This window comes from Cupressus sempervirens, chromosome 10 (genome assembly GCF_028749045.1).
Source record: "Cupressus sempervirens isolate cs-2001-9-10 chromosome 10, ASM2874904v1, whole genome shotgun sequence".
In the NCBI taxonomy this organism is placed as follows: domain Eukaryota; kingdom Viridiplantae; phylum Streptophyta; class Pinopsida; order Cupressales; family Cupressaceae; genus Cupressus; species Cupressus sempervirens.
Window position 1 is genome coordinate 374,663,415 of NC_143127.1, and position 128,162 is coordinate 374,791,576.

General features: G+C 35.3%; 1 protein-coding gene and 1 pseudogene across 2 annotated transcripts; one reads left to right on the forward strand and one right to left on the reverse strand.

Annotated features, from left to right (window-relative positions):
• Positions 1-19,816: 19,816 nt before the first annotated feature.
• On the forward strand, positions 19,817-120,168 carry LOC149534239 (Transducin/WD40 repeat-like superfamily protein). Of its 2 annotated transcripts, none has more exons than XM_089803931.1 (14): positions 19,817-20,164; positions 20,302-20,364; positions 42,380-42,435; positions 58,304-58,384; positions 58,504-58,577; positions 58,751-58,833; positions 86,608-86,714; positions 89,043-89,185; positions 89,279-89,326; positions 110,057-110,109; positions 110,535-110,619; positions 110,734-110,800; positions 110,959-111,069; positions 119,447-120,168. In XM_089803931.1, exons 1-14 carry the CDS (start codon positions 20,013-20,015, stop codon positions 119,620-119,622), a joined length of 1,299 nt encoding a protein of 432 aa, XP_089660057.1. In that variant the 5' UTR covers positions 19,817-20,012; the 3' UTR covers positions 119,623-120,168. The 2 variants fall into 2 exon arrangements, with proteins under 2 accessions (XP_089660057.1, XP_089660058.1); XM_089803932.1 differs by lacking the exon at positions 119,447-120,168 and adding an exon at positions 118,777-118,850 and having other exon boundaries at positions 19,833-20,164.
• On the reverse strand, positions 96,058-96,862 carry LOC149534240 (vacuolar-processing enzyme pseudogene; annotated as a pseudogene).
• Positions 120,169-128,162: the final 7,994 nt, after the last annotated feature.

The following is a 128,162-nucleotide window of genomic DNA, read 5'->3' on the forward strand; positions in this document are numbered from 1 at the left end:
ATACCGATCAGTCTAGAAGACACCATGAATTTCAAGTTGGTGATGAGGTGATGGTTCATCTAAAGAAAGGAAGATTCCCAGTTGGAACATATAGCAAGCTAAAGATGAAGAAATTTGGACCTTGTAAGATCGTGAAGAAGTTTGATAGTGGTAATGCTTATGAAGTTGAGTTACCTGATGACATGGATATATCTCCTATATTTAATATTGCTGATTTGTATAAGTATCATGAGTCAGAGGATGAAGTTGTTATACCAAATGATTATCCTAAGAAACAGATTGAGGAAGTTGAACAGATATTGGATCAAAGAGTTGGCAAGAGTACAAGAGGAAAAGATTACTATGAATATTTGGTGAAGTGGAAGAACAGACCTATTGAAGATGCTTCATGGATTTCTCAATTTGAGTTGGATTCAGCTTAGGTTGGGACATCTCAATGATTCAAGAGAATCATTTCTTCCAACCCTAGTTTTCTGATGCAGGAGCATCTTGGGTTGCCTTGTTATCCTACTCATTTTGCAGTTGGTGCCAAGTTACTGTAGCACTCTTCAAGTGACGAGTGCCTATCGCACTCTTCAGGTGCCGAGTTACTATAGCACTATTCAGCTGCCAAGTTCCTATAGCACTCTTCAGGTGCCTAGTTACTATAACACTCTTCAGGTGCCGAGTTACTGTAGCACTCTTTAGGTGTCGAGTTCCTGTCGCACTCTTTAGGTGCCGAGTTACTATAGCACTCTTCAGGTGTCGAGTTACTGTAGCACTCTTCAAGTGCCGAGTTACTGTAGCATTCTTTCAGGTGCTGAGTTACCCATTGGATGTTGAGTGTCAGTATTTGGAGGTGATTTTGTGAGCCGACTCACGAGATTTATTTCATTCGCGACATTTATGTTAAGATCTTTTCTTGGGATGAGTCCAGACCGTTGTTGGGTCGGCCCTCCTCTTATGTAATGTTCTAGAATGTTCTGTAAGCCGCTTTGGCAAGTATAAATAGAGAGTTTAGGCTTAGAGCTAAGCAAGTTGGAGAGGGGAAGAAGTTTTTGGGAGCAAAACTAAAAGTGCAAATTTGTTGTTGGATCCTTGAATGTGAGTGTATTGTAATAGGTCGTAACGCAGAAGGCCTCACAGCTAGGCATGTATGAAGATATTTTGATGAATCAATAGAAGTATTTTCGTCTTCTCCTCCTTTGGTTGTTGTCCATTTGTGTTTGCTTCCATTATGTTAACTCTTGCAGGGTGGTTTGGATAGCTGGGTAAGCCCTTGGCCCTAGTTATTCATCCTTCTTGCCTACGTCAACATTCTATCCAAAGAAGAAACTTTCTAGAGACAAAAGTCAAGAAAGAGATGGTTAGAGGAAGGGGATTGAAATACGAAATTCTTTCATAACTCTACTCTATATAACAGATCAAAGAGTAAAATATCATGCATTAAAAAGCACTTGGGTATCTCAATTGAGAAACCTAGTGAAATTGCAAACATCTTCGTTGATTACTTTAAGAACATTTTAAACAATTATGAAGGCTCCAATAGAGTAGCGCAAGATAATCTCCTCAAAGTCATTCCAAAGATTGTTACAACATAAGACAATAGGATTTTAAATAAACCCATTACTTTGTAAGAGGTCATGTCAGTAGTCTTTAACATGAATCCAGACAAATCACCAGGCTCAGATGGCTTCCAAGCCTTCTTTTTCCAAAATTACTAGGATATTATCGATACTAATCTCTAGAAAGCTATTGAAGCCTCTAGAAATGATGGCGCTTTGCTATCAGAAATCAATCATTCCTTCCTCACCTTGATTCCAAAAAATTTAGAACCTAAGACCCCAGGAGACTTTAGACCTATTGCTCTTTGTAACACTGTTTATAAAGTGTTCTCTAAGGTCTTAGCTAATAGACTTAAAGGTATCCTCCCAAAGATTATTTCAGAGGAACAAATAGGATTTGTCCTCGGCAGGTCCATTCTTGATGGCATCATCACTATCCAAGAAACACTTCACTCTGCATGTAAGAACAAATAGCCATGTATGTTTATGAAATTAGACATTCAAAAAGCCTATGACATGGTTGATTGGCAGTTCCTTTGCAAGGTTCTTGAAGCTTTTGGGTTTTCCAACCAATGGATTAACCTCATTTTTAAATTTATATCCTCTCCCAAAATCTCTATCCTTGTTAATGGAATGCCTAAAGGTTTTTTTGAAATATCTAGGGGTATCAAACAAGGAGATCCATTATCCCCTTTTCTTTATATTATCATGGCAGAGGCTTTTGGGAGAGCTATGGCTGAGGCTCATAAGAATCAAAAGATCTCTGGTATTACAGTAACCAGCAATGTGCCCAATATCACACAACAATAGTATGCTAATGACACTATTCTGCTTGGTAAAAGTACAATATCAAAAGCTATGAGTATAAAAAACATCATTAATTCTTATATGATAGCATCAAGGCAGAAAGTGAATGAGTCTAAATCTGAGATTTATTTATGAAATACTAGACCCAAAATAGAACTTCAAATATGCAAAATCATGGGGTATAAAAAGGGGTCATTCCCATGCAAGTATTTGCGAATTACATTGGAAAAATGTCAAAAATCTAGTAAGGTTTAGTCAAATATGCTAGAAAAAATAGATGCAAGGCTCAGGAGCTGGAAGGACAAATGGTTGACAAAGGTTGGAAAGAGCATTAAGATCATATCAATATTATCTACCATTCCAACCTTTCCTCTTTCATGTCTTCCTCTTTCCAAGCAACTTTGCCTTAAATTTGAGTCTAAAATCAAGAATTTTCTTTGGAATGATTGTGAAGAAGATAAGAAATTAGCACTCATCAATTGGGAAAATATCTATAGACCTAAGGAAATAGGTGGTCTAGGGATTAAGAATTTATAATGGCAAAATGAAGCCCTAGGTGCTAAACTTATATGGCGCCTCTATAAGGAAAGAGAGTAGAAATGGGCCAAGATTCTTTATAATAAATATCTCAATGTAGATGACCCTCTTTCGATATTCAGGATGAAGAACTTGTGCAAAGGTTCTGAGAGCTGGAACTTTATGATTAAATGTCGACATTTGGTTTACAAGTTTCTCACTTGGGATATAGGTAAGGGTGATGAGGCACTATTTTGGGAAGATTCTTGGGACAGACATCCTCCTCTCCAACATAGTTCTATCCCTAAGGAACTTAAAGAAAAGTTACGTAATTTATGGGGAAGCAAAATTTGTAACTACAAGACTAAGGATTATTCAGAGGGTACATGAAGATGGAGATGGAAATCTTTGGATGGTTTAGGTTTGGATTCAGATACAATTAAAGCCTATGAAAGGATATTAGCAAAAAGGAGAATTAAGCAAACAAAGAGGAAAGATGAATTGATTTGGACTGCTTCTAATGATGGGAAGTATAGTGTAAAAAGTGGTTACAAGGCTTTGATCCATCCTCAAAAATGGGATAAAGTGTACATTCCACTTAAACTATGCTAGGACGCTGCATGCCTCCCAAAGGTAGAATTCTTTTTATGGTTGGCTTTTCAGATTAGAATTCTGACTACTAAAAGATTACATAAATTAGGTTTCCATGGCCCTTCTAGATGTGTGTTATGTAAGCATAGCTGTGAGGATGCATACCATCTCCTATATCAGTGTCCATTCTCCCAAACTTGTTGGGAATGGCTCAAGCATATGTTAGGATGGTCTACGCCCTTGTTGAAATCCTTCATTGAACTCCTCAAGGGATGGCCCTCGAATATGGTTAATGTCATTTATAATAAGCTTTGGAACATATGTCCTTCCATCATGGTTTGGGAAATTTGGAAGGAAAGGAATAGACATATTTTTTGCAATGAAGAAATGCAGCCTCAAGAATTATTAGTCAAAACAGAAGCTAGCATAGTTGAAATTGCAAATTCGCACCTCAGAAATGTAAGTAAAGAAGAAGGTTCCTTTTCAAATTTGGATGGTCAAATGAAGAAGAATTGGTCAAAATTGATTAATCCTCCTCTTCTATATACTAGGTAAAGTAAGGAGGCAAGAAAGAACTGTAAATGGGAACCCCCTCCGAAAGGTTGGGCTAAACATAACTTTGATGGAGCTGCCAGAGGTAGCCCAGGGACGATAGGCATTGGTTTCATCATTAATAATGACACAAGTCATTGGGTGGCCAAAAAAGCTATGTCAATACAACCCACTTCCAATAATTTGGTAGAATTAGAGGCTTTGGATCAAGGTCTGCAATTGTGTCATAAGCTAGGATTATCCAAAGTTATCATCGAAGGAAATTCTCAGATTATTTTAAATGCAATTAAGAAATGAGAAACTCCTAATTGGGTCCTTAACTCCAAGTTGGAGGAAGTCCATGTGCTCTTAGATCAGTTTGCAGATAGTAGAATTTGTCACATTTTTCCAAAAAGGTAATCAAAAGACTGATTAATTAGCAAATTTGTGGGTAGACGGTGTCAATTCCTTGGAGATCAAGGATGTTCCTCCCGTTTCTAGTTTATAGGATTATTTTCCTTCCCAGACTCCCTTATTGGTGTATACGACTTTGTTATCATTTCTAGTTTTATATTTATTAATATGTTTATATAAATATATATATATGCACAAATCTTATATATATAGACAAATATCTATACTCAATATATATAGAAATAAATATTAATATTTATACATATACATATAATTAGATATATTAATATAGTTATGGATCCTTTTTTAGATTCATAAATAGATCATATTTGTTCTGCATATATTTTTGTTGCTCCTTGTGCCTTAGGTTTCTCGCTATAATATATTGTTTTCTTTCATTCTCTTTCAATTTTAATATTTATAGATTTAAATACATATATAAATATATATTTTTATTCATAAATAAATTCTCATATATCATATTATATCTTTTATTCTATTCTATTCTATCTTGGGTTTTTTCCATTCTATTTTTAAGATGCCCATGGTTGTATCCTATATAATTTCATCATTTTGCTGAGTGGTATTTTAAGGGCTTCTGTTGGCTCAACTGTTTCCACTCATTTTCTCTATGTTTTCATCACTACTCAACATTTATGACCACCTTGCATTTAGGTTTATGCAAGTGACATCAGTAGATGTCATCATGACAAGGTGTGATTCTAGAGGGTTCAAAGGTCTTTTTCTAGGGTGTCATTGTCTATCATTTTTAGCTTCTACCTTTTCTCTGATGATGGAATCGAACATCAATGTATACCATGCTACTAAAAATTGCACCATGGCATTCCTTGGCAATGTCAAACTAGAACGATGGAATCAAATTCTTAGACTGGTTGATGACATGACCAGGATTGTGGTAAGTTGAGCCATTGGAGAAGGGGTTTTTTATTACAAATGTTCATGGAGGACAAACAATGACATAATTGGCTCTTTCGTTGGGTGTATGGCAAGAGAAAAGATTAATTCGAGGGATATTATCAGCCTATGTTACAGCATCTTCGACCTAGATTGGAGGAAGGGCCTCGAGCAAGTAGTGTACAACATTGATGAAAAATGCCACATTCCCCTCCCGGAGAAATACATGGAGCTCCCATTGGGGTCACCGATTTAGAGACAGCCTATAGGTGCCCTTTACTGGTGATTCGTGAGAACTTTTCCTTTTATCAAGAATGACCTAAGATGGAGGTGAGCATACAATTCCTCCTATAGTGGAGAGAAATTTTTGAGGATGAAGCAGAGCATGGTTGACAAACTACCTTAATCTATTCAAGGCTTATATCCAACTTGGAGTAGTCTTCAATAATCTTGATGCCCTTGAATTTTGCACCCTAAATTCAAAGAAAACTAGTAGGGCTAAATGTGATTTCGAATTCCTTCTAAATTTATATATTGAGAACCCTAATGATATTCCTGAGGTCATTATGGTGTTCTGGAAGAAAGCTTAATGTTGATGTCTCCTGGGAAGTCATCCGCAAGTTTTGGCAGATAGTTAGTAGATATTAGGTTTCAAGGTTCGGAGTTTTCCTGGTTTATTATAATTATTAGCTCATATGATACTTTTATAAGTGGTCTCTATAATATTGAACTCAAGACTCTTGGTATATGGATCCTCATAGATGTAGATACATGATATTTCAGTCTTAGCCTAAATTTTGTATTTCATAACTCGACTATATAGTTAATATCAAATAGTATGGTATGTTACATTATCCCTTTGATTGCTTTGGTATGGATGCCCTTGTGGCTTATGATATTTAGTAAATTAGTTCTACTTTGTTTTGATTTAATGATTGATGTATCAAGATTTAGATGTTAATTCAGGAGCTATTAAAGGAAGTTTGGCTTTGGTTTAGCTATAATTTTATCGTATCCATGTACTAGGGATTTGGCCCAGAGATTGATGCTATATGTTATGGATTTGGTATTTCCTTTTTTTTATGGCCTTTTACTACATGATGCATGAGAATCTATTTTAGATCTGGTTGTAAGGAGACATGTATCCTATCAATTCTGGTATATATCTTATCTATTTTGTTGATTACTCATAGTTTGGTTTTATAGTTTTTGAGGAATCATGGATCAGATTTCCTCGCAACTTATGGTTCTTTAAACATTCTTAGAATATGTTATTATAAGCTGGTCATATGGATAGCATGATCTCATCTAGGCAGGCTATGAAATCAATGGACTGTTAGGGCTGTTAATTTGTTTATTTAAATTTGTTCATGACTAATTGGTGCCACCTATTCTTTGGCATTATTTTATCTTACTACTGGATGACTGTTATGGTCTGGATTAAGGGCCCGTTTGGTTGCTGGGATAGCATGGGAATTGGCATTGAAAATTAGAATACCATTTATATTCTTTGTTTGGTTGGTAGAATTGGAATGTAGAATAGGATTACGAATTCCCAAAATAGCCCAAAATGTGCTTTTGTCTAATCCCAAGAATACTTGTAATTGGAATGGCCCTTCCCATTATCAATCTCATTTAATCAAATTTGACAATCTGTTGGGTCTGTGTGAGGTGTTGATATTTTTGGGGTTAGGTTGAACTCTCGCTCATTCTGTCGTTTGTTGTTTGTGATGAAAGCGACATTTCCGCTCATTCTACTATGAAGAAAGCTCATTTTGTTTACCAGGGAAAGCTTGACGGTTGAAGGTGAGCTCTGCTATTATTTTTTCCCCCTTTTTGCCCTTTTGTCTCTGTCGTGTTATTTTTTCCCCTTTTCCACCCTTTTTCTCTGTTGTGTTATTTTTATTATTATCACAAATTAGTGTTCTACACCTCCGTTGTGTCTGGGTTTTGTGGTTGTGGTTGTATGGGTTTTTTGGTTGTGGTTTTATGGGTGTCTAGGTAGGGTAAGTGTTAAATTATGATTTCAATGTGAAATATCAACATTGGGCGAGTCAACTGTCTCTCCAAAAAATCGCGTGGTCTCCCAGCCGCCATAGAGATGCAAAATGAAAATAATGAAAATGATTTGTTTGATTTTGGGTCCTCGCCAAGAAAGAGATGCTTTATTTGCATTATGGTAGCAATTAGTAGGATTGACTAATGCCCACTAAACATTAATTGTTGTTTAATTTGAATTCTCAAAGAAATATATTAAAATACTATTACATTGATCCTCTACCAAGAATTTTGGGCCAGTCTTTATCTTTTTTCCTTTGCTACATATATCTAAATGAGCCTTGAGGTATCGAAGATCTAGAGAAATTGGGGAAACGACATAGTGAATTTTGATCACAAGGTCATGGTTTTTGGATTATCTGTAGGTTTTTCATGTGTAAGATTACTATAGTTGCACTTGCACAAATTGCTTTGTGTTCAACATAATAAACACTCTTTCTGAGCAAAGATTTTATAGAACCAACACGAGACTAAACTAATGATTACATATGCATACTAGTTGATACAGGAAACTTAATGTTTTGAGACATTAGCCCAACTGAATCTCATCTAATGTGTTCTCCAAGATTATGCCTCCTTTCTTTGCCATTACTAGTTATGTACCCAGTTATCAATAAGGACAAGTGTGTTTGTGTCCATTTGTTTATTTGCCCTATTTTCTGTGCTTTTATTCCCTTGTTTCTCAAAATCACAGAGTTCAAATTCTATCTAGTTCTTTGATGGGTGGATGCAACACTATTATACTCTCTTTGAATGCAATTTGAGCTATAATAAGCTTGAGGTTCATCAAAAAGCCAATTCCATCATTATAGGAAAAATTGAGTCTTTTTGCTACTATTTTTGCTAGCTCAATCAAGCTCTTTTTATAATACTTAGATTTATTGTAAGGAGCCATAGCAGCAATCTCTACCTTTCCATGACACATTTTTGAAATCTTGTCATAGAATTCTTGGATATGATAGTTAAATCATGCAATATTGTCCATCTCCATCAGTTCCAAAAGTCTATCAAGATGATTGGTCAGTGAGTGGGAGAATTTTGTTCAAAAGAATGCGTTAGTTTACTAATTCATCAGTTTATAGATTCTTGAAAGTTTGTTCATTAAATTATGTACACTAGTAATTTTGTAGTCTTCTAATGTGTGTTGATGTTCTCAAAAGCCCTGGCTATTAAGTAGATAAAGAGTCTTAAATTAATTCATAGAAAATTAGAAGTTTGTAGGCTTCATAAAGACAATAAGTAGTTTGTAAAGTCTCAAAATCGTTTTGATCACAGAGAAGTTGCTATCTGTAGTACTTGGAGGATGATATATTATTTTGTGTGTTGTCACTATTGAACATTTTGAAGTCAGTTCTGTAGTGTAGAAGTTACGAGGAGGCTGCATTAGTGTCTATATTGAGAGAGACTACAAAAATTTGTGGAAGAGAAGCATCTACTAAAGGGCCATTCTAAAGTATGGAAGTGAGTACAGAAAAGAGACAAAGAAAATATCTAAGGATACCAAAGAAATGCACAGGTTGGAATAGGAATTAACATCAACTTGTTTTCATATATTGTGGACTTTGAAAAGTATTTGAAAATACAAAAGTAGTAATTGTTGAATCAGAGATGAAGCAGTATATAAGATTGGGATTTGTGGAAACCCCTAGTTTGATGAGGGAGAGGATGAGGCCATATAAACTTTGAAGAACACAAGAAAGTGTTTTTTTTTTAATGGAAAAGAACAAAAGGAGTATCACTTTTAAAGGTAGAATTAAAAAAGGCTGATGAAGACTTTAGAAAATAAAATAAAGAACAATTAATTTAGAGACAAACCAAAAGAAGAACGAATGATCCTAACTTGATACCAAAGAATAGAAAAGAAGATCGAAATTGATGAAAAAAAGAGTTATTATTACACAAATTATTTTAAAAGACCAACAGAAAACCAAAAATGCAATAAAAAAAACCTAATAATTTGCAACAACCCATAGTCGATATGCCTCAAACTTCACTTCACAGCTTGCTTCAAACATACAACAATCCTACTATGGTATGGTTATGTGATCCTCCATGTATTCCTAGAAAACTATCATTATTAAAGCAATCTCGAGGTACATACCCAAAAGTTAAACCAACTCCTCCTTGAAAAGAATCAGGCCTCCTCAAGGGTCTTAAAGAATTATGCATCAATGTTGTAATAATGCAATGGATATGCCATAACATAAACAATTATTTATATGTTAATAGAAATTAATCACATCTAAATTGATAATAGATTGGTCATAGAGGGGTCAGCAATTCATTTTTTGGAAATAAGTTAGACTCAAAAGTATATTGGAGTGTTCATAGAGGGGTAAATAGTTCATTTGGTAGAATTACGTTAACAACAAATAGTCACTAGCACCTACATTGTTCCTAAAAGGATGCTAAAACAAGTCACATCCCGATTGATAGGGACTGCCCATAAGATGAACAGTTGATAGAGCACTTCAGCAACAAATGGTTATGTGATATTGTCAGTTGATTAAGAAGTATTGTAGTTGAATGCCGTAGTGTTATGTGAGTCTTTGAGGTCAACAGAGTCTTTACATCTGTTTGATACATAATTCATCATCACATTAGGATGTTTGCATTGTTGTATGTTGTTTATACCTAATGTGTAAGCTTCATCCCTTTAGCTTTTGATTAATGATGTAGTCCTAACTCTAACAAACGTAGTTGTGCTTTTATTTCTTTTGTATAGATCTTAGCCTCTTATGCTATTATTAAATTGTTCCACCCAAGTCTTGCTTATTTCAATTAGACCTCTTTTTGCAATCTTGTGTGTTGCGCATAAATGATACCTCTTCGTTTCAATGTGCATAAATGATAACTGCATATATTTCATATAGAACTACATTAGTCAACTTCTTTGCAAAAATTGGACAGAGAATGGTAACTAGGTAAAAGTTTAATCTAATAGTAATTGTATAGATTTTATGTCCAGCAAAGACCTAAGATAAGAAAGAAAAGGAACAAATCAATTTTAACACCTCTACCTCAACATTTTTTTGCCCAAAATTAGTTGCCACATGAAGAGCTGAAGCAATTTTTTTAATAATATTTAATGGCAGTAAATATGACTCGTTTCAATGTTTTTTCCATATGAGTTTCCATGTTGTGTCCATGTTAGTAATCATTCATTAGTATCAAATACTATTTGTGGAGATTGCAAAAAAAGAGTCTAATAGTAACTCCATTATGTGGTTGTAGGTTATTCAATGGATCTTATTGATGATATTGAGGTTCATGGAGCCATAGTCAGGAAGATCAAGATCATGTGAATGCTTGCTATTTTGCTTGCCACATTAGCAGTATACATAGTAGCATCTTCACAAGAGGCTAGAAGACATAGGTGCAAGCAAAGAAGAGTTGCGTGTCCTTTTTATAAGCATATTATCCATTCCAATAACATAGATTGCCATGACCAAATACGAATGAGTAGAGTAGCCTTCTTTCGATTGGCCAATATTCTAAGGCAAAAAGGGAGCATTCAAGATACAACAAACATAGCATTGGAAGAACAATTAGTGATGTTGCTCCACACCCTTGGGCATAATCTAAGGAATCGAAAGATTGGCCATAACTTTTCTCACTCAAGAGAGATAGTGAGTCGACACTTCCACAAGGTCCTAAAGGCTATCTTAGGGCTTCATAGAGATTATGTTTTACCACCTGTTGCAACTACACCTCTAGAAATAGCTGGGAAGGACTGTTTTGATTCGTATTTCAAGGTAAATATCCTAGGGGCATGTGTTTCATTGCTAGAGAGTTATGATTATTAATTTATATTAGAAATTAATATTGCTTGTTATAGGATTGTATTGGTGCAATCGATGGAACCCATATGCCAGTTAATGTCGATGTGGACATTCAAGCAAAATATTGTGATAGAAAAGGCAATTTGTCACAAAATGTCTTGGGTGTCTGTTCATTTGACCATAAGTTTCAATACATTCTTGCTGGTTGGGAAGGGTCTGCAGTAGATAGTAGAGTTCTTGCTTCAACTCTGTCTAGAGCAGATCCACTTGTGGTTCCTCCTAGTATATTAATTCATATTTGATATGATCATATTGTCATTATATTAATTCAAAACCTTTATGTTGTATTTTGACTATATCTTTATTTTCATTTGTGTAGGCAAATTCTATTTAGTTGATGCTGGGTATCCAAACGTACCAAAATTTGTTGCCCCTTATCATTGTACAGCTACCACCTAAAAAAATTTCATAGAGCAAACCTGATCAACACTCCCCGAGAGTTATTTAACCACCGACACTCCTCTCTTAGGAATGTGATAGAGCAGACATTTGGTATATTTAAGCAATGTTTTCCTATATTGAAGCATACAACGTCCTATAGCTTATTTACCCAAACAAAGATTGTTTTGGCATGTGGCATACTACACAACTTCATAACCATAGAGGATGGTCTTCCATTTGAAATGGATATTGAAGAGGATGATTATTTTGCTAGGATAAACATGCCAATTCTTGAGACTTATGGAATGAATCAGCAATATAGAGATGATTGGGGGAAATATCGAGATAAAATAGCATGAGCTTAGTTGTATTGCAAAACATTAACATTTATTTGCACTTTTTAGTATTTTGTTCATGGATCATAACCTATTCATGATTGTTTTGTATCATTCAATGCTATTGGAATCTTGAAACTAGACTGTTATGACATGTTTACTAGAATCTTGAAACTAGTCTATTATAAACTAGTATGTTATGACACGTTTGTTGGAATCTTGAAACTAGTTTGTTATGTCTCCTTTTTCTTCTAATGTATGGCTCTAGTTTTTTTTTCAAATTTCTCAGCTTTGTAATTTGTCTGATACTTAATTCTCACTGCTGAAATATTTGTTGTCTTTATTTCCATAGTATTTGTTTGATACTTAAATCTTTTCATACTTTATTATATGTATTTATTTGTTATGATCATTTACTACTTAATTTGAAAGGTTGCTTGTGTTTTTTTCTTATGTTTGATCTATGACCGTTGCAAAAGTATACTACATTCTTCAGGGAAATACTCTTTTATTAGATCTGGTTAATTAAAAAATCATGCATATTAGATCATTTGTACAATTTTAATGGTACTAATAATCTACAAGTATTGGAGTATTATTTCTTAGTTAAATTAGCAATGTGGGAATGCAAATTTAATGGTGTCAAAGTAAAGGTTACCAAGACAATAAAGAATATTTAACACCATTAGATGTATAACAATCCCATGTAGTTTTTTACTAACTGCCTCAACACTAAAATAGTAGTTTTATTTTGTCCATGTATTGGGGTGCTACAACAATTGCAGCTTGATGAGCCCTACACTCCTTAGTCCTATCAAGCTTGGGTAGTTGCTAGACTACACACTTAGGAAGATTGTTGATAAGTGATTGCTTACTATTCCTATGGACGAATATGATGTGTTTAGATTTATCAAAATCTCTTCCTAAGGATGAATATGATGTCTGCAGATTTATCAAAATCTCGAAGGCCACTTAATTCTCTTTTCATGCCTTGAAGTGCTTTTCTATAGCATAAGTTGTAGTAGCTAAATCTTAAATCTCATTCAATTGACTTGATAAACACGAAAAGCCAAAATGATCTCATTCTTGTCCATGTCTACTGGCCAACTTAAATCTTTGTTTATTTCATACGTTAATTCTTTCATCCACTCAATATTTGTTCTAATAATTTTATGCTGAAGATATATTCAATAAAATAACCTTGTAAACAAATCAGAATGAATTCGTACCGAGGCCATATACCTTCTATAAATAGTGCTACTTGAGAAAAACAAACTATACATTGATCCCTATCACCTTCCTTGATTCACTAATGTAGTGAAATGTGATGGTGAACCCGTGCCAAGTTAAACCGAAGGTAAACCATGTGGCATAGTTATCACATATACTTATCGATGGGCAATGTTTGAACATGATCACAACATATCAGGAAGTCTGTGCCTGTCAGTTTGATGGGATATTTACATTTGATTTATTTAGGCGCAAAACAAGCATGCTGCTGATAGATGAAAAAAAATTAGAATTCAAATTCATAAAGAATAACCAGTAACCTGTATAACATATTATATGAATGACTATTTTCTGAAACAAGGGAAGAAGAGATGGATTGTACATGGCAAGAGATGATTGTTGGTAGACCTATACAAAGGGCACTAAGGAAAGTTGGATATGCATGCTGAATTTGTTTATTAATTATTCATATATGGAGACCAGGTATTTTTCCATCTAATAAAATTACATCACATCAAAAACCCAAGTATCTTGTAGTGTGTTTGTTAGGCAAATTCAGAAACCCAACTCCATTAAAATACAATCTTGAATTAATGGGAAATGTGTAATTGTTATTCCTTACTGTTCTTTGTTACTAGAGTTCCTACTGTAATTAACTTGTTTACTGAATTTTTTGCGTTTAAGCTAACTTGCAAGTGTAGCATGGTGGTTGTATTATTACTAGATACCCTTTTATACTACTGACATATCATAGCGTAGTATTGTATAATCATTTTGTTATGTCAACCATTATATTGGGTGTGATTGTTGGTAAAAGAGTTATGTTACATATTGATTGGTTTTTGGAAGTTCTACAGCTACCCATTAATAGCTATAAAATTTCATTCACTAATCTTTTAACAAGAATGGATGAGGAGGTAAATGTGACTACGATTGCTACTTTAGCTAAAAATGCCAAAGTGGTGTGGGCAAGAGAGATGGAATGAAAGTTTCTCAATTTTCTTTTTGAGCATATTCAATTGGGAAGAAAAGGTGATGGGGGCTTTAAGAAAGAAGCTTGGACAACAATACAAAAGAAATTCAATGAAGATATGCATATGAATCTTGGAAAGAACAACTTTAAAAACAAGTTAAAGACATGGAAACAAGGTTTTAGAATTATGAAAGAGTTATGAAACATGAGTGGTTTTGCTTGGAATGTGACAATTCAATGTGTCGATGCCAAGGATAGTGTGTGGGACGAGTTGCTGAAGGTAATGTTTTGTAGATAATATTTTAATATCAGTAAGTTATCTCTCAATCAATTGTAACGAAAGACATCTAATCCCTTAATTTTTCCATCATGTAAAGAAGTTGCTTCAAAAATGCTAGAGTGTACAAGAGGCAACCATTCTTCTACTTCAATGAGTTGGCAATCATTTTTGGGAACAACATAGTTGAAGGAAATGCAGCAGGAACAACTGTTGAGACCAAAGAAGAGGGGCAACTATTTGAAGAGGTTATTGATCTTGATGATGATGGGGGCTTCAATATGCCTATGAATGGGGGCTTCAATACTAATGAGTTTGAAGAAGAGAACCTTCAATCAAACAATTCTACTACATTCGTAAGACCAAATCCTTCTACACCAACAACAAGGAGGCAAAAGAGGAAGAAGCCAAGCATGACTAATTGTTTGGATGTCATATGTGAGAGCATCCAAAATATAGATCGGGGCATGACTAAAGGTCATACTATAAATGTTGATAAAAGAAAAGAGAAGCATGATATGTCAAGTGCATATGCTGCCCTTAAGGCCATGCCCAAAATTACTCAGGAGACCATGATTATAGCATATGACTTTTTTACATCTGAACCTACAAAAGCCTAGGCATTCGTAGGGATGACTGAAGAGGAGAGAGAAGCATACATTAGATATAAGTTTGGAGGAGATCTTTGATATATTACAATCTTTATGAACTCAAAAATATTTATGAGACTATTCGTGAACTTAATATCTTTTTGAAGCCATATCTATAATCCTGATAGCTTATATTTTATACATTACTTGCAATAGTTGTTTCTATGTTTACGGATATAATGATCTTGTTGAGTGCTTCAAACTTGTGAACATCCATATTCTCAATCTTTTCTTTGTTTGCTTCAGCTTTAGTGGCACTGTTTTACTACTAAGTAATGTTTGAATTATGTTTTATGGATTACTTGTAATAGTTGTTTGTATTCCCCCTAGTTGTGATTTATTGTTGTATGCAGTGCTCTTACGTACAAAATAACTCATATTGTTGTTGTATGCATTGTTTTATTCAGCAGTATGCACTACTGTTATGTACAAAATAACTCATAATGTTTGCTGTGTGCACTTCTGTATTTAGCTGTATTCACTTTTTTTATTCAACTATATGCATTGTATGCACTTAAATTTGTATTCATGGTGAATACTTGAAGTTGTACTTCCACATTAAACACTAAAAAAAATGAAATTTATGTCCAAATACTCCAAGATGCTGCTACATACTTGTCCAACTATTAACTATGATGTAGTGATGATAAAACACTCTTTTGCCACATGGCAAAGCACTCCCACATGCTTTTCAACCAACAGAAAAAGGCAATAGCAAATCAGGTAGTGCAGAAATAAACTTCTTCTCTTGTTTATGTTGAGTTTAGGGTGTGTTAGTAAGTTGTGGGTTGTATCTAGATACATCCTAGCATATTAGGATGTATTAGATATGTTTCTACAATGAACTGTTGCCAGTACATGACACTTTGGATGCAATATCAAAGTGGGCGGGAAGTTTCCAAAAACATGGATATGTATGGGAGTAAAAGATCATAACATGAGTATGGGATATGATTTCAATGAAGCCAAAGTTGTAATATTACATAATCCATTATTACATTTGTCATCAAATTGAGCTCAAATAGGTTGGTACAATACCAAAAACTCTAGAGCTATTGGAATCTCATTTAGGATATAATAAATTTATGTTTAATGATGCATCTTTAGTTGATGGGAAATTTTACTAGAAAATGAATTGTAAGAGGAAAGGAATACTTTGTTATCAAATTATGAAATGGCTTAAGAAATGCCTGATCTTTTGGATTGTTTATTTTTTTTGTTAATGTAGGCACATTGATGTTTATGACTTTGTGGCATTATTTTGTAGGAAAAATGCAAAAACCATAAGTTGATCTCTTACATGAGTATGATCTTCCCAAAGGTTTATTTCCATAGGATGCTACAAATTATGGATTTGATGAAGAGACAGGAAAACTCATTATTTTTATTCCATCTATATGTGAAGTATGGTTTAAAGATTCTTCTATAATAAGATGTGCAACAATAGTGACAGGTTTCCTGAAGAAAGGGAAACTTACAAAAAATGTTCAGTTCAACATTTTATGAATGCAATCAATTCTTTTTGTGTTGGGATATAGCTTCTCTTAATTATGTTGCTTCATTGTGTATGTGTTTTGGAGTGATGGTGTGTTGTATTGTGTATGATAGAATTATGTGTTTTGCAATGGTTATGTGTAAGGCTTCTAATGCTATCGACCCCTCATAACACTTTTTTTTTTCTCTTGTTTTACGAATGTAATCAATTTTATTTTTTTGGGATATAGCCTCTCTTATTATGCTGCCTAATTGTGTATGAGTTAGGAAAAGTTACATATCTACTCATTTCAATTGTATAACTTTATATTGATTATAGGTAGTCATAGGCAAATTGTGAGTTGTGATTACAAATGTAAATGTGTATGTCTTCATTGTCCATAGATTAGGATTATAAATATGAGTTCACAGGTTCTTTATACATTCATAAAACTACAAATTCGCTCCTTTTTATTTTAGAACATTGTAAGTTTAAATGAGCATGCCATGGATATTATTTTATAAAACTAATAATCATGTGTCAAAAGTTGTAAGTCACAAGGTATTTGCAACGCTAGCAAGATTGGACTGAGAAGTCACAACATAGTCCATTGAATACAAATATTAAAATATATTTTACACTTGTAGTAATTTCTCATTATGTTTGTTCATTATTTATATAGGGTCGATGGATTTGACAACTTCTTCAATGTGTCAATGTGGTGTTGGACTTGTAGCAATGAAAATGTCACGTACAGAGAAAAATCGTTGGCATAAGTTTTTGTGTTGTCCAAATAAAAGAAATGGCTGCAATTTCTTTGAGTGGGTCAAAGATGACTCATCTACATCAACCACATCAAAATCTACAGAAGAAGAAAGGAAAGATTGCAAGTTGTGCATTGTGTGGGAGACATCTGCTAGGGAGATTGGTTCCATGGCAAAAGCCAAAATAATGTTTCAATGTAGACTTAATTCTATTCTAGTTTTTATAAACACACTATTGGTGATGGTGATTGTAATTTTACTAATGAAATGACCATTTTGTTGTAAAGAACTTATGATCATGGAAACTAAATCTTTTACGAACTAATGAAATGAACAAATTTTACTAATTTGACGACTATATTATTATGTATAACATTTTTATGTTTATATCTATTCATTTAAAAAATGGTAAAAAAATAATTTTACCAAACTTATGAAATGAGTAAATTTTACTAATTTGACAAGTATATTATTGTGTATTCATTTTATAAATGTTAACAAAAATAAATTTACCGAACTTATGAGATGAGAAAATTGTACTAATTTGACGAGTATATTATTGTGTATAACATTTTTATGTTTATATCTATTCATTTAAAAAATGATTTTTTTTTTTTTACCGAACTTATGAAATGAGTAAATTTTACTAATTTGAAAGTATATTATTGTGTATTCATTTAATAAATGTTAACAAAAATAAATTCACCGAACTTAAGAAATGAACAAATTTTACTAATTTGACAAGTATATTATTGTGTATAACATTTTTATGTTTATATCTATTCAATTTTTAAAATGTTGAAAAAAATAATTTCTTATTAATTTCATTAAATAAAATAGATTTAAAAAAAAAAATATCTTTACAATAAATTGAAATAATTAACCAAATATAATAATATAGTAAAACAAATAAAATATATTAAAATATAAACTTAACTGTATTCCAATTCCAATTTTGTACAAACAAACAAGGGAGTAATGTTAGGATAAACCACAGACAGAAATAAAAACTATATGCAAATATAACCAATAACAGAAAATAATAGAACACACAAAAATGAACACAAGGCACCAAGATTTAACGTGGTTCACCCAATCCCTGGGCTACGTCCACCAAACAGCAAGTCTGATCTTATTACAATCCAGTGATTACAACCTGATTACAATCCGTAATCCCTTACAGCTCAATATTGCCGCAAGAACCAATTTCGCATCACAACATTATGAAAAATACCCAACCCTAAGCTCTTTTATACAAGTATTAAACCGCTTTAGGGTTATAACATGTCCGCCATATGTTGGCCATAATATGTCGGCTATTGCCCAATTTTTTTTTTTAACCCCACTATTTATGAAGTATGTACAGTACTTTCCTGATCAGTCACCACAATCTAACAATTAACATATTTCCAATCAAATACCATGCGAACCAACCAAGAATGGGATTTGTCTTTTCCATTCCCATTCTCCATTTCTATTCCTATTCCAAATTTCCATTCTAATTCTCTATTCCTACGCTTCCAACCAAACGAGCCCTAATGGATTTCGATTTTTGTGTGCTCCTTGATCTTATTAAAGAGATGGTTCTGTCACCTATCTATTAAAATGATTCAGACTGATTGATTTATTCCTCAGCTTCATTAAGTTTCTCACAATGGGCAGATCCAATGATTGGTTAGAATGTTAACACTGATGGTTTTCCAGGCCGTTTCCTCCTTTTTGGCAGTTCTTTAGTTAAGTCCCATCTTGTATTCACTTTATCTGAGTTTAGGTTTTGATTAAAATGATTGACTCATATCGATAAGTTTAGGTAAGCACATAATTTATCATGATATATATTAAAGCCTTGTATTAAGATGGGTTTAGGTATTAATCTAGTTATTTATAGTCTCTAAGTTTAAAGTTTCTCTGATTTCTATGATTAACAATTTTTTTGATAAGCCATTTAGACAGGGATGTACATTTTGATAGCTCTGGAAGAATGTAAAGAAAGTGATGGAATCCTATAATTCATCAAGGAGCCTACACTCAAATTATTTTGTGTTATCGTAATTTTGTAATGTAATCTCTGAAACATGAATATTTTGACTACGCCCCTTTTATGCTGTAATAATAAAGGACCATGGTCCCGGGCTAGACTAGAGGTTTTTTTTTTCCGTTCTTTTTTACCAGTGCTCGTTTGAACGGAAGAACGCTAGTGTAATTTAATTTTAATTAATATTATTATGGCCATTGGTTGTTTATCGATCGAAAATAAAAAATAAAATAAAAAAATAATTATTACAATAATTACAATAATTAAAATTCTTTATTATTACAATTATCATTATAGAGTACTATAATTATATTATTTTTATTAATTAAAATATTTTATATACTGTAATAAATAGACTTACACTTTAAAAAAAAACTAAAAAATAAACGCAAATACTAGTTTTCCTTTATCTTTAGCATTAATAATTTAATAAACTAGCTCATCTCCTAATTGGCAATCGATTACATGTAGGTTATTTTATACAAATTAAGTTCGTTCACGGAGCTTTGACTTGCATTAGCCTCGATACAGTCGTAGGGAAGGGCATTGAAGCAAGCGAGCGAAAATTTAAAAATCAGGAGGTACACGAAGTTTGTATATTGATCTCCGGAGACACACTAGCTATTTTTACGGTGTGCTTTCCAAATGCTCTGAGAAATTTGTGTCAGTGAAAGAATGGAAGAGGAATTAACATGCTTTCCAGATGGAAGCGAGTACTACTTGCCTGCATTGGACTTCCACGTTCCTCCTCAAAGGCTCTACCATTTTCATCGCCAATTTAAGCTTCCCTCTACACACAATGCCAATTTTTTGAAGGCCGTAAAATGGTAAGCTGCACTCTAAGCCACCTATGATTTCCCTTTAGTTAGAAGAATATATATTCTATTATCCCTTGTCAGGCATTCATAACCCATTTTAGTGATACAGGTCGATTGCCTTAGTTTGAAGCTTTTATGTTTTGCAGGTCTCCTGACGGATCTTGCTTTTTAACGAGTAGCGATGACAATACCCTTCGTGTGTTTGACCTGTAAGATAGCTTTAGCCTCAGCATATTTTATCCTTTTTTTTTTTTTTTGTTGTATAGATATTATTACTGGCTACTGGAGCTTGACTTGCTTCATTTGATTTTGTTGAACAATGTTGAGTATGAGAAGGAGAAGAAACTGTCGTTTTTGTTAAAACGTTATTTCAAAGAAAAATTGCGTACTTTCCCCTTAAAAGAGATATACATATAGGTCCACGATAGGTAGACACAGCTTTCACAACTGGGCATAACGTGGTTATTAAGGTTCAGGTTCAAATGCTAACCAATGGTTATTATAAAGCTGCCATCCAAAGCCTGGCTGTTGAGGACATTTGCCCGTACGACACACAGGTTACCAAAGACCAAGCTACGCTGGTGACCCTGGAATTTCACCTAATTGCATGAGAAATCATTGGAGGCTTGCAAACAGTGAAAACTCAATAGTCTTAGCTTTGTATTTTTTTGCAGCAGTGTTTGCCTAACCGATTTGGCATTGGGTTAAAAGGCCTTATATGGAAAGATGATTTAAACTGTCTTTGGTATAGGGTTGTTGTATGTCCTACGGATATGAAGTAACATGGATTGATCTTCTGTCTACTGGCTAGTTAACAAGTCTCCAAGCAGTACGCATTATATTAAAAATAATATCAATTTACGCTAGTTAATAAGTGCTCGAAAAAGGAAGGCTCAAGGCTCATTTGTTTCTTGCCATTCCCCTGGCTTGTGGATGTTAAAATATCATAAGAAGAGTGAGAAAAACTGCTTATCCTATTCATTGGTAGATCCATGCAACACTGTAAGAGGATACTATTTAGGCCCTCAAATGCATTTTACTTTCATACTTTTTAAGGTCAGATGAATTTGGTCTGTTCAACTTATGAAAAGTACATGGAATGATGAAGCATCTTTAGTCTACCTCCAACCAAAGCTTGCATTATGTGGCATTCTTCATAAACCTTGCATTAGATGGAAAACACCTTTTCTTAGATTTCTTATTTTTTGCCCTTTTGCACTCATCAAGTGCACTTTGAATCAAGCTAGTTAGCATGTGACTGTGGATGCCCTGCAATGGTATTTTCCCCCTCTTAGCAAATTTCTAAAGTGCCATCTTGAATGTGCTGCAATTTCTTTGAGTCAAAAATATACTACCCTCTGATGAAAATTGTTGAATGCACTGATTTGTTGTCCTACATTGTTGCTTTTCAGTCCAAGAAATGCTTAGATCTATAGGAATGTGATGAGAATTTAGGTGCCAGAGTTTTTCGCCAATTGAAATGTCCTCCATATTCTCACACAAGTCATGTGAGCAAATTGCATAATCCACTACACTTGTGCCATTGTATATATTGCAAGTGAAATTACCAGACATAACCCATCTAGCCAAACCATTGCAAATGACTAAATCAAATGCACTACAAAGAGTAAGTAATTGCTCCCCAAAAGGATTGCCCCTTTGCTATCTTTTGAAACTCTTGCCCATTGATGATTGCTCTCTTCTGTAATTAAATTAGGGTTACAATTTTCCTTATAACAGAGAACGCTAGCTTGTTCACTTGCAGTCATAGTGTTGAAGTCACCCACTAGAAGGACTTCACCTAGCTAAGAAAATACTGCAATATCTTTTATAAGCACAACAAAAGGGATCATTTTGTTGCATATGAATTTATTTGAGTCTTCTGAGGTTTTGGTGCATATGAATTTATTTGAGTCTTCACTTTCTAGCTGAATGTTACGACCTTCTTTTTCCCTCACTAATATCATAATACCTCCATGTCCTTTGCCATTTGCTGCTGCGTTATTTCATACGACCATTTTCAAATACCCTTCAAACAAAGGTGTCTTGCACCCTTCGTGTTCATGTGTTTCTATAAGACAAATTATGTCTCTATCTTCTGCAATACACCCTAACCCAGGTCCTCGCCTCCAAGGGTAGCCTCTACAATTCCAACAAATTGAACTTAAGGAATCCTGTGTAGGGCTTAAGTGCTAATTGTGTTGATGTGCAAGACTTAAAGATGAGCTTTCATCCCCATTTTCCCAATCTGCCCTTGTTGCAAAATTACTTCCTAAGGAGTTTTCTGCCACTTCTTTGCTGTTCACTTGTTGTTCTCTCTGCAGATGATAGCCAAATGTGGCAATAACAATTTTGCCTTTGTACAACCATGCCCTTTTGTCCTTGTCCCTTGCTGCTATATCCTTTGCTAATTCCTCCTTTCTGTTGTCTTGTTGTTTAATAGTTAGATCTTCATCTAAAAAGAAGCGAGATCCCAGCAAGAGCTGTTTCTTGTTTAGGAGACTTTGTTTGTCTCTTATTCTTGACATGATGATTCTTATGGGCCTATCTCACTCATCACTAAGTTTACATCCTCCATGCTTGGCAGATCTGTCCTTGCCAAAGCAATTTTTTTCCTTGAGGGAGTCCCTTGTAAGATCGAGAGTACTTTCATTTCTTCCATAATCCTTCACTCCTTTGATAATTATGCTTGCTGCTCTAATTTCTCTTTATTTGATTTCCTTATCTTGTATGCTATCACCACAAATGTTTGCTTCTGTCTCCTTATAATCAAAGTTTTTAAAAACTTGTGTCCATGTTTTAGAGTCTTTTGAAGAACCTCCTTTCTTTTCCACACTTTCCTTCCCTCCATAGTTGTTTTCTTAATCAATCACTTTTCCTTCAGCCTGAGATACTTTAGGTTTCATCATACCTATCTTTTCTATTGTCAAACATTTCATGATTTTCCATTTTGCTTTTATACCTTGCCATTCAGTTCTCCCTGCCAATAAAGTAGCTTGCAACAATGCCATTTGCTTCTTTAGAATCTTATTGTTTTCTGCTAATAGTTGATTTGAAGCTGTTTAAGCATGATTTTTTGGATCTTTTTCCTGCTCTTTAACTTCCAAAGCCTCCAACCTTATCTTGGCATTTAGCAACTCTTGCACATATAGGTTAGAAGACCAAGTGAGAGGTGTTGATGTGGGGGTATGTAAAATAGAATCATCCATGCCTTTATTATCTCTGGACTTGCTGTTACCAAACTCTTGTAAAGGAGTCTTGTTTGGCATGTGTTTGTTACGAAGGGCCATTATATTTTCTTTCAGAAGTATTATTTTCTTTGCTTGCTCCCATTTTAAACGTGCAAGTGTATGTTTCAAGATACCCTGAAATTGTTTAGGATTCACCCAAACCCATTTTCCTGCTTCGATGGAAGATGCAATTTTTACTTGATCTAAATATTTTTTTCAACAGACACAATAGTTTATTGTTCATTGTGAGTGAATGTTGATGGGTGAAGTCCTCTTGCCATAAGATAGAAGAAGAAAATATCCAAAATGAAACATAGGGGCTAAGTACTTGTTTGCCTATTGGAGCCAACCAAAGAAAAGAGAGGAACACAACTCAACAAACAAAGATAAAACCCACACACATGTTCCAATGATAAGCAACAAAGCCTTCAACACCAATCAATTGGTCCCACAAGTTGCAAAACTATCGACCAAACCCTTGAATCTTACCCCTGCTTAGAACACAATCTTCTACCTTGCCTGAGAATGCTTGAAATTGCTGCCTAAATCACCGCCTGGAACCCTTGCAATTGCTGCTTGAAATGCAAAGTAACAAAAATCCAAATCTTCATTGGATAAAGTATACCTTACAAACAAAAAGCAGTGAAGTGTTAGAGGCCACACAATAAAGCCATCCAATTCATTGTTTTTACTAATGGGATACATGAAAATATCTCAAGGGCATGTGAGATATTAAATCCTCCCTAGATAGCCACAACCTAAGAAGTTGATTGGTGATTTGAGATTTCAAAGGGAGACATTGAGTGATTTAGGTATATCCTTGTATTTTGGTTCTGTTCTACACCTTTGAATAAGCCTCTGTACTAAAAAAAAGCACCTCTTTGGTTACTTGTTAGAAAATTAATGTATAAGTTGCAAAAAACTATCAATATAAAATTTTTATAACTGTGTTACCAATTAGGGTATAGAAACCCAGTTCATGGGTTTGAGGATTTGTTTTTCCAGTATGGTTCGCAGGGGTAATTTCATAGTATATCTAAATCATTTCATAGTATGATGCTTGGTCATTGATCAATGCCAAATGCCAAAGATAAACATTAAAATACGATTCTGTCATACTAATCATAATGAAAATCATTGTATTGAATTACTGAAATAAAATATAGTTCATGAAGTTCTGAAAGTTAAAACTTAAAATGTGATTCAAAGTTCAATGTTCATCAATAATCATCGATTAAAGTTTTGATCAATCATCAAATAGATTATGGAAAAAAAACCATGATGATTTTCATTTTTCCAGCTGCTAGTAGATCCTCATTATCACCCAAATTGGTCCCGCTAGCACTAGATCCACCAAATGCAATGTCATCATCATCACTCACATCAAGAAGAGTAGCTCTAGCAGATCCTGAATAGTCATATCCAAGTCAGCTGACTTGGGTGGTACATGTTGAAACTATAGCCCAAAAATCAAAGTTAATAACCAGCAAATAGAAAGAGAAAAACTGAAACAAAGAACACTAGAAATATCTTGGGAAAACCCTTCGAGAATGAAGGGGAAAACCCAGCCACACAACAAAACATATCTTTATTGATGATAAACATTCAAGTGTACAATATCCTTTGCTTGACGCAAATATATAACAATAAGAGAGATTCTTCACATTATAACCGAAGGTCTTTTGAGATTCTCATAACTCCTAATTAATTAATTAAGACTCTTCAAATATTCATGCCTCAATGCATGAGAATGACACATGTCATTTACATTTAATATTACAAATAAAAACTTAAGTGTCTTTTTCAGCTGAACGTAACAATAACGATAATAATGTTCATATTTCCAGAGATAAAGATCTCTATCGCAGCTACCATCTTCAACAATACATCCCACAACTTGTCTGCCCCCCTTTTCCCCCCTTTTGTATTTTGGATCCTTCCATGCCACGACATGCAAATTGGTGTGAATAAACACCAAGTCCACAGCTTTTTTGGCAGCCAGCCGGTTACACTTAATTGAGTGGATAAAGGAGTAAGTAGTCCAATTCCGCTCAATGACAATAGAGCTAGCAAGTTGGAGAGAACAAAAAAAAATAAATACAAGATAAATTAAGAATGTTAAGTGTTAAATTCTGCAATGCAAGTGACAAAAAAAGAAGAATAGAATTAAAAACTTACTTGCGAGAGGATCTTAATGGCAAGAGGTTGTAGGTGCACATTATCTTGACCATGAATGTACCACCTTGTAATCATGTCCATTATGCTTTAGTCATTTATAACAGGAGGGAGAAAATACTTTCTTGAGATGAATAATCCGAATTCTCCCCTAACTTTTGCCTCTACCTTTGGATCACTAAAGATCTTGCTAAGTGCCTTCCTGTACCCACTAGCAACCTCAACATCTCTATATGGTGGCGCTCTACTAGTAATAGTGAGAACATTTGCACTATAGTATTTGGGAGAGAGAGCATAAGCTAGGAGGTGAAGAGGTGTAGTCATTTTGTTCCAGCGATCGAGAACTATTTCTTCCACCTTTTTATAAAAGGTGTCCTCAAGATCATTTTCTCTTCTTTGTATCACCTGGGATATCAATTGGTGTTCATGTAAGTCATCTTTATGCAAGTTATGTCAATTAATAAAACTTTAGCTATCTCTAAATAAACAATGCTAGAAGAATGTAATATAAATAAAATTTATAACTTACCACTTATATCCTCACTAACATGATGTCTATGACATCATAAACATCCTCGAGGCATGGTTCATCAGTGTCAGCAAAGCAAAGCATAAACATGATTGGCTCAGTGATTTTCAATACATACTCCACACGACCCCACTAGTCATCATTTAATATCATTGCTTTCAGTATTTGGGCCTTTATTATATTGGACTGCTTTCAGATGCCCATTGGTTGCTTATCACCTATTTTCCCTCGAGTTTCCGGGATGGGGACAACAGGGGACAGCAGGACGGGTTTTCGGGATCGCAATTTTTTTTGCCGATTTTGGGGAAGTCAGGGGATGGAAAATTGGGATGACAAAAGTGACATTTTTTTGAAGTTTTTAAATTTTTTTGTGTGTTAAAAAATTTGGGACGGATGCAAGTCCCCAATGAAGTTTTCGAGACGGGGACGTCCCTGCCCTCGAGACGCTTGCTTTTTTGGGGGGGGATGCGTCCCTGGGGAACATAGCTTATCACCATTTGTGCCAATGCCTTCTTTATCTTTACAAGTTGTCCAAAGACAATTGTGTGAGAGGCAAAACGAGTTTCAGCCACCTAAGAACATGTTTATAGTAAGTTAGTAACACATTTAAAGTATGTAAACAACACAAAAATTATTTTATTCAATTATGCAAAACATGACAAAATGACAAAATGATAAATGAAACTAAATAAACTAAAATTTAAGATTTACCTTCAATAGTTCCAATTTGGAGAAAGTTCTGAAAATTGCTTGTGACATATGGTGACTTGTCACAAACATCTAAATCTCCTTATCCTCATAAATGTTTCTCACCTGGTCTACTTGGTTGCCAATTGCTTGCATAACCAAATTAAGAGAGTGTATAGTGCATGGGGTCCAAAGATGTGGTCATATGTAGCCTCTACCAAAGCATTTGCTGCCTTGCAAACTTTTGCATTATTTGTAATTACTTGGACAACATTATCACTACCCACTGCCTCTCCGGAATCAATGAGATTCCGGGACATAAACTGCATCTTTTACTACCCCCTTATAGTTAGCCACCTTCAAAAACATTGTCCCCTTGGGGTACACAACAATAACATTGACTGAAGGATGATTTTTATAATCTTTCCATCCATTAGAGACAATAGATACACCTATTTGGTCCCAAGAATTTCTAATTGGTTTTGATTGGGCCTTTACATTTTTCTCTCTTTATGCAATAAGGTGGTGCAAACCTTTTCAAATTGAGGACCTTGGTAACCAACAAGTGCATTATTTATTGCTGTTATCATCTCCCTCCAATTGGGTGATCTCACTAGGTTTAATAGAAGACCATTCACATAGAGATAACGTGCAATTTTTTCATCAACAATATCTCTTGCCTCATTTTGAAATTCTTGATCTAGTGGGCCTCTCTTAGAGATGGTGACTCGTGGTTCATCTACATCTTAATCCTCCTCCCTAGAAGGTATAGGTAGGAAGGGATGTTTAGAGGCATGTTGAGTGGGTGGTGGTGGTGGTAGGTTTTTTTACTAGAGCTATAACCACTTTGTTTTCCTTTTGCAACTAACTTCTTAGCATCTTCTTGTTCTTTAATGAATGCTGCTATTTGTGTAGGTGACAATCCCTTCTTATTCCCCCCTGGTGGTCCTTTACACATATTAATCCCTTTACTCCTAGGGCGGCCCTTAAAATGAAGTTTTACTTGGTAGTAGGAGCTTCTATATTCTAGGTTTCAAAAATTACATTTCCATATAAACCCCCCGCCTCGAGGACATTGAGAAAGTCTTGTAGTGTATTTCCAAAGCGGAGACCCTTTATCAATTTAAATTTTTTTAGAGCCACCCATTGAGCTTTGATTACTCATTGTTACAATCTATAACAAAAATGGACGAAAAAAAAACTTCAAAGCCTCGACAAAAAATTGAATTGTTTATAACTTTTCAAAAATTGGAAACAATCTATTAAAAAACTAAAGAAAAATGGTTAAAATAATAAAATGCATACCTTAAACACTTAAATCTGCTTTTGGGAAGGTATTTGCAACTTCACGAATCACAAGTGACCTCCTTCCAATGCAATCACCTCACTTCAAACTTGCGAGATGGAGAGAGCCAAATGAGAAAGCAAATGTGAAATGAAATGTGTTTGTAGCCTCCTTAATAGGGTCATTTTAGGGTTAGGAGGAAACAAAAAAAGGTATTTTAACTTGTTTTTGGGCCCACCCTCTACCTTAATGTTTGTGGGTCCTTGGTGGTCTGCCCAAGTTTTGGTTGGCTACCCTTGGGTCCGCGTGTAGTCCCCATAGGGTCCGCGGTGATTTGAACCCCCATGAACTCATAGGCTCAAGCATGGGCCCTGTGTGGACTATACACGGTCCCAAACATGAACCCACATTGGGTTCAAACTTGGCCCTGATTCAAGAGTCCAAGGTGCAGCCTTGGTAAGGTAGATTTATAAGCACAATTTCTTGTTAGGTAAAAGCCTTTATACATATAACATCATGTCATAGGCTAGTATCCTCCATTGCCATTTTTGTTGGCCATTGTGGGCTTTAGTACATCATATATTATGGAACAAGGTGAGTAAATAGCCTGACTTGAATATTCAAATATTATCAAAAATAGACTTTATTAAATAGTACCAGCTTTTGTATATTGCATTATATATTACTATGGAATTTGGTAGAGCAAATCACACGCATATTAGACCAAGATTGGAGCCACTAACGAAATGATTAGTTAGTTTCTTCAGGATGATTATTGCTCATATGTATTGGCTTATTCAGGCATTTGAGTTTTCCTGTGCATCAATCACTCGATGACTATATTGAACTGCCTATGGGAAATGTCCCCCAACTTAATTATTTGCTAACATTTCCTATTTCCAAGCTATCATTGTTTAGTAGGTAATACTAAGTTCTAACTATTTATTAATTCTTAACTAGTAATATTTGTTTTGAAGGAAACGTTTTATTGACCAATTAGAGATACAAAGAATATAAATCTGAGAGGGGATAAATATTAAATACAATAAATCCTCTATCTCATGGTGAAGACAAGTCAACATGTAGTGGTTTGGCAAAGTCTAAAAGCTAAAAATATATATTCGCTAGGAATATTTTCATTACTTTTGTTCATGACCTCTTTAACCTAAGCAGAAATTTGAGTAAAAGAAGAGTATATTTTAAAGCTTTGTTTTATTAGTACGAGAGTTCAAAGATCTAGGGATGTAATGTCAATATAGTTGCTCATTTTTTTTAGAATACCTAATTTGAATCAATAGAAGCTTGGGTTGGATGGATTGGATTATTCTTGATATTTTTTTAGCTGCCAAGACTAAGCCCATCTCACTTCCTATAAATTCAGCAATATTGTTGGAATTTTGTTCCAGGTCATGCAAACTTCCAACTTTTATGTTAGGTCTGGTCCCCAGTACACCATTGCAATGAAAATACAGATATTAGCTTGAGCAGTGCCAATAGAGAAGAGAGTTGGATAGTGAATGGAGACAAAAGGGCTGCTCGAGATGGGAGAAGAGATTCCATCTTTAAAGAAGGTTGTCTTTTGCTCTGTAGAGAAACTTGAATTTGTTTTTCTTTGAAGTAGGATTTGGCATTTTCAATCATGGTGTGCTAGATATCTTGAATCTTATCCTACGGATGGCTTTACTTGAAGGTTTTATTATTCCTGTCCCACCAACTGTTTCACATCCAAAGACAGCGAATAGAGGACGATAACAACTTCACAAGAGAGCTGTTGTAGCATTTGTTCCATATGTAACATTTCTGAAGTGGACACCAAAGAAAAGACCAAGAGAGATCCAAACTGTGGATGTGTAATCACAACCAAAGAAGAGATCATCTTGTGTTTATTACCTTTGAAGCATATGTGGGGTTCCATGATGCCTCTTTTAACAAGATTGTCTGGAGAAAGGATATTTTCTGTCTAAGAATACTTTGAAATATTTTCTTTATTTTGGGGATTGCAATTTGGCTTTCAAGAGGATGTTTTTTGCCTAGGAAGACTTTGAAATGTTTTTATTTTGGGGATTATAGTTTGGCTTTGAGAGGCTATTCAAATATATTCATTAGATTCACTATCTTGTACGTGATGGGCATTGTCCTTCACAATGTAGCCTTCACAATGTAGTAATCAATGGAGCTGGTTTTACCCCAAATAAGACTATCCTCACTTTCTCGATCAATACAAAAAAGGGCATACTTTTTTTACAATGACCACTTCCTATCTTGCGTGAGGTCCAACCCATTAGAGAGAATCTAGCTAGGTTGTAGGCCATCCCAAGTGAAGAGCTGAACAACTTTTTCAATGCTGAGATGGAACATGAAATGAAGGAGGTGCCTAGGTATAGAAAGGCTTAGAGGCATTTTTCCAAGCATGGGATTGTCCAAATACCTAATGCTGCTCCCATTTTTGAAATCCAATAAGTTATGTGTAATTATATAAAAAATATGTGACAATTAAAGACTAGACTTTTGAGATGCCCGATTTATGCTAGATGGTTTTGAAGAGTGTGAGACCATTTATAACATCTACCATCTCCATACTTGCAGCTATGTTCCAAAGAATAGTTGGAGGGGTAATCGTTCCAAGAGCCTTGCTCATGACAGCAGTAGTATGGATACCCTTGGGATTTTTCTTTCGATACTTGGTTCCTACTGACTAAATGAAATCTTTTAGAAGTGATTGTGATCATAGCTAGTGACGAAAATGAGAGCAGCCCCCGCTTGCTTATAATTCCACAACTCTAAATGATGAGATTGCTCATTCTTTACCTCAAGTATCATCCTCTCAATGTATGCGGAGAGGCCTCTTTAATACCTCTACATTTGTATTTGTGAAGCTATTTGAGAATTTTTTTTTTGGGATTGACGTAGTACCTCACTCTATGATTAGGTTGGTGGTGCTAAATGTTCCACCTCTGATCAATGATCTCCTAGGTAGTGGCTAAATGTTCTACCTCTGATCAATGATCTCCTAGGTAGTGGAAATTCTATTTGCGTCCCCTCTATAATAGTTCTAGATGAGTTCAATGGCCCTATCTATGTCCTCACAAATACATCCCATTGCAATTAGCTCCCCATCCACCAAGTGCAAGACTGTCACCAATGGCTCGAATACTTACAATTTACAAAAAATTAAAGTTACAATGAAATTAACTTCTCTTAAAGTTTAAAAGTTAAGGGTTCAATTTGAAACTTAAATTCTAGTTCGAAGTTATCTTGACAATCTCAAAATCTCTCTTGATAAAAACATCATCAAAAATTGTTGTTGCTGCCTCTCTTCATCAATCTTCTTTGAATATGTCAAGTCCTGTCATGTTTGACTCACAAACATTTGTTTCAAGGGAGTCAATAAGCTATAAATCCTTTGCAATGTTAGAAAATAAGCTGCAAACCTTGTGGCATCCAATCGGATAAGCTTGTTCCACTTGGAGTTTATAAATACACTCCATTATGTTCTTTGCACTTCTACATTTAGTCACATTTAGTCTTAGTCAATCAATTTTGTCTGTTTTCCAAAAGAAGTTCAAAGCAATGGGCTGCATTGTTAAGTTTGAGAACCAGAAAAAAAAAACCAACAACAAATAAAACAATGAACACAATAAACATATGATGCTGCTGAGTTATCCTGGGAGAAACCCCCCTGCTCGAGGGGAACAACATAGCCGACAAACTTGAATTCCTTATTTAGAACCTCAAAATGAATACAATCAGAGCTTTTTCTTATGACTGATGTCTACATACATTCAAGTAATAATCATGCTCAACTCTCAAGATCCTAATAGAGAATCGCCTGGAATAAAATTATATCATATACTAAATATCCCTGCCCTTGTAATCTGAAAGCCTTCAAAGACAAAGACTACCTTAGAATAATATTCTGAGAACTAGATACAATGAATTGTTGTTACCCAAGAAATAATCTCTACCAGCAATACACAGAACTGACTGAAAAATCTGTGAGATGACAGACCATACACCTTCAGAAGATGCCAATACCTTTTTTTATCGCTTACAATCATACGAGAGTGATACAAACTAAACTTCTCTGAGCGATACATATTCTTTTGAAATCACCCGATGCATTCAAGGAGTCACTGCCAATGTAATCAAAGAGACATGGAGCATTATCAAGAGTGGAAGACATGCCATTAATGTGCTACATCAGAAGTATGTGCCATATCATCAATACTCGATGCCAGAGAAGAGACTCAACAAAGATAGAAAATAATAAGAACTCTTTCGCATATACAATAACATCATCTGCACATGATGCCGAAGAGCAACATGTCGGAGTAAAGTAACTGAAGATATTAATGCAATATGGCAGTGTCTCTCCATAGGCACGAAAGCATAGCAGATAATGTCAGGAAGAGAATAAAAGAACAGCTCAAGCTGAATAAGCATTATTTTAAAAGAAGCAGGAAGCGAACACAGTAAAGAAGAACTAGAGACTTGAGCAAAAAATGATCAAATAATTTCTCTTGCAGCTATATTAACTTCAACACTCCCTCTTAGTAAAAGAGAGATTATTCATAAGTTATAGCATGACCAGCATGAGGAGCTGCAACACAAAATGTCGAAATAAAGTCTCATTCGAGATTTCTCAATAAAAAATGTTATCTCAACATAACAATATTCACCATAGCTACTCCTATAGGGTGAATCAGAGAAATGGTAAATAAAGTCATGGAGTCACACACATGACTTCCACCATGGCTATTCTTGCGGATCCACTGTAGCTACTCGGAGAAGGTGGACCAAGGAATTTCACCTCGAACTTCTCTTGTAGAGAAGAACTCATTTACAAGGGATTTCACCTCAAACTTCTCTTGCAAAGAAGAACTAATCAACACACGATTCCACCTCGAACTTCTCTCACAAAGAATAATTCATTAACTAGGGATTGCACCTCAAACTTCTCCCGTAGAGAAGAACTCATTAACATATGCAAAGAATTATGGAAGCTGAGACTATCTCTCCACAAGAACATCATTCTGCTCGATACCAAGCATATCTCAGAAATAACAAAACTTCACTCTTGGAAGTGGTTTGTTAAGAATGTCCACAATCTACTTCTCTATAGATATGTACTTGAGCTCAATTGCTTTCCCTTGAACCGTATCTGTCAAATATTGGTATTTAATTTTCACATGTTTGGTTCTGCCATGAAAGTCTGAATTAACCAAAAGCTTCACAAAACTTTAGTCATTTCAAAGAATCATGGTAGGTTCCAAAGGCTACTGAAACAAACCTGCAATCAATTTTCGAAGCCACAGAACTTCTCTTGCAACAACACATGCTGCAGAATATTCTGCTTCAATTGAACTCTGAGCAACACAAGATTGTTTCTTGCTGCACTAGGAAATCATAGCTGAACCTAGGCTGAAATAACAATCTGAAGTGCTTTTCCTGTTAGGTACACAACCTGACCAATTTGAATCAGAGAACCTCTAAAAGTTAAGCTCTACACATGAAGATTATTTTAATCCATATCCCATTGTACCACAAACATATCTCAATATGTGTTTGGCTGCCACAAGGTGAATTTATCTCGGTTCATACATGAACTGACTCAAAGTATTAATAGCACAACAAATAACAGGCCTTGTATTAACCAAATACATTAAGGAACCAATTAAATGTTTTTACAGAGTAGGATCAACTAAATCTGGAGTGGCTGCAACCCCATGTAACTTTTTCAGATTTGCTTCCGTAAGATTTACCATAGACATACACTCTAACATAGGAAATTTCTTTAGAATATCAATAACATATTTTCCCCGAGTCAATATAATTTCTTTTAGTATATGCCATACCTCTAGCCTAAGGAAATAGTACAATAAACCAAGATATTTCATTTCAAATTTAGAAGACCACTCCTTACATTCGACAATAAGAGCATCATCACCAGTGAGAAACACACCATCAACATAAAGTACAAGAATCAACGGTATCATCATTTATCTTTAGGTATAAATTTGATCAACACCATTCTTTTGGAAGCCCAAACTCAAAAGATAGTGATCAATTTTCTCATAGCAAGCCCTGGGAGCTTGCTTAAGACCATAAAAGGCCTTTTTCAGCTTGCATACATGTGGCTTCGTATCATGAATCACAAAGCCCTCTGGCTGCTCAATGTATACTTATTTAGTTATCCCATTTAAGAAGGCTGTTTTCACATCCATTTACTGAAGTTTCCAACCCTTTACTTCTGCAATAGTTATGATGGTTCTGATGTAAGTCTAATGAGCTACTCGTGCAAAAGTCTCTTCATTGTCTATGCCTTCATTTTGTGAAAAGTCTCTAGCTACAAATCTGGCTTTATGCCTTTTTATAGTCCCATGAGCTGCATGCTTAATTGTAAACAGCCATTTAGAAGAAACAACTCTCCTTTAGGCCTAGGAACAATCTTCCACACATCATTTTTGATGATGTATTGATACTCCTGCATCATAGCATTCTTCCACACGTGCTGATTTGAGGCTTCTTCAAATTTAGAAGGCTCAGATGCAATAATGTTACTCATCAAACATACATAATTTGCACATTTTTATGAGCCCTTTTACTTTCTCTGAAGGTGCCACGAGGGGCTGCATATTGTTTATCCTCTTCCATCGTGTTCCTGGCCCAAAATGGTCTTTTCTTGTTGGTTGAAGTGTTATTGGGACCTGCATAAGTATCTATAGGATCAAAATCAACAGGATCAGCAGAATTCTCTAAAGCTGTAATCTCTCTCTAAATCTCTGAAGGTGGATTTAGATCAACCATAACAATATTTAGAGGATGCTCAAAGTCTTCTGTATCAGATTCCAAGTTAGACTCTTTTGACTTCTTACAAGCTATATCTCAATCAAAAGAAGCATCCCTGCTGATTTCAATTTGCTTTTGACCTGGATTATAGATTCTGTATGCTTTTGAAGATTAACTATAACCAACAATGATGCCTTTCTTTCTTTACGGTTCTAACTTTGTCATTTTCTCTTCTGGAATGAATGTATATATGACATCCAAAAATTCTGAAATGACTAATATCAGGTTTGATACCTATAAAGCTTCTTCTAGAGTCATGTTGTCTAGAATCTAATGAGCACACCCATTCTGAATGTACATTGCTGTCCTGCAAGCTTTCACCCATAAAAATGTTTGAAGGCTTTGATCATGGATCATAGCATTTGCTGCCTCAACAGTTGTCATGTTCTTTCTCTAGCTACCCCATTTTGTTGAGGATTATATGGGACACAAAACTCCCTCTTAATCCTAGCTTCAACACGGAAATTATGAATTATACCTAAACACGTTCTCCCCCAATTATCAGATCTTAGAACCTTTATCTTCTTGTTAGATAAATTTTCAACAAGTGCTTTAAATTCTTTAGATTTGGCCAACACTTCATCACATTGTTTAGACTTGAGAAAATAAATCCAACACTTACAAGAAAAGTTATCAATGAAGGTAACATAATACCAAAATCCACTCAGAGAAGCAACTGGCATAGGACCACATGAATAAGAATGAATAAACTCTAGGATTTCCTTTGCTCTACATTCACTACTATGAAAAGTAGTTTTAATGTTCTTACCTAGAGCACATCCCTTGCAAACACCTTTATGGTTTTGGTTCAGCTTTGGAAGACCTACTGCAACCTTCCCCATAGAAGACAAAGTTCTGAAGTTTAGATGTCCAAATCTTTTTTGCCATAGCTCATTTGAACTCGAAGAATCATGAGCTAACACAGGAATAGGATGGGCTGAAAGCTTGCAAAGACTCTCATGACGATCTGCAATCTCATGAGCTGATTGAGTGTTGGGGTTCTTTCATGTAGAAACTTTTCTATCAGCAAAGGCAACATGATAACCCTTGCCTTCTAATGCTGGCATAGAAATCAGATTCCTCTTAATGCTAGGAACAAAACTTAGTGAAGGGGAATTTCAGAATCAGTCTGGAAGGAAGTAGAACCAGCACCCTTCACAGATTAGCATGCATCATCACCAATGATAACTTGAAGATGAGAATCTTTTTCTTTAAGGTTGAAGAGGTGCTCTTGGTAACCTGTGATATGGCAAGATGCTCTACTATTAATCAACCACGTGTTCCTGTTTGTAGGAACATTGCTAGAAAGTGCAGAAATAAATGAGTATCCTTTAGAGTTTTCACTTGACTCTCTTTGAGGAGAGGGCTTCTCAACATTTGCAGCAGTTGCTTGAGGCTCTGTCATTGAGGTAAAATCTCTAGCAAAGCGTCTGAATTTGTTACATACGAAGCACTGGATCTTAGAAAAATCCTTTTTCTTGGGATCAGGGGCTGACTCAAAATTCTTTTCTCCGAACCTTTCTTTCCTTTTCCTTTGAGGTGTGGGCTAAGTACATGATCATCTTCATGATGTTTTTACGTTCATTGCCTCTAGCTTCAAGTCTAAATTCTTCCTGAATGCAATTAGCACCCAGCCTATTAAATTTTGGAAGATCAATTCTCCTGCTGATAACTTGAATGAAGGATTCCCAAGAGTGGGGAAGTCCATTCATGGCAAGCATAACCAAATCTTTACTTGCAAATGATTTTCCAATTACTCTGCTGGTGTTTTTGAATTCATACGGGTCCTTCAGAGTTTGAATCATCTCTTGGACTGAACTCAACATAGAAGTAATAGGAACCAATGATCATCAACTGAATCAATTAGGATCTTCTTTGCTTTTTCCATTGAACTTTCTCAATTTCTTCAGAAGGCTCTGCTACACGTAGTCAAGAAGACTATTCGCTTCAAGACCAATCGAAATTTGAATTTGTCTTCAACCTTTAGACCGTTCACCATTGCCACACACTTTTAAAAAAAAAACTGAAAGTAGAGCAAATAGTACAAGTAAACTTAATACTTCTAGTTCTGGATCGTTTCCTTAGACTTGCTCTGATACCATATTCAGTTTGAGATCCCTTATGCATGTTGAAGTTCATGTAGCAGTCTTCTAGTTGCCATGTATGCGGCTTCAGTATAGCAACAGTTTGTACAACATTTTGTATTCATACCTTTAAAAAACCTGCTCTAATATCAATCTCAGAGTTTCTATGTTCTTTATTTTTGGTAGTGTAAAAGAAATCAACTATCATTTGCAGCCACTAAAAACTTGATGAGGGTGCAGTTTCTTCTATTTTGTCTACTCGCTCAAATGAATTTCGCATCCAAATTTTTGCCATTGCCTCTTTTGATCTTCTACAATTGTTTTTGCATCTATAGTTACATCTCAGAGCAAGCTGACTTAACTTTTTTGGAGAGGATGTTTTGTACTCTTGCATTGCAACTGTTAATGCTATCACTAAATACTCCCAATATGGACTCCTTGCTAAGTTGAAGGGAAGGTGGTTCTAATAGCAAATATTAATGCATGCCTTATTTGCTTCTTTTATGCACCTCCTTGTTCTGGCCTGTGGATTCCAATGAAGGTTTACTACATGTACATCTTTTGGCACAAAAAGATCTTTGCAACCAAGCTTTGCTCAAGCTGGAAGAAGTGAATTGCTATGTATGTGTGGATGTTGACTAGAGCTCATAATGCATGTTCTATCTACACTGGATTCTACTGTCAAATTAGGAATAGTGGCTACTTGTGCCTTTGTCCTTGCCAATTATTTTTTCATCTGGTATACAAGAAGTTCCATCATCTCTCATTTCGTTTCTTCTAGGGCGTTTGCACATGTGCTGGGAATGCGACTAGGAATGCCTGAAAGATGGTATTGAGGCAATTATTGCTTCCACTGAGCTTCTTTGGGCACTAGGTACAAGTCATAGTCTCAATTATTGATCCCAGTACACTATATTTTGAAACAAGGTCATTGCTTTCAAGGGTTTAGTTCCAATTAGATGGCTTGCACTTTTTGAGTTTGAACTTGATGCTGATTTGGATGTAACTTGCAATATTGATGAAAACAAAAAAATTGTTTGAAAAATCTAGCAATGTAGAGATGAGTGTTTTCTTAAATCACATATATTTCAAATGCATTTAAAGCATTGAAATGTGATATGGTACTTGAATTAATGAAATTGACAAAAATAACATTGTTTGACCCTAAAACATAAAGCCTATAATCCAAAAAATAAAAAAATCAATTCAAATAAATTTGAGTAACTGCAAATCATTGAAATTTTAATCAACAAACAAGTTTACATAACTTTAATTGATTCAATGCAATAAAATAGTTAAATTGGACATAAAAAAATTGAAGAAATTTCTAAATTTATATGCTTGGCAAAAAGAAAAAAAGAACTTAGGCAATGCAAATACAAAATAGTACTTCTATTTTTTCAAATCCCCTAAGAATCATTCCAGTTTCCTCTAGACTGCTCCAATGCTGCTGTGAGTACAACACCAACAAATAGGGGTTTTCTAGTCAAATTTTGCGTGTGTTTCTCGTGTCTTTTCTATACAATTTTGTTGTATGTTATTTAGTCTTGTAAGTGCAACACTAAAATTGACTGAGTTTTTGGCTATTACTAGCCAAAAACTGTGCACGCAAAACCTGTGAATAAAAACTATGAATGCTTACCTTCTAAAAACATGTTCAAGTACTTGGTGAGCTGGTGAAGTTTATTGGCTTTTTTGTAAATTATCCGAGTACTGCACATAATGGTGATATTTTTGATATTGCTCTTGATTTTGTCTCACATCCATATTTTGGAGTGCCTCTGCAGCCCTCTTGTATGTTTCTGATATGATAATAGAAACTCATACCATTTTCTTCCTGATTACTTGTTCATGAATTGAGCTTGAGGTCTAGTTTTCCATTCATTGTTCTCAAAAGCAGAAATTTGAAGTCCATATTAGTGTACTCACTTCAAGAAAAATGAAATCATAGATCATAATCATTGTTTATAGCTAAACCCAAACCATCTAATCATATCAATGAAACCTGTGTCATGCAGACACAAAATTCTATTTGCAGTAATTCTTTAGCCTTCCAAATCTTTGACAAAATTTCTATTCAAGTCCCTAAAAGATGCATTTTGACATACAAACTAAAATTGTTGGTAAATTTTGAGATGACATTATTTTCAATACCTTTTTTTATTAGGATTGATAATCATACTGCTGCTAAGAATTTATTACTGATTCTTAAGTAACTGAGATTGAATGGGCTGTTTGTTAGTTCAGACAAACTTGCTTTTTTAAGAACTTAAAAAGAACATGGTCTTTTACAGACCTCAAATATGGAGAATATTATCATTGGTACATGCGTTGAGCAAAAATAATTTGGAACAATGAGCATGTTATCTTAGTGAGAGCTTTTGATAAATTCGGGATTTACTTTTCTTCTGATTCAGCACTAAATCTTGTGTGTTCTTTTATGATTGTGATTTACGTCTCCTACCTTTGAGGCTTAGTCTCCTGCCTTCACCCATTTGCGCCTTTCGTACCTCCGTTTTCTTCGTTGTAAGAAATGTTCCTTTGCCTCCATTCAGTGCAAAACCCTTTGCTCCACGCTTATTTAGAATCCCCAGATCTTTTTGCGTATCCTTTTCCCTTGTTGCTCCCCCTCGTCCTCTACTCTTGACTACCGCTCTTTGACCTCCCATATCACTATGCTTTACGACATTCTTGGGCAGCCACCTCTCCACTCCACTCCACCTCCTTATTGCCGCTTGTTCACCTACTCTAGTATTATGGAGGCCATCAGATCTTTGAGATGCAGCAGAGCAGCAGATGAAGAGGGTTTCCAAGCAGAACTTTTCAAACTTGTTGCTTCAGTTCTTGGATCTTACCTTCCTACACTCTTTAATAGAGTGGTTTGCATTGGGTTTCTTGATTCCTGGTCTAGACATGTGGTTTACCCTATTCACAAGTCTGGGCCTGCTTTTGATCCGGGTAACTACAAAACTATTATGATAGGACATACTTTTGACAAACTTTATGCTACTGCTCTGAACACCATGTTATCTAGTGAGCCTGATAGAAGAGGCTGTAGGGCTAAAGGGCAGGCTGGTTTTCGGGCAAACTATCAAACTATGGATCATGTGTTTACACTGCGGGCTATAATTGAGGAGGCTAGACACTGCTCTCAGAAGGTCTATTGTTGTTTTGTGAACTTCTGTAAGGCCTTTGATTCTATTCCTAGGTTGGCTTTATTTCAGTGGCTTCATGAGATTGGGATCTCAAATATGTTATAGACTACTATTATGAGGCTTTATGAGTGGGTAACCGGTAGGCTTAGGACTTCAGAGGGCTTTTCTGATCCGATTCAGAGCACTATTGGGGTGAAGCAGGGTTGTCCTCTTTCTCCTACATTGTTTGGTTTGTATATTGATGAGTTGGAGGATTTCCTTCTGAAATCATCCCAATCTGGAGATGGGTGCTATTTGTATCAGGTCTTGATCTCCATTCTCCTCTTTGCTGATGATGTGTTTCTCTTGGCCTCTTCTCTCGATAGCTTACAGAGACTCCTTGATGGTTTGGCTTCTGTTTGTGTTAAGCGGCAGCTTGTGGTCAATTTGTCTAAGACACGGGTTATGGTCTTTAATTGTTTAAAGACCTCACATCTTCATTTCTTCTTTCAGGGACAAGAGGTTGAGATTACTCCCGCTTATATGTATCTCAGTGTGAAGTTTTTGGGATCGCGTTTTAGTTTGAGACCTGCTATTCAGTCCAAAGTCAGTAAGGGTATGGGTTACTTGGCTTTGCTGGAGAGACCATGCTTTAGGCATCATTTTCAGGATATTTCATCCAAGCTGTCCCATTTCGACTCCTTGGTTCATCCGATAATTCTCTATGATTCAGTTGCTTGGGGGGCCTTCTCTCATTACTTTTGATCGGGCTTCTATTGAGCGAGTTCAAACGTTGTTGTTACGACGTATCATTAGATGTCACAGACTCACTCCTCACAGCATTGTGTTCCCTGAGTTTGGTGCTCATCCTCTCAAACTTGTCGTCATTTTTGACTTGATTTGGTTTCTTCATCGGCTTCGTGGTTTTATGGAGACATGAGTTGACCGGCATAGATACTCTCATCTGACATGTTGTTCTTTGGTGGAGATTATGAGATCCAACACTTTTGCTAGGTCTCGATGCTGGTACGCTCAAGCCACCTCTTTGTTGGGTTCGATCAGGATTGACATTGATCTTCTTCCTCCTTATTAGTTTTCGCTGGATGCTCCTGCTCATCTTCTTCCCTCACGTCAAGAGTTGAATGAGCATGTCCGACAGTATATTTATAGACAATACATTACCACTACGGAGTAATCCCCCGGGGGGTCTACAACCTAGGATGGCCTTCTATTTTGAGCATTTTCTTGAGATTCAGGATGGTATTGTTGTTCGCCCTGCTTTTCTCTATCGACGTTGGAATCATGCCTTACAGTTTTCTCTAGGCTCATTTAGAGTTGTTTCTCATCGCCTCAGGGTTCGAACTAACCACCAAATGGATCAGGCTGATAGGTTACGTTAGCTATGTACTTTGGCAGAGGTTGAGACTAAGATCCACTTCATATTTCGTTGTCCTCTATACTATGAGATCAAAGGGAGATTTTATTGCCTTTTCAGAGACTGTTCTTCTCTTTCAATGTTCTTTAGCTATATTGATCAGCGGTGTCTTGCACTTTTCCTTCAGGAGGCCACCCATCTTCGAGAGATTACCTTGCAGTCTTTTATTCCTCAGGGGCGTACTTCAGATCAGCTCATTACCGCCTTTTTCTCTTCCTTGTCTCCTCCATGGGGTTTGAAAAGGCCTTCCACTACTTCTCATTCCAGATCTGTTAGACATTGTACCAGTCTCTCTAGGCAGCGGCAGTCCTATAGCGGTTCTTCATGGCATTCTAAGGCTATGGATAGTTCACGGGTGTACCTCTCTATTACTGATTTCTTTGTGGCAAGGAAGGACACTAGTCCTTACCTTGTCTTCTTTATTGTTTGTCTCTTGCTTTTGTTTCTTCTCAGTCACCGTTTGGTGCTTTTGCTTTGGCCAACTCTTCTGTTGTATGCTTAGTCCCATAAACTGTTTTGGTTTTTCGTAGACATTAATATTATTATCTTATCTTATCTTATCTTACGAGATAACCATGCCTTGAGTTTGACTGTGTCTGATGTTTTCATTTACTCATATGCATGATGCTTAATTGTTGTGTATTCTTGTTGAATTAGTTTGCTGGGTCTACTTCATTGTTTATCAATGCTTAGGATCAATGCTTTTACATGCAAATATTCAGACATGACCTACCAAATTGCGGTCATAACTAATATCATCTATTTTTTAATACTTGTGACAAAGTTCTAGTTTTGGTTGTTTGGTTGTTTTGGCAGGCCTGATTATGGCAATGGAGGTGCATTGGGAAGTGGTTTATCTTTTGCTGAAGATGGTACTGTATTAGAAACCAGGTCCTGTTTTAACCCAAGGGTGTGCAATGGAGTGTAGGTTTAGTTTAGTTTTATGAACTATCCCTTAAATGCAAATTTTGTCAGTATAGTTCTTTAGTGCCCTCATATATCAAGAATTCACATGGTTTCTGCTTTAAGATATAAAAATTTAGATGTTTGATGCTTCTGAACAGTACAATTCTCTCACCTTAACACAAGAAACCCTTGTTGGAATTTATATAGTTATTCATTTAAATGTTAGAATATTACTAATGAATTGGATTATGGATTCTTGCTTTTAAGAATTTTGCTTGAATTTTATAATTGCCACAAATCAGTGGGCGAATGTCTAGGAACACTTACTATGTGTTGTTCACTTTTCAAAAGTAAATGCATTTGCAAAAGCAAACAAATAATTGCAAACACAGAACATGTGTTCAAGATTACAAGGTTTCTTAGTGTGAGAGTACAGTCTATCTGAAATATGTATGCACATATTTCTTAGCATGAAACATTTCAGTACATAAACCAAGATTTCCTGTGTAATACAACCATAGAAATAACTTTGTTACATGAACTTTGAGCTTAGGACCACCTGTTATCTGTGGGTTGTAAACAATGGCATAAGTTAATAACTAACTCTGACAGCCAAGAGGAAGGTTAGCTACAAAAAAAATCAAAATGCTAGGCACTGAATGTGTCAATGTGCCTAGCAGATGAGATGCTCGAATTTGTTCCCAGGCCATGGTCAAGTTTATATTGTCCAACTTGCATCCTAGGGATCTTACAGATCACTACACTGCATAAAATATATATCTTTGACAAAGTGAACAAAAGAAACAATGGAAAGCAGCACCCCGTGATAATTGAGCACATACCAAGAAATATTCACGATTGAAATTTAACATATATTAAGATACACTGACATTATCTAATGGCTCACTATGATCAAAAGAATTAAATGTTAAGATACAGAGACATTATCTATTGACGGTTACAAATTGAAATAATTTAATTTTTTAATGTCATGGTAAGTAACATTAAAATTGTGAGTGATTATTCAATAAGGAAACACAATATTAAGTTTTGAAGCAAGTGTGCGGTATGCACTGATACTCTGCAGTATTTATATTGTTTGCAATGTTTACATGAATGGAAATAAGCCAATTTACGTTGTTCGCTTCTAGTAGGATGCTCATGAAAAACACATATTGATAAATATGAATTTTAGAGGCGGTTTATTTTCAAACTGGGGTCATCTATCTTCATTAACTATGACTCATGCATGGATTGCTCCCACTCAACCACTTTTTGCAGTAGTACTATTCAAATGATTGCATTAATTTGTGAGTCCGAGTTTAAGGATGTTTTGCTTCTACAGACAATAAAAAGAAGTAATTTTGTGGTGTATATTTGATAACTGTGGAAGTTGTTTCAGTGATTTATCATTTTATTGTGGGAGATAATTAAGATGGATAATGAATGCTTCCTTTTGCCAAGGTTGCAGCAAAACAAGTATATGATGAAGTTTGAACATTTATTGTTTTTATCAATAATGTCATATCCCCTAGTTAAAACCCTAATTACATTATCCCCGTTTTGAATAGGATCTAATAAATAATCATTGTATAAACAAATAATACATAATACATAAAATAATCAAGTAAATAATGCATTATAAATATCATAATTAAAATAATTATTAAACAAGTAAACAGTAAGTAATATACTATTACAATATAATAAATATACATTAATTAATATATATTATAATCAATACATAATATATTTGTTAATTAAATATATAAAATTTTATCATATATTAAATACAAATTTGAAATACATTAATATTATCATAATAAATATACGAAATATTGCATAATAGTCTAACTGAATATCGAAGACACAATGCTTGGACTCCCTCAAGAGTCCCTACCTTTGGAAGAAAGGGTGCCTCCCATGCACGCATACTAGGGGGAAGAAATTGTTGATTTTTGTTTTTCTATGTAGCTTGGAAGGTGGAGTTGCTTTAAAGCAACTCGAGTTGGATGTTTAGCAACATATTTAGTTTTTATTCTTTAAATAGGATAATAATGAGCTTGTGAGGTTGCATAAAGCAAGAGTGATTTAATGTATTTTAAAGCCAAAGAAAACAAGGAAAGTTTCTTTCCTTGCTTGCTAAGTAAAGCAATTGGGCTCTATATATGTAAAGTTGTTGTAGCAAACTCTATTATATTTTGGAAGAGAGTTTGCTGTTAGGTTGAATAGAAGATCCAACAGTTGCAAGTTTCTTGGATATATCTGTGTTATTGTCTATGTGTGTTTGGCTTCTATTATTTTGCTTCCTCTATTTGCTTCTATTAATTAACCTAGAGTATTAATTGTTATAAATTAGATCGAGTTTCTTTTTGTGAATTTATTTGTGCAATTGATCTGTAATTGGGTTATAAGAAATTAACATGGTATCAGAGCTCTAAACTCTGACTATAGAGCCAAGATTGGTCATGCAGATTTTAGAGAAAAAAAAATCAGTTTTTTGTGGCTATGGCAACCAATCTTCGGTACAAGGATAGACTTGAGGGTGCGTCTAACTTCTTGCAGTGGAAGGTTCAAATTACACTTTCTCTCAAGGAGAATAGTTTGTGGATCTATGCTAGTACAATAGTGATTCCACCTGCAAATTATCTTGTTGCTTTGGATTTGCATGAGGTCAAGGAGGCCAAAGCTCAAAGAATCATTCTTAATGGAGTAAAAGATCATTTAATTCCTCATCTATCAAGGAAAATCACTACCAAGGAGATGTGGGATACACTCAAAAGGAGTCGTAAGATGATGCTCAAGGAAAAATTGCATAATACCAAGATGTCTAAAGGCGAGAGTGTGACCTCTTATTTGTCCAAGCTGACACAAGTCAGAGATGAGTTGGCTACTATTAAAGAGACAATTGCCGAAGATGAGTTGGTGCATATAGCCTTAAATGGTTTTTCGAAGCACTAGGAAGTTTTTGTCAAGTGTGTGGTCGGCAGAGATTGACTACCTATTTGGGCAAGACTTTGGGATGATTTTGTTCAAGAGGAAATCTGCGAAGGTGCTAATCGAGGAGACCAAACAAAGAAGGGTCAAGACGATGAAAATCTTGCTCTTGCAAGCAAGGGTAAGAAGAAGTCTAATAAAGGGCAAACATAAGGTTCTTCTAAGAGTGGGCAGAGGAAAGATCTGAGCAGGGTAAAATGTTTTTGCTGCCATCAAATGGGTCACTATGTTAGTCGATGTCCAAATAGGAATAATAAAATAAGGACAATCAGAAGAACCAAGTTTGGAGGAGTTTGCATTACGATATGAGAATGAGTTTTCACTCATCGCATGTCTCTCAAGCCCAGTTGCCAATAGGGTTTGGTATATTGACAATGGGGCTTCTTGCCACATGACGAGAGTCGGAGATTGTTTCACCAAGTTGGAGGAGAAGTTTGATTTCTTTATTGAACTTGGTGACAATGCCAAGTACCATGCAACTGATATTGGCATTGTCAAGTTTCAGAGGGAGTCTGGCAATTGTTGGTGGAGGATGTGTTGTATGTTCCTGGCATGAAAAAGAATTTAATTTCAGTTTCTACTTTGGAAGACAAGGGATACATTGTAACCTTTGAAAGGAGAAAAGTTTATATTTGTCCCAAGGATTCCAAAGTTGCAAAAGTGATTGGAGTTAGACATGGAAGCTTGTTTCAGCTACAGTTTGAGCCTGCACAAACATTGGTAAGCAGTTGTAAAGGGCAAGGAGAATTGTCGCATAGTAGGATGGCTCATCGTCATCATGGAGCACTTAATGTGCTCAAGGAAATAGTGATGGGGCTGCCTGAGATGAAGATAGTAAAGCACGAGGTGTGTTAGGGTTGTGCTCTTGGGAAATATGCCAAGACTAATTTTCCAAGTAGTGATAGTAAATCTGAAGGGGTTTTGGATCTCGTACTCAAATTTTTGTGGGCCTATGTCAATAGGATCCTTAAATAGGTATGAGTATTATGTTACTTTCATTGATGATTTCTCCAGGAAGACATGGATATATTTTATGAAGATCAAGGATGAGGTCTTTGGTAAACTCAAAGAGTTTAAGGGTTTTGTGGAAAACTGGACAGGGAGAAAGATCAAGATACTGAGGTCTGATAATGGAGGTGAGTATACCTTGAATGCCTTCAAAGATTTTTGTACTTAGGAAGGTATCAAGAAGAGTTGATAGTTCTGTACAACCCTCAACAAAACAGGGTTGCTAAGCGGAAGAGTAGGGCTATAGTTGGAGCAGCCAAGGCCATACTTCATGATAGGTTTTCATAAATTTCTCTTAAAAAAATTCTGATAGATTTTCTAAGTTCTAATTTTTTTTTTCCTTTTAAAAACTTATGATGGGTTTTACTAATTTTTTGCTAAAAAATAATTTGTTGGGTTTTAATTATGTTTTCCTCAAAAATTATCTATCGGCTTTAATTTCTTTCCTCCGAAAATGAAGTTTTGTATTCTTTGATCCGTATCTAAGATCTATTTTCTGGTTTTGCTCGTGGTTTCTTGCAGTTTGAGTTGAGTCATAGTGCTCATTTGCAAAACTTCTCGGTGAAGTATGGGCTAAATGGTTGCATTTGGGGGACTTCTGCTACAACTCCACTTTTCATGAGTATCAAAATGCCTCCTTTTATGGCCATATATGGTTATGAAATGCCTAGTTTCATTAGCTGATTTTTTGGTGATTGGAGAGTACATAGAGCCAAAGATTTTCTTAAGGATAGTTAGGATATTATTTGATCCATAGTTCAAATTTTCGTTCTCTGCCACTTATTGGCGAGGTAATTTTTTTTTCCTTGGCAAATATCGGAGAGAAATCAGCAACTTCTTGGGAAAATATTGACATTTTATTTAAAATGCATATTTATAGAAAATTCAATAGGTACATGCACGTAATGAGTCAGTAAATGAGTAAACAAACCAAACAAGTTGATCTTGATAAATATAAATGCAATAGGTATCATAATCGCATCCTCATGTGGAATGCCGATGTAGTCAGAGACTTTGAACTCTGAAGTAAACTACAAATACCAAATTGTCTTTGTAAAAATGTAAGCAAATACAAATGTTAAGTACAATATGAAACTAGTCTACATCTTCCTTTTCCTCCTCACAGTAGTTCTAGTAGTTCTAGATCGCTGCCAAACACTTATTTTCTCCTCCTAAACCCTTCTCCTCCACCCAAGATACTCAGTGCTGGAATAAAATTGTGTTTTGCCGTTTTGCTAGGGGTTACTGTTTTATTGACCAACGACTACGAGAACTTAACAACTTCTTGCCAAGAAGTGGCGATTTTCTTGCCAAGAAGTTAACAACTTCTCTTCCCAGATTTCTCATGTGAAACACAAGTTTTCGCACCACCCTCAAAATCTTGCGAGAAAATGAGATATTGCCGCTATTGTTGCGCTATTTCGAACTATGATGTGATCATTGAGGGAAAATATACAACACACTCAAAACCAGTAGAAGTTGTCTGTTGATTGACATTGTTTTGAGTGAGCATTTGTGGTAGATGACATGGTTTATTTGAGATTGCAGCCATATAGGCAATCCACACTTAAAAGGAATGGGTTAGAGAAGCTTAAGTCTTTGTTTTTATGGAACTTTTAGTGTCACCAATAGGATTGGATTGGTGGCTTATGTTGTTGAGCTAACTGAGAGTAGCAAGGTGCGTAATGTTTTTCATGTATCCTGCTTCAAGAAGGCAGTTAGGTGTAATGTAACTCCTACATGGTTACCTCCTTTGGGTGAGGAAGGAAAGCTGATTGATTCATGAGGTAGCGATTGATTTCAGTGAGTGTACCTTACTGAAGAGGATTGTCAAGGAGTACCTAATGAAGATGAAACTTACTAGTGGAGGATGCTACTTGGGAGCATGAGCAGATTTTATAGGATCCAAAGTTGTGATTGCTTGAGGATAATAAATCTTAGGGAGAGGGGACTATTATGTCCCTTTCTTGCACCTAGTCAAGGAAAAAAACGTAACAAGCACTTTTCCGAAAATAACACAAAGCAAAAATGTGTTTTTTTTCAAAAAAAACAATGGAAGAGCAAAAATTACTTTTTGGGAAACACAGTGAAAAGCAAAAAACTTGTTTTCTTTGAAAAGCAATGGAAAAGGAAAAACACTTTTCGAAAAAACAAACAAACAAATAAACAAAAAGTGCTTTAAAAAAGCAACAAGAAGCAAAACAATTATTCCCGAAATAGCTCTCAAAAGTTATAAAAGAGATCTTGGGGTGTTCATTTGGTATGCTGAAGCTGATATCCAATGTTATACTGCCAGAATGATTCTAGAGTTCATGTTTTGACTGACTGAGTACTACATCCCTCTTTCGGAATGCTGGTTTCAGTGGTGAAAGACCCACCCTAGCTAGTTGGCTTTTATATGTGCATGTCTTTTGAATGTTATTGAAGCTTTTAGGATGGTTTTTATTTGGAGTGATGAAGTATTTGGAATGTTTTGACATGGGCTTCTAGTGTTTGTTGCATAGTGTGGTTTTAAGCTATGTGGTGTGATTTTCTGAGTTAAATATCATACTTTTCAGAAGTTTGAAATCATTTTTCATTGTGGTGACTTTATGTGAGGTATTTGCTGGTTAAGTTTGAATATAAATTATTGGGGTTTTGGGCACTTGCATGTGCTCTTTATTTTCAAGTTGAAGTGAGTTTGCTGCATGCTCTACAGTCTGATTTGATAATTGGAAATTCTGATTTCAATTTCTTATCTTTGGTATTGTAATTGAAGTTAATTTATTATTTGAAGGGTTTCAAGTTACCTTATACTGTAAAAGAACAGGATCTCTGATAGAGATCTAATATAATAATATTGCAGCTCTGATATGCTTAAATATGTATCAGACTGAAATATCTATACGTCTGCAACCGCTGTGTATAATCTCCAAATGTATAATAAAGATCAGAAATAACAATACCATCTCAACGATGGACTTGACTGTATTAATATGTTTGAGTGCTGAAGATATCGAATGCTGCTGAGATCGTATATTGCCTTTTAATTGATATTGATCTGCAACCTGGACGTGGCTACTCATTTGTTATTTCTAATGTTTGTCCTTGACTAGCTTTCGGCAGATTACCAATATAAACAACAAGAGCCCAATGAACATTATATATATATGAAGCAACTCTTATAAAATAGTCAAAGTATATTTGAGTGTGTGTGTGTGTGTGTGTATATATATTATATAATATTCACAATTATATATAATGTTAATGTATATTTCACTTCTACAGAATTTTTTTTAACATATACTAGTTTTCTAATTCAGTGGTGATGGTGTCAAACCTCCACTAATGCAGTAGCTGCAATATATCTTTTGGATTGACAAAGAGGTGAAGGCTTAACCCTCTCTCATTCATTACCAGAAAATGTTCTTTCTTCCTTACATGATTTGTATGGACTGAGTGAGGATGGTTCCCCCACTCCATATAGTTTACTGTTGTGAGCATTGCATTTGTTAGTTTATGTATTTGCATGTATCAGAAGTTAACAATCAGCTGTCATTCTACTTTGGTTTCTTTCTATATTGTTTTAGATATTTTAATTTAATGAAGTTGCTGGTTTTGATGCGGGTTCAAGATTCGGGTTTGAAATTTGTTCAAGATTTTTCAGGGTGGTTCAAGATTCGGGTTTGAAATTCGTTCCAGATTTTCTTAGGGCGGGTTCGAGATTCGGGTTTAAAATTTGTTCTAGATTTTTTTAGGGTGGGTTCGAATTCGTTTTGGGTTCATCGGTACAAAAATGTATGTTTTATATATGTATGTATGTATGTATTAATGATATGTATATGTATATGTATGCAGCAGAAAATAAGTTCATACACCACTATGCTAATTGTAAAGCAACATAGAAATATACACCACCACACACATATTAGTGTTTTAGTCCAAATAGCATATGTTCTCTCTTTGTAGCCTTTTTGTTGTTTATTTTAGGGTAAAAATTCCTTATTTTGGTAAAATTCAGCCTGGGTCCTGCCTGCAGATTTGTGTTGGGTTCGTCTAACAGAATTTGGACGGACTTTTGCAAGTATATGATAAGTAACAGACTTTTGCAAGAACGGGACCAGACTTTGGGCTTGCTAAGGAAGAATTTGGTAACATATATTTTAAACAAAAATAAAAATAAATTCGGGGGTGGTTATTACAGTTAGCATAACAAGTGAAGGCTAACATCTGAGCCTTCCCCACAAGGCAAAATGAGTGTATCCTTCTGGAAAATAATTATGCATCAAATTCAAAGAGATATGGTGTAGCATAGTTAGCTGAGACTAAAGGTGGAAGCAGATTTACATGGAAACCATTGTCATTTGGAATATCTAAAGGATAATATACATTGCCATATGAGATCTCCAAAGGATAATATTTTAGCCTTTGTGTGACGGCCTAAAGGGTGCATCCTTCCAGAAGCAACGCTATGGATTAATTATAAGGCAATATGGTATAGATTACTTGTTGGAGACTGAACTTGTATTACATTTAACAAATGATTGGAACAAGTTGAGTTTCTTTTTGTAATGACCCCATCTTTTAGTCTTCATGTTCTCCAAAGTCTAAGTGGAGCATAAGAGGAAATTAAATTAATTTCTTATAAAGTCATTAAATAAATTAAAATTAAAAATTAAAAGGTGACTTTATATTTAATTAATTAAATTAATTATTGTATTACAAGGGAGAAGCTTCTAGAGTGTGTGTTAATTATTGGAAATTTGGAAGCCTCTAGAAGCACAATTAATTATTGTATTGCAAGGGAGGAGTTTCTAGAGAGTGCATTAATTATTGGAAGGGGGAAGCTTCTAGCACTTGCAATTAATTAATGTTTTAGTTCCTTTTAGAAGGGGGAAGGAAAAGGATAAATAGGGGTGAGAGTCTCATTCTTGAGCATAGGATTTTTGTGAATGACATTTGATAAGAGCTTGGATGTGTGAATCACATATCTTTCTTGGCAATAGAGGACGTTCATCCTCTCTTATAACATTCTAGACGTCATTCCCTTGGGGTTTGGCCTTTGGAATACATTGCTTTGTACTTGATTTCATCATTTTGAGAATTAATATAATTTCAGCATCGGTTCCATCTTCAGTTTGCATAGAAAATCTATTTCAGCAGTTGGTTCAGTTTTTGGGCATTCCAGGGTGCCCATTACAATGTTATCAGAGCCATTACGGTGGTATCAGAGCTGCCCATTACAGTGGTATCAGAGCCGTTTCTAGGGTATCCATTACACTTTTGAAGTAAATTATCTGTAATATCCCTCCTCTAATATCAAAATTTAATATTTTGATATCCCCAAAATCAATTAAATAATAAAATTGAATATCTTGATTATACATGTATTGTAATATTTCCCATGTACACTAAAATTATTTGATAATAGATTCATAGATTACATGTCTCCTCTAAATATTTTGATATCCCCAAAATCAATTAAATAATAAAATTGAATATCTTGATTAGAAATCTATTTTAATATTTCCCATGTACACTAAATTATTCGATAATAGATTCATAGAATACATGTATTTAAATATTCAAAACAATTTGATTATTAATCGAATAAATACAAGTTAATAAAACAATAAAGTAATTCCTAATAATAAACTCAAGCTGACATTTGAAGGGACATGTTCCATTAAGAGTTGTACTGAAATTATAATAGCATGTAACTCGATGGAAAAAAGTGCAGAAATTCAAAGATAAAAAGAAGGTTTGATGTGGTCAAAATTATAAACCGTTGGACAAAGCCAATAACATAATAAAAATGCAGCTACAAAAAGGAGTTACGGTGGAATTTAAAGAATTAAAAAAAGGAAAGATAAAGTGCAACAATTTTTAGAGTAAAGACAAATACATTAAGAATATGTAGTAGGAGGACATTGCTACGTGGAAATAGAAATGATATTCCCTTACTATAAAGGTAAGTAAGTTTCATTTTATTGTTTTTTTAATGTTCTTAATAAATATACATATAGGCATTTAGAATATATATATATATCTTTGTTTCTATAATTAATAGTTTAATATAAATAATTTTCATGATTATAGATATTTGTTTACAAGGTAAATGTATTTTAAATTAATTCTTCTAAAAAGTGAATAATAACTGTTATTTATTTTTAATATGAAATGGATGATTTAATTATTATTATTATGAATTTATATTTATAATAAGGGTAAGGAAGTATATATGATTTAATTATTATGAATTTATAATGAGGGTAAGGAAGTATGTATGATCTAATTATAAATTTATTTTGATAGTTTTTATTTATATCTATATATGAAAGTATATATGGACATGGAACACTAAGAGAATGATACACATGGATTTGATATGATTAATTGTTAAGATCAAGAGTCCTTTCAGGAAGAGAGTGATCTTAATATGGTTATATGGCCGGAATATTCCATAGATGTTAACCTATGCATATGTGACAATGGCCCTTGATAGAGAATGTCTCTTCTAGGAAGGACCTTAAAGGGAGAACTTCATAGAAGACAAAGAAATAACCAGGGACCTATGGATCCTCAAGAGGGTTATCTATCTTGATATGAAAATGTCTTTAAGGTTAGGGTTAGGATAAAGGGTAGAATGGTGAAGCATAATTTATTATTTTATAAATTCTAACATTGTTTTTGCACGTAGTCTTGTCCTAATTAGTGGGGACATTACATTAACCAAGGCGGATGCACAAAAGAAAAGAATTCTTTGGATCTTGAATTGGATTTTCCCTTTGACCTTGCTAACTCAAGCTCAAAGGAACATCTGATCTTGTATTTGAGAGTTGACTTATGGCCAGAGGAGGCCCTTTGGTATTTTTTCTTACAATCTTTATTTGGATCGTGTTTCCTGGTTGAATGCATATCATCAGATTGACCTTTTTGCAGATTTGAATTGCTGATACTATTATATTATAATTAATTGAGCTTTTTCCTCTGAACTTTCACTCCATCCATTAATTTACTTGGGTTTGATTCTCTGTATTCTTGAGTCATTTGGATTTCTCATTTAATACTGTACATTGTCCACCATAAAATGCTTCTGGAGGAACAAACTGCCCTTGCTCCCATATCAAACCATGCAAGTCTGTCAACACAACATTGGTAATGCTTGCCTACTCTTCAAAGCTATCAGTTTGTTACCCTATTCTTCAAAACCATTAGTTTTTCATCCTCTTGATTAGAACCACATCAATGAAGGAACTCTTCTTTCATGAACTTACATTTACAGTTATGAGTCCTGCTGCTTTCTCCCCTTTTCAGATGACAATCATGAATACATGCGTGAGCCTATCAGCTTATGCCAAGAGACTTAAAGTTTGTGCTTGATGCTTTTTGAGATTTAACAAGTATGAAATGGAAGCACAATAATTAAAATAACTTGTAAGATAAATTTCATAAACTAAACAAGAGATGCGAAAGTGAGCAAATGGAGACATGCTATAGGAGTATTATAATGGACGAAATAAAAAAATAAGAATAATGACACTACAGGGACCAATAACTTTAAGATAACTCTCATAAAATAAACAAGAGATGGGAAAGTGAGCAAATGGAGACATGCTATAGGAGTATTATAATAAACGAAATAAAAAAGTAAGAATAATGAAACAACAGGGATCAAGTTGGCTTACAGATGCAAGGAAACATTAACCCTAACATTCTGTAAATGCTTCCACATTCTGGCTCTCAAGAATTGTTCCTTGAAAGACAAGTTCAGCCTACTTCAGTTTCTAAGTTGAGATGTGCAGTGGCTAACATAGTGTGGCTTCTTTGAGGGGAAGGACTAATTTTTAAATTTTTTAACTTACGTGGCTATTCTTCACACTGTTGTATACCAAGGTCAATAAGAAGATGTTATCCTGCTAATAGACTAGCAAATTTTCAATGATGGAGCAATTGTAATTATTTGTCACTTGCAATATTGCAGAATAATCAAAGTAACTACCAATATATTATCAAACAAACAAAAGCCTCGTGTCAAACCAAATTTTATCTAGTCTCAAGCAGGTTACCTAGATTTTCCACTTGGTGGTGATAGACATTTTCAAAGCTGCTATCATGTCTGCAAAATGCATGCATGCATCTGCATCGGGCAGGTGCGTGTGTGCATAGGTGGATGGGGGGCATGGGTATGTACCATCCTCTTAACAGTAATGGGTTTATATGCATATTCATGATTTTGTGAGAATGAAAAGAGTGATTATGTGAAATGAAAATTTAAATTATATTTTCTAGTTTGATAGATACTCAAGAATCCACAATTCCATGAAAATTGTCTATTAATAAAATCAATTTAGTATTGATATAGTAAGGAACGAGTAAGTCTGTCAGTTTCTCTAAAAGTGTATGCCCATAATTAGTTTTAGACTTTTAGTATATTAATTAAAAATGGATTTAGAACTATTTTCGAGTTATATAGACAAACTATCTCTATAATTTTGTGCATCCTTGTCTATAAAGCCAGGTTCACAATTATGTACATAATTATCTATGTGACTGATTTGTGGAATTTTAGAAGTCTTTATAATTCTGTGAAGTCATTGCCCATACATTCCCTGTGTTGTGTTTGGTTGGTGCATAAGCGCAAAGATGAAGCTTTATTAGCACATGATAAGAAACATAGCATTGTAAACCTTGCACCAGATGCTTTTTGACATTTAACTACACTTTTTAATATAACCTGAAAGCACAAAGAGTCACAACAATTTGCACAATAAATTCATAAGATAAACAAGAGAAATGAAAGTGGCAAATGGAGATATGCTATATGATTATACAATTGAAAATAATTTGAGGGTCAAAATAATAAAACTGTGCACCACCTGTGGATGTGTCACCTGCCCTTTTGGAGATGTGCCTGTATCAAGGGCATGCAGATGCATTGGAAACATCCCTTTCTTGTTCCTTCCATATTTCTTCGGACAACCAGGGACATGAATGAAATCCCCATACTGTTTTGGATGGTCTGTTGTTCTAAAACCTCTCAGAAAAATAAAAAATAAAAGCACTGGATTCCCAATTAAGTTTATTGCATATAGTTTCTTGCTACAATCTACCATTGTGGAGTTTTCCTAAATTTATCTTTGTTATCTGTATGGTGATAGAACACAAGATGAATTCTAAATTCAATGAGTGTAACACGGTCTATTTCTCAAGAAACAATGAGGTATTGCATTTGAAGGCTTGGCAGCACCCAAGCAAAGATTATCTTACTCTTATAAACCTATATTGTTGCATATATTGAAATTTCTAATTTTAAGATGGCTGATACGATGAGGGAGCAAGCAACATTTTCAATTGATAGAGTGGAAATTCTAATTTCTAAATTGTTATTGTTTAAGGTTCATTAAAAGCTTGCGCAACTTCAAATCCTATCGCCTGAATCCAACTTGTGAGTGTGTTGATTAATAGGATGTCACACCCCAGCCAATTACAAGAAATCATAGCCTTAATACAATTCATGATCACAACCCTTATATTCCTAACCAAACCATTTTAATGAAGATAACAGTGGTTCTTTGGAGGGAGTTGATCAAATGCTAAGGGTAGCAATTAACCTAATGATAAAGGAGATATAATTAAAATTAAATTAAGTGATCAAATCAACAATTAAGAATGAAAGTTCGTACCCTTTCAAAGGGTGGTTATTGTGAAAGTTTTTGACTCCCTCAATAACAAGATATAAATGGGAGATTATTTCTTTGGAAGGGACCTGCAAATAAGCCATGCATAATCAATTGACAATAAAGGAACTATTTCAAGCAATCAGTTTGGAAATAAATTATCATTCTCAAAAGGGCAGAATGAAAGATGGTGTATATTTCAAGAAATAGATATAGAAGGCAAATCAGTTCGTTGACAAATGACTAAGGAATAAATTATTCTATCAAATCAATCAATCTAGAGATGTGTTCAGCAATAAGTATAGTTTAGAAAATCAATTCAAGCAGTAATTAATTTATTATTCAAGGATTGACTTGTGACTTGTCAATCCATCAAGAAATATTAATCAGCAAAGGCAAATCAGCAATAATCTAACAAATTGATAAAAAAATGGAATTCTAGGTACTATTTTCAAATTGGAAGAAAATCCCTCTCAGGCTCACAAGTATTGGACAGACAAAAGCTCTTTCATGCACTTTCTGAGTTTGGACAAAATGCCACATCTTGCACAAGGTGGACAAAAACCATCAAGGTGGCCTAAGAGTTGAAAGGATGGCAATCCTTTCATTCTTTTTGGCTAGCTAAGGACAAAATCATGGTATTTGTCACTGTTGAGTTGGGGACGAAACCCTCTAATACAGCAAATTTTCAAAGTATCTGGAGAATTCACGATTTGATCAACATTGGGTATGATTTATTGATCTCAATATTATCATAAACTCTTAGTCTTTGATAAAACTATTATTGTTTTGGAATTAATAGTATTGTTCCAGGAAAAAATCATGGAAACATTCAAAAGAGAATAATGTAGCAGGCAGTTTCTTATCATATCTGGCAAGTTATAATTAGTTGGAAAGCCCTTATTGATAGTCCGATGCTTTTTACTTAAAAAGGATTAAAGAGTTTGGAGAACTCTTGGGTTGGTTAATGATGATATAATTATGAAAAATGGCATGTTCCATGAAGGTCTTTGTGGTCTCAAAGGTGCTGGGTCTTGATCCTTTTGAGGGCTGCCATCCCTAGACCCCCCGGTATGGTCTTAAAAGGAAATATCTAAAAATCATTTTAGCTCATGTTGGTTGGAAAAGCAACATTTTTATGCATATACGTAGATGTCACATTCACATTCTTTTAACATTATTTTGTAATTTTTATACAATATATGTAAAGTGACAATAAAAGCAATGATATGTTGGCATTTGTTAATTTGTGCATTTGACTCTCGTATGAAATCTTAGTTCAGCTCTAATATTATCTAATAAGGTTCTATGTTGAATGTCCTATTAATATTATCATATGAATAATTGTAATTTACTATATTTTGAAAATTTCGTTATTTATTAATTGAGGTTTCTGTCATCCCTTCAAATATGCCTTCCCATTATTCTGTCCTAGAAATGTGTCCCTGTCTTAGGAGCTTGGTGTAACATAGAAGAAAACATTAATCCTAACATACTTAATACACTGCTACATCCTTATATTCGAGCTTTGTTCCCTGGAAGACAAGTCCAGACAAAGGATCAAGGTTTGCCTTGAATCAAATTTTATCGTGTCTCAAAGAAAAAGGTAAGAATTTCACAAACTTCTGATAGATATGTTCAAAACTGCCAACTAATATGCCAATCATGTCTAAAGATGTTACATAGGTAAATTTGATCTTACTTCATAAACTTGATAGAGGTAGGTTCCAAACAGTCATGATTATGTGAGAATTGATAAAGCAACTATAATTCATGATGAATGCAAATAAAGATTATTTTTGCTCCTGATGCAAAGACTTAGAAGCCCTAATTTCATGATATTTTCTATTTATGAAAATCATTATATCATCGAGATAGTTAAGGAAAGAGGTCAGTACTTATTCTGTCAACTGCATGTTCTTGTTTAGTTATAGACTTTAGTGTGATAATAAATGGCTATTTGTCAATTTTTGCAGATGAACCATCTAATATATGATTTGCTTTTCCTTGTCTATGAAGTGGGATTACTACTATATGGATTTTAGAAATTCGAATAGTATTTAAAGTTTTTTAAGGTCACTGTCTAGATATTCCTTCTGCTGAATTTCATGGGAGAACAGCTGCCATATTATTCTATTTTGCATTCTAAATCAAGCTTCTGCTTTTGCAGATTCCTTTACTTCAAGACTGTCAATTGATGAAGGAGAATCTGTCTATGATTACTGCTGGTATCCTCATATGCTTGCCTCAGGTGCATCTAAAATCCTTTAACTTCCAACTTTCCATGACCTTTTGGTTTATTTATTGTCAAATACATTCCATAGGTAACTTCTGAAGCTTGATTTTGTAATGGATTTGTGGAGTTTATAGATCAAGCTAGCTGTGTCTTTGCATCCACTTCACGCGATCATCCCGTCCATCTTTTGGATTCTGTTTCTGGACAAGTAATGCTCTGCATCTCTTATGTTTGTCTCTCTGCATACATTTTGAAACGCCATGTCAAGCTATTGGAAGTATTTAAAATACTATGATGCTAAACGTTATTAAGCAGTTGTGATCATGCATTTTCTGGATAAACCTTATTGACTTTTTGTATTTCAATAATAATGCTTGGCAGATTCGGTGTACATACCGGGCATATGATTCTATGGATGAAATAACAACAGCCTTTTCTGTTGCTTTCAATCCTTCCGGAACAAGGTTTTTTTAAATTCTCCAATCTATCTTACTTTTGATATAGGCACCAGCTTGTCTTGATTGTCATTGTAGAATGGTTAGAGTACACTCAAATATGAATTCAATGCTATCAGTATTGACATACAAAACCATTTCCAATAATAAGCATACCAAATAATTTCGAGGGAGAACCATGTTCTTTATTGATTACCAAAAATAACAAGTACATCATTCATGTTCCAATGTTCTTAAATAGTGCTTGGTAGGTTAAGGAAACCAACCAACACATCCCCTCGCTGCCTAACAACCCAAACCCATTACTAACTGTCTTTAATTACATTATTGTTATTACAAAGTAATTGGAAAATATTTGCTTGTTATTAACAGTGATCAAGAGATCAATTTATACAAGAGACTGAACGATGTTTCCCTTAGAAACAATTGTAAAGATTAGAAACATTCTATTCTAGAAACAAAAAACTAAATATTAGAAACATTATAATATTTACAGAAGATTACAATAGATAACCATTAGATACTAAACATAGATAATAGAAATTATCTATTATCGTAATTTCCTCCCTTAATGGTTAATTTATCTAGAGCACAACGCTGTTAAAAAACGTAAAAGGCAGATTCTATTTGTTCAAGGGGCTCTACACTATTCACTGTGGGCTGTGAATTGGATTGCTTAGATAGGGCAGCTACGTGCTTTCAACATTCAACCTTCATGTGCCCAAACTTGTGGCAATAGTTGCATTGAATGTTTTTCTTTTGGGAGCCTTCTGAATCTGGAGCAAAGGATGTTTGCTGAGAAGATTGCTGATGGTATTTTGGATAATGCTCCAAAACTTTGCAAATGAGTATAATGCTCCAAAACAAACCACAAAAAGTCATGATTTTTGAAGTGAAAAATCAATCAAAACCCAACATGATTTTTGTGGTGAAAAATCAATCAAAACTCAACATGATTTTTGTGGTGAAAAATCAATCAAAACCCAACATTACAACACTTCGTTTTTTTTATAGGAAAAATGGTAAAACCCAACAGATAATTTTTGAGGAAAAATTTATAAACCCACAAAGGAATCCCATACAACTTTGCAAATTGCAGAATCATAAATTTTTAAGGGAAAATTTATAGAAACCCATAAGAAATTTTTTTTTGGGAAAAAAATATGAAAACTCATCAAATGTTTTTTTTTTTTGAGGAAAAATTTATGAGAACCCACCAAAATTTTAAAGGGAGGCAAAACATGAGACTTTGCATTGTAAAGCAACACATGCAAACAATGTGCAAGTACATGCAACCCTCGAAAAGTAGAGATCCAAAAAATTTGAAGGGTGACCTAGAAGAGCTAGAAAAACCCAAAAGAATATGTTGTTGGTTTTTGGATTGGCTGGCCCAAAAATTGAGGTAGAAAAACTGAGGCACCTAGAAAAATTTGATGACAACCCAATTGAGCCCTCGGAAAACCCACCAAGAATCTAGAAACAATTTTTTTTCCAAATTTGGAAAAATAGGGTTTTGAACAAAAGTGGCGTTGTTGCAAAAAAACCAGAAAAATGACAGAAATGTGTAGAAAAAATAGATTGATCTGGACAGAATGGGTTGCAGAATCGAACCAAAAGTCGGTGGATTTAGATCTTTCAAAACGAAAACCCTTGTCTGATTATAGAGAGTGTTGGAAGCATATATGGATGCAAATAATTTCGAAAATAAAAGGCAGATAATTTCAACCAAGAAATTATAATTATTTTCGAAAAAATTTAGAGTATTGGCTCTGGTACCATATTACAAAGTAATTGGAAAATATTTTCTTGTTATTAACAATGATGAAGAGATCAATTTATACAAGAGACTGAATGATGTTTCCTTTAGAGTCAATTGTAAAGAATAGAAACATTCTATTGTAGAATCAAAAAACTAAATATCCATCCCAATTGACGGGCTATCTATGATAGAGTATGACAGAATTGGAAGCAAATAAAAATGTTTTAATAATGATGACAACAATAATTAGGAGTAATTATAAGATGTGTTGGAAATGGTGTGTGTGGATCATGATTGTGTATGACGCGACTACCCATTTACTACCACATGGTTTGTGGGTGTTTTTGCAAAAGAGAAAAACTTGTTGAGACTTCGAAACAAAGAATTTTAACTTGCTCGAGCTCGTTGGTAATAATAGCAATTTCTACAGAACCAGTAACATGGGAGGTAGGAGAAAGAGGTGTGAGCCAGGGAATTGCAAGGAATGGAAGCAAAAACTGAAGATATGGGACATTTTTGGAGTAGGGAAAGTTTACATGATTTATGGAGAAACTTAAGGGAAGTAACCCGTTTATTTCCAGGCAGTTTATCAAAATTTGGAAGAACGACGACTTTCTGGTTGGAAATTAGAGAATGGAAGTCACAAAGGATATCTTTGCCGAAGCCATTGGTTTGGACATGGAAGGGTTTAATTTCTACAAAGATAGGAAGATGTCTGACAAAGCTGTTGACAAGTTTGTGGAGTCTACCAAGGAGAGAAATAGGTTGGCCAAAATTGGCAATTCTTACATTAATGTTCATTCTATTTCTAGACCTTGGAGGTTTATTATTTGTGTTATGATTGAGTATATTACCCTAGATGGCCGTTTTAGTAAGATTTATGGTCACCGCTTCATGCTGGCTTATCACTTTAGCCATAGGGTTAGGATTAACTTCCCCTTTTACCTTGGGTGGTCTCCTGATAATACCATTTTAACCCTTCAGAATGACCCAGATGGGGATCATGCCTGCCATGAGGGTTTAATGGTGTTGATTATAAATTTGCTTAAGCTAAAAAAAGTGGACAAACCCCGTATAAACAAAAAGACTATGGAATGTGAAACTAAGGGGAGTGATTCAGATGAGGTCTATGAAGAGGAAACAAAGGAGGAAGAGCCAATGACAAACAAGAGAAAGAATCCTTCCCTTGGGGGTTCGTCATCTAAGAAAAGGAAAAGAAATGAGGTGGATTACGAGACAGAGACTGGGACTGATGAGGAGACTGAAGAAGAATAAGGGTAAAATTGGTAGAAGAATTAAAACTAGAAATAATAGGAAGAAAAATGAAAGATGCATGAACATCCCCTCGGATGATGAATCCCAGATCCATAAAATTGAGAAGGATCTGAAAGGTAAGAAGATTATGCTTCAAGGGAAGGCTGAGGATAAAAATACGAAGGATGCTAATGCAGGGAAAGATAATGTGGATCTGGAGGAGAAAAATTTGAAACAGAGTAGTGCCCAGGATTATCAAGGGTATATGAAGGGTGTCTTGGGCAACCATGCGGAGATGAGAAGGGACATTACTTTTATGAAGGAGCAAATGCAGGATATAAGAAGGGAGTTTGAGCATCTCAGCAAAACAAATAGGGGTGAGATGACTTTAGGCCAGCATCTAGATAGGCTCTCGGAGGTGATTGGGAATGTTGAAGAAGTTAAGAATTTGATGAATATAGTCTCACCTCTTGAAGCTAAAAACAAATTACTAATCAGGTGGTGAAGGACATGTAGAAGAAGATGGACATTTTGGAGAACAAAGTTGAGGGCACAAAGAATGTTTAAATAAAATCTTGCTGATCAGAGTTGTTCCATATTAAAAGCTATTCCGGAGAATATCAAGAATTTGCTAGATAAGTTGGAGCAGGGAAGAAATCAGGGTACAAAGGATATGAAAGATGATCAACGTCCCAGCAAACGCACAAGGGCAAACTCAAAGAAAACAAAGGTTATAGATGATAAAGAGATTGACGAGCTGAGGACCTCTACTATGAACTGAATATTTTAGCTGATCAGGCAGTTGGCCTATTGAAGACTTTATAGCTGTCCTGTTGCTGTCTCTCTATTATCTTTTTATTCTGCATGTTGTTTTAGGGCCTTCTGATATGGTACGTTTAGTTTTTTGGTGTTGATGCATAGTTTCTCCTAGACTTTTACTGTTTATTTGGTGTTATAGCACTTGCTGGGTTCTTTGTAAAAGGTTTCAGGTCCTTTCAAAACTTGTTTTTACTTAATCAAAGCAGAAAACTAAATATTATAAACATTCTAATATTTACAGAAGATTACAATAGATAACCAGTAGATACTAAACAAAGATAATAGAAACTATGTATTATTGTAATAATTGTTTTATTACTATCTACATTATATGCCCTTCACAAAAAATAAAACTAAATAAAAAAAGAAGTCTTCTCCCGATGACTACCCCACAAATAACCAAAGTAAACTAGACTTCAAGATGTAGGGTGGGAAGATGTCCCTAAATTGGATGCACATTGCTGCAAAAGCCTTAGATCTCGTTCTACCGACATCTGTTTAGCTCAAACTCCTTATAACAATCGTAAGGCTTCCATCCTATCCTTTTCTGTTGACGCTAATTTCTCTGCTTTCTCTGCTTCCCACTCTTCTTTCAGTCTTCTTGTCAACTCTTTTTCCCGGTGAACTTCCAAGAATGTCCTCGTAAACAGCTTGTCTATTTGAGTAAGTGTATGAATGAGAGGTGTCTGCTCCATCACTGTAGGTATGGTATGTCCAACGTTCCATATTTTAGCTACCTCTTCGTGTCCTACTCTACTCTGAATAAGTAAACTCCAATCTGTATGACAATCCTTCCTCATAAATGCTACAAGGGACTCTACTGCTCTAACTATGGAATCCAAACTCTACCCCTTAGCTTGTTTTATGACCTCCTTAGTAGTTTGATCCATCACGTATAAATCCTTGAGGATTCTTTCAACTCTTTCTTCTAATATGGGTTCGTTCGTTCCCACCGGTTCGGAATGCTTGCTCTGTGCTTCCATCCTGTCTTCATTTTCTATCTCCAATAAGGTTGGTGAAGAAGGTGGAGGTACGTCTTTTGCACTCATCTCAAACTTCTCGAACAATCTGTCAGCGTCTTCCACCACCGTGTTGCCTCCTTTACAATACCAACTCCTTATGTGCTTCCCACTGCAGACTCTCAATTTCCTTCCTTCTAGCGGATTGTACCATCAAAGCAATCAATTGAGCCATCTCTACCCCTTCTGGTGTTTTTAGCCTTACACAATGTGCCCTTCCTACTGCAACAAGGATCTATCACCTTTGTATGTGCTAGTTGATCTGGAGAAACTAAATTTGTCACTTCTGGAATTGAAATCCTTTTAGCTCCCCAATCTGGAATTGTTTTCTCAATTCCTATTGATGCCATATGGCTGGCTTTTTCATTCACAATATAGACTCCTTTCTTGCATATGGTTATAAGGTTGACTTCCTTGTCGTATGATCATGTTTGCATGCTCCTGCCATACAACCATGTTTTAATGCTCCTGCCATATGACCATGTTCTCTCCTTCCTGTCGTACGACCATGTTTGCCATACAATCTTGTTCCTCATCCTCTTGTTTTGTATGCATACGATAATTGCCTGCCTGGTCCTATGGTCTACTTCAGTACAAACATCCTCTATTATTTCATGTGTAATGCCATCTTGAGTATGACCCCTCTCTTTTGCACTTGCCTTTGTGAGGATTACCGCTTGCGCAGGTGTAGCCTTTGACAATGGTCCGTCTTCTACTAGGAGGAATGCCACATTAACAGGTGTGCTTTTGATGTGACTTAGCCGAAATTCATCTCCATCGGAGTTCGAGGAGGATGTTGATGTTGTTGGACGTACCCTTCTTTTGAACTCTCATCCTCTTAACTTGCTTCTACGCTCTGAGTTACAAGGAGGCCTCTCGTGCTGCTTCCTTTTTTTTTTTTTTCCTTCGTGGGTCTCTGCTGCTTGGTCCAAAAGTATCCTTGTGAACCCAATATGCCATAGCCGACTTATAGGGTTCTACCCTATTTGTAGGTACAAATGTCCATCTATGTTTTGGGGTCACCTTTGTCCGAACTACTTCCAAAAATAGGGCTATTCCATAATGAGGCATATGAAATGCCTTAATTCTAGAAATTCCTTGAGCTGATTTGAAAGAAGTTGGGCCCAATTCTATAGCCTCCCTCCATTCAGTGCATTAATTATCAACAATATCCAGATGGCTATGTTCGACATTCTGCTTCCACTAGTGAGTTTACTTTTTACCAAATCTATGATGCATCTCTACTCTTCATTTGCTATAAGAAATTTCTTCAATCCTCGACTATTGCTCCTTCTTAGAATACTTCCCCATTCTTGCTTTGTGAGGTCACCCTTGCACATTAAGACCAACCATTTATTCTTTTCTTTCATTGTCATTGTTAAGTGAAAGGATCTTTGCAGATGAACTAAGCATTGCCATTTATTTCTATGTGTTCTAAATGCAGATTTGAAGGTTATACAAGTATCCATAGAAGAGACATATCTCATGAAGAGACATGTCTCGATGGTAATAGTTAATCAATCATTAATTAGACAATATTAATATTAATATATAACATATTATATATATTTATATATATATAATAATAATAATAATAATAATAATAATAATAATAATATAATAGTATATAATATATATAATAAATAATCAAAAGTTGCTATTGTCTTGTCTGTAGTTGTGGATAAGCAATAGTTGGGTGGGGAGATATTGGCCATCCAGCCCTATCTCCTTCAGACATCCGAGCAGTGACTGCAGTTAGGAGGTGTAACAACCAATTTTTCCTGGGTCTTAACTAACAACTAACATATAGTTATTACTTGATTTTCATAGGAAAACAATTATATCAGTTATGTTCATGTGAATGAGATTAATAGTTATAAATACTTAAATGGAAACTCATAACTAACACTGAAAACACCATCAATGATTTTACTATGGAAATTAAAATCTACATACCATGGAATTCGAACCGAAAATCAATGTAGGGATGCTTCTACAAACACCCAAATTAGTCCACAAATATCACTAAGGATCAATTGACGATTACCATCAAATACCACTATATCAAAATCAAATGACAATTACCATCAAATACCTCTATATTGATATCGAATGACGGTTACCATCAAATACCACTATATCATTTAGGGCATCACATACCACTGTATCAATTAGGGCATCGATTACTATTGGGTCATTTAGGGCATCAGATACCACTGTATCATTTGGGGTGTCAATACTACTGTATCATTCATTTCCTTCCAATTGCTTAACTATGGCAATAACATAAGATTAGAAGATATAATCCTAATCATTATTCTTATAAAAGAAAGACTTAAATAATAATCCATCAAATAAATCTATCTCTCGCAAATAAATATATTCCACATTTAGTTAGAAGATCAACCGATCTAACTAGTTGTCAATTATATTGACGATAAGAGTTGCTTTCATTTAAAGAAGTAATTGTAACGATGATACAACTCAAGTAATCTTACCTTTTACTTGCATTCACATCATAAAAGTCAAAATACTTGTTTTCGACAAACGTTTGAACGCATAGCTTATCTTTGTCTAATGCATGCCCGACATCTTGTGGAGAGGGGAAACATTGTTAGGGGCTTAACCATCCAATCTTGGACCATAACTTATACCCACACAATCTCTAACGATAAAGACCTTTTCTACTCGGAATAGACATGGAACACCTTGTCAGGCACTGAGCATCCTGTTATCTAATTCCACCACTTGACTTGACAGCAGGAGCGTACAATAAACATGATCATGCATGAGCTATTAAATGATTCTTTTTAAAAATGATAAACATTGTCATGTTACGTCTGATTCTGTTTTCATGTTATTGCAGTTTTTTTCTCTCACCTCTTCACCCTTTTCTTTGGCTATACATCCGTGTAAGTCCCAGGTGTTTGAATCTGAGAGAAACTAGCTCTTTCTATTAATTCTCAACTGTTTCATGAATAATATATGTGCCAGCTTATCACAATCTGTGATTTGAAGAATGTGTTCTTAAAGACTTGCAGAAAATATCAATTGAATTCTAATCTCCAATGGCATAATAAATCATGATTTCATAATGTGGTTACTTGGCTTTTAATTGCCATAAACAAATCTAATTTAGAGAAGGTCTATCCTGTGATATCAATCAAGATATTTTGCATCATGATATAAGATATAGCTCACTGCTATGTAAATCGGATTTGTTGTAATAATTGAATAAGAAATTCATATTGCAATGTTTTGGATTTTGGATATCCACATAACTTGAAATAATTTGAAAAGGATGGGGTCTTGCTAGACGCTCAGCAACTTGCCTCTCTTTCAATTGTGGAGATCTTGAATGCTAATCCAGTATGAAGACAGCTTGCGATTTCGACAAGAATAACACTATAATAAAGAATTCGTGTGAAGGAACAATGCAATGATTACAATTTGATAACAACAAAGATATTGATGCTAAGAAAATGTAATTGGGAATATGGAAGAAGACGGGAATGATCACATAAGTCGGACGCTTGGAAAATAATAAAAGTTGGGTGCTTGAAAGAATAGACATCTTTCCTTCCACTCTCGACTTCTTAAATGAAAGGTAACATGACTCCTTGGCTTTCAAGAAGCTGTAACATAAATGAAATGTCCTGGCTCTTGGACGCCAAATAAATGTGCCAAGTGTTTAATTCGTTTTGAAAGAAGAAAAAGAATAAAAAGGATGGAAGAAGATTTAAAGGTTATAATTCAAAAAATATTATGGTTTATATCTATCTACGTACACGTAGATATATTGGTGAGGTGGCATCATTTTATTATAATGAAAATAATATTATGGTGTCACTTTAATTTATATCTGTCTACATACATAGGTATATATATATATAAATAATACGGTGAAAAATCATTCAAAATCCTTTGAGGTAGGTATTATATTTTAATTAAATTGTTTTATGTTTTAAATTATTTATTTAATAGTTCATGTGGTTCCATCAATTGTATCCTGATGTTCAAGTGGCTAGGTTCTCAACCATGGTGATTCATACCCATTTGCCCAGTGATGGTGATGCTCCTGTGCCCAATTCTTTTTTGACAATGCTTCCACCCTTTTGTTGTGCTTCCTACAAGGAAATTCTCTATTGTTAAATAATATTACCATAACAAGTTATAAATAATCATAATGACTAACTGCCTTTTCAATTCCATGAATTCGTGATAAGTAATCAACTAGCATGTTATCTTTACACGAAATTATAATGACTAACCATCTTACCATTTCGCAGGATTATAACAAATTTAACTCTCAATTGACTTCATGTGAACCTCAACGGTTATATGAAGATTTTAAATTAGGCCAAAAATTGGGATGTAACAGGAGGTCAAGCCCTATGAAGTCAAAAGCAAAAGATTTTTCTGAGATGTAAATGGATAAAGATGGGTGTATGTGTGCAGAGGTCGTTTAAGCGTCGGAAGTAAACATAAGAGGGTTTGTCCAATTGATGATTGACCAATAACCATAGAAGAATTGTCTCTATGTCAATTCAATTCTACTGAAGCTACAACATTAACACTCCCTCTTAGCTAGAGAGAACTATTATAGAATACATTACGCTTTGAAGCATACAGGGAGAGATATCATCTCAATATGATATTCTTAGAAGGACATAGTTAAGGATATCAATATATATCCATCAACTTAGATGTTATCTTTCAATACCACCTAAAGTATTATTCAACAAGAAATATCAATCATATGATATTCATCATACTTATGTTCTTTTGGTATGTGCACTGGCATCAATTCCATGATGCCTACCAAAAGAATATGTTATATCTTAGAAAGATATGGGTTATCTGATCTCCGACACTCTGGGACAACAACTGAATGTAGCCTATTAGATAACAAGTAATCAAAATGTCATGATCTCCATCATGACAAGTATCATGATCTCCGACACTCCAGGACAGCAACATAATGTAGTCCATCATGATACATTCGTTATCATGATATGCGGCACTCTGGGACAACAACTTAATGTAGTCAATCATGATAGAAGGTCAAGCCATTGTTAAGATCGTCACCTTACAATAGCGACCTCACAAGTACATCAATGAAAGATCATCACCATTCATGACATAATCCACCAATGCAAAATAGTAACTCTCATCATATCCACCATGGACCAAGTCAGAGGGAGGATCCACCATAGCTACTCCTAGAGGGTGGAACAAGGCTTTCACCTCAAGCTTCTCTCTCACGAAGAATGTATTACAAGGAATTGCTCCTCAAACTTCTCCCTTTGAATTTGTTGACTTTTTCAGATCAAGGTTGCTTCTGATGGAATGTCAGATTCTCTCTGAAATTGATATCAACCTTCTAACCTCCTCATACAAGGTTGTCTCTGATAAAGTATCATCCTTCTAATCTCTTGGCAGCAAGTGGTGTCGTACTTCCCTAGTTCAATAAGTATTTAGATCACTGGAGAATCCATCTCGACATGGTCTATTCCCTCTTCTTTCCTTGCAAGAACATTCTTAGAGAAAAGGAAAAGATCAAGGCAAATGGTTCTTATAGCCCATATAGAAATAAGAGAGACTATCGTGAGTAGTTAAATGAAATATGCAAGGGTAATAAATACTTATCTATACAAGTTACTCCAATGAAGGTCCATATGCATCAAATCAAATAATAGTTCAATTTGAAACTCTAATGATGTCCCTTCTCTGACTTGTGTCCTTCAAAGATGGTTCAAATGGGGAATGGAACATTGGTTATTATTATCCCCCCCACAGTGTAAAATTCCCACTCATTCCATTTTATAGGGTTTTCAATCTCTATCAAGTTCAATTAGTGATAATCATTAATGAATGATATCAACCTCTAACTCTGTTAGTCATCAATCTATATGTTTGAAGTGATAATTAGATACCTCAAATGCCCAATCAGTCTAAAGTATATGCAGATATAAATTATTTTCTCTTAGCAATACATAACGCATTCGATTAGCCTATTCCAAATTCCATTATCTTGTTGCACGTTCTAGCATTTGCTTCCTTCCATTCGGAATATGATGATGACTACTAAGTTATGTTTGAAATGGTTATCAACTTGGGATTCTTCATCCACGTGGATGTAGAAACTAGTAGGAAGTTTTCCAAGTTTACATAGTTTACTAGAAACATTCTCTTGCTTCCAACTTTATTCTGTAATGATCAACATATATCAACTTGTACTATTCGTTACATTAGATATGAGTTCATATAATTCACTTTGATGCCATTCTTGTCTATTGTGTGAGAATTTATTTCTTTTCCTCATAATAAGAAACATATATTATAAATTTATTACTCCATTTCCTTGTATGCTCTCGCCAAAATTAATACTTCACATCCCTTGAGTGGTTGAATTGAATGTCTTCTTATAAGTTTGGATGGAAATGAAAAATTATATTATGAAGGGATAGGTCTTATACCTGTCATTATTAATGCATTTCTCCATTAGATCAATGATTATTGATTTAATCATATCCGTTTTATGATGCTTACTTCCATATGCAGTGTATATATGGCCGATCTTGATATTATTGATGAGTTTCTACACAACAGTTATCCATCTATGATAGATGTTCAACACCTTATCTATTTAAGGTATAAACTGCATCATCATAGTTATTTTCTTAGCCCCTCTCAATCATCAATGTAGTTGTAGGTTGCCATTCATGCATATTGCTTCATTGAAGTCCTCTTCGATATCTTGGCCATCTAAAGATTGTAAATTGTTGTGTATCATCACAAATTTGTACATTTGGATGAAAAACCTCAACATTTAACAATTTATCCTCCATTTAAGATTATTTATTTCTGCACAAGCACCAAAACGTGCCAAAGGAGAGTACTTTCCATGAGGAGCAAAGCATAGAGACTTCTTCATGCAGTCATTATGCATCCACCTCTGTTCACATTTCAACACATTTTCCAGCAACCCATGTACAAGTTAGTGTAGAGAATCATGAATCATGATCATACTAGCATCATGAATCATGATCATACTATCATAGCATCATATACTTCAAGTTCAACATCAAAGATTCAAAATATTAAAACTAAATCATAACATCAAGTTCAAGTATCATTGGTTGAAGTTAAGCTAATGGATTAAAAATTATTGTTATTCTTCTTTATAGAGTGGAAGTCTCTTTCATTTTTCTTCAGATACATTGAACAGTGGTCTATAGCTCTTTATCTCCGAAAGGCCTTGTGGCTTTGTGTTCACACTCTACAACTTTAGCTACAATTGACATAGATTCTAGAGAAGCTCATCACCTCTTATGCACCTGAGTCTCTCACCCGAGAGACGAAGTAGACCCTCAACCATGCTTCAGGCCACACTAGGTCCATGAGACCTTGCAGAGGGTACATTGGGCAACAGTAGCCTACTTCCAGTGGCTCCTCGAGATGGTTTGGGGCACACCCTTGCCCCTGGATGCACCTTTCAATTTTGGACTACTTGTCGCCTATGAGGAGTATTTAGGTTCTCTTTGTTTTGTTCTTTTGCTTTCCTGTTTTGTTCTTTCTGCGGACACCATTTGATGCTCCCGTTGCTGGCGGTTTCCTTTTTGTATACTTTTCAATCCCTTTTACCATTGTGGTCTCTTGTTGGACATTAATAATTTTATCTTATCTTATCTTATAGTTTTCATCATCTTTTTCATTTTCACCTCCCTTTTAAATATTTTTCTCTTGTCAACACATTTGAGGTAGTTTTAGGCAGTCTTAGCCTCTTAGGTGGTCTTAATCTGAGTCCGAGAGTGAGTTTGAGCAATTTTGGCTTGTTGGAAAGCAATGCCTGTCTTGGGTGTGAGCAAGTGGTCGAGTGAAGTCTGTAAGGAATTTAAAATTGAAACCAAGTGATTTGTGAGGAAATGAGTTAGAATCATTAGGAATTCTTTCTTCCTTCTTGAACTAGACCTCAAAAGGCCAGGATAGGTTGTGGGATATAACATTGCTGTAGGCATGTTGAATCTTGAAATTTGGTTAAGTTTGGATTTGTTTTGAAAACCCCCAAAATCTAGAATTTGCATTTTAACTCCTCTGAAGTTGAAACCTATCTCAAACATCCTGACAATATCTATTCAAATTTAACTAAAATATTTAATGTAATTAATACTTAAATATTATATTTGTAGAAATCCTTCCTTCCCTTGAGCTGAAAATGACAAAGTTCGACGTGAAACTAATACTTAAAATGTTAGATGCGAATGGGTAGCTAGTGTTTACTTCTAGATTTTAATTAAATTTTTACCCATATTATTATATAGCCAATTGTCATACTATTTCACATATACTTGTATGTATTATTTTCTCTACATGTACATATATACGTTATATACAAAATATAAGTGTATATATATATATTTAATACGTACAAATATACAAAATACTAGGGCATTTACTTACATAACAATTTATCCAACATTAGATAATGCAAAACCTCTGAATTCCAATTCAAAGGTAACAATTTTATTTCATGTATTATTAAGATAGGATAAGATAATAATATTAATGTCCAACGAAAAACGACAAGGGTTGATGGGACTGAGCATACAAACAAAAGAGCCGGCCAAAGTAGGAGCACCAAACAGTGACTGAGAAGAAACAAAATAAGACACAAAACTACAGAAAAGCAAGGTAAGGACTAAGGATCCTTCCTTGTTACAAAGAAATCAGTAATAGAGAGATATGACCGTGGATGATCCAGAGTCTTAGAACGCCGTCAAGAACCACTGTAGGAGTGTTGCTGCCTGGAAAGACTGGTGCAGTGTATGACCAATTTGGAATGAGGAGTATTGGATGACCTTTTCAAAACCCGTGGTGGAGACAAGGGAGAGAAAAAGGTGGTGATGTGTTGGTCTAAAATATGGCCCCGAGGTATGAATGACAATAGGGTATTCTCCTGAAGCTGGATGGCCTTTGGAAGCTAAAGTGCAAGACACCTTTGGTCAATATAGCTAAAGAACGCTGAAAGAGAAAAACAATCTCTGAATAGGCAATAAAATCTCCCTTTGATCTCATAGTAGATAGGACATCGAAAGACACTCAACAACTTCGACCATCCCTATCCATATGGTAATATGTTCGAACCCGAAGCCGGTGAGAGCCAACTCTGAAAGAGCCCAAAGAGAATCGTAGGGCGTGACTCCAGCGCCGATAAAGATAAGCAAGATGAACAATAATACCATTATAAATCTCAAGAAAATGCTCAGCATAAAAGGCCATCCTAGGGCACAATCCCCCCGAGGGATTACGCCAGGTAGTGATAATGTATTGTCTATAGATATCTTGTCTAACATGCTCATTCAACTCCTAGCGTGAAGCGAGGAGGTGAGTAGGAGCATCCAACGAAAATTGGCATGGAGGAAGGCAATCAATCTCAATCCCGATTGAACCCAACAGAGAGGTGGCATGGGCGTACCAATGAGATCCAGAACAAGTGTCGGATCTCCTAATCTCAAGAAAAGAACAATATGCCAGATGAGGGTATTTGTGCCAATCCACCTTTGACTCCATAAAACCTCGAAGCCGATGAAGAAACTAGATCAAGTCAAAAATGGCTGTGAGTTTGAAAGGGTGAGCTCCAAACTCGACCAAGACAATGCTTTGGGGGGTGAATCTTTTAGATTAGATAAATGTATTTATATCTTTTAGATTAGATGACCTAGTCAACTCATAGTGGACACTTAGTATGATTTAGTCTGCCTGAGTCTGCTTCTTCCTAGCCAAAGAAGTTTAGACGAATACCTGACAAACTTGATGGGACTGTTGGTGCTCATGCCTTATTCCGTCTTTGTCAATGCTTTCCCCCCTTTGTCGCGCACCTACAAGGAAAAATAGCATGGTGAAAGTATACTTATAATACATTCTAATGCAGGTAATGTAATCATAATAAATAACCTTCTTAACCAATCATTTCCAATTTACATGAGATCATAATGAATCACCAATTTAACCAACCATTTCCAATTCATATGAAATGAAATCTCAATGGCTATAAATAACATATTAAATTAAAAAAAAGTATGATGTAACAAAATAATACTTAAATGTTTTATTTGTATAAATCCTCTTGCCCTTGAGCTGAAAAATGACCAAATTCGACATTAGTTTGAATGGTTAATGACCATTCCTCTCGAAATGGGTTTGTTTGAATTGGGTGGCTAGACATCGAACCCTGCTTGGACCAGAAGTTGAACTGTATTGGGACAAGGTACCAACTCAAACTTCTGTTGGTTAAGAAGGCATTCCCAACTAACTAGGTAAATAAGTTTTTGCTTTATATAGAAGTTAAATAAGGTATACCCACAGAAAGGAGTGATCAATTTTGTAGTTTTGGGATTGCAACAAGAATCCTATACTGAACTTGGAGATCTCATGAAGAAAAAAGGGCCAAGCACCTTGGAATAGGCTAACTAAAGGAAATAGAAAGGGAGCCACCAAAATCAATGTATACCTAATAGTACCTCCCACTGATATATAGTAAATTGGGTAATTTTAAAATAAAATGCATTTCAGATTCCACCTCCTAGAGAGAATAAATGTAACATAGTCGGCCACCCTACAAAATATGGTGGTTTTTCTTAGTATATAGCCAATGAAAACACTCACAATTGGCTAAGGGTGATCCTCTAACTACGAGAAGTCGTGATGCTTAGATGGTTGGGCCAAACAATGACTACATGAGAAGTTTGTAAGAAATACTCAACATAAAGGATAGTTGGGGTGAGAGAAGTTATAAACGTGTTACACGTGACTTGTATATACCAATGATAATATCTTCTTTGATATATTGATTAGTTATCTCTTTCCTTTTTAGAATATGACAAAAAACTTAAAGAGCATGCAAGGTGAGGGAGCTTGTGTAGAGAGATTCCACAAGACTCAAAGTAGGTGGATTTTGGAGAGCCAAAAGTGATTGTGAGTAGGGGAGCCCATTAGGCACAACCTCCAAGGAACAAAGTGCCAAGAGGTGATGTTTGCTATGAAACAAAGTAGAACTAGAGATTGGAATGTTGCCTTTGTAAAACCTAATGAGCTTCAAGATAGTCTTGAGACAAAAGGCTTGGGCAGCAATTTTGGCTTGCACTAAGAATTTTCATTTTGCCTAGATTATTGTTCAAACCTTTTCAACTCGAGCCCGTTCACAAGTGTGTAAGCCAAGGTCATAAGCCTTAAAGAGCATGCAAGGTGAGGGAGCTTGTGTAGAGAGATTCCACAAGACTCAAAGTAGGTGGATCTTGGAGAGCCAAAAGTGATTGTGAGTAGGGGAGCCCATTAGGCACAACCTCCAAGGAACAAAGTGCCAAGAGGTGATGTTTGCTATGAGACAAAGTAGAACTAGAGATTGGAATGTTGCCTCTGCAAAACCTAATGAGCTTCAAGATAGTCTTGAGACAAAAGGCTTGGGCAGCAATTTTGGCTTGCACTAAGAATTTTCATTTTGCCTAGATACAATGAAAATTGCATAATTGTTGAAACCCTTTCAACTCGAGCCCATTCACAAGTGTGTAAGCCAAGGTCATAAGCCTTAGAATTATATAGTGTTGTGGGCTTAACCATTGCATTAAAAAGGCACACTTATATGCCACATCCTAAGTTATTGGTTTAAGTTTGGTTCCAAGTTTGAAGTTCGAAAACTGGTTTGCAAGTTCGTCAAGATTTTGGGAAGGTGTTTGGGTTTGTTAGTACAAAAACATGTAAAGATTATATATATATACACACACACACATATACATATACATATATACATATCTTTGAAGCATGAGTTAAAATTAGAATGTAGCATAGTAGCATAAACACATTTAAACAACAAAAACACCATAAACTTGTAATCATAGTGATCATACCATCATATAGTTTAAGCAACGAGATCAACATCAAAGATTCAAAACATTAAAAAATAAATCATAGCATCAAGTTCAAGTATCATTGTTTCACATTAATTGTTCAACTAATGGAATAAAAATCTATTAATATTCTAAGTACTTCACCCTTCTTTGACATTAGTTGAGCTAAGGCCAATGGGATCAGCAGAAGCAACAACGATGGTATTGGCATCAACTTCTTCAAAATCATCTAGTGTAAGCTGAGTAGTGGAAGCATCTAAGTCTGCAACCTTTGCACCTACATCCCACTTCTTTGTCTCCCCTTCTTTTTATTATTTACTCTTGTGCGAAAGAAGGCACAAGTTGTAATGGACAAATACTAGGTTCTCTACATTTTTTTATTGCAACCTATTGTGCTTCATCGAGTGGATGAAAGAATAGGTGCTCCAGTTTCTTTCTAATGCAAAAGAAGTAGCAACTTATGAAGACAACACATGGTAGACAATTTAAAAAGAATTAATTCAATCTTATAAAAAATTTAAAATTACTTTCTAGTCATGATTTTTTTGAAGATAAAGTGAGCTATTTTTTAATTAATAAAACTTAATTGTGATATAACTTTGACTGCAAGGGGCTGCAATGTTTGGAATCTTTGGCCATGGAGGTACCACCAACTTTGAGCATCCTTCCTGAACTGATGATGAAGATCATTGTTACTTAGACCTCTAGCATTCACAAACTCTATGAACTCATTTGTGATTACATCTCTCATATCATCATTAGGAAAGAGTCTTCTTAATGCTGCCTGGTACCTGTCAAACACCTCTCTATAGGGTGGTAACCTTACCTAGTAGATCACAATATTGAGAGATATGGTATTTGGGCATTGAGGCATAGGCAGACAGATGTAGTGGAGTGGTCATTTTGTTCCATCTTTCAACAATAATTGCTTGCAATTGTTTGAAGAAGGTCTACCGTGGATCCTGCTCTTTGTCATTTATAATTTGCTTGATCTTCTCAAGCATTGAGTCTATGCCATCATAGATCTCTCCAAGGCAAGGCCTATCCATGTTAGTGTACCTAAGCATGTGCATAATGGTCTCGGTGAACTTAAGGAGATATTCCACATGTTCCCACCATGAGTCATCCAATACCCTTTGCTTTATTTTGTTTGCCCCATCAATTTTGCTTCGCTTCCATACACCCCAATTGTGGCTGATTACCATACCTTGCAGTGTCTCTTTCATTTGCACAAGTGGTCTCGAGATGATTATATTTGTTGTGAAACATGTCTAAATTAGAGCAAAAAAAAAACTATTAGATAGATATTTTAGAAAAGCGTATACATTGCACAAGCAAAATATGAAAAATCAGATATTGTCAGATATTAAAATTAAATTACTAACTTGAGTTCAAGTTCATTTACCTTCAATAACTCCAATTTTTAGTAGGTTCTAAAAAGGGATTGAGTCATGTGGGTGGTTTGTGACAAACACTTGGATGTCCTCAGCCTCTTCATACACTGTTTTGATCCACTCAATTTGGTTCCCAATCTTTTGTAGCATAAGATTGAGTGAATGGACCACACAAGATGTCGAAAAATATGCTGATATTGCTCTTCAACCAAAAACCAGCAGCTTTACAATTCTATGTGTTGTTCATTGTGACTTGGACAACATTTCTAGCACCCCCTTGTTCAATGGCCTCAATTATGATATTAGCAATAAACGGCCCATCTTTTACTTGGCCCTCATGGGGAAAACTTATCCGGTCCAACATGGATCAGACAAAAGGCCTAGGTTAGCTATCTATCTAGATATTACGTCTATACACATAACCCACTACTTTCAAAAACTTTGCCCCTTTAGGGAACACCATAAGGACATTGATCAAGGGATGGTTCCCGGAATCCTTCCACCCATATGAAACAATTGTCACCCCTGTTTCAATGCATGAGTCTCATATGGGCTTCAATTGATCTTGAATCAACTGGACCTCTTGATCTAACAAGGTGGTGCGTACTTTCTCAAACCTGGGGCCACAATACCCTCTTGGAGCTTCATTGGCAGCCCTCAACATGTCATTTCAAAATGGAAAGCGAACAACATTAAAGGACAAGCCATTTGCATACAGGCATCTTCCCACCTTAATGGCAGCAATTTCTCGACTCTTCTTTTGAAAAGCAGTTTCTTGTGGTCCCTTTCTTTGGTGTGTAAGGGGTATGGATTCAACCTCAGTGTCCGCTATGCTACTAAAAAAGCGGTGGTCTTGTACCATAACATCTGGGGGGTTTGCATTCACTCTACTCTTTTCTTACTTTTATTGCTACTGAATTCGGTTGCCCTACATCCTCTCTCTTTTGCTGCCCCATGTTCGTCAATATATTTTAACATAGTTTCATTTGGTATAGGGGCACCTCTTTTGTTTCTTGACTCCTCTTCGAGTGTATCCACACAAATGACCTACCACACGATAATAAGAACTATTTCTTTGTACACCACAATCCCAACATGTCCAACGAAATGCACCACCTCTTGGAAGGGGTTTGATAATATCTACATACATCCATCGAGGAGAATCTGAGTGGGGTTCTATTCTCTGTTCGGTATTGCCTACTAATAAAGAGGTAGATGCCATTGTGGTTCCTTTTCCTATGGCAAGAAATTAGATACATGCTCATTTTATAATTTATATGCAAGAAAATGAAAAATTCTGAGAAAAATAGAAAGATCTTATGAAGATTGAAAGAGAAATGGAAAAAATTAAAAAACTAGAACAGAAAAAATAAATGGAACAAGAACTTACCTTTTCTAGCCATTGTAGGTTTGCAAATGTGTAGGAATGAGGCACAAACACTTGAAGAACACCCACAAATCAATTTTCGAACTCCTTGCACAACTGAACTCTTGCGCAACCACTTATGTGCTCTTCAAGACAAAATAACCTGTTTGGAAACAAAAAATTACAATGTGATGCCACCAAAAGCAATTCATAACAATCTTTTAGGGTTGTGAATGGCAAAATATTATTAAATTTTGCAAAAAAAAAATCACTTTTTCCATCTGTGGGGCCCAACAAACACGTGGGTTTGAATTTGGTTTGATTTTTCCGTCATGGTCCACTTGGGTTCGAATTGGGTAATCCACCCAGTTTGAACCCATAGTGCAAAACTCAAACTAGTCCAAATGTTTGTTGGTCCGGGAGGGTGTAGGGACGAACCATGGTAACTTAGGACACATCTTGTCACACATGAAAATATTGGCACTCAAAAATAGAAATTGAGGTGTATCCCTGTTAGAAAATAAAGTCCAAGATAAATAAGAGGCGATTGGGGGGGGTGGGGGAATTAGTTATGCAATTAAAACAACTCTCAATATCCTCATTATTTTTGATTCATGTAAACAGTAGATGTGACAATTATAGAAAGATAATCATACACAATAACACCAAATCTGTTAACTAGGGAAACCCTTGATTAGAGGGTAAACCTTGTTGGGGATGGTATCCACAAATGATGTACTAATATAAAAGGTCCTTGTGAGAGGATGGACTTTGTTAGGAGTCAATGAAATACAATCAATACATATGAGTCTTTGTTAGAAGACTTTGAATCCCCGTTAGGAGATTCCAACCCTATTTGGAGTTGAAAAGAAGACAGATGGACCCACTGTCCAATCAACTTCAATACTATCTTCACTGAATATAACAAGTGTGTCAACAACTAACCACCAACTCTTGCCAAATACAGTTCCTTGTAAGCTCACTATGCCTCAACTACACCAACCCTTTCTTTGATAAAAGATATTCATATTTAAGTTCACACAATACATAACACAGATATGACTGCATATCACTTTACATCCAAGGAAATGACCTTTCCTTAATACTAAGTCCTAGAATAAATTATTGAGTTGACCTTGAGGCTTTCCCAATTTACAATAATAATATAGGACCAACTTAAAATATTACATTACACGTTACATTACAATATTACATCTTTTTCACAATTACAAGTAATCTGTTGGCTCACAGTCTTCATAACATCATACTCGCTGATCATCTGAATGTGCGTGATTAACGACAACATCTTCAACATGTCTTCGACCTCTGTCTCAGCTCGCCCGACCAGATTCCATCTTTGTTAGGAGATAAAATCCAAACATTATTACTTGCTTTCCAGAAATGCTGTTTGAAAGCTGTCATCACTAAATCCAGCATAATTCTGTCCAGTCGTCATATCTTCATACGTGCTCTTAACTGTAGCATCTGGACATACTTTGGAACATAATCCCACGTGCGCATAAGCTGATCTCTAATCCTTGAATTGTGCAAAGCCAAATTCTTTTTGCTGCTCTGCTAGTCTTCACAGAATAGCCAGTATGTTGACATTAGTGACAAACTCTGCCACGAATGCAACACTCAACCTTGGAATCATGTCTCCAACACTGCTAGGATACTCCCCCATAGGAATGCCATCAACATTCATGCTAACAACCCCTTGAAAAGAAAAGAATGAGAAGAAGGTTGGAAAGAGTAAGCTCCTATAAATCAATCTCATAAAACTGAATAATTATAATTGCTGGCAATCTCATGGGGCTTCCTTTGTAGGAAACATGAAACTTGGAAAGGGTGTCTTTGGTGGTGTTGAAACTGTGATCTCAGTTTTATTGAGCTTGATGATGAGAACTTGAAGATGATGAGACCGTGAAAGTGCATTGAGCTGCCTACCACATCATCCATGGATGGCAATATAGCAACCACAAATGGTGAAACAGGTAACAATTGTCAGCATGGGTTTGCTTCAAAGAAACAGCTGCAGCTCATTAATGTAGACACCAAAGAGGGTAGGTGAGAGAGTGAAACCTTGTTTGACTACAATATCACTTTAAACAAAGTTGAAGAGGCCATGAGGAGTGTGTAAATGCTGAACAACTGTCTCATAGAGCTTCGTGATGACAGTAACTAGGGCCAGAAAACCACGTGTCCCCCAGTTTTTGGAACAACAAATTTTGGTAATTGATTTAAAGGCCTTCAAGTCCACAAAACAACAAAAGACTTTAGAAGAATAATGATGAACCTCCTCAATAATGACGCAGAGTCTGAAGATGTTGTCAATAGTCTGAATATCATTTCTGAGGCCTGACTGACCTCTTGTCCTCAAATTCCTGTCCTCCAGCACCTCTGAAAGTAACTTGTTCAAAACTGTGGCATAGAGTTTGCAAACGTATGTTCATAACCTCTGAAAGTAACTTGTTCAAAACTGTGACATAGAGTTTGCAAACGTATGTTCATAATACATTAGCTTCAAACATCTGTAATAATTATTTAAAATAATCTAAGTTATCGATTCAGATGTGGAGTTGGAAATGGATGTGGGAAGTGTGATTTTGTTTTTTGAGGGATGCGGATGCGTATGGATGCCTCTGTGTACACACACACACACACAAGGATACCGATTCGTGCCTTGTAGCCCCGGATGCGGAAGCGGATGTGTGATGCATTTGGAAGCGCGTTGGATGCTGGCAGGGTGCGTTTATTGAGTGCTAACTTCTGTTTACTGACCAATCACTGCCCAGAACTCTGTCACAGTCTCAGTCACTTCCCAGAACTCAGCTACAGGCCTGCTACGGGCCTCAATCATCTTGTACGACACCCTTAATGGAGTATTTCAGACTTAAATGGAATTGCTGTAGCAGTCCCTAACATAGACAGCTCCTTCTGTGGCAGTACGACCCTCCAACATGTATATATATAGAGCCTTTGAATGTGTAAAGTCCTACTCCAACCTTGATGGTTCTCACAAAACTCCCAACATTGTCCAGATTGGTATGGCCAGCTGATAGACAATTTGTAACAGCAGTTAGCACTCAATGAACTTCCAGCAGATAGACATTTATATATTGCCCTATGTGAGCAATGTTGGGTGTTTTGTGAGGGACAGCAAATAGACAATTATATATATATATATATATATATATATAATGTCCAGCAATATTATATATATATATACACACACATAGAGGCATCCATAGGCATCCACATCCCTCAAAAAAAAAAAATCACGCTTCCTGCATCTGCTTCCCGCATCCATTTCCGAGTCCGCATCCGAATCGGTAACTTTGTGTGTATATATAATAATAATAATAATATTGCTAGACATTATATATATAATTGTCTATTTGCTGTCCCTCACAAAACACCCAACATTGCTCACGTAGGGCAATATATAAATGTCTATCTGCTGGGAGTTCATTGAGTGCTAACTACTGTTAGAAATTGTCTATCAGCTGGCCATACCAATCTGGGCAACGTTGGGAGTTTTGTGAGAACCATCAAGGTTGGAGTAAGACTTTACACATTCAAAGGCTCTATATACATACCTGCTGGAGGGTCGTATTGCCACAAAAGGAGCTGTCTATGTTAGGGACTGCTACAGCAGCTCCATATAAGTCTGAAATACTCCATTAAGGGTGTCGTACAAGATGATTGAGGCCTGTACCAGGCCTGTAGCTGAGTTCTGGGTAGTGACTGAGACTGTGACAGAGTTCTGGGTAGTGATTTGGTCAGTAAACAGAAGTTGGCACTCAATAAACGCACCCTGTCAGCATCGAACGCGCTTCCAAATGCATCCCGCATCCGTCCGCTTCCGCATTTGGGGCTACAGGGCACGAATCGGTATCCTAGAAAATAATACACATTATAAAGAGAGTAGAAGTGCTTTCTCTATATGTGGTCCACTATACAAGGGCATGTGTAACAGATGGAGATCTGAGAAGTAACTGATCCAAAGAATATGTTTGTTAAAGACTCAGGTGCAATGGCGGTCACAGAAGTCTTTACCACAACTGTAGAATAGCAATTATTGGTATCACAGTTAAATGGGGCATGCATTAATTACACTTTACTTGAGCTGACCTATTAAAGGGGCTTCTCAGAATTGTTGGGTTCATGTTGATGATTGCATCTAACAAATAGTAGCATCTACATCTCTTCCCCATCTAAAGAACAAACATCCTGAAACTGTTCGAACGTTAGAGATGTAGCTTTGACTGTAGATAGGATTGGATCTGAAAGGTATTGTCAAATGACTCTTTTACCAGAATCAGTGCACTCGAAACTAGTTTTAGAAATGACCTTTGACAGCACGCATTATGAGGCAGTGCCTAGATTTGGATAACTATAATCATGAATTTGGCAGTATAATATTTAATCTATGATTATATTTTGGCCCAAATTAATGAAATTTTTGTCATGATCTACACATGGTCCATGATATGCTTTATTTCAATTAGGGATCTTCCAACTTACTTGCAACGCTAAGAATGAAAGCTTTGCTTTTTGCGAGTCTATGCTAGGTTCCCTTTGGAGCTTCCTGTAGAGGTGTGGCATCAATGTCATTGCCCATAAGTTCTCTTATATTTGTTGGAGACCACTTATTAGTCTGAAGGCATTTAACTTGGGTTTGTTCTGGCCTTCTTAAATAATGCTGACGTACCAAAAGTATGGTCTATCTTTTTGGCTATTGTCCTCTTTATGATTGAATGTGAGGGTATGCCGTTACTAGAGAAATCATTGACATAATCACTCCTGGTCCTTGTGCTTTTAAGCCTTCAATTTGTTTTCTTGGTTTTAGGAAAGTTCTCAAGTGGGTTTATGTGTTAGTTGTTTCGAGGTCTCATACTCTCTCTCTCTGTTTTTTTAAATGTTGTTTCTCTTTGTTTGCTTCCTGCTCTGTTTGTTTCGTTTTCCTTGGACACTGTTTGGTGGTCCTGCTGCCTTCGGGCCTCTGTTTGTATTTTCAGTCCCTTAGGCCCATTTGTGGTCTCTTGTTGGACATTATTAGTTTATCTTATCTTATCTTGATTATCAAGTAGTTTCTCCTACAACTGTATTAAGGGTATCCTGTTTAAATTCATCTATACTTTTCACTTTACCTTTATGAGGACACACATTTTAGCTTTATTTGTCAAGGCTTGGGAGCCTGCTATCCCTAAAGAAGTTTGCCATAGTGCTATTCTTTATTTATTGTGTTTACACTGACCGAAATTCTACTCTCTGATTGATAGTCCATATGGTACAGCAGTTCTTGTAAATGGATTTGGGGTATGATAACAGGCAAACATTTGTATCATCTTTAGTTCAGTACGATATCTCCCTTTCTTTATTCAAATATTCAATAAGTGTGAATTTGGAAAATATATCATTGTCATTCTGGGTGTTCATAATTAGCCAGCTATCTTTTTCATAATTAGCCAGCTCTCTTTATTATTCTCATCAAGTATGGTGATCCCAAATAATGTGAAGTATGTAATAGCTTATCTTTATTATTCTCATTGGGTACGGTGATCCCAAATTAAGAAAACTATGTATAATAGGTTCGGACCACATGTACACATGTGAAACTATTGACCTTTATGCTTTGACTTGTAAAAACAACTGGTGCACTTCTTATTTTTCACTTTATATTTTTTTTGGCTAGCGGATGCTTGCTGATGGTTGCCTCTGGAGGCTGTGAGATTAAGTTTGCGAATGCATTGTGTGAAGATGCTATGGTGGATGTTAGAGATCCATGTGCAAAAATGTATGGTGATCCCAAATTAAGCAAACTATGGGTAATAGCTTTGTGCCACATGTAGACATTTGAAGCTTTTGACCTTTATCCATTGACTTGTAAAAGCAACCAATACAGTTCTTATTTTTCACTTAATATTTTTTTTGGCTAGTGGAAGCTTGTGGGGGCTGTAAGATTTAGTTTGTGAATGCATTGCGTGAAGATGCTATGGTGGATACTAGAGATCCATGTGCAAACATCCTGATGATTGTGCAATAACTTATAAGCTTATACTGTGTAATTGTAAACCTTGAAATCACTGTTCCACAGGGCCAATAAATACCTCCAGGTCATCTAGTATGTGGTGGGGATGGGGGTGGGATGTCCCTCCCTCCATCTGCCCTTTTTTGGACAATTGATTGATGTCCTGTATTTTATGTTTGAATATTTTGGATACCCTAGTGTCCCCAAAAAATCCAGGGGATGTGATGATGTCATTTGAATTTCTTGGGGATATCAGGGCATCCCCTCTGCAGCTTGTGGGACAGATGTCTGCAACCATTCTTGGAATGGTGTTCATTTGAATCTAAAAAACAGTAATTCTCCAATTAAGCATATTTTTGTATGGAACCAATGAATAGTTGAATTGGCATAAGCTCAACAAGCAATAGATGGCATCCGTATTTAGGAAAAAAGGTCTCATGTTATTCCTATCTCCTTGTTGACTTCCAACAATGAATTGATACCGTTATTCTATAAAATTTTCCTAATTTGTGCTGGCTATGAGTATATTAATTGGTGCATCTCATAATAAAATACCATTATTCCAATCTCTCAGCTCACTATCTCTTTTTCACTTTGTGGAAACACTTTCTTCATAGTAAGCATAAAACCATCAAGGACGCAGGGGAGTAAAGGTGACCTAATGGATGGTAGAGCTATTTTGCTAAGTGAATCGATTTCTCTTTTGTGTAGATGCCTTGAGGGTAGACTCCTTTGATATAGTGTGTCTTAATATTCCATTATTGAGATTCTGGTGTTTAAAAGCAGAACCCATATAAGTTAAACATTTTCCAGTTGTCCCCCATTTTTTTAGTTTGTCTAATGAATTTAATCTCCATATTGTTAGCATGTGCACAAATTTCCACAGTGCTTAAGAAATGGATGGATGGCTATACAAGTGCTTTTAGTTGAGAAAGCATAATTATGGAAGACACTGAAATGTAAAACAAAAGAATCTGATCTCTAAAGAGCTTGGGTATTTTAGAGAGCCAATCAAAGGGGTTGTAAATGGTAATGAAAATTTCAACTTCTTTCTTTATAGTCGTATTGTTTTCAATATTCCACAGGGATGCGGTCTCTGCCCGCACTACCATCCTGGGGACACAAGGATGGAAGGTGACTTCCCATGGCTGTCTTCTGTTATTTAGAAAAACAGAGGACACATTCCTTTTTTTATATTTATTTGTTTTAACCTTTATGAGCAGTGGCTTTTTTTAATGTGCCTTTGTCAGGAGGAATTTGGCTTTTTAATGTGCTTGTAAGAGTACATAGTGTTTCTTAGGTTTTTCACCATCTTATAAACATGGAACATGTTGATTCTAGGATCATCAAGAGAACAAGTTGGTTCGTTGGGCAGTATTTGTCAGCTATTTGGTTCCACAGATTAATAGATTGGGCACATCATATGTTCAGCACTTCTATTTCTTTTGCTTAACACGAGGCAGTGTAGCTATTCAAAAAGAAAGGAATGTATACCTAGTAGCTACACTGCCACATGTTTAGCAGAAGAAATAGAAGTTTTGAACATATGATGTGCCCAATCTATTAATCTGTAGAACCAAATAGCTGACAAATACTGCCCAATATTTTAAAAATCTATTAATCTATAGAACCAAATAGCTGATAAAGACTAGGTCTACAAAACTATGGCTGGGTCCAATATGTTAAAAAATGTTGAAGCAATTATCTTGGATTATTTAGAATTAGGGAGGAATCACTTTTTTCACAATCTATACCAGTGGCATTAATTAAAGATGATATTTTTGGGATTCCCAATCATCAAAATGTCCTGATGAAGAGTACTCTAATAATGATAGAGGTAGGAGTAGAAGATGATAATGAAATAAATGACCATGTGGTGAATTTTTATCCTTGTAACCATAATATACCTGTTTTTGACCCAAATTACCTTGTGGATGTATCCCTTGTGAACATTGAATACCAAGGGTCAGGGTATGAGTTTCCAGGTAACTGTGTGTGTAACTCCCTAATAATTTTTGAATAAGGGACAATGCTTCATCCTAAGAGTTATTAACAACTTTATTTATTGTTTATATTTTCATCTAATTCATTAATGATGGCTATAACAAGTATAAAGTGTTGGAGCTGCATTGTGTTTTTTAGGCAATGATTATCACAATTTTTTGGGAACAACAGGTATTCAAAAATGTTTCATGCTGGGAAACTAACTTTCAGAATCTTTTCCATTTTCAGATTGTTTTGTGGATATAACAAGGTTCTCAGAGTATTTGACATTCATCGTCCAGGTCGTGACTTTGAGCAGTACTCAACACTCACCAGTGCAAAAGATGGGCAAACAGGTAATTCTTTCTTTGTTACTTCTCATCAGGTCAATGTCTCTTTAAGCTTATTTTGCTTCATTAGATGAATGTTACTATATAGTACACTCAGCAAGTGTCTCTGATGTTACAGTGTGAAAGTTTTGTATAGGAAACTTAGCTTTTTCTTATTGAAGATTGTAGGAGGGGCTTTAGTGCATTCCTTTAGAGTGCAAGAGTCTTAAAGAGCTCTCTTTAATTTCTATTTGAACTTATGTACAGTATTTCAAAAGATATGTTCACCAAAAAAAACACTGGTTGCTTAGTAATCAAAATCTTACTCTTTATTAATAGAAAAAGGTCTGCTACTAAAAGGCAGATGCTGACTGCGGTGAACTAATGAACCGGGATTTTTTTTTAAGGCATTATAATTGTTGAACATGCTATTAGTCAAGTTGGTATCCAACTGGAGAGGAATAAAGTTATTATGAGAGAATATGTTCACCAATAAGATATGGATATTTCTTTTTTACCCTTAGATGCAAATTGAAGGGGATAATTGGTGCAGGTCCTGAGCCAAATACCCAATCACTTACACAAGAACAGAAAAAGCTGGTTGAATAGGTTCACTTTTTATAATTATTTCCTTCCCGTGTATGTACAATGAGCCACTTTGAGCTTCTAGATAAGTGCACATTCCCTGTATGTTGGACACTTGGCTACATAAATGTGCAATAACATGAGAGACTTTATCTGCAACTGGGTTTTACATAATGTTGCGACCTCTCTAACTATAAGTACTTAAAGTGTACATAGATCAATTTTGAGGTGACTAGGTTTGGAATATTAAGTTGCAAATTGAATAATTACAAGTACATAAGATGTTGCTAGAATTGTAGCACTTCAAAATAAGACAGTTACTTTATCATGGACGATAGCTGGAGCAAGCCTTATCATGTTGGAATTTCTTAAGCTATCCTCTATTTAAAGATGCATTGTATCCTCTGCTGTCAATATTAAAAGTTAATTTTTTTCTTCAATCATGTATGTGATGAAGAAGATATTTCATTCACATATGCCACACCTGTTCTATCCTAGTTTGTAGTCTGTAGTATCTGTTGTTTCTTGATATGTGTGTTCAGCATCTCATCCATACGTCACTATCTTCAGATTGAATAATCTTGTTGTAATAGCACTGCTTCAGCAGCAACTCTATTTTCTGAATTTGTAATCTTATACATGCATCGATAATTTAGATTAAGTACTTATTCTGCTGACAAACTAAGAGACATTAACTTGGTCAAGGATAATTTGTTTTTTTTTGAATTGAGAGAAATGGTTATTTATCTTTTTTTAATCATTCATTATGCAAGAGAATAGTCTTCTAGGTTGGATCCAATGTGGGGTCATGTGAAACACAAGTTCAGGGTACTCCAGGTTGGAAAGTTCGAGAAAGGGTGCTTAAAAGCTTACTTACCAATTCGGATGCAGATGCCGGATGTGTGATGTTTTTTTGGTCAGGCGGGATGGGTGAGGGGTTACATGTGTGTGTGCGTGTGTGTGGGTAAGATATAATCTATTTATTAAATTTAAACTAAATGCTAGATTTGTTCAATTTTATATGTGGTTTAAAATCTAAATTGAATATTTTAAAATACAAAAATTCAAGTTGTAAATGTTAAAAAATATTAAATAAACTAATCCGATAGAAAATGTTGAAGTTACTAGCACTTTAATTTAATTAAAATAATATTTGATATATCATATATGTTTTGTTTCAAATATGTATTATTAAAAAATTATGTGATGAATATTTGTATTGTTTGAGGCTATAAATATGTATTATGGACACCATTCAAGGACAAAGTGACTCATAATTGATTTCACCGCGAGCTTATAAAGTTGTATCTGGTGATAGAATTGTGTATAGATTTTGGTGGCTGCCAAAACTCTAGAAATCCATAAAGGCAAAATTTGAAGATTATATGTATTTCATACCGCTTCACTTCAAAAGATCATTTGCACACATTCATTCATACAAATATTAAACCACCTTCCATTCTCCTTTTCCCCTCATCACACTTGTAGGATTGAGGAGAACAAGAAATTACAAAGCTACATAAATGTCTGCACATCGATGAAAGATTCTGTACAAACATTGGCAACAAAAATATCAAGACTCCGGCCACAGATGACATGATATAGCCTGTGCAAAAACGAGAGAAGCAACGCATCCTGTGCACATCAGAGAGCATCCGCTTCTGCAGGCATCACCTTCCACATCTATAGTATAAGTGAATCTCTTAAAGAAATGACTTATAGGTTTCAACATTGTTATAAAATTCTTCCTTTATTTGTTTCTGCATGCAGGAATTATATCATGCCTCTCTTTTAGTCCTGCACATAATGGATTGCTTGCTGCTGGTTCCTATAACCGAACTACTGCATTATTTGCTGAAGACAATGCAGAGCTTTTATTTGTCTTGCATGGTCAGGAAGGTGGTGTTACCCAGGTATACACAATTCTCAATTAACATTGTTTCATTTTGGTGAGCAAATTGTATTTCCATCACCAGATAGTTGTGATTTGGATAGTGGCTGAACAGGTCCTTTTCTCAAAAGATGGGAACTATCTATACACCGGGGGACGCAAGGTAATTGTTCAGCCGTAAATAATTCATTTGTCACTATATTGTTGAATTCTCAATGTCCCCTTATCTGAAATAACAGAAGAGCTGGATAACATTGTAATCTTTTCTGTTTAAAATGAAATTTGAACACTTGGTGGATTGGAATGGTATTGTAATTAATTATTATATTCAAATGCTTAATTTTTCTCTATTACTGACCTTGAATTTTCTGTAACATGCAACATGAAGATAGACTGCTCTCAGAGCCATGCTTTAGGGACAATGATTTTTGTAAACCATAAGGTTTAAAATATCACACAGTTTCAGTAAAGTATACTCCAAGGAGGTAACTGAACATTGCTTATAGAGACAGTTCACCATTCAAAAGAATCCAAACATTGTACATAGAAAGGATTGATAGAAGCGTGTCTGCCACCTTGAATGGAGATCACAAGAGGAAACTGTTGGAATTGGTTGATTGATGAGTTCCCCCAAGCAGCAGCATGTCTGAAGGGATGTTTTGTGTGCACATGCAAATATCTGAAAATAACACACTTTCAAGTGAAAGCATTTATCTATCACTATAACCTACTGATATTGCCCACTGAGGTCACTTACACTATGTATGTATCTGCTCATTGAATTAAATAAAGCATAATTTTGTGTTTTAACTGAGGCTGAGAAAGGGGAACACCAAGATTCTTTGCTTTCCTAAAGGTAATCTTGTCCCTTGCAATAAAGTGGATAGAGCTATTTGTAGACACGCTATAAATTTTTTAAAGAAGGTGAACATATGCCATAGTTTTATTCCTATCTTAGCGGGACACTTTTACCTGATGAGCGCAACAGATTTGACCCCACTGAGCTCTGATTGTTGTCACACCCTCCATACTGTACTGATGTTTGAGGGCTTTTATGATGCCCTTATCGATCTTATCATCATTAGGAGAAATTCTACTAGACCTCTGCATGAATTGTTTGCAATTCATTGCATATGCTAGCATTAATAAAGAGGTGATCAACTTCAGTTTCTCTCATCCATGCTAAATGAATAGCCCATGATAGAATTGCAAGGTAGGGTCACTATGACAAATCACAACCATTTTTTGGCTAGGCATGCCATCAATCCATTTATAGATGTCAACAATGTTGGGATTGTCAGGTTGGTGCATCTGATGATGATAAAAGATGGGGGATATGATAGATGCAATGTGTTTCATATGCAGAATCTTTGGTTGACCTACCCTGCCTTCCCCCAAATTAACCCATTTAATGTTTTGTAATCTTTAGTTGCAAGGACTCCTGCATCTTAGGCATCGTCTCCAACAAGATGAAACAATATGCAAATTGTTTTTTAACTAGTTTGAAGGATTCCTAATTTGAAAAGGATCAAAATAATGCTAATGAGGTGTGGTGGTTGCATATGAACATCTGCAACTCCCCTGCATTTTCCATGATGTGTTTGATCCACTTAGTTATTTGGTTGTTAATTCTGTGCATACAGCACAGGGTACAGTAGATGTGCTTACATGTTGCCTCAAAACTTTGTAACTTGCACAGAAATGCTGCATTTATAACCAATTAAACTATATAGGAAGTTCCAAGCTTGTTAATAATATCCCTCAAAATATGCAAGGAAAATTCAGTGTCCTTGCAATTTCAAGAGCAATCAGCATCTGTAAGAAAATATGACTATTTATATGTGACTATAACAGTACTGAGTGAATGGTGTGCCATGCACATGTGTCATTCAGGCTGTATTCATCTTCTTCATCGACAACCTGACAATGTTTTTTAGGGATGGTAATTGTCTATTTGGTTTCACCAAGAGGCACATAAGTTTGACTAACTTTTCATGCCTATGGAAAATAAATTCACTGACATAAGGAGTTTGAGCGATATGAAATAAAATGCCATTAGCAAATAACAATTTTCTAATGTTGCACACACAAAAACCATGTAATTGATTCAGAGTTGAACCTATTGCCTTCCTCTTTCCCTTGTGTTCTACTATGCTCATCAAAAGTTGAAATTGTTGGACTTACAGAAATGTTTCTTAAAAGTCGTAGAGGAAGGGCCGGCAGTAGATCTTTCTGTTGTAATATTTAATCATTTCATCTCTCTTGAAGTGTGATTTTATTACAAAGACCAACGCCTCAACCGAATATGCAGAGTTGTGCATTCGTCCTAGCGGTGACCCTAAACTTTAAACCCTAAATTATGGCTCCCAATATAGAATCTCTACATTATTCTCTCTTTTTATTTCATAATTATTTTTTAATTTTTTGCAAAGGATATCTCTCGTTGAATGGTTCCTTGGCATATTAGGCCATCATTTGATTGGCACCAAAAATGGAATGCATTCCAAATAAAGCAATTTTAAAAATTTCAACCTTCATGATTATGTTTCTACAGTTAAACAACATTGGCTCGTCATATTCCACATTTAGGCATTGAGGAATTTACAATCTATAAGTTAATATAGCTAATGTGGTACAATCTATGAGGCATGGGTTGTGTGTGGGCCTTCTTTATGGACATTTTTTCAGAGGAAAACGGGAAGACCTGGTTGCTCGAAGAATGACTCAATGGTAATGCTCAACTGCCCTCCTCCCCTCCCCTGCTCACCTTAAAGAGTACGAACCAAGAAAGCTTATGGGGTTAGACAATATCATGTGGCAAGTATAGGCGATTCTTATCTTCCATTAAGAAAGAATGGGCGCAATTAAGCAGGAGGCATTTGTGCCATTATTGTGGTATGGAAACCATTTTATTTGGCATGGAAATATTCAATGACTAAAAAACATAGCAATGAGAGGGCAGTAAAAGGTGGATTTTTCATTACAATTCTTGTTTAAAAAGGGGTTTTTCATGAGAGGACTGTCAGAGAGTAAGATTGGTGTGAGGCGGAAGGGTAGGCATGCATGCAAAAGTATGGAAGCATGGAGGAGATGAGGCCCATTAGAGGAAATTTGTTATCATGGAATTCCACATGGTAGGCCCTTGTACATTGGAGAGGAATTTTAAAAAATAAAGGTGGTTACAACTGCTGAGGAATTTTGCCTGTAGATCTCTAAATCCTTTTTAACAATTATATTTTGTGCATATTCTGCGGTCATGAACATCTATCATCTGCATTTGTTTGAAAGTTTCTAAAGCCTTATCACGAACTAAATTCTTTGCAAGGATCTTGCAATTGCTGTATTTCATGGGACATGTCTTTAAGGCAATCTGTAAATGTTACAGACTAGAAGAACAGTGGGAAAGAGTTTGGATTGACACCTAGCTCTTTCGTATCCTTGGGAGTTTCTAAAGCCTTCTCAACAAATATATTTTGTCAATATCTGATAAGCACAACTGTCGACTACTATGAATATTGCTCTATTAAATATTCTTGACTGGTCGCTTAACTAAAAAATTGTTTTGCTGTTAGATTTTTACCAAATACTTGTTCTGAAGTAATATAAATTCCCTGTATAGGTGACATAATCACTTATGCTGAAGGTTTAATGTTCAGTTGACCTAGATTACTGCAATCTATTGTTTTACATGAGCACTTGGTATTTCCCAAACACATATATTGCAAACTGACCAGGCAATCATGAACCAATTCATCTGACCTAGATTACTGCAATCTATTGCTTTACATGGGCACTTGGTATTTCCTAAACACATATATTGCAAACTGACCAGGCAATTATGAACCAAGTCCTTAGTTACCCTAGTTCACTATTATGACTTTGGACCACCTCTGGGTTCGAACCAGTATCTGTTTTGGGTCCAATTCATCAAAAATAGGACTAGGGTTCAATATTTGGCAACACGGTTCAAACTGGTTCCAGGTAAAAACGATCCTGGGAGAATTTGTAACAAACAGATCGAATTTGCAGCAAACTGTGTCGAGCTGCACCACGCGGACGGGGTTTAAGTCATTCTTTGGACATTATTTTGTAATTTTTTGAGTTCCTAAACCCTAAATGTGAATGCAAATGGCTTATGTTGGCTTCTAACACTGATTTGTAGTGTGCAAAGTTTATGCCTATTGTGTTTTTGTTGTTTAAATGATTAAATCATATGATTTTATGATACTATATTACTATGTGACATTCTAATTTTCACTTACGCTTTTAGGCTTCATAAATATGTATATATATAATTTTAAATAATTTTCACATGTTTGTGTACGAACAAACCCAAAACCATTTCCAAAATTTTGCCATACCAGCAAGCCAGTTCTTTGAACTCAACTTTTGAATCAAGCTTGAACCGGTAACTAAGACTAATTCTTAGCAGTAATCAGAGCAACCAACTATATAATTCAGTCAGTCACAGATAATGGTTATTTAATGACATTAAATGGCACACAAATTCCTTCAGGAATCTCAGAATCTAGCCACACAATCAACTATTGGAGCCATGTATTGCTACACATATCAACTTTGAAAGTCATACAATGCAAAATAGAGTCAAGAATGACAGCACGTGGAACTGCTTGATGCCCAGAAAGAAGAGAATGGTCTGAAACAATCAGTTAAATGGTTGAAGTAAGTTTGCTAGCTCCTTCCCAATATAATGAACCCCACGTGGATGTAATGATCCAGCTCAAAGACCCCAATATACTCCCCAAAATGACATCAAATGCGCCCAAATCTTCCCAGAAGTGTTACTTAATGTTAATCGTTGACCTTCACACCGTCAATGCAGTTGCATAATAATAAAGCTCCTCACACCCGACAACAAACCATGTCGGCTATCAATAATGTAGGCACCAAGAATCTTTACCTATGATTCATGGAATACGAACAACAATATTGTTTGAGCTTTGAATGATTCGTTCTTCTCAACACATTTGGAAACATTTGTCTATCACCATTACGTGCATTACCTTCGTTCAAGGACAGCGTCAAGTTCTGAATTGAACTTGCTCCTCCAAATGTGCCTTGGGGTTTATGTTCAACTCGAAGATTCTGAAGGCGTATTGTCCTTCACTTCCAGGCACAGAGTGATTAAGGAATAATTTTGTTCTCAGAAAATTTTCTAACATGTTTTCCGTGTTGGCTCCCAAAACTGCAGATTGGAATTTTACGAGCCTTGCCTGTTCGATGCTGGGATATTCAATTAGTTAAGACCAACTTGACGGAACTGAACAACACGGTCCGAGTTCCCTACACTTCTGGCTTTGCAAAACCGAGGCGGGTGTAACTGATCTTGGAAGAAACACCTTAAATCCAAGATGCTTATAGAAGATTAATTAGAATGCGAATACAATAAAAGCTTTCCAAATGGCAAGAAATATAGGGAAACTTTAAACTCGCGATTTATGAACTGAGAACAAAAATAAATGATTGAAATAATGTTTTAAATAAAGAATAAATATAGATTAATGCAACAGATGAATATATTAGTTCTTCAAAGGCAAGAAATGAGACATTTGCCAGCATACAGATTATGAATTAAGAGCAAAAGACTAGTGCTTAATTAAATGGGTGATAGAGTCAATATTATAAGTTGAGACGTACAACTTTATAAAGTTTAATATATTTAAACTACAAACCATTTTAATAATTTTGACACGATGGATCAATTAGATAAACACAATTTAAACTAGTCTAAAATGCACTTTAACTCTTGCGGAGACAAATTAGACATAAATATGGAAATAATAAAATATTTCACATAGTCCATGTTTATCAAATTTAAAATTCAATAATGATCCAGTCCACTTATCCCAATATTAAAATATTTATAGAAAATAATTAAAAAACATTTACAAAGGACACAACCTAATAATAATTTAAACTCCAATGCAAATAAAAATAAATACGCTTACAGATTCTGCCAGAAATAAAAATTACACATAAAGACACTCCTTACGAATGATCAATCTACTGCAAATTTATCAAAACCGCATAAAACTTACTCAATAATTCAAATCCTCAAATCCACGGGCTTAGTTCAAAAGATCATTTCCTTTTCAAATGAAAAAAATATAATATATCATAAGCAATAAGCTAGGCAAGAAATTAAAATATGAGTCAGGAATCGTCTCTATCGTATGTTTTACATCTCATATTTATAAAACACCCAAAGGGTTGGTTACTCATCCAAAAATCACACCCCTAAATAACAATTAACCGATCACTTAACCTTTAGATAATAATGATTTAATATGACCAAGGATTAATATAGTTTTGCGTAATGTGTTGGGCTCAAACATTTCTTTTTCCGTGCAGATGTATCTATTACTGAACATCTAAGTTCGATGACAATCGCCCAGTGTTAATCTCTCATGCATAGAGTCTTAATCTCTCACGCATAGAAACTCCAACAGCTCCCTTATTTTGCCTAGATATTGTGTGATCACGTCTTCAGGAGAGTCTAAGGTGGGCTTTTGCGAGGACTGCTTTCGTCTACTTCCACACGCATTTAAATGACTGCAACTTTCAGAGAACCCTATCGGGCTGATGCATCATCGTTGCTCCTTCCATGGTTAACTGTATATGACACGATATCACTCACTCCCGTGGGCGCTTTTTTGCAAAACTTTCCGCAAGAAGGTTATTATTTTTCCCCACGCACTCGGCCCTACAAAACAAAACATAAAATGTCAGCAATCATTCAAAATAATAATATACGAATTGGTGAAAAGTGAATGCGGGAGCCTTCATATTCATTTCCGTGATGAAGGAAATCATTGGGTTTTTTGCAGAGACTGATTCCCTTCGTGATTGTTACGTCTCTCAAGGACACGTGAACCTCGTTCTGCATCTACTCATTGGCTGGAGCATGGCATCGCTACTGTCACATAGGGCTCTTCCTTGCTCGACATAACCATGCTGTGGACGTCCCTGCAAATCATGACTACCATCGTTGTCTATTTGTTCCTTCTGATTCCGTGGATTTTCTCGGATACATACTTCTCAAAGTTGCGAAGATGAACATTATGAATACCAAACTTTTGGAGATGCCCCTTTGGAGTTTCATACTTTTGCCAGAAGAAAAGAATATCTGCATCTCGTTGATTTATGGCTCTTGCCTCCATATCTTCAAATAGCAGTAAATTGTTCTCAGGGGCCAAAATAGCATTAGCATTTGCAGGGTCAGATCCCATATACAGATATAACTGCTCTCTGCTGATGCTGACATCCCCATATTGCATCACATGTGGGCCAGACACATATGTGTTATGGCTAGAGGTTCGGTGCTTCCCAAGGTTATACTGATGCTTCAATGTTTCCTCCTTTAAGTTGTTCATCTCACTGTCTTCCATCCATGCAACACTATAAAGATCTCCAAGACAGATATCATATGCTGGAGGAGGAGAGGGCTCCATTTCAGGACAATACGCTCCCCACCTATTCTCGTCAGCACCTGCTGCTGTTGTAGCATATATATTCAGGTCTTTTGGTGGAAGACCTTCAAAAATACTTCCACTTTCACATGCTTCAATATAGATCACCATTTCCTCATAGGTCCAGCATCATGTTTCTCCTTGAGGACTTGGACAAAATCACGTGCATAAAGATAAGGAGGGATAGGCATCCCAAGAACTCCAGGCCCTCCATTACTTCACAAATTGTCCCAAGACTACAATGTTACATACTCATGGCTCTGGAAGGAAACTCAGTTTCTACATCTGGAACACCTTGATTGAATCCTTCAATAACAGCCAATGACCTCTTTTCTTTATGCACAGCAAGATAATGCTCCAATGCACCTTCACCACGAAGGACTCTAGCCCCAGTTCCCTGTGATTCTAGAGTATCTACAGCCTCACTGTCAACCACAACGGCATCTACTTTTTCTGGTCCTGTCTTTGCATCTGGAATCTCAAACATTTTAATTGTATTTCTACTCGCAGACTCACTCTCATTGCCTGGAAAAGGTAAATCCAAACCACTTTTGACTGATTCTGCTGATGGCATAGCAACTTTAGCAGCATAATTCATTCGTGTCGCTGCTTGCTTTGGCAGAAGCTTGTACTCTAATGAACCAAAACCTCCTTCAGAATCCAGTGTATTTATGTCTTTCCAACCCACCCATAATTGATTCTATAAGCAACTCCACATATGAAACTGCATCTCTACCTATTTTATTACCTCTTCAGGCACACTGACAGTAGTATTGTCTCAAAAATTACTAACAATGCCAAGCCATGCACAGCAGTGTTGTGGTCGCCCTCTGGTTCAAACATGGTGCGTCGGAAAACAACAGTAAGATGTTGGCGATAGTAGCAGAGCTATTTAAGACAAACATATTAAGACAACTGATCCTCAATTTCATCAACACTCCTGGATCAAACATATGCTGCATTTCCTTCAGATACCAAACTTTCCTTTCCAGTAGATATTGTGGCTTTCACCAAGTATCTAATATTTATTGGTCATCCAGATGAGGTGACAACCATCAATACAGCCAATCTTTCTGGAAATCTGATTTTATTGAAAAATGAATCATGATTTCAAATTCCTCATGCACTTTTAATCATTTCCAAGCCATTTTATTTAATGAGTGATCAGGTAAAGCACTGTGCACAGAAATTCTTATTTGCAAAATTTCAAAGTTCCACCACTACCCAAATGCACTCGGCAGAAAGGATGCAAGGGGTGTTAGAGAACCAAGCACCTACACACTGGGAGTTGGTTGATGTCACAAATAATATGCTCCAAGCATAACAGATGTGGGAACCTCAAATAAGACACCAACCATGTGAAATAATTTTAAGAGCCAGGTCACCACAATTAATATATCCAATGCTTCCTATTCTGAAATCTTGGACAACGAGAAATAATTATCTCGGAAGGCTTCATTTATAAATTTCCAATAACATTAGAAAATTAGCATTTATATTTCGGCCCCACATCATCCCTTTGTTGAACAACGTTAGCCTATCCAGATGTAGAAATAGGCCAAGTGTAAGCCTTGATGATCACTCTATGGGAGAGGAAATGATAGGGCATGCCCACTTCCCACGCCAACTTATTATAAACTTTTATCTTTCTTTTTCATATTTCATTTTTGCCCATAATTAGAGAAGCTTGTAATGGGTGTGTAGAAAGCAGGCATAAGATCTTTTTGCTAACTGTAGTTTCTCTTAGAAGACTCCAATTACTTGGACAAAAAAGTCTAAGTATAAAGTTTTAATCAAAGCACAATGGAGGACTTTGCTCCAAATTTAAAGCAAATCCTTTTCACAATTAAGAATGATCTCCAGTTCATGAGAACCTCATAGAGAGATATTTGGAAAATAAACCAAACAATTCTATCCTGAAAATGCTAGTGTATTGTATGATACATCACCTTCCTCACTTTCTGCGATCCCTTAAGCTAAACTAACCAAAGAAGAACACCTAAACTAAAGCACTGACTCACTATACCACTTGGGTCAAATGACTTTCTTAAGAAAACTAAGCTAAACAAGTAATTGAGCCCTTGAAACAAATCACAATTCAACGAGCTCAAGAGAAATTAATCAATAAGCTCGACAAAAGAGCGAAACTAACAAACAAAAAGCAAACCTAACTTAACTTCTTGAACCAAATGGTTCCAGACAAACCTACTCTATGTATATAACACCTAAAGGGACAACATTGTAGAAGCCTATATATGTACCTAATCAAACATGGTTTATCAAAATGTTCAAGAGCAACAAGGCTTGAGTGATGGCTGGGGTGATTGTTCTCGGTCTTGCAAGTTTGTTTTTGTACTCTGAGAATTTTTTTGCCACCTCACTCTCAATTTCAAGAAATCTATCATGTAAAATTAATAGTGGGCCATTGCCAATCGAAATACATGTTGTCCTTCCTAAATCTCCATAATCAAAATAACAACTTTTGAACTTAAGAGCAGGGAGGTCATTGTTGGTGGTATAATAATCTAAATACATCTTGTCCTTCAAATAGTTACCCTAGTTCAAATACTTGTTGATCATCCAACCCTTTAGGAGGTCAAGGTTGGTAGTGTATCCTCTTGCTGGCATTGGCATTGAGCTTGTGAGTGATCAAGGTAGGATCAAACTTGAAACCAAGGTAGGATCGGACTCGCCATTGGCAAACCATACATGACTTTGGGTTTAGTTTGATGTGGAAATGGTATATGTCACCTTGTTGGGTTGAGGACAACCCCTAGTGTAGTTGGGATGCACCAAATCCTCTTCCTATGGATTCACTAGGGCAAAAGACTAGGGAAAGGAATGGGACCTACAATCTTGTGCACAATACACCGATATTCTTTCTCTTTGGGATGCACTATGGAAAAGGGATGGTTAGTTATTGCTCATGAGCTAGTTACTATTATCTTTGTGAACCCTACAAGAGCATACATGAGCTAATCAATAATTGTTGTCTTTTGAATCATTTATGAGCCAATCATTATTGTCATTGTGATGTATGTTGGAGCTACTCACTATGTATGTGTTGTATGGTAAGCTATCCATCTTGTGCACTTGTGATGTGTATGAGCTAGTCTTTCGTGTATATGTGGTACATGCGCAAGATAACCGATGAGTATGATTTTTGATGTGATCCTCATGAATATGCATAAGTTGTTGCAAGTATTGATTGGTAATGATGGATATGGAACCAACACCTAATGAAAATGAGTATCTTTAATTATGATGGGAGTAAGTTTAAAGATTACACATATATAATAGTCACGGTTAGAGAGAGACTAGAGATCTTATAGAGGAGAGAGTGAGTTCCCTTTAACTATGAACTTGGAGGCCTTTGACTTTCGATGAGAGGATATGTAGGTAGGGTTGTTGGGAGTGAACCCTGGAGGCTTAGGTCTGGGTCTAGGGATGAAAATGGATATGGAAACAAGATACTATAATGAATAAACATGAAGTATGATATCAAGTTGTTGTCATCATGGTGAGCAAATGAGTTTTATAATCCACTTCTAAATTAAATGGAAAATGATTGGTGGAATAAGTTAATGATTGATGTCAATAAAAAAATGAGTAGCAACTAAGGGTGGTTATTACATGCATCAATCACACATTAATGAAAACATCAAAACTTGGAAGCATACACAAATAATTATACCTTCGAATAATTTTTTAATCCTATTGAGAAATGTGCAAGGAACCTCCACAACTACACATCTTACATCTATATGAAAATCAACATGTCCTATGTATAGATATTTTACACATAATTTTTTAGTCCTTTGAAAATCTTAGTCTTTCATTCTTTACCGAAAACATTTTAGTTATCAATCTTCTATCTTTCAACTATCCTTGCACAAATTCAATGAAAAATCTAAGTTGTGGGGTCCAAACCTTGTCAGTTGGGTTAAGTTTCAGGTTCGTTGCAATTTCAGATTCATACTGGGTTGACACAGGGTCCACACCATGGATTGTGGGTCCAAGCGGGTTTGTGTAGCCCACTCAGACCCATAATCCATGGTGTAGACCCACCATGGACTCAGGGGTTTTGGCAGGACCCATGCGGACTTGCGAGAACTCACGGCCCATGGGCCAAAAAGTAACTTAAAAACACATTAATTTTTTTTCGTCTAACTCTAAAAGGAGCATATTATGAACATAGATTAATGAGTGACTATTTAATGTTTATCTTTGACATTTGGTATTGATCAATGATCAAGCAACATATACTCATACTATGAAATGATCTAGTTTTGCAATTATATATATATATATATATATATATATATATATATATATATATATATATATATATATATATATATATATATATATATATATATATATATATATATATATATATATATAGAACTTAGCTAAAAATCTAATCTTCGAAAAGTCAACTTTACTTACAAAAATCATAATTATCACTTACATGGATAAAATAGAACATAACTCTGGTGTTCATATATATATATATATATATATATATATATATATATAGAACTTAGCTAAAAATCTAATCTTCAAAAAGTCAACTTTACTTACAAAAATCATAATTATCACTTACATGGATAAGATGTTCTAACTCTGGTGTTCATCTAGCTGAATAAAAAGACAGTCACTATAATCTTTAAAAGTGAAAGACAAAATATATCAACTTGAACCACTTGAACTCTTTCCACACATTCACATCTATGTTACCAACAATGCCCTTAAGGCCTCCTACACTTGCGGGTATGTCTGGGTATAGGTTCACTCAGGGGTATATGTTGATCACTACAACTTACATGATGAAGTAGGCAGTCTTCCAAGATGAAACAACAAAAATCAAATCCTCTCTTGAATAAGGAAGCTCATATGCTAAACAATGTATATGGATTGTGTGATCAAATGAGACAACCCAAAGGTTTCTTCTTGATTGTGGACTTTCACTTAGTTGTAATGATGCGATATGGGAGATATCACTAAGGGATTTACATTGTTCATCCAATAGATAATTAAACTAAGTGCAAAGGAAAAGGGTCTAGAAAGCTATTCTACTCTTGAAATGTAAGAGATGATGAACGCTTTTGTGTGACTCTACTAGACTTAGTTTAGCCATTGACATCAGCCAAGCTAGTGCGATATCTAAGTGAGATGTAAGATGTTCAAGCTGTTGCCATTCAATTAACACCATTAATCAATGCATATCAATGTGCAAGCAACAACTGAAGTGAGGCTCATAAATATGCCAATTGACGATGCAAGGCACACTTACAATCAACAAGCATGAAGGGGTATGGTCTATGTGATTTCAACAAAGATGCATCTAAAATATCTTCCATTCAAGTAGACACTATTTCTAATCAACATGAAATAAAATCTTACTCTGATTGAGGGATTGTAAAAACCTTTTAATACTCCAAATGTCACAAACATTCACCATGAAAACCAACAATGAAGAAAAAATAATTTTGGAATAATTATAGCAACAATTTCAACAAGTCTCTCCTACACCATCCCTAATCAATGGGTAACAAATGAGAAGGCCTTGACCTTTAATAGTAGTTCTACAATGTGTGGCTCTGATTGATTCAAGATCAAAGGCCAAGATTAATCCATTGGAGCCCTAGTTCAACTAACTACTACAACCATTAAATGCTGAAATAGTTACATGAGGGCACCACCTTGTGTGCCAATAAGAAAATTATACAAGTTTGATTGACCAACGAGAAAATAAGTTAGGAAGACATTTATAAGAGGCATCGATTAGTGTGTTGATTTTTGTGATCAGATTGATATATGAAGTTTCAATTCAAATTGTTGAATATATGAAAAAGTTCTAGGCCCTTTGTATTGACTTCTATAATGGAAGTAGAGGTCTTTTGAAACAACTTGTATTCAATAAATATATATAAGTATTCACCTTATTTAATGTGACAAAATCCTCTATCTCTAATTGGTAGTTAAGATCCCACGAAGCATACTTATTAAGTGATTTTTGTTGTTCTCTGCATACATCTGCATTTAAATAGGGAGTGAAGCATTGTCTTGAGGGACATGCCCACAAATGGACATGTCTCCTACGTGGGAGACATCCATTTGTTGACAGTCTCTCCCCTCCAAACAATACCCCAATCCTTATTAGTGTCCAACCTAAGATAAGCTGTTATCCCCGATTGGTATAAGACAATACGCCTGTCAAAGCATGATACGCTGGTCAAAGCATGGTCAAGGCAGATTTCAATACGTGGTGTATGACAAGACCATCTAAGAATTGTGGGAGGCACATTTATATTTGGTATTAATAGAAAACCGCTAGGCATAAAGAGTTAACTATTTGCTATATATATACATATAGATAATTTATTTAATTCTCGTAAGTATTAACACTTTAAAAAATATACTAATAACAAAGAATCTAATCCTTATTGTATCTCAATTGTATTTACATTTTATGTTTATCCGATTAAAGCTATTAAACACCAACACTCCCTGTTAGCTTAGGAAGGATAAACACACGGTAGATATTACCTCATCTTAATATGAAGAAAGACCGTGGTTTGTTTAAGGAACTTAATCCACCATGCAAGGTATCATTTATTATGATCTACTTAGACATCATGAGATGTCCATCACAATAGAAGGCCATGGTCTTTTTAAGGAACTTAATCCACCATGCAATGTATCATCTATTGTGGTCTGCTTCAAACATCATAAAAATGTCTTGTCACAGTAGATGGCCATGGTTTGTTTAAGGAACTTAATCCACTATGCAAATTATCATCTATCGTGATTTGCCTCAGACATCATGAAGTGTCTTATCACAATAGATGGCCATGGTTTTCTTAAGGAACTTAATCCACCATGCAAGTTATAATCCATCATAATAGAAATTAAGTTATTGCAAGATCATAACCTTTCAATAACTTATGTAAATACAAGTGATAATCATTTGGAAGTCGTCACTTCCTTGTGATGTACATAGGGCCCATATAAAATAACATTTTATTAAAAAATAATTCACTAGTACAATAATCAAATATTCTGAGACTCTTCTCAATAATTACAACATACCAAGTTTTACCTCGACAATGTTCCATTTTCAGAGGCTTGGTGTGGATAGTAAATGATTGTGAACTCCCTCTTAATCCAATATTACATTAATTTTATGGATATTTCTTTAGAGTAAAGAATTCTCCAAATCCAAGTTTGGATTACTGACTTTAGCGAAGGAAGCTTGATGTTTAAGTTTGTCAGGACATGTTGTAGTGTATCCATAGTTGTTGCATCTATAACATTGTACTTTGGATTAGTCTCTATCTCTTGTGCGACTGTTTACTATTAGAGTACTTGCCCCCTCCTTTTTTTTTTAAATTTAGTGGTGAGAATCTGAATATCTTAATTTTTGGATTCATTGCTGATTCCTCCGGATGTTAGATTACACTCTTCTTGAATGCAGTCAGCCTTTAGTCGTTCAAATTTAGGGAGTTTGGAATGAGCACATACTCCTTGTCTAAAACTTTCCCATGAAGTAGGGAGTTCAAAGTTACCATAGTTAACTCCTTACTATCATAGATGTGACCAATCGTTAAGAGTTGGTTTCTTAATTCTGTTATCCTCATAAAGTATGAGGTGATGATTTCTCCTTTATTCATTTTTATATTAGCAAGTTGATTCTTTAGAGTAAGACGCCTACTAGTGTTGTTAATTTCAAACATGTCTTAAGTGCTTTTAGCATGTTATATGTAGAGTCCAAGTTTGTGATAATATGTAGTAAATGATTGTTCACTTCATCCACCAATAACTCCATTGCTCTTGTGTTGTCCTTTTCCCACTGATTCTTTTCGTTGTCTTTCTCAGGTTTAGGAGGACTCACTATAGTTATTAGGTCTTGCTTTTTTAGAACTAGCATCATTCGTAATTTCCAAGCTTCAAAATGTGAAGCGCCTTCAAGCCTGTCTTCAAGTCTCATGCCGTTTACCATCTTGAAATAGTGTAATGATTTTTCAATAATAATTAAAAAAACAATTTGATACTTTTCTTCTGCTCTGATACCATGTTGATTTTTGTGATCAGTTTGATATTTAAAGTTTCAATTCAAATTGTTGAATATATGCAAAAGTTCTAGGTCTTTGTATTAACTTATATAGTGCAAGTAGAGGTCTTTTGAAACAACTTTTATTTAATAAATAAATAAATAAACATGTATGTGTTTTCAACTTATTAATGTGACAAATATCCTCCATCTCCAATCGGTAGTTAAGATCCCATGAAGCAGACTTATTGAGTGATATTTGTTGTTCGATTTTCACCTCTGTTAAATCTGCATACATCTTCATTTAAATAGGGAGTGAAGCATTGTCTTGAGGGACACGTCCACGAATGGACATGTCTCCTACGGGGAGACCTGTCCATTTGTTGACGCGCCTCTCCTCTCCAAACAATACCTCAATCATTATTAGTGTCCAACCTAAGATAAGCTATTATCCTGGATTGGTATAAGACAATACGCTTGTCAAAGCACAGTCAAGGCAGATTTCAATATATGGTGTACGACAAGATCATCTGGGAATTGCGGGAGACACATTTATATTTGTTATTAATAGAAAACAACCAGGCATAAAGAGTTAACTATTTGTTATATATATAAAATTAATTAATTAATTAATTTTATTCTCATAAGTATTAACACTTTAAACAATATGCTAATAACAAAGAATTTACTACTTATTGTAGCTCAAAAATTTATTTACATTTTATGTTTATCCGGTTAAAGCTATAAAACACTAACACAATGGACCGATGATAAAATGCCACATGGCTTACAAGAAATCTGTTGGACTGATTTACTGTCACGCCAGAAGCTCGAACTATCAATGCTTGATATGAGATCTAGATTTAATTTGATCATGTGTGGTGGTTAAGCCATGTCATGAGTCTCCAAGGAGGTTCTGACCACCATTTCAACAATCTCCCCCTCAACATCGGCTAGGCCTTCAACACCCATTGAAGGGAGTCTCGAACCTGTCTCTACCAGCTCTGATAACAATTGTTGGAATCATTTGTTGTTTTACCAAAAGTTTAAACTGTCAATGCCTGATTCAAATGCCAAATTTTATTAACCAAAAGTTTCATCTCCATTGAGAAGACTTATTCGTATTTAATTCCATAACTCTTTTTTAACCAAAAGTTTCATCTCCATTGCAAATATTTCTTCATATGTAATTCCAAAACTCTTTAATCTTGCGACTTTCCTCTTCATTTCTTGGGCTGAAGTTAGAGGGGAAGCTGAAAACGGTAAAAGGCTAGGTCAGAATTCCCAACATAAACTGGAAATGAGGAAACTATTAGTCAGATTTTTGGCTAGGAGTTATAAATGAGCAAAAACCCTTGTCGTTTACTTGAAATTCACTTGGATTTTACATCTTCGTTCAAGAATTTCACTTCGCTGTTCAAACTTTCCTTGATTGAGGATTTTTCATTCTATCCCTTTGAAATAAGAAATCTCATCTCTATCCAAAGATCGTTCATTTTCAATTCCAAACCCTTTTGAGTTTTGCAATTTTCTTACACTTCTTGGTGGGATTTACACACCAAGCTGGAAATATGAAGCACTTGGCTGGAAATTCCATCACATGCTGGAAATGCCTCATAATTCTTGAGCACAAATGAGACTTGGAGTTGGAAATGGGCAAGTTTTATCCTTCTTTCACTTAGACCTACTTGAATTTCTTGCATTTTTCAACTAAGGACTTAGAATTTTTAAATTGTCCTTCACTTAACCATTTAAAATTTGACTCCCCTTTAGCATTTCCAATTTGAATTCGAAGATGAATTGTGATTTCCATTTAGCATTTTTCAGATTTCACATTCAAGACCTTGACTTTAGAGGTAGATTTCCTAAAGGAAATCCTCCTCAAACCCGAATTTTGCAAGTGACATTTGATCACAACTTAGGAATTCCTGACCTAAGATACCCATTCCTTAAGCACTAGGAAAATATGGAACCTGAAAGAGTTGCCAACCTAAGGACACTAAATAAAACACGAAGTTACAAAGTGAAAAAAAAGAGGGGGTTCCCATTTGAAATGGGGCGTGTGTCTGTAGCACAACAAAACCTTAGCTATGGTTTGCAAAATTTGGTAAATTTTCTGTTTTTTCAACAATCTGAAATAAACTCTAGTTTATCTTCTTCCAACAAAAGTAGGTTCAAATCTGCTAGCAAAACCTAGCTCTGGTCTTTCCTAGCCATTGCTCCTGCAAACTAGTAATTTGTGCCAAAAGGCAATAAACAATAGCATCTGGCTTACAAACTGTGGCCATTTTCTTATCCAAGTAGTGGGTATATTAAACCCTTGTCATTGGTTTTAATTGCAGAAAATAACTTGAAATCCAGGTTGCAGTTTTGTAAATTGTAGTCATGACTTCCACCATTGAAAAATGACTAAATCTAATCGTTCCATTGCGAACTTCTTAAATGTTGATGTGAATCACCCAAGTCACCAATTTGATCACGAAAGTTACTTATGATTTGGATTGCAGTTTTGTAAACAAAATTGCACGATTATTATAACCTTGAGTTGGAATTTCTGGTTTTTTGTAATTGTTTTCAACATAGGCCTTGCATTATTTCAAAGGAAAAAAAAACCCCGTGTTTCTTATTTGTAAACATTGCAATTTTTATCATTTTTGGTGCTGCAATCTTTCTTACCAACTGGCTTCATTTTACTTTGTCAAAAATAAAAAAAATCTTCCATGATTTGGAACGATGAATAGCAATATTTCTGATCTGACATTTAAATTGTTACTCTTTAGTTGATAGTCTATATTCCTTGGAAGCATAGTTGGAAAACTCGCCAAATCCAAAAACTCGCCGAGCCCCCCAAAAGTTTAATCGGGAAAAACTCGGCCATTTAAAAAAAAAACTCGAGAAAACTCGGGAACCTAAAAAAACCGCCAAAATTTAATTCAAAATACATTTTTTTGCAAATTTCAATGAGAAGATGCATCTAATGAGTTCATTATAGAGAACACAAAAGAAAGAAGCAGGAGTTTAGATATATATAAATGCATAGTGGGTACAAAATCACATTCTCATGCTGAATGCTGATGGTGGGAAGCATAATAGTAAATAATTTGTGTCAAACTAGAAGTAAAAACATCATTACAATCACATTTTCCTCTTCCTAGCTCTACTAGCATATTGTAACTCTCTATCTTACATAATATATATAGGCTTTTTGCCTTCTGTTTTTAACAAAAAAAAAATAAAATAAAAAAAAAAAAGAGTTTTTCTGAAAAACTCGCCGATTTTTTGCAAAAACTCGGCGATTAGTCGGCGATTTTTCACAAAAACTCGGTGATTTTTTCTTGCGATTAAATTTGGGAAAAACTCGCCAGTCCCAAAAACTCGGCAATTAGTAGAAACTCGCCGATTATTCGGCGATTATGCTAACTATGCTTGGAAGGATGGACAGTAATATATCTCAAATGACATTTATTACAATACTTTTCTTATCTTATCTTTTGTGATCTTTTGTTGGACATTAATAATATTATCTTATCTTATCTAATCATGGTTGATATTTTTTGGGAGGATGAACATAAATATTTCTCATACGACTTTTACTAGGATTCTATGATGATAAAAGAGACTTCTCACATTGATTAAGAACTCCAAAATTTGGTTAGGAGTTTTTCACAAATAATTGCATATTGTTCAAAAACTATCAAACTCATCACTAAGGACTGAATAGTTGGATTTAAAACTACCATAGCAAGGGATTTCAAGTTTTCAACATCTTCTAATTGAAAATGAAAATATTTTTTTGCTTTGAAGTTTGAACAACTACCTCGATCTGATTTATGGATCACTAAACATTTGAATATATAAGTACAGGTCTATATTAAATACCTTTGTGTACATGGGTTGAAAGTGATTTTAATAGTATTACCCCAAGTTTTTGGGATGGGGATGACAAGGGCCAAGGGACGAGTTTCCAGGATGACAATTTTTTGCCAAATTTGGGGACGACAAGGGGACGGCTATATAAAGATTGGGAAATTTTCATATATACATTATAATCATATGAAAACATTTATAAAGCATGTCATTTGAACATCATAGAACCTTAACATACAACATTCAATAGTCTATCTCATTGCTCAAATGCAGAATTATTGTAAATATGCATTTAATATTAAAATAATAACATAAAAAATTCAAATACACCCAAGCACATAATTCGGAGTTCATTGTCAATAGCAACAAGAACAATAACCAACTTTCCAAATTGAAACACACTGTCATTTAATTTTGATACTACACCTAAATCTACACCTCCAACTCATTGTAACTAGGATCATATTAATACAAAAGGTCTACTATACAATTCCGATCATGATATAGGTCTGTTATGGTAAGATGGTGCCTTGATGCAACCTCCAATATTCACCATATCTTCCACAAAGGACCCAAATCAACCCAACACTGATGTATTGCCAGAAAACGAGATAAAGTTGCACGTAGTAGGTCTGTGCACATTTTAAACTTTCCCAACACCTTGCAAGTAGTCTGTTATATGATTATGAACTTGTAGCATGACTAACAACACTCTTAGTTTGATGATTCTTAATGTAATTTTGTCAACTACGTATTAGAGGACCCCAAATAATAGGAATTAACTACCAAACAGTTAAAAGCATGTTAGGGGGAACATGGAAGGAGGGACCCACTTTAAAATTAAAAAAGAAAGAGTATAATAAAAGAGAAATGTGCTTTTGGAGTGATTGCCTATGTCATTGGGGACAACCATCCGTCTTGGGGACTTCCAAGGCACCCCTCTCGCCCCCCAATTTCCAAAGTCCTCGAGTTTTTGGGACATTTCTTTTGAATTTTCGGAAAACGAGACAGGGGCCCGTCCCCAAGTCTTGGAAATGCTTCTGGCCTTGGAATGGGGGTATTTAAACTGGGGACATGTACCCAAGTAACTCTAGATTTTAATGAGATATTAAGTCGCTTTTGTAGATTTCTTGAGGTTCTTCAATATAGCTAGCCTTTTTAATATTTATTGCTATTTTGATGCTTTCTATTTAAAGAGTTGGTATGTGTTTTAACTTGTGCATTCCTATTGCTATTAGGGATCAACCCCCAAGAAACACCTTCCTTTCTTTTTAATATTACCATTTGAATGCACAAGTCACTTTTAAAGATTTGCTTGAGCTTATCTTCTTGGTTTATCCTGCTTATATGTTCTTTCAATATGAACATTCCTCTTTCCTTTGTAGAGATGAGCTTTGAGTTGAAATGATTATCTTTTGTTTCTACTTAGTTGAATTTGATATGAGTATTGATCTGGGTTGTGCATTATATTCTTGTGAAGGATCCTTATATTTTATGCTGGGATGTGCGGAATACAGCTGGCATTTTATACAAGTGAGTTTCTTTATCTGGGACTCAATGAGCAATTCCTTTATATCTAATGTTTGTTTTTTATAAAAGTTTTTACTATTGTGCAATTGCCAATTCCTTTAGATCTAATGTTCATTTGTCGTTATAAGAGTTTATATTAGTGCAAGTGCATGTGTATGATTTTTTTTTTATGTTTATTAATCAGATTTAAATGTTGGATTTATCTGTACGTATGAGAAACTAAAGCATTTCTGTGAACATCTTTGCTCTTTCAAGCAGTGCTTGAATTTTTTGGGACCGTTCATTAATCATATTTAAATGTTGGAATTATATATACATACAAGAAACTAATCTGGTACCTTGAAAATTCTAGCATGTTATATTGTTGTGAGAAAAATGGCCACATTTACAAGTGCTATGAAATGAATATTATTTATTTGGGATTCCAGGTTATACAGGTCTGCAGAAAATACTAATCAGCGGATAGCCTTTGACATTGAACCTTATGGTCGACATCTGGGCACTGGTGGACAGGTCAGTTCAGTTATTTCCATTTAGGTTGTTTATTTTCAACTTCGTTGATATCAGGTGCTTATAATTTGAATCTTAATTTGAAACATCTTGTAAATTTTCTTCCTTTGCTGATAGGATGGCAGAGTAAATTTGTATGACTTACAAACAGGGGACTGGGTGTCAAACTTCCAAGCTTCTTTAGGCAAGTTTTCCAGGGATTGGAAGAGGATTTTTGTTTTGCATATCTAGTTATCTGCGATATTGACGGTTATCTTTATAAGAATGTCTACATTACAGTTAAAATAGAATAGATACACTTTTACTAATTCCCTTTTTCGCTTTTCAACTTCTCTTATTCAGACACTGTGAACGGATTTTGTTTCCATCCAAACCTTCCTCTAGCAGTTTCATCATCTGGGCATCGGAGATTTTGCATGCCAGAGGACGATGAAGAGCATTTAGATTTACATGGTAAGAATGATTTTATTTCAGGTTTTTTTCAAATTATGCAATTTCTTCCCTTGCCTGTTAATTGTTTTCCCATTGTTTCCAATTCCTCTTATAGCTATCTTCGCCACTTGTAATAACCACCCCTGATTTTTTTGAAATATGTGATGCAAAATTTAAAACTAATGAACAGTAACTTGCTGATTTTTAGCTTCAGATTACATGCATGATAATAAACCAACATAGTAGAGAGATGCATATTTTGGATTCAATTGTGTTGCATATTTTTGCATCAACATTTTGAATCACACTTAGTGATCCATCATCAGGATGTGAAGAGCTAGAGGAGATAAATGATTAGTTAGTTGCCACAAGGTCAACCAAGAGACATCATAAATACCACTCTACTTCTTGTATATGTGATTAGAGTTCCTGCAATACAAGAGTTGAGATGCACTCTTGGTAACAACTTGACTTTGGAAGGTGTAATTGGTAGATTTACTGCTTTTGAGATGTCCAATTTTGATAACTGCTACCATTGAATTTGCTTATAAGTCACAATTGGTTCTTAGCAAAAGAAAAGAAAAACATGTGAAGAGTGATAGTGACACTTCTGATGATGAGCGTCATGAACTTGAAGCACTTATTGTAAAAAGATTTGGAAGAGGCAGAGCTAAATACTAAGGTAAATAACCTATAATTTTTTCTTTCATGCAACAAGGTTGGTCATATTGCTGCAAGGTGTCTCGACAGAGAAGACAAGGATGAGAGAAAGGAAAGGAAGTACAAAGGAAGGAGAGATGACCGAGACTACAAGAAGAACAAGGATGACAAAGGTAAGAAATCTTGTTACATTACTGAAGAAGAAATTGACACTGTGTCTGAAAGTAATGATGATGAAGTTGTCTATGTTGCTATGAAAGAAGATTTTGATGAAGATGAGAAAACTGGTTTAATTTTTTATGTGAACAAAAGTGATAGATGGATAATTGATAGTGGTTGCTCTAATTATATGAGTGGTGATAGAAATAAATTTGAGGACATTGGACCATACAAGGATGGCTGTGTTAAACTCGGTAATGATATTCCATGTATTGTGAAAGGTAAAGGTACAATTCAATTGATTGACAAAATCAAGTGTGACAATGTTTACTGGGTGGAAGGACTTAACTATAATCTGTTGAGTGTTTCACAGTTAAACAAATTAGGGTACAAAGTTGAATTCCATTTTAGAAAGACCAAGATATATGATGCTGATGGAAAGCTGATTGGAAGTGGTGATCAGACAAGAGCTAACTTGTTCTCTCTAGATTTATCTAATGAGACATGTTTGTTTGCACAACAAGAAGATGTTTGGTTATGACAACAAAAGGTTATGTCATGTAAACTTTGATAATTTGGTGAACATTAGTAAAATGAAGAAAGTAAGAGGGTTGCCAAAACTAAAGAAGCCTGACAATGCAATGTGTAAACAATGTCAATTGGGAAAAAAATGACCAAGTGTAGTTTCACGAGCAAAACATACACATCTAGTGATATTTTGGAATTGGTTCATACTAACCTATGTGGACCTATTGATGTTCAAAGTTATTGTGGAGATAAGTATTTCATTCTATTTGTTGATGATTACTTTAGGATGATGACTGCGATGTTTCTCAAAGCTAAATTTGATGTTTTTCAATTATTTAAGTGGTATTTATCCAAAGTTGAAAAAGAAACGGGAAGAGTCTGAAGTGTTTGAGATCTGACAGAGGTGGTGAATTCATTTCCAATGAGTTCAACACATACTGTAATGACAGAGGAATTAAAAGACAAATGTCAGTACCAAGGACCCCTTCTCAGAATGGGATAGCTGAAAGGAGAAATAGATCAATAATGAACTGTGCTAGAACTTTGATGATAGAGAAGAATGTATCACAAAAATATTGGAGAGAAGCTATCAATACTGCTATCTATACCTTAAATAGAGTACAAGTCAAGAAAGGTACAAATGCTACACCTTTTGAACTATGGTATGGTTATGCTCCTAATGTGAAATATTTTATAATCTTTGGAAGCAAATGCTACATGCTTAAAGATAATAGGAATGGAAAACTTGATGCTAAGAGTGATAATGGTATATTCCTAGGATATTCAACCAAGAGTAAAGTTTACAAGTGTTTAAACTCTAACATTAACAAAGTTGTGGAAAGTACAAATGTGAAAGTTGATGAATTTGCAGAAAGAAATGATGTTGAATGTAAGAAAGAACGTGAAGATTATAGTACATTTATATATGTGGATGATGGTGCTCCCAACACTCCTAATGACCAAGAAAACAAAGTTGCAGTTTCCCACAAGATAGGGGATGCTGAGGTGCAACAACAGGTTGTCGAGCAGCAGACAATGGGTCTTGAGCAACAGGCAAAAGATACTGAGCCACAAATAGATAATGCTGACCATTAGATAGACAATGCCGAGCATGTTTAAACTAGAACCACAACCTGAACAAGAAAGAGATAGTGAGCCTGAGATTATTTTTCAAGATGAACATGCTGAAGAACAAAGAAGAAGACCACCTGTGCTTGCTATGTATGTAAGAGGACATCATAAACTTGAACAAATAATTAGAGATGCATAATCTAGTGTTATCACAAGGAAGAGACTCATAAGTGATATATGCTTACTTTGTGAATTTGAGCCCAAATCAGTGAAGGATGCTCTAGACAATGAAGATTGGATCCATGCAATGAATGAAGAAATTGAACAATTTGAGAATAACACTTGGACCCCAGTACCTAGACCAAAAGACAAAAATGTTATTGGAACAAAGTGGGTTTTCAGGGAATAAGCTAAATGAAAAAGGTGAAGCCACAAGAAATAAGGCTAGATTGGCATGCACATGACATGCTCAAGGAGTTGATTATGGAGAAACTTTTTCTCCTATCGCAAGACTGGAAGGAGTCAGAACACTGCTTGCATATTTAGCCTACAAAAACTTTAAGGTATATCAAATGGATGTCAAATCCACATTTCTGAATGGTATACTTGAGGAAAAAGTGTACATAGATTTGTTTGAAGGATTTGTGGACCTAGAGAAGAACATGGTATGTAAACTAAACAAAGCTCTATATGGATTGAAACAAGTTCCAAGAGCATGGTATGAAAGACTACACAATTACTTGGTGAAGATTGGTTTTGAAAGGACAAATGATAACAGTAATCTACTCTTGAAAATTGGTAAAAACAATGAGGTACTGCTATTTGAAATCTTAGTCGATTTCATTTTATTTAGAGGAAAAGAAGCATTATGCAAATCATTTGTTGATGAAATGAAGAAGGAATTTGAAATGTCAATGTTTGGTGAAATCAAATTCTTTGTTGGATTACAAGTATATCAAATGAAATCTGGTATTTTCATTACTCAGCCCAAATATATCAAGGAGATAATAAAAACCTTTGGAATGAAAGAATCAAGACTAGTGTTCACACCTATGTCTATAGGACATAAGTTATCTAAAAGTGATGAATTAGTTGATGTGAACCAAACACTATGCAAATCAATGATTGAAAAATTGTAATATGTTGTTCATAGTAGACCTAATATTGCATTAGCTATTGGGATAGTTGCTAGATTTTCAACAAATCCTAAGGAGAATCATATGATGGCAGTGAAAAGGAAATTGAGATATCTAAAATGTACAAAAGACTATGGATTGTATTACAAGAGGAATGATAGATCTGAACTGAAGGTATTCACTAACTAAATGCAGGAAATATTGATGACAAAAAAAACACTAGTGGAGGTACATTCTTTCTAGGAAAGAGATTGGTGTCATGGACAAGCAAGAAATATAACTGTATTTCCCAATCAACAACAGTGGCCAAGTATGTGGCAGCTACAATGGACTGTTGAACCATTATGTGGATCAAGCAATTGTTGAAAGGAATGAAGGAAAAAATTATAGATCCAGGGGTTATTTATTTTGATAGCACAAGTGCTATCAACATATCAAAAAATCTTGTGATGCACACAAAAACTAAGCACCTTGCTATCAATTATCAGTACTTGAGAGAACTAGTTCAAGACAAAGAAGTGAAGTTAGAATATGTACACGCCAAAGAACAAATTGCTGACATATTCACTAAAGCCTTACCTAAACATGCTCATGAATATCTTAGAGGTAAACTGGGGGTGATAAACCTAAGCAAACCTACTTAAGCTACGTGCTAATCAGAATACCTTACACATTGATGTAGACAATTCTACTTTAGGAGGTGCCTAGGGTAGTCGAGTAAAGTAAAGAACAACAAAATGTATCAGTCATATACAAATGACAGAATTCAGCCCTGACACGTACTTATTTACATAATCAAGACTTATGAAGGACATAAAGCCAAGAAAGATAGTGTCTTTGGCATTGTTGTCAAAGAGGGAGAGATACATGATGAAAGAGGGAGACTATGTATGTATGAGAGAGAGATTTGAATAGAGGGTTGAGCGCATAACTCAGAGGGAGTTTTTGAAATAGTATTATTGGTTACTCATGGAAGTGAAATTTTGGATTGCATGGTAACAAAGAGGGAGATTGTATTCCTAAAGAGAAAATATTTGAGGTGTGAGGTGTTGCCATCAATGCCAAAAAGGGAGATTGTTGGAAACTACAATTGAAACAATTATTATGTCGTCAATGATGTCAAATCTACTTGTAAGACATGTTGCTATCTAATCTAAATGTCATATCTATTTGATTGATGAAGAGAATTTGAGAATTTTCTCATAGTCATAACAAAAGCACCTAGAGAAGGGTAGTCAAGTAAAGTAAAGAAGAACAACATAAAAGATCAGTCATATACTGATGACAAAATTCAGCCCTGACAGGTACTTATCTACATAATCAAGACGTATGAAGGACATAAAGCCAAGAAAGATAGTGCTTTTGGCATTGTTGTCAAAGAGGGAGAGATACATGATGAAAGAGGGAGAGTATGTATGTATGAGGGAGAGATTTGAATAGAGGTTTGAGCGCAGAACTCAGAGTTTTTGAAATAGTACTATTGGTTACTCATGGAAGTGAAATCTTTTGGATTGCATGGTAACAAAGAGTGAGATTGTATTCCTAAAGAGAAAATATTTGAGGTGTGAGGTCTTGCCATCAATGCCAAAGAGGGAGATTGTTGGAAAAAACTACAATTGAAACAATTGTTATATTGTCATCGATGTCAAATCTATTGATGAGACATGTTGCTATCTAATGTAAATGTCATATCTATTTGATTGATAAAGAGGATTTGAGAAGTTGCTCATAATGAAAGCACCTGGAGAAAGGTTGAGTTATGAAAAGGAAGCTACAATGGATGTTTGATTAGTTAGACTTTGAATAGATAATTGGATTGTTTACATTATGAAGACATGAGAAAATATTGATAGTTTGCTTAAGCCTGACCAAGGAATACAACAAAAGATTAAGGAACTTGAAGTTCATGCCGAGTGATGCTAGTGTTGACCGAGCGCCAGTCAAAGTTGAGTGAAATTTCTTTGACTAAGCATTAGTATTTATCGAGTGATCTAGTGATGACCGAGCGTCAGAACCCAGTGTAAGTGCTGAGCAAGTAAATTAGTGATGATCGAGTGTTAGAACTTAGTGTTGGCCGAGAAACAATATTTTGAATGTGTATGAGAAATCGTGATTTTCATTTGACTCAGTTGATTTCTTGGGATATGGAAAGCGTGTTGAAGATAAGATTGATGAGTTGGATCATTTAATTAAAGGTGAGGATTAGGTAAGATAGCTAATGAACAAATTTGATGAGAAGTTTCTAGAAAAGAAAGAGATGAACAAAATAGTGATTAGATACAATGAATCTGTGTGATCAGATCGCAAACCCTAAGATCTACAATGATTGTAAGAAACGACAAAGGACTAGAATTACCTATTTAAGGAGGCACAAAGACGAAGTTTAGAAGAGAGAGTGTAAGCGTGAATGAGATATGCGAGGAAGAGAGAAAAACAGAGAAGCTGTGCGTGTTTGAGGGATTTCCAGTGAGATGGAAATAGCTGTTGAGGTTGATAAGCTAATCTAAGTAGAAGGCTTATGTTTGTTGTGAAGAGAAGGGTGAATGCTTGAAGGATTGCGAAGCAAATCAAGGACAGAGGTGACATGGAAGGCTTATTAGAGAATCAGCTCATGAACTGAACAAATATCTGAAACTGCAAAGTGAGCTGTAATCACATAGATCAAACCCTACTATTTTCTTTGTAATCATTGTAAATAGTTTGTATTGAAATCCTTATAATCAAATTGACCTAACAGTTATTAAGGACTTGATAGTTTGTGTAAATCCTTTAATATGGTGACATTCTAATAGAATGTTTTAAGGTCCTCTGACAAAGTCACTCCTAACAGGGTGATTAATTCTTCTAACCAGGTCACATTTAACAGTGCGTATTGTAACCTTTAACAGAGTTGGGTCTTAACAGAGCTCATTTCAAAAGAGTGAAAATGTGGTGACATGTTGTTGGTGGTTTTTCCCAATTTGGATTTCCACGTTAAATCCTAGTGTCAAACTTGTGATGAATGTTTTATGGCGTTTTACATTTCAAGTGTTACACTTCACAAGTCTGTTATATTAGGATAGTGAACTACTAGTTAATATTGTTATCCAGATTTCAGTAGAGACCGAGTTACAACAGGATAAGCAAGACAATGTTTAAGTGTTTGATTGTTCAAATGGTACTTATGGACCTTGAGTAACTGATTCAGCTGGGTAAAGAGACATGTCTTTTGGAAGTTTGAACTCACATATAAATATGGGATGAAATGCTTACATTAAATCATCCAATGAAGCAGATACAACATTATCAGCAGAAGCAGATCGAGTATTATCAGCAGAAGCAGATCAAACATAATTAGCAGAAGCAAATCGAACAAAATAAGGAGCAGGAGATCCATTGAATATAGCAGTTCAGCAGATACATATTGTATATATCACATATCTGATCTGAATGTTTGTATTCATTCTCCTTCCTTGTGATTAGACAAAGATGCATTCAAATTCCTATGATTTGAACAATGAAGTTAAAGATACATTGCTGGGTTTTTCACATCCAAAGGGAGGTTTTCCCAGGATAAAATTGTGTTACTGTGTTGCATCTTTTATTTACTTTCAGTCTGATTGCTAAACTTAACAGCCTCTACTACATGGTACATGCCCATATGTAGCATTGCACATTTTTCATACCTTAGGAAACTTTTCAAGTTTTTTCTTCATCACTTGTCCGTCAGTCGTCGTTATCATCATTTTTATTTGAAAGCATTGACAATGTAACATACAAAGCTATGAATGAAAGATGATGAAACAATCTAGAAAAGGATGATAAGACTTAACTGCTTGATTTTGATCAAAAGGCTGGGATTAAGATTGAAATTTGGACATATACAGAATTTTTTTATACGGGCACAAGATGCATGTGTGTTGAATGAAGCTCTAGCTTTTGTTAATAAACAGGTTGGAAATATATTGGGTTCTTCTGCAGTATTGCAAGTGAGAAATAATTATGATTTTTCCATACTTTGGAAGTTGCTTGCCAATTAACAGGTTAACATCTTTTTACCAAGCTTGATAAAGAATCCGCACTTAATTTACATACATTGGTGCTACCTGAAAGAAGCCATACTACATCGCAAAGGTAGGCACCTAACAGCTTCATTTGGAAATTGAAGTTTCAATTTGGATGGCTTGTCTTCCAGATAACGAAACTAAGGATGTAGCAGCAGCGAGCACATAAAGTATGCTAGGATTAATGTTCACTTGCATGTGTAAGCGTCCAACTTGTTTCATGTGGTTTTATTATTTTTTTTTTCCATTTATTATCAACTGTTATTGTATATGTCTGCAGTGACTCACTCTGACATATTATATTAATCATATAGCATATCTGCATTAACTCAATTTCACATTTCGTGCTTATTTTATGAAATTTATCTTGTAAGTTGTAATTCTTTGTGCTTTCATTCATGTTATGTGTTGGTAAACGTCTAATGGTATCAGTTATTTACCATTCCATGTTTTATGAAAATAAGGCACTAGATGCATTGGAGTGAGGTTTGGGTTCCATACTCTAAAGCCTGAGCCATTAATGTTTGATTTTCTAAGCTTGTGAGGCATTATTAAATTGTGTGATAATTATTTATATGCGTCTTTACATTTGTTCTTAGTAACTAATACCATTCACTTAGTTCTGGAGGAAAATTCCTTTTCATTTCTATACATTCCAAAGTGTTTCATACATAGAAAATATCTTTCTGTTCCTTTTTTATATCCTGATGTTGGAACAGGGTTTTGAAAGGGATAGTTTGCCAATATAGTTTAAGCGTATCTAATTATTAATGTCATTTCTTGATTTTCGTTTCTTTGCAGTTGAGGAGAACTGTGCTTCAGTTTGGAATTTCTCATGCAACTGGGTTGGATATGGCTCTGATGGTAATAACCATGATAATGGTAAAGTTGACACTTCAACTGATGCATGTATTGAAGGCAAGAGCAGAGATTCGGAGCCAGTAGAGATGGAGAATGTTATTCAAGTCTTGGATTGATCCCCATAATGCTAGGGAATAGGAGCAATTTATAAGCATTATTTATGCATGAACATCACCGTAATAGCATATTGAGTATTCATTTCCATTTAAAAAAAATAATATTCTTTCATAAAGAGGACACTATCAGTTTATGTTAGTATTCATCACCCATGGACCAGAATGATTGTATAGGAACAATTTGTCCGTTATTTTCTGTTATTGTATTGACGAGTTATAAGCACCAGGAGTATATTTTTACATAAAGTATTTAGAAACGTGGACCTTACAACCCAACAAGCCAAATTATGATTCAGATTTGCTAACAAATCAAAAACAAAATCATACAGATTATTTAGCTGGGGTATAGTCAGATTTTACATATTGCTAATCTTTATACTACAGGAAAGCCTTGAGGGTGACTATGGGTGTACTTATATGCATGCATACATAGTCATATGGTATACATACAGACATATTTTTTAACTGACTACCAATGTCCCAGAAGATGAATGCCTGTAATTGTAGTTTTCATTACATGAATTGAAATAGTAGTTACTTTTGGAATCTTTTGTAGCAGTTGATCAAATCCTGAAAACAACAGCAATTGTACATATCAGATTATCCATATTACCTTTAGATGATAAATATCTTAAGAGATATTTGTCAATATATGAAGAAGCATTAATTTAAAAATGTTTATTAAAGTCTGTCAACTACATTTGAATGTCTTGCTCATGATAATATGCTAGTGATTGCATCTAGCAAAACTTGACTATCAAAGAAATAATCAAATTTCTCTGTTTTTATGAAACACATTTAAGTCTCTTCATCAATACCCTGGATTTTGAATTGTATTTATTGAAGAGGACTTTGTGAATTATATTTTAAAATTTAACATCATTGTTTCTTCATTCTGCAATTTGTTTAACTCAGCTATAACTCTCATAATTTGTTCTCCAACTTCTTCAAAATTTTTAGCCCAGCTGAAACTAGTATGTTGTTGGAGTTTGCATTGAAGCATATATTCATAGTCCCATTCTAAGAAACTTTTATGACCTTATCATTGCTCACCACATTTTTGCACTGTCAACTTTCAACAGATAAGTTGTGTTTAGGTATACAAAGTTCCTTTAGCATTTATCCTTTGACAAATGTTCATAACTTACCAATTGTTACATAAATTGGTACAAGTGCGGAGGTTGTTGAAAAATGTTTCTGGAGGATAGCTTTATGCCTATGAATTTCATTTGCTTGAAAGTCTAAAGCCTTTTCAACAATTTTCTTTTGTACATTGCATGCACATTCCATGTGAGCTCCTTTTGAGGAACTATGTTAGAAAATTCACATGCCTTGTCCATTCCTTGGACATTTTGAGCATCTATTATTATGGTATTCCATGAGATAGCTCTCTAAAGCATTATGTTATGTAGTTCACATGCCTGGTTTATGTTTCCTTAGTTTGCATACATGGAAGTAACATATGCCTTGTCTATCCTTCCACATTTTGCATATATGTTTACATGAACAATTACAAGACACACTAAGTGACAAAATTCTTCTATCCTTCATCTATAATCAACATTCCACCACCCATTGAGGTGGGTTTCTAGGATGAGGTGACAAATGGTCTAAGTTTGGGGACGATGGGGGGATGACAACAAGGGAAGGTGTGTTGTATATGCTATATACAATACATATAATACTTGAAATGCTAGTTGCAAAAGATGTATGAGAAGTAAAATTCCAAAATTGCAAATTGGATGTTGAAAATCAATAGAACAAAGAATAGGTGCTATACAGAATTTTGATTTGACAAATGAAATTGTTGAATCACTGGATGTACGATCTGTAGTATATCAAAAATATCATGAAGGTGGTTACAATGAGTAGCATAATATCAAAATTGTAGTTCCTAAAATTTTTGTGTGATCGGATTGAGATAATAACTTCTATGATGCTTACTGAAGATGATCTTTGTGATTCAAACTTGTATGAAGTAATGTCAATTATATAAATATAATTCTGAAATGTTTTTGTCTCTGCAAGTGTTCATATAAGGTAGAATTGCTTAAAGGAGTAGATTGTATATAATTTGTGTCCTTTAACCACAACCACACCCTATACAATACTATAACCAAAGGGCATGCCCCTTGAAGGGACATGACTCTATCTAGGTCGGCTCACAACTACATTCTCATAATTGATGCTCAAAGGAGGTATCGGTTAGTAAACAAATTTAATAAGATTAGTTAAGGTTAATACTAAAATACAATCATGTCAAGAAGTCGTCGATCATGCCTAGGCAGGGAGTTTTATATATATATATGCCTTCACAAGGTATTTATATGAAAGATAAGATTTGTGCAATCTACATAGTCAAATCAGTATGGTGATCAAAGTTATAGTTTGAACACTCCCTTTTAACTTGATAATCATACTGAGAGATAACATATCTAGCATCACCAATTATGATGAATAAGCATAGATTGATACTCTATATTTATCTGAATCTTCTAAGCATGTGGTATCATTGAACACAAGATATGACTTATCACTAATATTGTGATAATAATTTTGCATGGGATGCAATATACAGGATAAAATTGAAAAATTCTTCCTTTATTTAAGTTGTGACTCATAGGTCTGGCGGACCTATATAACAGTCTGATCCTGAGTTAAGATCTACTAGAACACATGATAAACTTTGGAGAATAATTAAATTCTTCATTTATCCAAGTTGTGACTCATAGGCATAGAGATGTTTACATCATAATGTGATCTTGAACTCATCTAGATCTTGACAATAGATCTCTATTGTTTAACACATTATCTAAGAGATTGTCATCTCTCATAATGTCTTTTATACAAGTGTTCATTATCTCAGAGATCGTCACCTCTTAGATAATGAATACAAATGGTGAAGCCCATAACAATCATAGTCTGACAATAAAAATTATTTTATTAATAATTTAAAGAATACAAATGTTTTATAATTCAACCATACCAAGTCTTTTTTTGAAATGATTTATCTTCACTCGAGAGAGGTTTGGTAAGAATATTTGCTGTTTGATCTGCAATGTAAATGTACTCTAATTTTATAGTATTTTTGTATACCATATCTCGTACATAATGGTAAGGAATTTCTATATGCTTGAACTTGTCATGAAAAATTGAATTCACAGAAAGCTTGATGGAACTCTGATTATCACAATGAACAATTGTAGGATTCATGGCTTCTAAATAATCCCACAAATAACTTTCGAAGCCAAATTGCTTTTCGAGAGGCCATTGCTGTGGCAATGTATTTAGCTTATGTGGAACTTTGAGCTATTGATGATTGCTTATGCATATCCATGATATCATCGATGATCCTAAATTGAAACAACATTCTGAAGTGCTTTTTCTATCATTAACACTTACACCCCAATCCGAGTCTATGAATCCATGTAACCCAAGGTTAAGAGTGCCTTGTAAGTATCTCATAATGTGTTTAACTGCAACTAGGTGAATCTCCTTTGGCTCACACATAAACTGACTTGAGACATTAACAATATAGCAAATATCAGGTCTTGTATTTACCATGTAAGAGACCCAATCATTTGCCTGTAAAGAGTAGAATCTATGGAAGGTTATTCTGCTGTTGCTTCCTTAAGTTTATGTAGATTAGTCTCCATTGGAGTCTATGGAAGGTGATTCTGTTGCTGCTTCCTTAAGTTTATGTAGATTAGTTTGCATTGGAGAAGAGATCGGCCTTGCAGTTCCACATTCCAAATCTCTTTAAGATGTCTAATGTATACTTTCCTTGATTAAGTATTATGCTGTCAGAATTCTGTCATACTTGTAGTCCTAGGAAGTAGTGAAAAAGTTCTAAATCTTTCATCTCAAATTCTCAAATTAGATTTTTCTTGCATTGATCTATAAGATGATCATCACCTGTTATTAGTAAATCATCCACATACAATATCAAAATTACCATATCATCTTTATCCCTTTTATAATATAGATTGGGATTAGCTTCATTCTTGGAGAATCCTAAGTTAGAGAGATACTTATCAATTCTCTCATACCAAGCCCTTGGAGCCTGTTTAAGCTCATAGAGAGCTTTCTTGAGCTTGCAAACAAAAACTTTAGGGTTACGAGTTTCAAATCCTTCAGGTTGCTTCAAATATACCTCTTCTGTATTCTTTCCATTCAAAAATGTTGTTTTTACATCAATCTAATGTACTTTCCATCCCTTTGATGTTGCAATAGCTAGGACTATTCTTACAGAGGTGTATCTGGCAATAAGAGCAAAGGTTTCTTCGTAATCAATTCCCTCTTTCTGAGAGAATCCCCTGACTAGAAATTTGGCTTTATATTTTTCAATGCTACTGTCAGCAACATGTTTGATTTTAAATATCCATTTAGAAGAAACAACAGATTCTCCTTTAGGCCTTGGAACAATTTCACAAATATCATTATTAATAATGGATTGGTATTTATTGCTTCATAGGGTAGATCCCTTCGTGACACACTTATTTAGTATCCCAAGTTGTTTTGGTGCATCATGTTCCCCCGGCATAACCAACCCCAGTCTACGCCCGATCTTTGCCGCCCTGCCTCCCATGTCTCCACGTTGTATGACATCTTGGGTCAGCTGGCTCCTCTTCCCAACCCACTCCCCCATTGTCACTTATTCTCCACCTCCAACATTTATGAGGCCGTCAAACTTATGAGATGTAGTAGGGCGGTTGATGAGGAGGGTTTTTAGGCTGATCTCTTCAAGCTTGGTACCATGATCTTGGGCCCTTATCTCTCTACACTCTTTAATAGAGTGGTTTGTTTTGGTTTTTTAGAGTCATGGTTGAGACACGTTATTCACCTTATCCATAAGTTTGGCTGGCCTCCGATCTTGGAAACTATAGGACCATCATGATTGGGCATACATTTGCTAAACTTCATGCTATAACAGTGAATACTATCTTATCCAATGAGCTTGGCAAGAGGAATTGCATGGCGAAGGGTCAAGCAGGATTCAGGGTAGACTACCAGACCATGGATCATATCTTTACACTACGAGCTATTATTGAGGAGGCTCGACACCACTCAAAGAAAGTCTATTGTTGTTTTGTGGATTTTCGTAAGGCTTTTGATTCCATCCTTAGACCAACCCTTTTTTAGAGACTAAGAGATATTGATATTTCTAGATCTTACTGATGACTATTATGAGGTTATATGAGACAGTGATTGGTAGACTTAGGACCACAGAGGGCCTCTCCGACCCTATCCAAAGCACCATTAGGGTGAAGCAGGGCTGCCCCCTCTCGCCCACTTTGTTCGGGATCTACATTGATGAGCTTGAGGCTTTTCTCAGTGGCTTCTCGTTTCTAGGTGATGATTGTCATCTACACCAGGTATTGATCTCCATCATTCTCTTTGCTGATGATATGGTTCTTCTTACCTCTTCTCTTGAGGGTCTTGAGAGGCTTTTGGATAGACTTGCATCTTTTTGCAACATGAGACAGTTGGTCATGAACCTTGAGAAGACTCGTGTTATGGTCTTCAATGGTCTGAAGACCTTAGATCTCCATTTTCACTTCCAAGGTCGGTAAGTTGAGATTACATCATCTTACACATACCTTGCGGTTAAGTTTTCCAGATCTTGTTTCAGCTTGAGACTAGCCATTTAGCCTCGGATCAGTAAAGGTTTGGGTTTCCTTGCTATGCTCGAGAGACAATGCTTCAGACACCACTTTCAGGACACATCGTCTAAGCTATCCCTCCTGGATTCCTTAGTAAGACCCACAATGCTCTATGGTTCGGCGGTTTGGGGTCCTTCCCTTTTAGACTTAGATTGGGCCATGATCAAGCATACCTAGACTTTGCTCCTCCATCGGATTATCAAATGTCATAGATCTACCCCCCACAATATTATTTTGGCTAAGTTTGGAGCTCACCCATTCAGGCTTGAAATCATTTTTGACTTGATTTGGTTTCTCCACCATCTTCGTGGCTTTGTAGAATCGGATGAAGGCCAACACATATACCCTTACTTAGCCTACTGCTCCTCAATTTCTATTGCAGACTCCGATCCAGCCACTAGAGCCCATTGTTGGTATGCTCAACCTACTATCCTGTTGAGTTCATGTGGGATCGATATTGACTGTCTCCCTCCCTACCAGTTCTCATTGGACGTTCCTGCTCATATGCTTCCCTCTCGACAAGATTTGAACAGACATGTAAGACTTGACATCTACAGGCAGTATATCATATAGACCTATGAGGATCCTCCACAAGTACTACGTCTGAGGATGGTTTCTACGCCGAACACTTCCTAGATATTCGGGATGGAATTATTGTACGCCCTGAGCACTTACATAGACACTAAACATATGCCCTACATATCTCCCTTGGTTCCTTCAGGGTGGGCTCACACAAACTCCGGATCCAGGTCGATCACCATATTGCTAGAGAGGATCAGGTGTGTAAACTTTGTACCTTAGCAGAGGTAGAATCTGAGATCCATTTCCTTTTTAGATGCCTCATATAGTACAAGATTAGAGAGATATTTTATTGTCTGTTTAGGGATTACAAATTCCTCTTAGATTTTTTTAGGTACATAGATCAACGTTGCATTGCACTCTATCTCTGTGAGTCTTTACAACTTTGTGACCATACTTTATAGCTATCATTTCCTAGGAGTCAGGCCTAGGCACAACTTATTATGACCTTCTTCTCGCCCTTAGCTCCGGGTCAGGGTGTGAAGCGATTATATAGTTTCCTGAAACAGGCCATTCTAGATCTCTGAGACCCTGCAGGGGATCTCCTCACCAGCGACACTCCTCTCGTAGCACTCAACTTCATCACAGGGCCTCTGGTAGCCACATAGATAAGTCGTTGTTGGACTTTTTCCCTGTGAGGACAGATAACTATTCTTTTCCATGATGTCTCCTGCTTTCTTCTTCTTTTGTTGTACTTGTTCTTTTTTGGACACCATTTGGTGCTCCATTTGTCTGCTTTCTTCTTGGTGCAAGTTACCAGTCACATATACCCACGTTGCGGTCTTTTTTTGGATATTAATAAAATTATCTTATCTTATCTTCCCTCATAGCATCCTTCTAAGTTGTAAGTTTGATTACATCTGAAACATTGGTAGGTTTTGATTTAGATAAATCACTCATGTTTGCTGCATAACCAGAAAATCTTTTGGGTCTTTTGCTTTCTTTGAAGGTTCTAGATGGTGCAACAAAGTCTTGTGCTTCCTCTACAGTCTTAATGGCTCAAAGTGGTCTTTTCTTAGAATTTTGAGTTTCCTCAAGATTAAGATTTTGGATTTCATTTTCAATTTCTTCAATGTTCTTCCTTTGAAACTTAGATTCAAGATTTTCTTCAGAATTAGGTAAGGGATAGGGATCTTTGAAACTTAGGGCTCTTTTGAATGCTAAATCTTCTTCAAATATTACATCCTTACTAAGTTCAATATTCTTCTGACCAGGTATGAAAATCCTATATGTTTTATATGTTTCACTATACCCAACAAAAATATCTTTCTTCCCGTAGGGTTCTAACTTAGTTCTCTTTTCCTTTGGAACATGTATATATATTGGGCATCCAAATATCCTAAGATGACTTATATTAGGTTTAACCTTAGTAAAGACTTCTTTAGGAGTTTTATTTTTAAGGTAGGAATGAGGATTCCTGTTTTGAATGTAGACTACAATACAAGAGGCTTCTAACCAAAAATAATATTCAAAATTTTGATCAAATATCATAGCTCTTGCAGCTTCTATAATTGTTCTATTTTTCCTTTTTGCTATCCTATTTTGTTGTGTGTTATAAGGAACAATATATTCCCTCTTGGTTTCTACTTCTTTACAGAACTCTTTAAACAAATTTGAAGTATATTCCCCTCCATTATCAGATCTAAGAGTTTAAATTTTCTATGTGATAAGTTTTTAGTGAATGTTTTGAATTCTTTAAATCTCTTAAGGATTTCTTCTGATTCTTTACCTTTTAAGAAGTAAATCCAAGTTTTCCTAGAGAAGTCATCTATAAAAGTATATAGTAACAGAATGCTCCAAAAGAAGGAACATACATAGGTCCACATAAATTTGAGTGGACTAATTTCAAAACATTGTTAGTTTTTCTAGTGCTACCATGAAGTGGACTTTTGGTGCTCTTACCCAGAAGGCATCCTTTGCATATAATTGAATGATCTTTATTCAGCTTAAGTAAATCAGGAACCATCTTCTCCATAGTCGATAAGTTTCTAAAATTTATATGTCCTAATCTTTTGTGCTTTATTTCATTTATATCAATGTCATGAATTAAGGCTTGAATATGTTGACTATATTCTGTATTTAATTCATACAAATATCCTTTTCTTTGACCAATCAATTTTGATTTCTTAAATGATGAGTTGTTGGACGAGGTCATTACTTTACCGTCCATGAATGTAACATTATGTCCATCATCTTCAAGTTTTGTAAAATAGATTAGATTCTTTTTTATTCCTAGTACATATAGTACTCCTTTGAGTTGTAGAGCACTACCTGACTTCAGTTTCAAGGTGCAATTCC

Coding starts and splice junctions, on each gene's coding strand:
- LOC149534239 (XM_089803931.1), top strand. CDS start 20,013: ATGGAAGAGGAATTAACATGCTTTCCAGATGGAAGCGAGTACTACTTG. Junction 58,834..86,607: donor TTCAATCCTTCCGGAACAAG/GTTTTTTTAAAT, acceptor TTCCATTTTCAG/ATTGTTTTGTGGATATAACA. Junction 86,715..89,042: donor TGCAAAAGATGGGCAAACAG/GTAATTCTTTCT, acceptor TTCTGCATGCAG/GAATTATATCATGCCTCTCT.